Source organism: Diadema setosum, chromosome 8 (assembly GCF_964275005.1).
Source record: "Diadema setosum chromosome 8, eeDiaSeto1, whole genome shotgun sequence".
NCBI lineage: Eukaryota > Metazoa > Echinodermata > Echinoidea > Diadematoida > Diadematidae > Diadema > Diadema setosum.
In genome coordinates this window covers 25,754,559-25,898,737 of record NC_092692.1, presented here as the reverse complement: position 1 = coordinate 25,898,737, position 144,179 = coordinate 25,754,559, and the positions used below count along the sequence as shown (strand labels likewise).

At 39.3% G+C, this 144,179-nt stretch overlaps 2 protein-coding genes across 2 annotated transcripts; one reads left to right on the top strand and one right to left on the bottom strand.

The window, feature by feature from the left end:
• Nucleotides 1–29,892: 29,892 nt before the first annotated feature.
• On the bottom strand, nt 29,893–58,262 carry LOC140232404 (nuclear protein localization protein 4 homolog). Its single transcript, XM_072312534.1, has 16 exons — nt 58,137–58,262; nt 54,753–54,833; nt 54,280–54,392; nt 53,092–53,280; nt 52,207–52,255; nt 51,378–51,472; nt 50,845–50,968; nt 49,931–50,110; nt 48,765–48,851; nt 46,377–46,448; nt 45,006–45,132; nt 44,221–44,381; nt 43,467–43,538; nt 37,347–37,565; nt 35,424–35,535; nt 29,893–34,291 (listed from the first exon to the last, which is right to left on the bottom strand). The coding sequence occupies exons 1-16, from the start codon at nt 58,149–58,151 to the stop codon at nt 34,134–34,136; spliced, it is 1,854 nt and encodes a 617-aa protein (XP_072168635.1). The 5' UTR covers nt 58,152–58,262; the 3' UTR covers nt 29,893–34,133.
• Nucleotides 58,263–64,372: 6,110 nt separating this feature from the next.
• On the top strand, nt 64,373–142,253 carry LOC140231386 (serine/threonine-protein kinase SMG1-like). The gene is made up of 74 exons (XM_072311513.1): nt 64,373–64,813; nt 65,998–66,131; nt 66,609–66,667; nt 67,228–67,305; nt 67,700–67,781; nt 68,361–68,457; nt 69,685–69,761; nt 70,252–70,324; nt 71,019–71,116; nt 71,800–71,924; nt 72,481–72,565; nt 73,905–74,138; nt 74,668–74,769; nt 76,007–76,083; nt 76,658–76,862; nt 78,612–78,742; nt 79,615–79,740; nt 80,573–80,688; nt 81,074–81,167; nt 81,952–82,053; nt 82,632–82,841; nt 83,577–83,673; nt 84,429–84,549; nt 85,285–85,356; nt 87,599–87,726; nt 89,144–89,308; nt 89,781–89,935; nt 90,390–90,657; nt 92,279–92,415; nt 92,913–93,167; nt 94,220–94,376; nt 95,009–95,141; nt 95,868–96,013; nt 96,911–97,391; nt 98,015–98,168; nt 99,378–99,543; nt 100,430–100,618; nt 101,416–101,713; nt 102,242–102,409; nt 102,898–103,246; nt 105,258–105,369; nt 106,413–106,583; nt 107,199–107,333; nt 109,488–109,681; nt 110,392–110,548; nt 111,063–111,146; nt 111,742–111,842; nt 112,420–112,573; nt 113,109–113,228; nt 114,261–114,538; nt 115,068–115,241; nt 116,090–116,256; nt 116,942–117,009; nt 117,452–117,556; nt 118,317–118,402; nt 119,039–119,259; nt 119,871–119,969; nt 126,105–126,217; nt 126,526–126,606; nt 127,257–127,439; nt 127,752–128,051; nt 128,669–128,786; nt 129,661–129,791; nt 130,261–130,523; nt 131,096–131,239; nt 131,966–132,170; nt 133,306–133,430; nt 134,360–134,564; nt 135,357–135,561; nt 136,471–136,555; nt 137,042–137,115; nt 138,382–138,561; nt 139,439–139,596; nt 141,524–142,253. Exons 1-74 carry the CDS (start codon nt 64,798–64,800, stop codon nt 141,599–141,601), a joined length of 11,034 nt encoding a protein of 3,677 aa, XP_072167614.1. The 5' UTR covers nt 64,373–64,797; the 3' UTR covers nt 141,602–142,253.
• Nucleotides 142,254–144,179: the final 1,926 nt, after the last annotated feature.

The following is a 144,179-nucleotide window of genomic DNA, read 5'->3' as shown; positions in this document are numbered from 1 at the left end:
AGTTTAACACTGCTCTCAAGACATTTCTGTTCAAAAAGTATTATGAATGAGTTTGGTTTTGCATTTATGGTACATACATGTACATTGCACACTACATTTCCTCTTTCTACGTTCATCCCTCTCCCTTAAAGCGCATAGAGACACCACGGTAGTGATATGCGCTATATAAGCACTGTTTAAATAGTTTATTTCAGCACATAAACTTTCGAGCGATTCGCTCTTTCTCAAGTGTTGCTGCCATGGCTGCTGAGAGAACGAAAACAAGATGATTGGTCTTGTTCTCTCAGTATCAACACTTGAGAAAGAGCAGCATGAACTTCGTTTCAGTTTTGTTTGATGATATTATTTGATTATCATTTTAGATGATATTATCACGCCAACACGTGGACAACTTATATATACATACATATATATATATATATATATATATATATATATATATATATATATATATATATATATATATATAATAACATATACATACATACATAGTCTTTTCTATATATATTTCCAATAAACTGATCAATGCGCTTTGCATCTACATTCAATTCTGTTTCGTCTGAGAGTAATATGTTTATCAACAACTGTAACAGTAAATCAGACTCCATGACTGTATAAATTATATTGCCATGACTTTCTTCTTTACTGGCTTCCTCGCTATAGTGCAATATCAAATGACGCTTAGTGACTTTCCACTCAACAGTCTTTACCAAGTAACCAATAGATAGATGACACATGCCAACATAAGTAGTAACATGAGAGTATAGTGGCTATATTTGGTCCTTACTCATATCATTGGTAGCCAGGCTATTAAGAGTGAATCTCGTTATTAAAGGTATAATTTACCATTTGCAGATAAAACAAAAACCCAGGTTTAATGCTTCAAAATAGTTCTAAAATGTGAATAAGGGATAGAAACAACCAGTGTAAAAAAAGTTAATCAGTATAATCAATGTTAAGTATTGTTAAATATACAAAATATGAACAATGGGTGTAATCAAATTGTATCCAGACTAAACCATCTACAGTTATAGTTTAGTGAGAAAAATAGTGATATCTCCTCATATCTTAGCCTGGTGGTATAGTGTCGCTTCGCCGAAAGCAGTAGATGACAGGTCCACTGATTGCGTTCCACCTAGCATGTTTATATATATATATATATATATATATATATATATATATATATATATATATATATATTAAGATATAACAGGAGATAAGCAGTTGCGATCTTCAAAATGCAGAGGGTGACATTTAATAACAATCTCTTACAGCGCATTTTCTTACCTGTGCATTAATGATCTCTTTATTTCAGAAATAAACATCCTACAGGACCTAAAATATTGAAAACGTTGCTCTTCTTTATCTTCCGTTATGTCCTACAAAGGTTTAAATGCTTCATTTCGTAAAAGAAAAGATATTCATACACATGTGAACAAGACATAAGTATAGTGACGGAGTATATTCGTTGGCAACGCTACCTAATTGTCTTATCAATCTATAAACCAGTATAATGTAAAATAAGCACATAATATGTTTTTATGTTCATTATTGATTTTATTTCCAATTTTTCATTTTTTCCTCATATGCCATATGCCATTTTTTAAAATTCTCAGGCAAACTTTTCTGACTCAGCCAGCGCAATACTGCCATAGACAATAGTGCAATGCCTGTCTTCTTATGTTCTGTGTTATGTGATGTGATATATGAAGTTTTTTTTTTTCTTTTTTTAATGTTTGAACAAATGTTTTGAAATATGAAATCAATGTTTCAGGTAACAATGATAATATATAAGTTCTTTTTTTTTTTTGGGGGGTGGGGGTGAACGTGATATTGATTGTTGTAAGAGTAATACGTCTGTAAACGGTGGTTTTGTTGTAATGATATCAAATGTGTAGTTATGATAATGATGATTAATTTTGGATATTGTTAGTGAATAAAATGAGGTTGAAGTAAAAAAAAAGTGAAAGTTGGATAATGTAAAGCTAAAAACAAAGGAGAGAGAAAATGAAGAATAAGAAGAACAAAGAGAAGAGAAAAGGAAAACAGAGGAAGATGAGAAAGAAGTTGAATTTACAGATATTTTTAAAGTAATCGTGATTATTTATGGTAATGAGAATAGTGATGTTAGAAATTGTACATTTATAATGGGAATTGAGTTTGTTTTGTTTTGAATGTTAATATTGTGTAACGAATATGTCTGATATTTATTTTTCATTCTATGTATTTTATACAATCTTGTACATATTTTATAGTAATCGTGCTTATTTCTGTAAAATGTCTGCAATCCAGCCTGCGGGCTGCAATGGACATTACTCAATAAAATACCCTTCATTCATCTTATTGTAATTCACATAATTCAGTCAATACATTATTTTGCAGACCCGTAAAATCTGCGTCACGTTGCATACGTTTTAGTTAACAGCTTTAAGGCTTGCATAATAAGACAGCATAGTCAGATCATGATAGTGTCTTGATCATGACTGATGATTATGATTGTACAAATGGGACTGATAATGACACAATCTTTATAGCTTCCATGCTTGGTGAATTTAAAATTAATACCCAGATCCCAGGCAAGAATAATTACGAACAGCAGCAAGTCACCTGAATATAGAACCATACCATAACTGTATACTTGCGAGCTGCAAGCTGAATGAGAATGGAGTTAGGGGTAAAGGATAAATGTAATTATTTCCCAGAATCTGAACTCTTGGTCACCTTTTTCAACTTTGAGCTTTATACTTCCATCCATGGGTACGCTGCGATCCTACAGAGTAATGTGTAATATATCTGCACCAAATGGAGTTATTTTTGCCTGTTCTCTTGGGTTCGTGCTTTGAGGCACCTGAGTTGGTCTGACACAATGCAACTACTGGGGCAAATCATGGAACTTCTGTGTAATCCTTTGCTCGTGCGTGCTGATTGTACTAAATGTGATTCCACCACTTAAGTGCCAGAGACTTCGGACGGTGTGTACAATGCTATAGGGTTTTCTGTGCCAAGCGGCACTGAAAACACACGAAGGGTTAAACCTCAACGCATCAAAACTTGGGAAGGCCCCATCTGATTTTCGTATAGACACATTTACATTATTCTGTTTGTAAAACCGCTACAATGCTCACTAGATGAAGTTTGAAAGCCCATTCCTACTGTTTAGTAACGGAGACGACAATGAAGCAAACAAAAGTCGAATTTCAAATAATACTGTGATTTTTTTTTTTTTATGAGCAGCTCTGCAGCACGCTTTATTTCTTTATAAAAATATATACAGAAAGAAGGAAATAATTCACTTTTTGTGCAGTTGAATTTTGGACCTCATCAACATCATGCTCCAAATATGACACCAAGACCGCTAGAGGAGCCTGACAGAGATAGGTCACAATGCTATACCAATACCAAGGACGTTAATTATCACCGTTGAATGTCTTGTACAGCGACGAGATGAAATTAAAACGGATTCAAACAGACTTCAGAATATAGAAAGATCCTAAAGTGTATAATTCTCAGGAATACGCCAAGCTTACATGCCGTGAGGTTTTGACATATTTATGGCCCTTCTATAGATACTCCATCAATGTTTCCGAAATTTACATGTGCCATGTGTAACAGATAAACGAAAGAAAAGTTACATTTTCATTGAAAGGTATTGTGAACGATGCACAGATAGCGATATAAAAGTATATACATAAAAGTGAAAGAAAATGTTGGTCCACTTTGTTTGATTGCCTTTAGTTTATTCCCCCGAAACAGAGAGAGAGAGAGAGAGAGGGGGGGGGGGGGGGGGAGAGGAAGAGAGAGAGAAAGAATCCGACAAAATGTCGCTTTATCATCATATTTCGATTTTTACGTGAAGGTTGAATTCGCCAGAATTTTCACAATATCCTGGAATATCTTTCTTTTATGTTTATTCAACGAAAACACCATTATGACTGGGCTAACAGTGATGTTAACACGCCCTGGAGGTAAAGCCTGAAAGAGCATAGGATAAAGAGGAGACAATCACAATAGATCATTACCTCCTGTTCTTTTTCATGAATGGGTTTGGCAGTTAGTTCACGCTCGCCATTTCTATGGCAAAACGTACTATCAGGCTCAGGAAAGAAAATATGAGGAAAAAGAGTACAGACAGAAAGAGAGAGAGAGAGAGAGAGAGAGAGAGAGAGATACGGGAGCACACTTTGCTATGTGGCAGCAGGAATACAGCGCCCTCTAAATCATCACTTAACACTGGATCACTTCAAAATTTGAAGACTTAGGCCTACTTACTCTTATATCCCTATATTACATGCACTGGACTTATACTGTCACTGCCAGGTAATTTGTATATATTTTATCTCCTATTGCGACCAGGATGACATCACATAGCGCTTTGTATCCAGTGGAAAATGCGCTATAAAATATAAACTATTATTATCATTAAACGGGATGATAGAAAGAAAATATCAGCATGGATTTTCCTCCGCTTAAAGTACCAGCATACAGGCTACTGCATGAATGAGTTATTTGACACAGTTCACATCGATTCATTTTCAAAAGGACAGATGTTGCATGTTTTGGGAAAATTTGATGTTCACCTCTATAAGCACTAGTTTGGTATGCGCAAGAGAACAAAAACGAGTGTATGAGTGAATGGAATATAATAATTATAGGTTGTCTTTATATGTTCAAATGTCTGTATTTCACTGTTGTGCTCGATGCGCCCACACTCTTCCCTCGAGTTCGCCGCAAGTTGAAAGTCATGATCATTGTTGAAACACTCGTCACTGATGCTTCTCCTTACAGTACCTTCAAGGGTTGATTCCACATTCCCATGTTCCAAAATTGCAGAGGCTGTATAGTAAACAAACCATTTGAAAACGGACTAAAAAATAGTCGACAGCCTTAAATCAAATATCAAGAAAAGGGAAAGGACCTTTCAGGGTCGTGTGACCCCCCCCCCCCCCCAAAAAAAAAAAAAAAAATGAATAGATAAAAAATATAGATGGCTAGATCGGACAGTGAAAGGAAATTCTCAAATGGACTCTAAATTTACAAGACTGCAAAACAAACTCAATGCAAGTATGTGAACACGCACTTAACATTCAAACAATAGTATGTAAAAAGACGGTAGTATTTGTCTAACTGCACGTGTATGAATGACAGTGTGAAAATGATCACATTACAGAGGGAGGTCATTGCTGAGAATTATCCACCCAATAGCAACTCTTGAACATTAGGAAACACACAGGCCGAATATAGGCCGAATATGTTTTGAACTGCATTTGAAATACACAGTCAACGAAGCTGAGCGCAGACGATCGGTCGTTAGTGGCGGTTATTAGTACACTAACGACCGGTGAAAAGTAAGAAGTTGGAGCTTCAGGCAAAATATATAACTACGTTCACTTGTAACATAATAACTCTCAATCAGCCAGTCATTTCATTAGAATCCATATCACTATTGATTATCGATATCCAAATTACTTTGAAAAGTATGAACTCCCTATTCATTGTCCCAAATTGTTTTTTTTTTTTTCGTTTGGTATTATGTTAATTTCCCGTGTGCCCCTATGTATTCTATTTTTTTTTTCGTAATCATATCTTATGGTTATAAGTATTCGTAATTATTACCAGGCCATTGTTTTTATTAAAACTTTTGTTCCCATTTCAATTTCCTCTGACAATCAGCTCTATATGTTATTGAATTCATAGAAAAGAATTTGAATGTATCATTAACAGACAGTGTGAGAGCATGCCTATGTATTGATACTGGTAAGCACTGGTACACGAATTTCTCTGGCTGAACACATGGAAAACGTGACGTATCTTACCAGTTGAGGCTGTCTATACGTGTAAAGGCACCAGGACTGTAGGACTTGCCACTGTCCCAGCAAAGGGCACCGTCTTGGGAGCACGGGGTATCTGTGCAGGACACAGTGCCATCGCTCCAGCATGTACTAGGGATAGATAGATAGATAGATAGATAGATAAAAAGATAGATAGATAGATAGATAGATAGATAGATAGATAGATAGATAGATAGATTGATAGATAGATGATAGATTCGGATAGAAAAGTAGATAGATGATAGATATATAAATTGGATAGATAGATAGATAGATAGATGATAGATTCGGATAGAAAATGAATAGATGATAGATAGATAGATGCGGAGATAAAAATCAATAGATGATAGATAGATTGATAGATAGATAAATAGATAGATAGATGGATACATAGATGGATGTATAGATAGATAGATAGATAGATAGATAGATAGATGGCAGATAGATGGATAAATTTATGATAGATTCGGATAAACAGATACATAGATAGACAAATGGTAAATTCCGATAGATAGATAGATAGATAGATAGATAGATAGATATATAGATAGATGAATAGATGAATAGATAGATAGATAGATAGATAGATAGATAGATAGATAGATAGATAGATAGAAAGACAGATAGGCATAAAGACAGACAGATATATTCGGTGATGGGTAGACAGATGGATATATGTGTAGATAGAAAGACATATATAGATGGTTAGAAGAGTGGATAAATGAATAGACAGACAGATGGAAAAGGAAAATATAGATAAGAAGAAAGATAAATGAATAATCGGAATGAATATATAACAAGATACGTATCAATAGAGAGATACAGAGGAGAGAGAGCGAGAGCATGAAATGATATGTCAGCGGATGAACAAGATAATGGACGTACGCTTTGATATCAATGGGCAAACACGACATAAATCTTCAAATTAGACAGAGGAGCTATGGCTACAGGTGTTACGAAATATTGTCCAAAAATCATTGCTACAAAAAAAAAAAAACCTAATTAAGAGACATGAGAGACAGAGTGACTTGATATTCTGCAGTCATAACAAAAGAGAACGTCTATGTCTTGTGTTAATCGAAGAATTATAGAAGATGTAAATGGCATAGTTTGGGATCATCTGAGTATCAGTTGGATAACAAGTTATCTTGCTCTTGCTAAAGCGCTGCGGCCAATTTATCTCTTAATCTTTCTGTCTTTCTTTTGATTTTTTTTTCTATGTAAAATTTCTCGACCACAAAAAATACATGGTACTAGCATGGGATCTGAATCGATCGGCAATGATCATATCGGTAAGGTATTGACAATCATAACCGGCATTTGGTACACTCTTACTTGGAATATTCCGTTGGTAGATTTTTTTTTTCGACATTTTATTTCCTCAATCCAGGGTTTTGGTTTTTTTTTTTGACTCGCAAAGAAGCGGTGTATCAACAACAACAACTAACTTCACAGATATGAAACCAATGCCTAAACAAAATATGCCGTGGTCGGAATCATCTGACTAATGAAGTGCGACCAAGTGGAATGGAAACAATGAAGAACAAATAAAGGTCAAAATAATGCGGTCGCTTTTTATCCTCTTTTACCTCTGCGAACAAAAGACGACATGACGCATGATGGGAGGCATTGCTGTAACACCAGTATTCTTCTCATCCCATCCTCTCACAGACACGCAAAAAGTCAACTTGGGAATCAATGCGCAATTTTATTTGGATTTCTTGTTTTGTTTTGTTTGTCTGCTTTCTTATTTACTGTCGCTTTTATAGCTTGGTTTAATTTGTATTGTTTGATGCTAATGAGCTGGAACCTTTATGGAGTTCGAGACTTAACTAATACCGGAGACTAGCTTTACAAGCGTTCTTATCTTAATTCATTTGTAAATTCCCGTGGTTCATTGTGAAGTGCAGTATTTTATGTATTGGCAACCTTTGATGCCAGTCGAGATCATTTGAAGGTTGCCCTAGCCATCATGATTTATTTATTTTCATTTATTTATTTATTCATTTATCTATTTATCTATTTTTTAATTTTTTATTTATTTTTTTATTTTTTTGGGGGGAGGGGGAGGGGCTTTGTTTTGTCAAATAGATGTCCATAATTGGCCTCACCGCAATCATTATAGTTTGTTGCTAATTTGTTGTTGCAACTGATTGACAAATTGCCCTACATCGACGTAGATAATTTAATAATTTAATATAATTTGTTGTTGTTTTTACCATGAATTACACTTGTCGTAGAAGACATTTCCTGGATTGTAGCTATTTCCCTCAAAGTGGCAGGCCACTGGATGGGTTGAAGGTGGCAATGCAGCAGCTCTAGTTCCAGTTCTGTGCTGATCGCTATTCGCGGTAGTAGAAGAGCTTCGGCCAGGATGAGTGATGCACCAAAATGGTGTAGGGGAGGTAACAGTAAGTGGGATGTTGGTTGTTGGGTGACTGCTGGTGTGATGTATGTCTTCGGCACTTGGACTGCTGACAACGGCGGACATTGCAGTGTCTATTTTGTTAGCAGATGATGTTCCTTTATCACTTGAGCGTCCTCCCTTGCTAAACTTGGATCCCGACTTGATTTGGTCAAGAACTGCGGAGACGACATCCCTTTCTGCATTTCTTCGTTCAGAACGACCGACGATACCGATCATTTTGTCGACGGAAGAGGGCGATGTTTGGATAGCGTTGCACACATTTCGGCACGCCCAGTCACCCTTGAAACAATTACTGCAAACGAGAATATGAATGATGTCAAACTTTATGACACTTTCGTCATTTACTTTATTTTATTTGATCATGGCATTTGCTTCAGCAAAGCTGTTCTTGTTCATCTCGTATTCTATCTTATCGATGTGTAAATCTAAGATTGAAATGAACATACATTCTTTATGAATAAACACTTCATGGAATATCTTTTTAGTAGTTGCTTTCAGTTTCGATGCGATCCATTCCTTATATTCTCCATAAGAACGCAGCAGATCCAAATCACAGGGCTAAACAAGATGTGATGTGATAGTAGTTATGATGGTCGTGATATAGATGATAGGAATCATTGCAGATGTTAGTCAATTTTTTCCCCAATATATTGCAATAATAACATTATTTTTCACAAGATCCACACAGAAAGGTTTAACTAACCAAAGTCTGCAGCCGTCCGAACTCTTGGTAACGGCCTTCTCGTACGCGATGCCATCCACGTAGCATGCATCTAATTCAGACAGAGAGAGAGAGAAAAAAAAATCGGCAAATAAAAACATACGCATGATATTATTGTATGAGCGGTGAAACCAACCTTAAGCTGTACTGTCTGTTTGACACAAACAAACACACATCATATTTTACATGTATAAACGGAGCTTATTTTGGTTCATAATGTTATATGATTGAAAGGGGAAAAATCCACTTCTCTGCCTGCCCCCACTCATCCTCTCTAGCTATCTCTATCTATCTCTTTCTCTCCCCATAGAGGTTGTTATGTAACCATAAACTCTGTTGTCATGATGAGAGACGTCAATCATTAGACTACACATCGCAGTGTCTCATTTTCGCTCTCGTAAAAGAAATCATGCTATATTATCACGAGGTGTGCGTGGGCAAACTATAAATGAGGGAGTGGTTTTGGGAGCAAGAGTTTGAGGATGACATGACGGTTACGATTTTTTTTTTTCGCGCCTAAAGACTCTGGTCAATCCGGCCACTTACAGATCTTTTTTCTTAACTTTCTTAAAGCGTTTTACTTTTATTCTTCAGGCCTATAGTTGCTTTACGTCTAAAGCGTCATATCCACACCGTGGTCACATGCAGGACAATGCAGCTCACAGTTTTCAAACTGGGACCATTTTAAACAAAGTCAAGATATTATTCCATTACGCCTTTTTTGTTTTGTTTTGTTTTGTTTTCGTCTTTTGCTTTCATAGGCATTCACATTTCCAATGCTGTCTTGCCTTAAAAGTCCATATACCCTGAAGTATACATGAAATCCATAATATGATTAGCCACTGCGAGTAAAGTGCGAGCAGATCTATCGATGAGATTCGTCATCCCACTTGTTAGTAGCCTCTAAACGCCAAAACTTACCAACTTGACATCCAATTTTAGTACAAGCCGCACGCCCGGACGAAGAACATCGGCTGTAAAGGAAAAGATAGGTAAAGAAATAGGAAAAATATGCCACCAAAGCTCACTCAATTATGCCTCTGCTACATCTTATCGAATTCTTCATGTTTCTTGGTGTTAACGCAACTTTGATTAGGATTAGTCTGGTGAGTTCAAACAAAGTGAACAAACCCGGCCGATATAGTCGAGTGCATGGTGAGGCCTTCCGTAACGGGTCACAGCTCTCTGGCAGAATAAGAGATTGCCAAAGAATTGATGATGATAATAAATATCTTCATCATAATCTATCTTCATCATATGTAAATGATGATGATGATGATGATGATGATGATGATGATAATAATAATAATAATAATAATAATAATAATAATAATAATAATAATAATACTGATAATAATGATAATGATAATAATAATAATGATAATAATAATAATGATAATAATAATAATAATGATAATGATAATTATAATTATAACTATAATTATGATAATAATGATGATAATAATAATGATCAGTTGTAGTAGTACTAGTAGTAGTAGTACCGTTATTATTGTCAATATCATCACCGTTTAACGTCGAAGCAAGTACAATATTTTTATTCCAGAATAATCATTGGTGATATGGCATACAAACAGAACGAACCAGACTTAGCTAACCCAAAAAGTATCAAGCATGCTAGTTCTCATAATCTAAGGGTGGAAATGTGTAACAAAATAATGTGTTGATCGCAGGACAATCATAAGAAAAAAGCAAAAAACATCAATAGTATGGTGTTTGGTGGATGGCAAGCTACTTAACGTTGCTTTCAAACAATTTAAGCTTAGAACACTCAAATCCGTGTTGGTTTCCGTGTTTATTCTACCACGATGACATTTTCGCAAATTCGCAAGTCATAGTACAGTGATTACGTACCATCTATTGCACTTGTTGTAGAACATGTCTCCAGGGACGTAAGCATGACCATTGTGAAAGCAATGGACAGTTGGTGGCGTGCTCACAGCTTCTGGTCGTGTCGAGGGAGTAGTGCTCGAATCGTTAAGACAGACATTTTCGCAGGACCACGTTCCATGGTGACAAGAACTGCATCAAGAGCAGAAGATTAAAAGACGGGGAGGGATGTAAGGGGTATGAAGACATCTCCCATCCAAACACAGCCACCGCCCCCTCCCCCTAATGTCGGTGATTACAGTACATTGTTGATTACATGAAACTTGATTACTAGTATGAAAATAAGTAGATGTTCGTATGACCCACTCACATTAAACTGCGTATTACCATAACATAAATGAATTATTTTCTTTTAAGTCTCATACGATTAACAACAACAAGAAGGCTGGATGATTATGATGATACTGTAAATAGATTAACAGTCCCATTACCATGCTATTGCAGACCCCTCAAATGTGATATAACTATTGAAAATTGGCTCTGATGCTTTTTTGACGAGACGTGTTTTCCTTCTTCTCGTTAGGTTGAATATTTTGAGTGATCTCAAGGAACAGGCTTACATTTCCAAATGTTGTCATGACAACATACGTGTATGCAAGACATATGTAGGATTACCAAAATCCTTACAGCTGAGTGGCTGTGCTATTATATAGGGTCTTTATTCATAATACCACGAAAAGTCATTTCAATACCGATGGCAAGTTTCCCGTAACTGTGGCCGCAATACGAATCATTGTTTGACACATTATCAATGAACGATAAACTCTCCACCTCTTTCAATGATAAATAATTCAGAGAGTGAAATTAGGTGTGTCAGTATGGGACGGAAATGAACGGGTTTCATTGTAGTCTGTGTCTATGTTATAAATATTCCGAATATATCGTCGGGTTTTTTTTTTTGCACGGTTGATACGAAAACAAAACTCTTATACAAGTGTAATTCATGAAGACTTTTCACGATGATTATGATTTCTTTTTCACACGTTACACTCATCATCTGTAATAGGGATCATTAACTGTTATGACACTTGTTAATGTACTTTTGATTCATTTCAGAAGCTCTTTAAAGTACACAACAGGTACTGCATGCTCACGACAGGCACTAATGTATTCTTACCACTGAGTGCATCCATCTTTGCTTGTGTGGTTTAACGTTAGTCTGCCGGCACCGTTCAAGTAGCAGATATCTGTTTGAATGAAAGTGCATACAGTTCTTTGAACCGATCTCTTCGTAACGTCGTTCAAAATCTGAACAACCGTTTGTCAATGTTTGTAATTCCGTCAACGTTAAAAAGTTACTACGCAGGTAGACTTTCCTTCTGAAATTACGATGAACTTCTGTGCACTTTTAGACATTGTGTGTACTGTCATAATACATCTAGTCAAAGAGAAAACATTATTCCCCTTGAAAAACAGTTTATGTCGCCCCAATCTCGGAGGATAATGATCTATTATACGCATTGCGATGCAAACAAAAATAGAAAAGGTAGGAACAACAACAAGAAAACGTCATGAAAAACATTATTTGGGAAACACAGAAGGGTACTGTATAATTATTTACGATAACATGTAAAAATCTATCTACGTGATTATCCCCGATAAAAAAGAGAATAAGTAACTTACGCGACGAGCACTGGACTTTACTGCATGAAGCCAGACCGGGGCCGAAGCAGGAACTGTGGTAGGAAATGAGATTCCAACAATCAGTGGGCTTTAAGGTAGACAGCCCCATTGCCTCCATAAGAACTTTTCATCACTGCTCGTAAGGTTTGATGTATAAAGTGTTCCTGCCAGTCAAATGTGTTTGCCACGATACTCACATGTGGTCACTCCTAAAGTGTTGACTTGGGAAATATTTGTCTCGCTTTTCAAACTTGTGGCAGTTTCTTTGTCTTTTATTATATCTCTATCATTTTCTATTTGCTTTGGTTTGAGACCTCGCATTGCTGAAAACGGAAATGTATAATGAAGGCTGAAATTTTGACCCTATTTTCTGGCTTGCTTGTGTCAATTCTGGCAATTAGTGTTTTCTATTCTTTTGTTAACATTTTTATTCTGTGATCAAGATCACTGAACAAACGTGAGGGGAAAGGTTTCGAAATAATAAGCAAAATCAATCGCTAATATATATTAATAGGCCTACTGAGTAGAAATTCGAGCTAAAAGTCACCATACTAGCGTTACACGCTCCTCCGTAAATGGAAAATAAAAATTAAAAAAAAATATAAAAAAAACTGATCAATTTAAAACTGTTATATATTTATGGTTCACCGTCGATCACGCATGGCTACGCCTACGTTAAGTCAGTACTAAAATTGATGCATCACACTGAATTCAAATTTGCTGAAAATGATGCAATATCTTACATGTCTTACAAGGTATCTTTGTTGAAATATCTAAATCATGATAAGCCATTATAGGTGCGACACATATTCAAGATGGGGAAGTTTTGCATTGTGGTATTCTCCATCAGTGTCAACCACGTGATTCATATCGATTCAAGAGTGATTTGTAGACCTATAGTTTCTTACCACTTCTTGCAATCCCTGTAGAAATGCTGGCCGACCGGAATAATGTCGCCCAAATGAGGGCAACCCACTCGAGGTGAAGACCCAGAATCTACATTAGGGTGACAGTCAGTTCAATGGTAGGAAGGCATAGAAATCAGTCAGGCATTCATGCATTAAAACGCAGGTAAGCTGGCATGAGGTATCAATAACAATGATGATGATGACGATGATAATCATTATTTTGCAACTACACTTCCAGTTATTCAATCTACGTTCATTGCGACGCAACCATTATTATATGAGTTGGATACTGTTTTATTTTTCCTTCTTTTTTCTTTAAAGAAAAAAAAATAAGTGAATATTTGTGTGCAGGAAATGACATAATCACCTCGTCTGCATGAGTTTGCTATCGAAATAACTATATATGGTGAACAACGTTAGATTTTTTTTTTAATTCCATAACTTCCCTATTCTATGAGGGATTTTGATCTGCTTCTGCTATGGTATTCCGTCTGTTTACCTCTAATACTCCATGTGTTTTATTTTGATTGGTAAAACGTATACTTGAATATGGAGTACAATTGCACTGAAGTCACTGGGTAAAGGAACTTTTAGAAAGTAGCATGCCAAACTTTGGCGAAGAGTATGAAATAGTATTCATATTGCCATTGAAGAGACTTGAAAACCGCATTCGTACCGCTCGCTATTGCAGTCGCCATAGTTGCAGCTGCAGCTGAAGGGAACAGTCCCTGCCGTGCTTCCGTTGCCAGGAGAACAGGCGTGGGACTTGCTGCTGCGGACTCTCCGCGAGTCGCATCGGTCCCTGGCTCAAGGTCGAGTTCGATTCCCTGGTCGTAGGCGGAGCAGTCGACATCGTCACTGTGTTGTCTTGTTCCCTCAATCTCCACGCCCGTGAGTGTGTCCACACACATGCAGTAGCCGACCAGGTAGTGGCACTGCTTCGGAGCGTAGTTCCCATCCACAGTGCACTGGACACGCCGGGAAAACATCTTGCGAAGCCACTTCGGGTTGGCGTTGTATCTCCGCAGCACATCCCTGCATGTTTCGTTCGGTGAAATCCTCGTCACTGTAGCACTGGATGTTGCTGATGTGTTGTCCCCTGTGAGTGTTTCATTTCGACTTGTTGCTTCAGTGGCGTTTATTGCAGTGGTGTTAATGCTGTTGCTGCTGTTGGACATGACCTCTTGATCGTTTGAGACAGCTGGACTGGGCCCTATGACCAAGCACAATGCGATATATTTACAAACCAACCAACAACAACACCATTTTTTCGCATAATTATCTTTTATATCTATATATTTTCATATCATATCTTCCTCTGCCTGCGCTCAACTTAAAAGATAGGATTTTGTATCCAAAACAGTTCCAAGTTGGTCGTGTCATTGACGTTCATCGTGTCTGACTGTGACTAAATGTTTCTTTTGGTTCCTAGGAAGAGAAAACATTTACCACGTGTGCAGTCATGTCTAAACAGATGAACATGTGCATGCATGCTGAATGTTCAAATACCAAGTCCCTAAAATGCAGGATGTCGAATGTTGTGTATAAGATGAAAATCTCGAAGAAATGTCATTTGTGTAAGTCAAACTGCTGGATAATACATTTACCTGTCATGTTATATTGGGAAATATACTACGTGCATAAGTTTTGTACAAATCATATGTCTCAGGACTACGACCGATTATAAAATACTTTTACACTAATAACCAGCTGCAATGTACTTAAAGGGGATGACTAGTAACTGATCAGTGGGAATCAGTGGGAATGCTGGGGGATGATAGTTCCTATCCTTGTGGATACATTTAAGAGTATATTATATATCTACTGTTGTGTGAAAATTATTTGCTTCAGAATGGTCTCATATTCAAGTAATGTGCAGCTCAATGTTTCCAGGTTGACATGCCTGTACAGTGACGGAGCGATCGTTAACGGGCTGTTAACGATCGCCCCGACATTGTACAGGTATTCCAACCTGGAAACATTGAACTGCACATTACTTGAATATGAGACCATTCTGAAGCAAATAATTTTCACACAACAGTAGATATATAATGTACTCTTAAATGAATCCACAAGGATAGGAACAATCACTCCCAGCATTCCCATTGATTCCCACTGATCAGGTGCTAGTCATCCCCTTTAAGCCATCTGTATTCCATTTGATCTTTTCCGGTAAAATAAAAAGGGAAGGAAGCATGAACAGCACTAAAGTGATATCAGCGTAAAGGCGAATTTTCATTCTTATGAGGTAGCTGGTACCCTGTGATGATATCTAAACTATTTGCCATTATCTAAGCGTCTTTACAGCTTTCGATATAATGTGGCTAATCGATGTGGCAGAATCAATGCCGTTTGCGGTGTTAAGTCAATACCAACGACAGGAATTGTGTCCTGCGTGAGTTCGTTGAAAGGGACTATAAAGGGCCTTGAGTTTTGGCTCGGTCTGGTTTAGCGGTAAGGCGATTAGCACTATTGGTGATTAAGCGCCTCGTCTCGTGTATATATATACATATATATATATATATATATATATATATATATATATATATATATATATGTTTATATATATATATATATATATATATATATATATATATATATACATATTATATACATAACGCATTATATACATGTATATATATATATATATATATATATAAGTCACTTTTGAAGCAGTGATGCCACTAAATCGTATGTTGTATATTGCATGAATCCAACGTGTTACTAGCGCATGGCTCAATGGTTAAGACCACAGACCATAAATTACAAGGTCCCTGGTTCGGGTACCCTTGATGCAGTGGTTCGTGTGCCCCTACATGTAAGAAAATTCATCCTCGTGGCCTTGTCCTTCGGCATGAACCTAAAGCTGTCAGTCCGGTGGTTGATTGCCTACAAGAAACCAATGCTTTCATAGCTGTTTCAAATGTAAAATCTTGCGATATAATGTACATGAAATATATACATATGAAATGATTATTTTGTAATCATTTCATGATATTTTGACCATTTCAGCTGGAAATGAAAGAAAATAGATGGGACTCACCGGTATGACAATGCTCGTCAATACTCGTGGTCCAAGTTCCATTATCAGAACAAATCCTGCCATAGGAAACATTCAAGCGTCAATTAGGTAATGAAGTGAGAACTCGTGACAGTGTATATAGGTGTAATGCTTTTGCACATACTTATTAGATGGCATGTATGCATATAATACTCTCTTTTAATGAATTTCGCAATTCTTATTTTAATGTATATTCACAATCTGTAACACCGAGCGGTACATCCTTAAAAATAACGTCATCTGGTTATTGTTTCCTCTCCTACGAGGAAAAGCCATTACGGACAATAGTTTCACTTCGGGCTCATGCTCATGTGTATAATAGATTTTTCGCATACTTTGGGATCGAAATTGCGGTCATGCTACATTGCAACCACGCAACATCAAGGAAGCCTGAACATATTCCTCGCACAGCTTCCAAACAGTGTTTAAAATATTGACTGTCTCTGTTATGTAGAATTTAATTACACTCTACCGCAGTGATCGCTATATTTTGATTGATAGGATATTTATTCGCTGATACCTGCAAGGTGGCAAAAGTGCGTGTTCTCTGCCATCCACTGATGTTTTCTAAAATCAAACACAGATTAGCTAAAGCATTTCTCATCGCTTGCATGTTACCTAAAGTTGAAACTAGTATTTTCTGCCCATACGATGTGTGCAGTATCGATTGATCCTCGATAGAATTCAACTTACTTCGTAACGCACGAAGATTTCCTGATGACCTCACCAGCATGGTATTCTTCATTGTGATCCTCACAAAACACACGGCGAGCTGTCAAAGTAAATTTATGTTGATTTTGAATATGTATGAAAGTTTGATCCAAAAACGGGTTAAGCGTCATTTCTAAACATTTTAAAGTAAGTCCATCATCAGATTCGGGAGGCAAACTTAACCAAAAGAAGAAGAAGAGAGTGAAATATAAAACTTTTCCAGTGATACCCACATTATTACATAACAAAGAATATTCTTACTTCTGTTCGTGAAGTTATGATTAAAAAGAAAATCCCATGTTTTCTGATTATATTGTTTGTTCTTTAATCACAACTATCTCAAATTAACGAGGGTTAACTCGTTTTGCGCTCAAACTCTTCACATATCCCATACCACGCAAAGGAAGAATGTGACTTGGAGCTTGTTAATAAGATATGTATACGTAATTATCCAATGACATAGTGAAATTTATAGGCCTATATGTATTACCTGAACAAGCAGAATGACGAATCACGCAAGAGGCTGTATCGTGAAAATGACTTAATGACGTTTATGTTTGTTCGGAGGAAGAATGAAAAAAGATTTACCATCAGATTTGTGCACTATTCCTTTCACGGCAAACACTTCTCGTATCATCTTCCCCTTTTCGACTTTCCATGAAAACATCTTTGAAATGGAGAGAAAAGCACATATCCATTTTCATGTACTTTTTTCTTCATGGTAGACTGCACATTCTGCAGAGTGACCATAGACCTTTCTTGGTATAGTATGGCACGAGTTATGTATTTTGACCATTACCTGTTCTTACAACTACCCAAAGAAAGTTAAAGTCATCAGGATAGGACTACAGAAAATAAGGTGTAGGTATAAATCATTATTATTAGTTCTACCATTAGTAATAGTGAACATAGGGGAATTGTTACTGTTGTTTTCAGTATAATCATCACTTTACAAACCTTCGTGGACACAGGGGCAAAGAAACCTGACGGTGTAGTCCTCACATCGTCGGTTGCCTAGCTGGTCGTCATGGCGACAGGTTAAACCTTGCCGCCGTTTGCAGGTCACTGATTGGGAGGATTCGGATGACGGTACGCCGCCCACAGTCTGGCACTCAATGTACGCAGGGACACTACCCCTGCACACTCCATGGCTAAGTGAAAAGGGTTAAAATGGAAACGAAAAATACTTTCGAAGAATATTTCCTTAGTCTTTTGACAGTTATGATCAAAAGGACTTTACTTTGAACATGCAGGCCATCAAACAACACCTTTAGCCAAGTATGCTTTCCCATGCCGAGCTCTAATGGGACTTTTGTTTCTAACTTTACGTTAGGATTTCATTAGCCTCAACGATTTATACGTTGTCATACTCAAACATATACTACCTGCCCCAAAAAACACTGAACACATAAACGATACAGACACAATTAGATTAACCTCGACTCATACCCTTAGCATAGCAGCATAGGGCACGATGGCCTATAATCCATGAACAAGGGATTAGAGTTAATCACAGCTTACAAATTGAGCCGCGATTAACTTCCGCGAAGCTTTGTTGCCATGGTTACCTGATTCTCAGCCTTGGCAGAGACTCGATATCCCCAGTTCCAGTAGGATCGTCTGAATTTAACCACTCTGTCCAACAGAAGCCTTTGGCAGGTGCTGGCATTGAATCAAACACATCAAACAACACATTGCAAGATTTGTGAGTCAAAACAACTAACATTAATTTTCAAAGCTCATTGTCCATGATCATAATACAATGTTTATTGATTTAGGGTTTAACAGATTGAATGTTATATTACCATGCATAAACGTATATCTATCATATATGATATGTCATAATCATATCATATAGAAAATAACAGTACAATTTATATATCCTTTTCTTTATAATCATGATGAAATAATTGAAGATGATATTCCGTAATAATGACATCACATAAAACATAACGGAGATATCATCATACCAATTAGTACAAAGCATGCTGCATTCAACATCTCACAGATCAGACGTGAAAACTTACAACAATAATCCACTCATACGAGTTCAGACACGTTCAACTATCATTATAAAAGGGACAGAAGGAAAGAATAGACTTTGAACTTTGAAGAGTAGTTATGCCCTAATTAAATTCGCATAATTCTGAAGATGAGGGAGAAAATGGGAAAAAATAATTGGGGAGGCTTACCATCACATGTCAACCCTGTAAATCCAGGCTGGCATCTGCAAGTGTCAGGCGCAACGCACTCTCCCCCGTGACCACAAGGGGTTACACAGATGGCTGTAAAATGATTTACAGAAGATATATGTTACATTCCATCCATACTCTCAGAAACTGATATGATTCTGATGATTCACCCCCTCTCTCTCTATCGTATCTGATCAAGTAATTACGTAATAACTACAACACCGCAGTGTGACATTTTAAAGCAAGATCTTACACTAATGGTTATCAGAATGACTGTCATATTTCACAAACTCATAATTACATCAAAGATGACAGGATTTTCAACTCAGAAACGAAAAACTGCGATAAACATGCATAACGATAACACAACGTAATACTTAACCACTGCAGAAGGTGACGCTGTGAATAATTTTAAAGTATTTTCATCAAATAGTTAAACAATTTTTTTTTTTTGTATGAAAATTGTGCACCGAGTATATACTGTGGACGATTCGCTAACAGTAGTTTGTACCATTACGTCGCCTAGATTATGTGACTTTCTGTTTTTATTTAATCATTATCCCAGCAGCCTATATCTGGAGCTCTGACAGACTGGATTTCAATCACAAGGAATTATTTCCTTAACTCAGACTCCATCTGCCTCGTGTAGATGACAACGGTTTATACAAAGGTTAGATGACAATTTAAAAAAAAAAAGAAAGATATATGATAGATATTCCAGTTATGATGATCTATATATTTCTGTTCTTCGTGGCTGTTTCTTGGTGAAACTTATCATTAACTTTTGTTTGTTACTCACGAGTTTTGCAACCCTCAGTAACATTTCCTGTATATCCAGGGCAACACTGCAACTCCGTTCTGTCGGTTAAAACAGTCAAGTAAGCATTAAAACGAGGAGGGTACTTAAAATTCAAAATCCCGAAGCTTTAGAGGAAGTAGGGCGGGTGAGTGAACGGGCAAGAACATAGGATGGAAGTGGTGGTGGTGGAGTGATGGGATGTTGATGGTGGTGATGGTGGTGGGGCGAGTGGATGGTGGTAGTGGTGGTGATGGTGGTGGTGGTGGAAGGGTGAGGATGTAGTGGTTGTGGTGGCGGTGATAGTTGGACGAGGGGGTGGTGTTGGTGGTGACAGTTGCGGTGTTGGAGAGTGTGAGGGATGGTGGTAGTGGTAGCCTGAGAGGTGGTGGTGGTGGTGGCGGTTTTAGTGGTAGTGGTGGTGGTGATACGAGGGGTGATTACGGGGAAGTAACATAATCGATTCTGGCATAAATGTTAGCCATACCGAGTAAATGTTTTTTGTTTTTTTTTTTTTTTTTGTTAGGAGGAATTGTGAAGTGGGGGGGGGGGGGTGAGTTAAGGCAAGCTATCATCCGAGAGGTTTAATGAGCGACGAAATGTTACGTAAAATGTCTGCGAGAACTTCCGATTTGCACTTTGCACTGTATCATTGCTAATCATGGCTGAATTCAACTATTAGATATCTAACACAAAACCCAAGATCTTCAGACGGTTACACGCAAATACAGAGAACAAAGACAATGTTTAGCTCCTTTCTTCTTATGTGATATCGGTAAAATATCATGAAGTACTCATTATGAGAAGTACATGAGCACACACACATGCATAAATACATTATTGTTCACACTGTCGATAGCAATATCAACATCCAAGGATTTTAATTATTGAAAAATAACCGCACACTCTTTAATTTTACATATTACTCATAAAAACCCCGCACTGAAATTTCCTGTTATTACATAGTCGATGTAAGTTACTGAAGTTATTGCAAGTTTTTACCCCTGGTCGGCACATGACCAGAAACAGGAATTAAGGATTTGTTTTGGTTTGGTAATTTCCTTAAGATGCAATATCATTTGCCTGAAATCCACAAATTTTGAATGATTCGTGACACGGCTATGCGTGGTCAACGGAGATAACATCGTAAGTTGACGCATTTTATTATTATAGAGCATACACAGAGGAAGCTTCCAAACAACATACATTGTTTTTAAGGTTATTAAAAGAAAGCTGCATGATCGAAAACGATCTGTAGTTCAAATATCTATGATTCAAATTATATATGTTGGGAATTGCAAAGGGGAAATGGCCCCTATTTCTTGTGAATCTACTTTCGGTCTTGTTTGTTCTACATGTACAAGTACCTTCGGGGATTACCTGGTATTACCATTAAAAAAAAAATCATTGTCATGTTCACTGCTTTTCTGGTTGATTTGAAAACCCATGTCTGCATTTTCTCGTGCAAACACTGATTCAAACTTATTTGGTTTATAGGAAGGATTTGAGCAATTCTCAACGTTCCAAAACTTTTTTCTTGAAAAAAATATAATCCGGTGTTAACTGTCCTCGCTGCCTTTGTCTCAACTATTTATCAAGCAATAGATACGAGGTGTCATGACAGTTTTTTTTTTTGTTTTTTTTTGTTTACCGAAACCCTGAGAGTGCCGTGACTTATGTATCACAGTAACCATACCTAAACCGTACCCTGATTTTAGCTGTAATAACCATGTAGATAGATCTGTTCAAGACATATTATAGAATAAAAAAAAGTAGGTTGTAGTTATAGTAAAACATTATAACATAGTTGGTTTCAGAAGATTAAAAAACAATCTGATAACTTACGAGCCATCGTCACCAGTGATTCTGCAAACACGATGTGACCTGAAAGGAAAAATTTTAGACATGACATAAATAAATTGGTTATTTTTCCCCGCTAGAATATGCACCAAGATCAAAATTATTCGTTCACTCTGGCACTATACGCTTTCTACATACCCAACAATACATGATGTAGGCTCCTACGTTGAAATAGCATACGATGCCCTTGCGGGTAATACCAACGGGTAGGTTACAACATGATCAAACGAAATAAATGTTTAGGGCGAGAGCAATAATTTCCGCGATGCATTTTTAGAAGTGGGTTCGTGAATGTGATTTCTAATGTCAGGTTTCTGACAGAAATGAAGAAAAGGGTCACCATGGAAAAGAAAGCCCGTTTCTAAAACAGTGCAAATAGAACGAGGGTGATAGATAATCAAATGTGGAAAAAGCGTCCTCCCGGTCGAAATATCAATGCCGTTGCATTGTATAAAGTATAAATCTTGGTTACTTTATTGAACATTTTATCCATCTCTCCAATGTTGGGTAGAAAAGACTTCATCCATCTATTCTGTGTATTCAGTGCGCACCTTTGTTTTTTCCGTCAATTTTATGATGCTCTTTTCCTGTGATATGATCCCTTTAACATATAAACAATGTTAATTGACTAAAACAATGGACTTAGATTTCGGAGGTTGGTTTTGTTCTGACTTATTCAGGTTTCGACGTCATTGTACAATCAAGAGATTTCAGAATTGCTTTGTAAATTTGACGATATTTGTTCTACTCATGTCTCGTGCAGTGATTCATATTATGTGGTTCATCTACACTGGCATTTTGTCGTCAGAGGTATGCAAAATGGCTATCTAGTATCATAATTAAGTCGACATTTTACTACTTTAACAGTTGTGCGGGTACGCCGCAAATTACATCCTGCTAGCTTAATAAATGGCGACAGTATTCTTACCATTCTTCGTCCATCTCATGAGCTCCTTCCGCAACGCCAGTATCCTCTCTGCGATTATTCCATTCTCCAAACATCCCATAACCATGGAAACGCTGCCTCCCCAACAAGTCTTCTTCTACAGGGTGTTCCACACGTAATTTTCTGCCGGCTTTATTGGGGACGCTTTTGAAGGGCCGCTTGGTGAGCGACTCTCCATGAGCTGATAGACTCAGGGCGGCAAAAAGAACAAAGATGACAACAATTTCCATGGTTGCTATTTTGCGATCATTGAAGCAAACTGACATAACTGGCTAATAATGTGCGACAGAAAGGTAACAAAATGTCGGATGTCTCCTGGAAGTGATGTCGATGCACAAGTTTCACGGCGTCCAGCGTCGTGCGCTTTCAGAGTCGCACTCTGTCAGAGAGGTTCCTACACTGCTCAACTCCGTCCGCGGTGAGGAGCTATCATGGTTTTGATTGGACGACCAACTTTTCAATATGTTACGTCACGAGATGATAAAAAAAGGAGAAAAAAATGTCAGAGTTCAACGTTTTATCTCGAGATAACGTCACTACTGAGAGGTGGTCACTTCACGCCACACCTCAGAAAAAATCCTTCTTAATGGGTATCAGTTAATGACAATTATGTAATCTATTGACTAAAGATCTTTTTTTTTTATTTTCTTTTTTCTCAAAGAACGCTCGTAATATTAGCAATGACAAAAGAGTAGGGACTGCACTGTACTTCGTGTGGTAGAAGAGATCGCGCAGGTCTGAGCGTCACAATGGTAATACAAGCAGGTCTTGTTGTTCACAATGCAACACGACTCAACGTTCCGCCCCTGCCCCTGAACTCGAAAGATTGTAGGACAATGCATTCTCGATACCGTACGTGTCATGCTGTACGATAAAACAGGTCAAGCTGTTCTTCAGCTTTACTCTCGCTTCCTCCAAATCCCTGCTATACCCGGTCCTTGGCTTTCGTGATGACACGAATCGCACTTCCCTTGGCGGAAGAAGACAGGGGAAGTGTGGTGTGACGCAGGCGACGACAAACCTGGGTCGTGTGCTATCGACAACTTTAACGTGTAAATCGAAACATGTCACCACTGAAGTGTTGTTTTGTTTTGTTTTGTTTCGTTCGTTTCCCCTAGAGGTCTCATGTGTACATGAGGCTACTAAAGCGACGTAGCGCATCGCTTTTATGTGGCCTGTAATAGAAGTGGTAACTGGTATGATCGAAATATTGCTACCCCGCCCACGATCTTATATGCAGGAGACCTAGCTGGTTACCCGCAAGTACTTTTCTGATAAATGCAGACTTATATACACACACTTTACATGTACAGTAGTCCTCAAAATTATTCATACCCTTATTAATTTTTATTCTTTTATTTTTGGAATGAAATGAATGCATTTTGTCAAGTTTCATCACGAGTTATAATGTGACCAACAAGTGACAGAATAACAACAATACATACTTCCAAAAACTCTTTATTTCAGGGATCTGCTACTCATGGATTTTCAAGAAGTGCCATGTTCAAAATTATTTATACCCTTGGCTTACTGAGTCCAATGCCCTTCTTTAGTAGTCACTAGTACAGTCCTTGTTCTTTAAGGCTGCTTTTAGACAATTCTTGTACGAGTCCACAAGCTTCCTGCATGTCTGATGATGAGTTTTGGCTCACTCTTCTGTGATGGCAAAAGCCTCAAGCTGGGTTAGGTTTGTCAGGTTTCTAGCCACCACTCTGGTCTTCAAGTCTTGCCGCAAGTTCTTGATCAGATTCCATCAGGACTTTGCATCGGTCATTCCAGGGCATTGACACCATTGTTCATGAACCATTTCTTCATTGCCTGGGCGGCATGTTTCGGTCATTGCAGTGCTGGTACGTCAGGTGTGCCCAGATGGAGTTTCTTAGCGGACTCCTTCACATATTCATTAAGGATCCTGACATAATTCTCCTTTCTCATGATTCCTTGGACCTTGATGAGGTTCCCTGTGCCAGTGGAAGAGGAGCATCCCTAAAGCATCATGCTTCCACTACCATGCTTGATGGTGGGTACAGAATCCTTTGGGAGGTACCCTGTGCCACTGAAAGAGAAGCAGCCCCAATAAGCATATTTCCATCACCATGTTTGATGGTGGACACAGTATTCTTTGGCCTGTATGCTTCTTGCTTCTTCCTCCACACATATGCAGCACCCCTATAGCCAAACAACTCCAACTTCATCTCATCTGACCACAGGATGGCTGACCATAAGCTGGGATCGTACTTCAGATGACTTCTAGCGAAGGCCATCAGCCGTACCTCCAGATGTTTCTTCTAGAGCAACAGTGTTTTCCTGGGACTACACCCATGGAGACCTCCTCTGTGCAAGACTAGCTCAATGGTGGACCTTGAAACCTTCGTCCCTGCCTGGTCAAGCATTTCAAGGAGGGCTTTGGTTGTGGTCCAGAGGTTGCTGTTGGCATCGCGGGAGAGAAACGCTATTACCATGATTGCAATAAGCCAAGTCAATGAATTCAACAAATATATACATCAAAGAAAAAAGAAGAACAAGAAAATAAAGGTACATATACAAATACACCTAGGGCCTAAGTGGAAAATTTTATACTATAGGTTTTCCCGGCCAATTTCGCACTTTTGTCAGTCTATTTGATAAAAGGTTCATTCAATTTAGCGAAAATCCTCGTAACTGCACATTCTGTCATTCAAAATTGCAACTTGTTCATTCAATTTAGCATTTCGATCAATGAAATTCGCACATGTGCCTTTCGAATTCGTAAAACGGGCATTCAAATTGGCACGTGCTCTTCAGTCATTCAAATTCGCCAGCACTGGCGGAAAATGGTATTTCAGTCATTCAATTTCGCGTATGGGCAGTCAAATTCCAAACATGTTCATTCAAATTGGCGTAATGTTAATTCTATTTTGAAAAGGTGAGAACCGTGGTTTATACGTATTTAAAGGTGAATTTTTGTTTCATCCTCACACTGTTAAGTATATAGCAAAGGTATCTTTGACCCTAAATAATTCAAGTTTGTTGTTCTGTAACGCCCCTCTTCTTTTATACATGTTATCAGAACTATACATGCACCAGTACCATAGATCACTTCACTTTCTTATGTCGAGTCATGGCAGTACGAGTAAGATACAGGCGTATCTCTCAAGAAGACAGGGAAACAATCATAGAAGCATTTGAGGGTAACAACCTTGACAAATTGATGGCTAGAGCCGATCCAAGAACTTTATTCTTAATGATGATTAACGCAATATAGCACCCACCAGATGAAAATAATGAAACATGCGGATGAAAGAAATAATCGAGATGTAAGAAACCTTCTTCTCCCAATTAATGTCAAAACAAAACAAGATTAATGTATCTGTGAATGAAATAATGCTATCCAACATTTTAAACGCATACACATATTTTGAAAGTACTGTTGCAAAGGTGATATCAGAATAAAGAATGAATACGAAAAATGAAATGTTAAGATGCTTGCAAACACTACCTATGATGAATGAAAATGGAAAAAAAAAGGAATAAATGCTTAACGTGTCTGCTAAATTGACTGCAGTAAATGCGAAATTGGATGCCCAAGAATGAATTCGAATGAACGAGCGCAGCGTATACGTGACCACGTGACTATATCATGCTAAATTGAATGAACGATTTGCGAATTGGTGCTTGTCTTATGAATTTGAACTGAAAAAGTACTGATTCGAATGATGTTAAATGTAATTTGAATGCTCCAAAATGAATTTGAATGAAAAGATTATAAAATTGAAATACCGAACATGCCATCTAGGCTAAATTCTGCTAAATTGAATGCACAAATTAGGAATTGGACTGAAAAAGGTGCGAAATTGGCCGGGAAAACCTATATTATATAAACACGATCCTGTATAGATAAAGGATTTGCGGCAGGAATGAGTTTTGGGTTTGGGGAGAACAAGAGTACCAACAGAACGAAGATTATAATATGGCGTATTGGAAAATCTAAACAGCTCTTTTAAATACGGTGGAGAAAAGTTATTTATAGCCTTAAATGTCATGGAGTACAAATGATCTTTGTGCCGGGATTCTAATGTTTGAAAGTTCATCAAAGTATGGATTTCTTGATTTGAAACATATTTATAAGGGTTTATTCGAAGAATTATTCTCAGTGCCCTATTTTGTAATTTATCTGTGTGTTTTGCCGCCGATGATCCATAAATAATATCTGCATAATCAAATAATGGGAGAGTAAAAATTGTATATATCAATTTCAAAGCTGAAGTATTTACATAACTGCGTAAACGGCCCAGAAATTTCACCAGTTTGACAATATTCTTACACATTATATCTATATGGATATCCCATTTCAGCTGTTGATCAATCATAACACCAAGGTATTTCACAACATCCTTCTGTTCTACTCTATTTCCAGAAATAAATAATTTCAATTTACTACATTTACTTAGATCATAACGAGAACCCAGTAACATACTGGTTGTTTTTTTTTTTCACAATTTAAACTAATCTCATTTAAACACATCCATTCATATATGTTCTGCAGCTCAGAATTCAATACACATTCTATTTCTTGCAAGTTTTCTTGCAAGTTTGGAGGATACCTATACACTTTCTTCCTTGTGCTACTACGCGAGAAAGTTAATTTCTTTTCTATATCTACCAATAGGCAAAACAAATAAAGAAACAAAATGAAACGGTATGTTCTGGAGGCACATTTTTGGTTGTGCTCGAGTATCAAGTAGGTGCTATTGTCCGATAACGAAAAGAAATTCCACTTCATACCATGCCCATGTGTTAAACCTCCTGTGCTTGTTGATTATGCTCTGGACAATTGCCACAGGGACCACTGCTTTGAAATGACCTTATACCCCTTCCCTTTTATGTGGGCAATCACTAAACGATGATAGAGGTCCTCACTTAGCTCCTTCTTCTTGGCCATAATAATCTGAAACTGAGAATGACTTGTTACTTTCCCTCTATTCATATTCCTCTTAAAAGATCCTATTTTAGTGTTTTTTTTTAACATCTGGCCTACAAAAAAAAGGGTATTAAACATCCTGACACATCTTCGGGACAAAGCTTAGCACATTTACAGGAATGCGCAACAATGGGCACAGTCGCAAAGGTCATTTATGATGAGATATTGACAGGGGTATGAATAATTTTGAACATGACCTAGAAATAACTTTTGGCCTTATCTATCATTATGCAAATGAGGTTCAGCCAACTCACACCTAGCCTTTTGTCAAGGCCCTCTCCCCTCTCGCCAGCGCGAGGCAACCCCACTCAGCTGGGCTCTCTTCACCGTATAGCGAGAGGGCCTTGAGAAAAGGCTAACTCACACCTGGATTTGTGCATACCAGTAAGTAGACAAAGATACGCAGAGTATACCAACATAATAACCTTCCCAGATTAAGAACTTTAAAAAGTGTTATTTTCCATGGGGTATGAATAATTTTGAGGACAACTGTATATGTATGTGTGTGTATATATATATATATATATATATATATATATATATATATATATATATATATATATATATATATATATATATATATATATATATATATATATATATATATATATACATATATATATATATATATATACATATATATATATATATATATATATATATATATATATATATATATATATATATATATATATATATATATATATATATATATACATACATATATATATATATATATATATACATGTATGGAGAGAGAGAGAAAGAGAGAAGAGAGAGAGAGAGAGAGAGAGAGAATGCTGCGAGAAGGGGTCCCGACCGTGTACAGAACCAGTGTAGCTCCTTCATCATTTTCTCGCACTGTATACACATGTATATATATATATATATATATATATATATATATATATAAAACACTCTGGACTGAATGGGATATAACATTGCTGAAAAAGTTAAGGAGACACAAAATGTCTCCTTAACATTGTAATTATGACCAAATGCTGTCTCCCTACAGCTGGATCCATATTCATTCATATATGTACTGTGTATATCATATGGATACACGTATGTATATCTGTACATAAATATACTGAACACACACACACACACACACGCACACACACACACACACACATATATATATATATATATATATATATATATATATATATATATATATATATATATATATATATGGGGGTTGTAGGGATAGGGTAGACTTTCTCTCTATTTTACCGTTTCATGCATTATCTGCATCTCTGTTTGGAAGGTTATATCAGTACACACAGTTACTGTGTGCACTGTGCACCATACAAAGTGGTAAAGGCACTGCCATATCACTGATATCCAGGTAACTATTTCAGTTATCAGCATTTTGATATTCTCACTTTCCTTGTGTTTTATAATGGAACAGCATTTTAATGAAGTCCACCCTCCACTTAGTCTAGTTCTGGACCCATTTTATTGATTCTTTTTTTGCCAACTATACCCGTTAAGCCGAGTGATGGCACGATCCCGAGAACTGTTGCACCGAGAAAAAAGGCCTTTTTTTTTCTCCATGCAGCAGTTCTCGGGATTGCGCCATCAATCGGCTTAATGCGTATAGTTAGCGAAAAAAGAATCAATAAAAAGGGTCCAGAACTAGACTACATACATAATTTCTATGGTCAAGTCTCATCAACCATGCTACGAATATTGCTCTAATACTGGAAAGACTGGAGCAATGTTTCCTAATTTTCCCTTCACAGTCTGTTGACCGATCCCAACTGAAAGATTGGTTTGCATTATGTCAATTATCTATATAACCAGTCCATCAACAACCAGTTGCATTTTTCGACACCAAAAACGGTAACACGTCAATATAGCAGTGCATGTGGAATATTAATTCTTTTAATACATTTTTATCATCTCATATAGTATCAAGCAAGAATGAAACATCACATATACCAATTTAAATTAACATCATAAATATCATATTTATTACGTTTTCGGAAATGTCTAACAATAACAAGGATGATCTTCATCGTTTTGTCAACCTAAAATCTGCATATACTGTCAAAAGACCTCATTTTAATTTCATTGTAATCATACTTTCTTTACTTATCAAACAGAAAACAATTCAATTGATACCAAATCAATACAGACTTTACAATGCGTGTATTCATTTGAACTTACTGTAAGAAATGACAGTTACCACATAACACATCTTTCTCTTGACAATGCACAATACATCATCAATCAACAAATGTTTGATTACTGTAGTTTAGACCTTTACGTACAATTGTACTAGGGATGCTCTTGGGAAAATGTGATCCCAGTCATTTTTTTTTCTTTTCTTTTTTTGACACTAGTTCCTACAATTAAAATCCATTCTACATACATTCTCTATTTCAGGCTTGATTTTTTTCCCTTTCCTTTTTTTAATGCAGAGTAGAATTACCACTGGGACATGTGGATTCATGGGTCAAAGGTCAAAGGTGAAGTCCTCAAATGATTCTAATCACATTGCAGCTTCCATCTATGCAATGTGACAGAGGAAAGTGGTACAAGACCTGTAGAAGAAAACACTAATGTCCTCTGAAGAATTTGCTGGGAAAGCATCCACACACACATAGTGTGCATACAACAGCATTCTTGCCAGGGACTCCCACGCCAGGAACTCGAGCTGCACATTCTGCAATCGATCTGCCTCTCATCAGTGGCATGGCAAGGACTGCATACTTTTGTACTCTTCTTGATTATAGACACAAACAGAAAGCCATACAAGCGATTATGAAAGGCACTGCAAACGATGATGGGTCATCCGTCATATAAGTCAGGCAAAACATGGCAAAGAATTGCTGCTTTCGGTGCCGTTAATATCAACAGACAAGTTACCATAATAATGGTAAATGGCATTCTGCAACTGAATGCCAGATACTGAAGAGAGAAAGGATGCATCATAAGAATTGAAGCCTTTTATTCTACATGTAAGAGTTTCTCATATATTTTGATCATTCGCATAGCAATAGCGGCAGATTGTGACAATTCCACACTGTGGCTGAATCAAGGTTTAGATTGACCACGGTTATGTCAAACGTAATAATAAATTCTTGGCAGACTACAATAGGAAAAATTTGGCCTATGTGATTGAAAACAGAACTATTGGTGGAAGAAAGAATTAAGTTTCCATCCGTGCTATTAACAGGGAAAGCACCCTATCTCAAATGGAAAACTACACACTACACTGAAGATACATTTTAGCATTTGAACTCTTCAGTTTGTACCTGTTACTTCTCACCCAGCATGCAACATGTGAAGATCATGGGATTTGTGCACTGGGGAAAGTGCCATCCTGTATGTAGTAACTGAATACACACACACCTTCACATTATGGAAAATTATCACTGCTGTGCAAATACAGCTTCACTTTGTTTATTCCATCACATACACTCACATGCAAAATTTCTGTTTTTGTGTTAAGTTCATTCGCATTTCATCAGTTTCCTTGAGTATTATGAGCATTTAGCATGTTCCTGGGGGGATACAATACCCCTTGTGTGAGTTACTACAAAAGTGATGCATCCACTGGTGTAAAGGCAGACCATAGGATCCATTAAAAGATTCATAAGAAAGGCAGTACAGAAAAAAAAAAATGACAGGAAAACTGGATGTGAGAAGATCACAAGATTCAAAAAGGATCAACGATGGACCTAGTCCAATATATCTTCCTACTTACAGGATTGGACAAAAGGTTCCAACAACTTGTTACCACGTTGAAAGAGAAATTAGTACTATGTGTATGCATATTCTGCTTCGTCAAATGTCTAGAGATTACGTTGGCTCTTGCCTTAATTTGCAAAGACAACTAGATTTGACTGTATCCATAGCATAGAGATGGTTATTCATAATTTGTAATGTGTACTACTTTGAATTATGAGTGTCTATAGATTTGAGTTGGTAAATGTATACCTTCATCCTTCTTGATTCACACCAGAGTATTGGATACACACATAATGCAGGATGTATGAGCAGGGTGCATATGCAAGAACCTACAAAGAAGTTCTGACCAATTCATTCATTCATAGTCTTTATTTTTGTGTTTTTCATATCATTGAGACCAAACGTCTTTTACTACTCATAAGTTACTACTCCATTCGAAAACCGAAAAGGTCCTTCAGTTCAGCTCCTGGATATTAAATGCATAGAATATATATTATATATGTATTGGCATTACTATTGTTGAGGGGAAAAAAGAAATATTTTCTGACAGATCTTCTGGCACGGATATCACAATATTGCTGCTTTTGGAATCAAAACAATGTTATGCTTGTCCACTGTCCTATAATGTGATGTGTGTAACTGTGACTCTAACAACTGTTCATTCCATCTGCTATAGTTGTTATAACAGGTGTGTTTTTACTCTCAATACAGACAGTTAATGACATGGCCAGCAATAATACTAACCCCAACACAGGATGCAACATTCTCTGCAGATATAGTTTTCCAAGTTCCTGCAAATATTTGTTATTCTTGAAAACAATGGCAATTTCCCTTGTGCTCGACTCGTGCATGGATAATATAATGCAAAAGACTTTGACAAAGTCACCTTTAATTGTGAAGGATGATAGAAAAGTTTATAGGAACATGCGATTTCTTTAGCACTGGAGTAGTTGCATATAAAGAATTCTGCTATTGTAATTAAGAAACCCAAACATCCACAGGGAACAATATCTTGTACCTGTAGATTTTGCTGTGTGGATGCAAATTACTCCACGCTATGTTCTGTTTAGATACACAAAAACAAGAGATACAAAACCTCACACACATCAAAGTTCATGTGTTCTCTACACCAGATTAGCAGCACAGTAGGTGTGTGATCATACGCAAATCACAATATAATTTTCAGATAATCATTATTTGTTTCTACTTCTTAATGGTCTTTCCATCTCAGAACTGTGTATATGATGAAAACTGCAGTGTTCATCAATCTCGTAATAACTGCAAAGCATCACAATCTTTCATTGCAAAAATGCACAACATGCATCATGCTGCAAAGAAAAGTTAAATTAGCTTCATATTTTTCATTATTTTATACATATTTTAGCTTAAAATTTCATGCTTTTGAGTCCTGCTTATTAAACTCTCCACCTCCAGCCATGACATAACAAGATGTAGCAGAATACTGGACATGCATTACTCTGCATGTCTGAATTGGTCACATCATGGTGTTGACAAGTTGAGTATCTATTCTATTTTTCTGAAAGTAATTGATTAAATTCAAGCTGTAATGTTCATCCCATATACCTGGAATGGTATCAACCATGTTCAGATGGCAGTATCAAGCCAGCAACACATACGGCCCAACACAACTTCTTGGTGAAATGCTGCTTTGCAAACTAACAAGGCATTTTATCTCAAATGCTTGCCAGCGACTCATCCTGACTATGCATAGTTTTGACAGGATTCTTTTGACTATCTGAGTTCTATGATGACACTTCAGTATTCTGTCAGTATGTCAATGGTAAAATCTATTCCATCACTTCATGGGTTATTAGTACACTGTTTAATGTACTGCAGTAACATAAATATATTTGGTTTTAATTTTGCACAAACTCCCCATGCTTCTTTTACAAATGAGGATTTTTTTTTTTTTTTTTGAGTCAATCTGATAAAGTCTGATGAGCTGACTGAAAAAGAGAAAAGAGAGAGAATTTTTTCCCCCCAAAAAATCATTCTGGATGTCTCAGAGTTTGCTTCGATGAGACTCCCAAGTCTTCTCACATCCTGAATCAGTATCAAAAATGCATGCAGATCAATGATCCTTTTAAATGTTGGATCACTACCCCGACATAGCATCATTAGGTATGTGAATTTCATTCAGCAAGTACACTGCAAAAATACCAGTGCAAGGTCACTGCTTGACTGAAATGAACCTTCACATTACCAATGTGGACCAGAGCAGCATTCATTCTTGGTGGAACAATGTCAAACCACAAACACACACATACATCTTACTACAGCTATCATATCTCCAAATAACAGACGGAGAAAAATCACCTTTTCATCATCTGAATCCTTTCTTAGTGCTTTCTTGAACTCCAGTCCACATCTTGATAGGAGAGTGAGAGAGAGATAGGGATAGAGATAGAGATAGAGAGGCAGAGAAAGGACAAAAAAAGGGAGTATATGAACTAACTGAGGCGTATTTCTCATCCTCTTGGTCCATCACATATCTCACAGGTTGATGCCGAGTTCTGGTTGATGAAGGTACACCGTTGACACGTCCATGTCCCTGCCACAAAGGATGACGTGGACGCCCCGCTAGCTCCACTCGCACTGGCTGTTGCCCCTTCTCGAGGAGATGGACCTGGCATATGACAAGACCAAGATACCATGATAACAGACTTGTGGGCTGACGATAACAGTGACACAAATATCATCTTATCTACTCAGGGTAGTCCCAGTGTACAGTATTAAAAGTACTGTTCTTCTGGGGGTCTTGCCAATTTATTCACCCCAGCAGTGCCAGGTACTCAAATTTACACCTGGGTCAAGAGGGACATGGATTAAAGTAAAGAAGGTTCTGTGTCATGACACACTGTCATCACATTGCAGTTAAAATATAAGGTCCTTTTAAGCTTAACTTCAATGCAGTGAATTGTTCAATTCACATGCCCTCCAAGACTTCTCCCTAATAAACTCTCTTTGACAACATGAGGGGCCTAACCATAAATTCTATCACAATTCTACTTCCCACTAGATAATGCAAAAATGAATTACCTATAAATTCATGTATAAACAGACATTTTCAATCACAATTTCTAGGGTGAAAAAAAAAATCAATTAAGTGCACTATCAATGACATGTACAATCACTGTTCAGAAGTGTACATGTGGAGTATAATAACAACTCAATATCAGCTTTCTTTGTGCTGTCTGTTTATATTACTTTTAGGTACAAGTACCTGTGAGATATAAAGTTTAGCTTGAACTCACTTTACTTGCACATTGAGCTATGGGGAATATTATACAAATAATACACATCATCGAGGGCATTAGCAAGAATCACCCACACAAGGTAGGCCTACCTTTGGAACAGTCTTTCACGTGTGAGGCAATTGCCAAGGGTGTTTGGGCTGTTTCAATGGTACCCAGTATGGCTAATTATACGAATGTCCGAACAAAATGATGTGTATAATTTGTTTCATAAAATGATGAAGCAGATCCTTGTCAGAAGAATTTTAAATGTAAGCTTTTTAAACTTGGCAGCAGCCATTTTCACGAGTTAAGAAAAAAAAAAGAGAAAAAATCTTGAACAGGCATCATAGCAACATGAAAGTGCTAATGATCAGTCATTATACTTTACTAATGACTGGGCAAAATAACTCATTAGGCATAATAAATGCCTGGTCTAATATATGCTATCAAGCAATCATTTGATCATCTGCTTCATCATTTCATAATAGAATCTAAGCTCTTTTCTGTGGGCACTGACTATACCTTGAGCTGCTATAATGTGCTCTAGTGTGGCCCACTGTTCACACTTGGACCAGGCATCCACGAGATCCTTGTCCCTGGACCTTAGGGCTTCTAGGAGTGGTCCCATGTGATCCTTTAGAGAAAACAAAACAGGGGGAGTATTGTACAGATGCATCTGAATTTCTGTTCACTTTTTGACCGTGTGTCCATGTCACCATGTTTGTTATTGCATCAAATGTGTAGTCATGTTTTGTTCTCAAGGCAAACATTCACTTTCTTGCTGTAAAGTATCTATTTGTATTTGGGTTGCAGATGTTGTTATTTTCCAAAGAGATTTTATATATAGAGTAAGCAGTCGTCATATGCGTGCATACAAATGGCGCATCCATAATTGAAGAGGGAGTGCACCCTCATGTCCAGGCACATGTAATTCAGTCTACGTTCAAGTCATATCTTCTCATATCATATCTGGAATGATTTGTTATTCTTCATAACACGTTTTCATTTTCAGAATCGCAATGTGATTAATTGTTTAGATATTAGTTGCTACAATGATATCATATCATTTGAACCATTTGGTAGAGTTATTCACAAAGTAAATAATGGGAACTTGAGTGTAGACTAGAAAGTAGTTTGAGCATTATGACGTTTGTTTCGGGTACATACCCACTCATGCCATAAAATCAAACAACATCAGCACCAATATGACGATTAAACATGACCATTGTGACGTCACAATGAAACAGCGCATGGTCACTGCGTCGAATATTCAAGTCGAGCACATTTAAACAGTGTGCTGCCATCAACTGGTCAATACCTGTACAGGATCCGTGAAATGGCGGCTCCCACAACGCGAAATGGCAGCTCCCTCGCGAGGCTGCCTCCCCACCTAGACTATGCCCTCTTGTGGTATAATCTCTTTGGTATTTTCACTTTCTTTCGTGCAGAGCATGAAATAACTCGGTTGTATGTTGGAGTGTCATGTGAGTAGGCATCTTTCTCTGTCTACATAAATGCACCATGCACTTTCAAATAGTATCAGTGTCTCCTTGTCCTCCACCTCACTCCTTCCTCCTCCACCTCCTCTTCCTCACCTCTTCATCCTCCTCCTCCCTCCTTCCTCCTCCTCTTCCTCACTCCTTCCTTCCTCCTCCTCCTCCTTCTTCTTTCTCCCTCCTCCTCTTCCTCCTCCCTCTTTCCCTCCTCTCCTCCTCCTCTTCCTCTCTCTCTCCCTCCTCTCCCCCTCCTTCCTCCTCCTTCTCCCTCCTTCCTCCTCCTCCTCCTCCTTTCTCCCTCTCTCCCTCCTCTCCTCCTCCTCCCCTCTTCTTCTCCTGCCTTCCTCCTCCTCCTCCCTCCTTCCTCCTCCTTTCCTTCCTATTCTTCCTCCTTCTCCCTCCTTCCTCCCCCTCCTCCTCCTTCTTTCTTCCTCCTCCCTCCTTCATCTTCCTCCTCCTCCCTTCTTGTTCTTCTACCTTCTCCTCCTTCTTCTTTCTCCTCCCTCCTCCTCCTTTCTCCCTCTCTCCCTCCTCTCCTCCTCCTCCCCTCTTCTTCTCCTGCCTTCCTCCTCCTCCTCCTCCCTCCTTCCTCCTCCTTTCCTTCCTATTCTTCCTCCTCCTCCTCCCTTCCTATTCCTCCTCCTCCTCCTCCTTTCTTCCTCCACCCTCCTTCATCCCCCTCCTCCTCCCTTCTTGTTCTTCTTCTTCCTCCTCCTCTTTCTCTGCCTCCTCCTTCCCCTCTCCCTCCTCTCCTCCTCCTCCTCCTCCTCCTCCTCCTCCTTTCCTTCCTATTCTTCCTCCTCCTCCTCCCTTCCTATTCTTCCTCCTCCTCCTCCCTTCCTATTCTTCCTCCTCCTCCTCCTTTCCTCCCTCCTCCCTCCTTCATCCCCCTCCTCCTCCCTTCTTGTTCTTCTTCCTCCTCCTCCTTCCTCCTGAAGATGAGACTCACCCTGAGAGGCAAAAGGTCCATGGTGGCCAGATACACCAGCAGGTGGAAGTCCAGCAGGGCATCCATGAGTTGCTTCTCTCCAAACTGCCCCATGTGCTGGGTCAGGGCTTCCATACCCTGCACCTCCCCTATGCCTGCCCGGTTCTCTATGGGGAAAGGCTTCAGACCTGGCTGGGCGTTGAATGAGTAGGTGGCATCCTTGGCGAACCCAGCTGGCAGCTGATTGGGTCATTCCACAGAGAGAGTGACAAAACAGCAAGGGTCAATAAGAGGTCAAGTGAGGCCTAACTGGCTATATTACCTTCACCACAACTACTTCAAGTCACTAAAAAATGACAAAAGAAAAGGTCCTGGACCCAACTTTCTGTTTCAAATGTCAATATTAACCCGTTGAGGACGGGCTGATTTTGTTACAACACGCATTTCCCATAGACCCTTGCCCGAGTTTGTTTTGTTTGTTTGTTCATTTTCCGTCTGTGAAGATGGCTGGATAGCCCATATTCAGCTATGTTAACCTGATCTTCCATGGGGTCCAGTTGGATGTGAGGTGGGACCACTTCACCGGGTTAAACACCCTGCTCTTTGCGATGAATGAATGAAGCGGGTTCTTTTACGTGCATGAGTTGTTACTCTCTCATACATGGGACCTCCATTTTATGTCCTATCCCAGGGACCCTTGCCCGAGTATATTCGGGACTCAGCAAACAAAAATAGTAGAAGGTAATCTATATAGTTTCTTCATGCATGGCATGAACTAGAAATTCCAGCAATATTACATGATATAGTGCGAACTTAACAACGAACAAGAGTTTTTGATGGCCAAACGTTGCAGAAGAAATTGAATGCATTCTGTTGAATCAAAGTGCAGACATAAAACAGGATAACTTTCCCTCCATTACATTTCTCAGGTCATGGGCGTAAATCCCGGGGGGGGGGGGGGGATGGGGGGGATATATCCCCCCCACTTTTGAAGGAGGGGGGGATGGCCTGTACAAATATCCCCCCCTGAAATTCTCCCAAGAAAAAGATGTAGGACCAAAAAAACAAACAAACAAAAGGAAATGTGGTGATGTTGATTTCAGCATGATGGATTATTGCATAGCCTATAATCTAGGCGGAGAATGCAGTTATTGTCTTTGTAATTTGCTGAAACGTATGATGCAGCGAGATAATTGTCTTTGCCAAGCGATACCCCTGATGGGGCGAGACTACAAACAGTGGACGCATCTACCGCGTCCGCTAGGCGCCACGATCGCAGTTTTTTTTTTTTTTTCCGCGTAAGAAGACTGCCACCGATTTAAAAAAAGAAAAGAAAACAACGACAAACAACTGGATCATAGGCGGCGTATTCGCGCGCATCCACTGTTCGTAGTCTCGTCGCATCAGACCAGCTGCATCCCCACCTAGCTAGCTTATAGGCTATATACTGTAATGCAAAGATCTAAAATTTTAGATAACAAACGAGTTCGTGAACAGCCTTGTACGAGTTTCAGTCGTAGGAATTGCAACACATTTACCCTCTCCATATTGGCAGTGATTTTGCTCAGTTAGTATAATTCGTTTGCCTCCAGAAAAAACAAAAGGAACGCGTGTCGATTCCCATATTTTGCCATAATATGCAAGTACCTCCTTTAGTCTAATGAACATTGCTTTAGATGAATGGTTCAGACCTATTAACCAGATTTCTTGTTATTTTCATGGGAGATGTGCAAAAAAGCACTAGAAAGTTCACCTGTTAACAAACATAAATCAATAGATTAATAGGACAAGTTTATTCGAAGCCAATTTTACTGATATACAACATTCATCTCACGAACAGAAAAATGGATTCTTTAATCCCTAATTAAACAATCCCACAGAAAAGGCAAGACATATCATCAACAGTTTGCCAGAATAGTACGAAAAGTGTTATACACTTCTGGGATTGAAATTTCCCCAGATTACATCATAAATGTGTTTACGAGATATTTGTTGCTGCCAGTAATTACCAACAGTTGCGCCCGGTGCGCCCCCATCCCTTAATTTCATTTCATTTCATTTCATTTTATTGTTTCTGTATGGCACAATATAATCAACTCTGATCACTTTCAGAAATGAACATATGATTCATAATAATTCATGGCTGATTTTGCACATGACAGGTAATCAGATCTTAGTGACAAAGAGCGAAGACATAATGATAATAAACAAAAAGTCAAGGTACCATACAGGAGGATCCCCAGTAAGCCGAGCTTGATATTGGGGCCTCATACACAGATAAATGAATAAACAGTTTCAACCAGCTGTCGGTTTACTTAACTACAACAAGACAAACTAGTTTTACACAACAAAAACAGTTACACAACAAAACATACACGGACATGTACGCAGGTGATGCTAAGAAAGAAAAACAAAGAAGAAGGGGACAGCGATAATGAAAGATGGTGAGAAAGAACAGGAGACAACTGCTGGCAATTACTGGCAGCAACATCAGGGGAATGACATATCGATTAAATGCGAGCAGGGATCGTACTATTCCCAAAGCGAAAAAAGTACAGCTACAAACGGCAGTTTTTGGACTGTAAAATGTCAAAATTTCACGCTCGCTCGCTTCGCTCGCTCGCATTGAATCGTCATGCCATTCTCCTGATGTTGCTGCCGGGTAATTGCCAGCAGTTGCGCCCGGTGTGCCCCCCTTATTTTTCAAAGCGAAAAAAAATATAGCTACAAACGGCAGTTTGGGGACTGTAAGATGTCAAAATTTTCAAGCTCGCTCGAATCAGGGAGGTGGGAAGAGAAACACCTCCCTGCTCGCATTTAATCGATATGTCATTCCCCTGATGTTGCTGCCAGTAATTGCCAGCAGTTGCGTCCGGTGCGCCCCACCCCCTTCATTTCCTAAGCGAAAAAATATAGCTACAAACTGCCGTTTTGGGACTGTACAATGTCAAAATTTTCAAGCTCGCTCGCTTCGCTCGCTCGCATTTAATCGTCATGCCATTCTCCCGATGTTGCTGCCGAGTAATTACCAGCAGTTGCGCCCGGTGCGTCCCCCCCCCCCTTATTAATTTTTCAAAGCGAAAAAGATATAGCTACAAACGGCAGTTTTGGGACTGTGAAATGTCAAAATTTTCAAGCTCGCTCGCATTTAATCCTTATGTCATTCTTCTGATGTTGCTGCCAGTAATTGTCAGCAGTTGCGCCCGGTGCACCCCACCCCCCTTAATTTCCTAAGCGAAAAAAAATATAGCTACAAACTGCCGTTTTGGGACTGTACAGTGTCAAAATTTTCAAGCTCGCTTGCTTCGCTTGCTCGCATTTAATCGCTATGCTATTCTCCTGATGTTGCTGCCGAGTAATTGCCAGCAGTTGCTCCCGGTGCCCCCCCTTAATTTTCAAAGCGAAAGAATGTAGCTACAAAAAGCAGTTTTGGGACTGTAAAATGTCAAAATTTTCAAGCTCGCTCGCTTCGCTCGCTCGCATTTAATCGTCATGCCATGCTATGCTATTCTCCTGATGTTGCTGCCAGTAATTGCCAGCAGTTGCGCCCGGTGCGCCCCCAACCCCTTCATTTCCTAAGCGAACAAAGTACAGCTACAAATGGCAGTTTTTGGACTGTAAAATGTCAAAATTTTCAAGCTCGCTCGCTTCGCTCGCTCGCATTTAATCGGCATGCCTTTCTCCTGATGTTGCTGCCGAGTAATTACCAGCAGTTGCGCCCAGTGCGCCCCCCCCCCCCTTATTTTTCAAAGCGAAAAAGATATAGCTACAAACGGCAGTTTTGGGACTGTGAAATGTCAAAATTTTCAAGCTCGCTCGCATTTAATCCTTATGTCACTCTTCTGATGTTGCTGCCAGTAATTGTCAGCAGTTGCGCCCGGTGCACCCCCACCCCCCTTAATTTCCTAAGCGAAAAAATATAGCTACAAACTGCCGTTTTGGGACTGTACAATGTCAAAATTTCAAGCTCGCTTGCTTCGCTCGCTCGCATTTAATCGCTATGCTATTCTCCTGATGTTGCTGCCAAGTAATTGCCAACAGTTGCTCCCGGTGCCCCCCCCCCCCTTAATTTTCAAAGCGAAAAAATGTAGCTACAAAAAGCAGTCTTGGGACTGTACAATGTCAAAATTTTCAAGCTCGCTCGCTTCGCTCGCTCGCATTTAATCGTCATGCCATTCTCCTGATGTTGCTGCCGAGTAATTACCAGCAGTTGCGCCCGGTGCGCCCCCCCCCCCTTATTTTTCAAAGCGAAAAAGATATAGCTACAAACGGCAGTTTTTGGACTGTGAAATGTCAAAATTTTCAAGCTCGCTCGCATATAATCTTTATGTCATTCTCCTGATGTTGCTGCCAGTAATTGCCAGCAGTTGCGCCCGGTGCGCCCCACCCCCCTTAATTTCTTAAGCGAAAAAATATAGCTACAAACTGCCGTTTTGGGACTGTACAATGTCAAAATTTTCAAGCTCGCTTGCTTCGCTCGCTCGCGTTAATCGCTATGCTATTCTCCTGATGTTGCTGCCGAGTAATTGCAAGCGAAAAAATGTAGCTACAAAAAGCATTTTGGGGACTGTAAAATGTCAAAATTTTCAAGCTCGCTCGCTTCGCTCGCTCGCATTTAATCGTTATGTCATTCTCCTGATGATATTAAATTGCCAGCAAATGCGCCTGGTGCGCCCCCCCCCCCCCCTTAATTTCCAAAGCGAAAAAAATATATAGCTACAAACGGCCGCTTTTGGACTGTACAATGTCAAAATTCATGATCGCGTTCATGATCTTCAGTGTAAGAATTAAGACAAGAAGTTTCTCTAAATGATACCATTTTATAGGCAAAATTGTTCAATAATAATCTACATAAAATGTACAGCTGCCTTAAACATGTTGGACTGTTTCAAGTCGATAGAACACGCAAAAAAAAATTAATCAAATTGCACCATTTACAACATCAATATGCAAAAAGTTCTCACACACCCTCCCCCCTCGCTCGCATCTCTCCCTCGCATCTAACCGCTCTCCTTAAGATCAAATCCTGGCTACGCCGGTGATAGGCCCCACTACTTCACAGTGATGTCGCACAGGCGGAGCAAGAGCTGAAATACCACGATGTAGTCATTCAATTATCTATGAATATTTCTTTTTCTTACTTGTTTTTTTTTATAGGAAAAAGATCCCAAATTTTACCAAAAGTGTGCACCAGATCGCTGAATTTGAGGTCTGAAAATGCCAAATTTTCCTCGTCTGCATGGGAGGGGGAAACCCCCTCCCCACACCCTCCCCCAGGGCGCTCCGCTCCCTCGCACAGATATTCAAACTCAAAGTCCCTCCCCTATCCCCCATCATTAAAACGGAACGATGCCCCTGTGATGACTTAAATCAAGAAAATTGAAGAATACAATTAATAGCTACAGGAAAGTATCTACTGCGTTATTCAAGAAATGGATATCCTTATTATCATTTTATTGAATTTAGTTGGGCATTATTCAGGGCTGCGCTATGTTTTTGAAAGGGGGGGGGGCGCAAAATCGCCTGTCAGCCAAGAAGAAAGAACATCAAAAGACAAGAGAAACAACAACAAAAAATTCTTCATACTTTTAAGGTCTGATTCTCCGCCGAAAGTCGGCTGACAAGAAAAAACAAACAAACAAACAAAAACAAGACCAAAAAGTCGTCATATTTTTGCTGCCACTTCCCTCCCACTTTGCATGGAAAGGAGTGGGACATTTGATCCCTGTAAAGTGTGTGTGTGTCGGGGGGGCAAGCTTCCCCCCCCCCCCCCCCCCCCAGGGCTGCGCCGGTCCGGTTATGGGCTTGTAATCGTGGTGATGGTGACTATCGCCAATCATCCCCCCCACTCCTCAGTACGGATTTACGCCGTTGTCTCAGGTCCTCAATCATATTGTTTACATATCCTTTCTTTCTTCTTGTGCACTAATGTGGGTCATTTCGTCCGAAACGGGTATAGTAAACCAGGTCATGCTTAGCAGAATATCTTAACCCATGAATTTTAAGTGAATTTTACAGATGAAAGAATTAGCTTTGTACTTTCAATACAAAGGACAGACAACAGGCAAATCAAAATGAAAGAAAAAGAAAGTGGGAAGTAAATATGGCAGTGCCCTATGTAGAGGTTTGTTAACTGCTTACATCAACTAGAAGAAACTCCACAGGGAGAGGTCTGGCCAGGGTTTTTGATGAGTTGCCATAGCTATCAGTCTCCTGCAAGTACACACAAGCAAATATGACTGATTTGTTAATAACAATTATGGAAATATGTGCGGCTTCACAGATTTGGTATACAACTATGTCAAAAAATAAATGCAATTCTCTGCATTTTATGGCCAATGTTATGAAAAGATAGCCCATAAGATATAGATTCACATTTGTAAAAGGATAAGTCATGAATTGAACCAAATTCAGCAAATGATTACACTAGGTGACGTAAACACTCAATGGAAAATAATTACCAGTCGCTGATATTATAGACATCCATGTAACCTTGCCATACAATCTTCCATTCCATAATTCCCATCAAGAACTTTGAAAAAAAAAATGACCAGTTATATTCATGTTCCAATTATCACTCAAATAATGGATGTTCATTTGTCACGAGACCTAGCAAAAGCTGAAGTCAAATTGTGCTCTCCCCTCCTAATTTTATTTTTGTTTTTGTTTTTTGATTGACTTTGATATTGTATCATGCCGATAATGATTAAACAAAAAAACAAAACAACAGATAGATATAATAAAAAATTAAATCAGTCATTTGGACAAGCTCAATCATTTATAATCACATCTTCATGATCAAATCTTCATGGTGGGGTAAAAAAGGCAAAAAACAAACAAACAATAAACAAAAACAATGAAAAATTCCATGTTCTGATGGAATGCCGTCACTCACCGAATAAAAAACATCAGGTACATATTGCTCATTGGTTGACTCTCTGATGTAGCCTAGCTCAGGAGCATCAATTGTTGGCACTAGGCAGTTGTCCCTGACAAGTGCCATGCACTGATTGGACACTTGGTAGGCCTCCATGTGGATCTGATTGGTTGAGTCCCCTGTAATTTGAACAGAACAAGGAGAAGACATTAAACTAAAAAGAAAAAAAAATGCAAAGATGCCCTTTTTGAAATAAACATTCTGTTTCAAAATCAACTTCAGACAACTGACAATGCTGTTGTGAACAAAGAATTTTCTTCTAAAAGAAAAAAGTGTGCTCTATTACATCAAAGTAAACTGGTAAACTGACATACTAAATGCACAAATGCCTCCTAGTGAGGCTACAAACTAAATACAACTTCACATACTTAAGGAACTACTTGTCCTTTTCTTTGAAATAAAAAAATGAATATGAAACTGCAATAATAAATGTGGTGTATCATTCAACCCTGGGGTATGGGAATCAATGGGATGATGAAATTGTGGTTCAAGGTTCTAAATACAGTCTGTATCTCTTCAGCACTAAATGTGGAAAATGATGACGAAATAAAAAATCCTCCTGATGCTACACAACTTCCAAACATGCATGTAGTCAAATTTGGATGCCTTCCCTCACATCAGTCAGTTGGCATTCCACTCATATAAATGTATGCGCCACATTGCCATCAATATTTGCCCTGAAATGCACAGCCCACACATACAGTTTGATTTCTGCCCGTTTCCTTGCAGACTGGAATACACACCTGTCACTATACAAGTCACAAACTTGGAACCAAAGTGTCCCTCCTTGGCTAGCTTGCATGGGTTTGGATGCTGGTTCTGGAAATCACCAGCCATAATGCATTCCTCTGCACTCATTAGATGAGCATCCTACACATAGGAGAAAAGAAACAAAAAAAAAAGAAAAAAGAGAAGAAATAAAACATAAAATATGTCTTACAATGTTGTCCTAACCCTAGAGTGATTAATATTTTATCATGGGTATGAAGTTTGCACACTACGAACACACAGAAATGGAAACCCAGCATCAAGTAGAATCCCATGAAATATCAGACTCCAGAGAATTATTTGAGTTACATCAAGCAAATAAAATGCGACTTCCAATCTTAACCCTAACCAGGCTGGGCTTTTTGGCCTCTTCTGTGGCCGGGGGAGGGTTGATTCAACCCTCCTCCCCACCCCCCCCCCCCCCCCCCCCCGAGTTCTCAGCCGTCGATTGCGCATTCGCACTGAAAATTGGCACATACATTACTTGTCGTGTAATCTACCAAACCATAAAAGACAAAATTAAATTTTTCATATTTTTTATATTTTACATCAATTAATATGCATGAAATCATAAATTTTGCTCTAATTCAGAAAATAAAGCTAATGGCATCCTAATTTTTGGTGACATTATTCCTTGTAGCATTTCTAACAACTAACTTGAAAAAAAGTCTGGTATCATAGTTAATTTCTTATGTATTCTATTGTTTTATAAATTTCTTACGTATTTCTTTGTTTTTCGACCTTTTGTTATTTTCTTTTCCACAAAATTTATTACAGAACCTATTTTAAGCAATATGATAAAATCAATTGATTTGACATTGAAATTAAAAATAATCCTTTCTTTTTTAATAAGGTGAGAAAACTATTTGCATAGACTGTCCACAAAATCATGTTTTTGAGTCATTTTCGGTCTGACAAGCATGTATAAAAGGTCGTGCTGTGTCCTAACGGTATGTCTGATTTTTGCGAAAATGGTGTCATAAAATGTGCGAGACTTGAAAGTAAAAAGTCAGCAAAAGGCACGGTCAAAAAAATCGCGCGAAAGAATGGTCGCGGAAAATGTCGGGGGCGGAGGGGGGGGGGGGGGTTGATTCAACCACCCACCCCCCCCCCCCAAAAAAAAAAAGAATACATCTTATCCTTATCTTAACACTGGGACAGAACACTGTAAATGATATGCAGAATCTTATCCTGAAGTGTCAACATGTACGCACATTAATATTTGCAGAGTTATCTTTATAATTATCGTCATTGTCTTTGTCATGATCACTGTTGAACAGCCATTTACCCCATCTCCTTGGGGGTGGATGTTTAATTTGCAGATTGATCACTGAGAAGGAACTTACCATATTTCTCACATGCTTGACTGTGCCCTTGGTGAGGTCATCAGCTAGTAAATCTGTAAAAATCCACCCAACCTGAAAAAAAAAAAAAAAAGAAGAGGTATAGGAAGAAAAAAAAAATCAAAGTGGCAAACAGTTCGGGATACAAAATGTGACTGAAACATTTTGACATATTGACATCATACACAGTCATGCATCAAATTTGTTTCATTAATGCTTCCATTTTGCAGAAGTTGCAGTAGCTGAGCAAAATATGTTATGCCAATACAAAGCAATTCTGTTACTTTATACAGATGACTTGTACGACACTCTTCGTTTAATAGTCAATATAAATGATCAAACCAAATCAATTCAAGTGTTAAGCAAACAACAACATACTTGTGACTGTAAGGTGAACAAAAATTGTTACATATTCAATTACAGAATAAGACTAGAGATTGTAATTTGTCATCACTGACAAATTAAGGTGATCCGATTTCTTTTTTAATCAATGATTTGAATCGTGATAGTGCAAAGTCTCAGCTACAACATACTAAAATCTGAGAGAAATTCACCGAAGTATAAGTAAGATAGTGCTCGATAAAGAGAGTCATGTCAATTTTCACATCTAAAAAAATTCCCTCCCATAGAGATAACACGTCATAGCGAAAATAGAAAAAGAAGTACATATGACCTTTGACCCCACTTTGCACAGACAAGATGGCATCTGAGCAAAAAGTGGTTAATTTATGAAATGATCCCTGTAACATGGTCTTTACGTGTGCAAAATATGGGAAAGATAGGACATGTATTCACCAAGATACAGGATGAAACATATATGACCTTTGACCCTAATTTACATACCCAAGATGGCGTCTGATCAAGTCGTTGTTATTTTATGAAATAATGTTCGTGACATGAACTAAATATGTGCAAAATATGGTGGTGATAGGGTATGTTTTTCTTGAGTTATTGCACATAACGTTGCAAAAAGAAAGAAATATTTCAATACATCGAAGATAAACTTTAATTTCAAGTAAGTTTTTTGACGTGATCCCGACATCGTATGAAAAAACAAAGGGCACATTTACGATAGCCCAAAGTCTCAGCTACAACATATTAAAATCTGGGAAAAATTCACTGAAGCATAAGTGAGCTTGTGCTTGAAAAAGATAGTCATGTCAATTTTCAATTCCAGAAAAACTGCTCTCCCATAGAGATAACACGTAAACTGGTCAAATTTTACAAGGATACTTTCAATCCATTTTTACGAGGTGATGACGTCATCCAATCAAAAGTTTGTAATGATAAATATGAAAGAACATTAAATAAGCTACAACATACTGAAAATTAGGTGAAAATCGGCAAAGGATAAGTGAGATACGCTCGAGTGAACTTGAATTTTGAAGACGTCATTTTGAAAATTTACTTTTTTTACTTTTTTTAAGAAATCTGATATCTTTTAATCATTTTTTCAGTATCGCCAACCCATGAAATGATATGTACAACTCATCAGCTTTCAAAATATGTAAAGAAAATGGGGGGTCACCGTCCATCCTGACGAGTAAAATCGGATTTAAAATTGGCGGTTTTTTGGCATTGTTGCACTGTATATCGCCATTGACGCGCGCGCGGAATTTCAACTTTGACAGGCCCGTATGACGTCATATTGAGTCGGATTGACTTGAAACTTGGTAGAAACATTCGTTGACATTTCAGACATCCGATACGTGTGAAAAACGGGAAATTTCTATTGCATTTGAGCTGTGCGTGCGTATATGCGCGCGCGCGTACGCGTCCGTCGATTTTTTCTGAAATACTCCAAATGACCTGAAACGTGTGCAAAACAATTTTGAGCTCGATTGGAGCATGTTAAAATTTCAACGCGCGCGTACGCGCTCGTTTACTATGAACGTGACTAAATTTTATGAAATATATCAATAGAGCTTGACTTGAACTATATGATATGTAAATTTCATTGAGAAAATCCATTCCATTAATGAGATACGAATGTGAACGTGTTTTCAGATAATGACGTCATAGTGACGTCATGGTTGACTGATCACAGTGATACATTAGATCTGTCGTCCTTATGACGTGATGCATATATGGTATCAGTTTAGAAGTGATAGGTGAATGACTTTTTGAGTTAACCTCTGCACAACATTTGAGGAGAAAGAAATAAAGAAGAAGAAGAAGAAAGAATCCGTACAGATACAATAGGTGATCCGAGAGGATACTCGGATCACCTAATTACAAAATTGGGCCACTTTACAACAAATTAAAGACAAAATACTTTCTCTGGACACTGTAAAGTCTTGTGTAAAATTTGGTTTTACTGAAAACATGAACATTAGAATACACTGAATAAGGTTTGAGGAACACGGCTTTGTTAAAGCTGGAAATATTTACCTTGACCAGACCTAATTTTGACGCTACAAATTCAACTGCTTCTGCAAACGGGTCTTCCAGTAACTCCAAACTATTTCCTGTACTGTTCTGAAATTGGATAACATTCAGCACAGAAAACAATGAACAGAATACAAATTAACATACAAATAGTCTTGAAAAAAAATTGTGTCTTTTTCTAAATGTCTGAACACGATTTTCTATCAATGCAATTCATTGCCACATGTAGATGTTTGTTACTGTAAAAGTGGAAATTTTCATGGTGCTGAAATCGCGCATTTCGCGCAACCAGAAACTAGCGCGAAAATAAAAGCATGCGAATATTTTTGCTCGTCATATGTTCCTGTGTTGGATGTCTTGATTGCGTGGAATCAAAAACAAGCGAAACTATTCTTACCTGGCCAAGCGCGAAAAATTAGTAGCACAAAAATATCCACTTTTACAGTACTAATGTACGTGGTGATTTTGTGTTCTGCACAATTTTCCTTTCTGTAAGTCACATAATTGGTTCCCATTGATCAATCTTCACTAAGGTAATTTTTATCGTGTCCATCTCTACACGACTGGCAAAAACTCACACAGGGACAAACTTTCAAACAGACAGGGAAGATAAGATGTCAGTGAAACTTTTCAATACTTCTCTCATGCATGATCACTAGTCTGCTATAGTGAAGTTAGTTTCTCTTTGTTGGTCTGAACTATCAAAATGCACAAGCACATATAGTACTCTTTTCTGCATTTAAAGGAGCAGCGGTTTGTACTAATGCTGCACAAAATGATCACTGAAATGGGAAATGACACGTGTCTGCAAATTTCCCTTTGTCTTTGCACACTGCAAATTGGTCACAGCCACTCACCAAAAACATACACTTACATTTAACACATCTGGAATAAAATGATATTACTTGAAGTTTTGGACTGGAAACTAGGAAAGGAGTTATACTAGAAAAACTTTATCACATTCCTATTCCAACTTTGTTTCTGTGTCATAAAGGCACATGGTGAGTATCTTAAAAACAAAAGAAGCTGGGAGTCACTGATCATTTCAGATGTTGTGGCAGGTGACTTCAGTTCCTTATGTTGTAACACATTCTAATTATCAATAAACTTTAGAAGGTAATTTTGTTCCTGAACCTGACAAATGTGAATTCCCGAAGAGGGAGTTTTACCTGTGGTGGTTCATAAATGGCCGACACAGTGGCTCGTATTCCCAGCGGGACATCTTTGTGATGTTCATACCTCCCATAGAGAAGGCCTATCCTCTGATTGCCAGATTTCCGCCAAAAGTCCAGTAATCGGTCAAACATGAGTGGATTCTCAAACATGACATTGTCCACATGTCTGTAATGCTGGAGGGAGAAGAAAACAAAAATAAAGTTGCCTTTTGTTTCGTGTTTCCCACAAACTGTCAATTTTTTTTTTTTTGGGGGGGTAAACTTTATGATCATTCTTATAAAAGATAAAGGAGACCATATAATTATTTATTAATTCATATCGATATTCTACATGAATGAAAATGAATTGCCTTTCACCACAGTGAGTAATGAATCTATCCTGATTATTACCTACTTCATAAAAAATGTCAAGGAAATGAGATGAGCGTTTTTAGTTTAACAATGGTTTCATTTTGTGAGAATTCTTTACTTTCCACTCTGATGACTTTCTGAATTGCAAACAATTTGCTGCAGAATGGGTGGCTATTTCAGTTCTATAGGAGACTGTGCTTTTTGGGTTTAAGCCTCTACAGGTAGATTTGGGTGCACAAAATCCTCTTCACAAACACACACATATACAAACAAACACAAAATGACTGAATTGTACTCACAGTTCATTATGCAAATTCTTTTTATCTATAAGTGTGTGGATTAGTGAACTTGAAACCAAGTTACACAAAAAAAGTTCGAAACAGTGTTTACTAGGCGAAAAATCCACCATAGGCATGGAAACATGGTACCACCAAAACTATCCCATAATTGCCAGAAATCTGATTACAAAAATCTTGGACTTATTCCTCATATAATACTGCAAGAAATGAAAGGAACTACAATATTCACTTCTCTGTATTTCACAATATTCAACTTACTTGTCTATCTAATGTAATAGCACTTGGTTGACATTTGGTACAAATTCCATTGGGCCATGGTGCATGCTCAGTACAGCCTGGCTTGATTTTACAGCTTATATTTTCTAGAAATGCAAATTTCCCTCTGTTCTCGGGGGAATGAAAAGACAGACAAAAAAGGAAAGAGAGAGCAAAGTGAGAGATTGTATGATACAGGCCATGACATCACTGTCAACTAAACAAGAAATATCCTTCCATTCATCAGTATATCAAATAGAAACATTTCAAAAGAATATGCACACTTTGAAGCACATACCATTCTATAAATTAGAAATATATAAATGCAAATTATGACTGCTGCTTATGAGTTACATAGAAAGGAATTAAAAACGGGTTTACACTACAATAGAATACATTTTATATGGATACATTTATTTATTTCAAACAAGAGGTTACAGGATTATACTAAAAGGAGAGATTTCTTGTATATATCGAAGCAACCATAAATTTGACTTATATTCAGCACGTATGAGAATGGTTAATGCAATACATACTTGTCTACTCCTCCTGTAATTTTCCTGAGGTGAGAATGGAATGAAAGATGTTTGATGGGTGGGTCGTGATCTTTCAGGTACCTCTCATCGTAAGGCTGCATGGAATGAAATAGATAAACATCATACAAGTCAACGTATTTAAGAAGACACATCACAGCACATCATGATACTTTTTATCATAACCCCCTCTATACCTCTGCATTCATTGTGCCACACGGCCATTTAAAAATGACAGACACTACAAAAATCTTACATGAATGAACTGATTCGATGAATGATCATGAAATACCCTAAGAGTATGAAACTCACGGCTCTCAGGATTTGAGCATATATTTCTCTCTGACTTACAGCTGTATGTTCATACAACCACGTTTGAATGATAAATACAGTGTGGTATTAAAAAAAAAAAAAAAAAAACCAGAAAACCTGAGATGCCACAAGATATGTGGCACGCCTGTTCACATTCAATTGGTCATGCTTCCCCTTGATATCTGCCTAATTTTCCTAATTTTTTCACTCATCTGTTTCTTTTGTTTGCTTTCATTATATGTGATTTTTCTTGTTTTCTGTGCTAAAAGTCTGTGGACCAAACAATTTCAATGCACAATGACTACAAACTGAACTGACCATCTTCATTCTGTCCATTCACTTAGCACCTCATTCATCTCTTTAAGTCTTACATATCTCATCCCAGCCAGAAGCTATCAGATTAGGCTCAATCAAATGTGGTTGTGGTACTTCTCAGAAATGTGAATAAATGCCAGAATCAGTAAAAATGTATGGCTCTTTTCTCCTTATGCCTGCTAAAAAAGAGTAACACTTTCCTCACCTCTAATGGAACACAGTGTACACACTTTGCATTCACTCCATGATGGCACCTATGAAGAATGAGTGAAGAAAAATAAAACAAATCACCTATGATCAGCACATACTCAACAACTAACACATTTTCAATGCAAAGCTTTAATGCTTTTTTTTTTACCCTGCTAGAATATAATCAATATGACAGCAGGAATCATCAAGTACTTGGAAAGCTTGTGGTATAAACAAACATAAGGCGTAGTCATCTGACAAACTTACAAAAAAACTGCCCAACAAAATATGATGATGAACCACAGAAAAGCATCTACTATACACAGCTCTTAAATACTTGTACGTTATACGATGACATACTCAATTAGGAGACAAGTATTATGCGATGAAATTAGGGAAACTACTTGGTGTGTTGCATTAATCTAAAAAACAAACAAACAAACAAACAAACAAACAGAAGGGGGTGAGAACATCAGCATCTTAACATCAAATGGCTACATAGAATGATCTTGTTTTTATGCACAAAAAACATATATGTCAGTCATGTTAACTATTCCTACACCTATATTCATGGCACTGGTGTGAGTGTTCATGGATACTAGCACACATTTATTGAATCAATGCTGCAAGAGATTGCATGCTCTAAAATGACTTATGTCAACGCTGTACTTTCTGTGAGAAAGTTCCAATGAAGAAAGAATACTCTGGCGAAGTGAATCTCCTCCATTGTCAAACATGACCAACTTGCTTTCCGCAAGACGAGTATGTCAGAAATCAATATATCTTCAGTAATATTAAATATCATGCATTTTGATAGGGAGCTTAACAGGTTCTTGTTGTTTGTTAAGTATTCAAATGGAGTCACATTTTTCTTTGTTATCAAGGCTATGTGTGCACTTACAACTGCTCATCCCTCTGCCGGTGTATTTTGCCATCCTGCTTGGACAAGAACTGGTCAACCTCATCCTCAGTGACCACGGCTAGAGGGGCTTGTGATGAATGACCGTCAGAGGCATTACCCTGTGACGATGAGCCCGCTACTCCATCATCTTGCACATTAGTTGCTACCAGGTATAACATGTCACCATGTCTATCAACAAGGAAGGCAATGGACACAGAGATTTTGCAACGTGTGTAATCTTGCTAAATATCATCAAAGGATGGCAACAATGACAAAGAGGATAACGCTATCATTACAAACCCAAAGCATTGTTACTTGTATTATAACTATGCACTGTATCCTAAAGAGTTCCACTTCACTGTGTGATTGATATATAAAAATATAGTCCTCTTTATCAAGGGCAGCCTCTTCAGTCTTGCCACTGCTCCACCTGAAGGCCCTACCATTATTATTTCCAGTGTTGCTAGGTACTCATTTACACACCTGGGTTGAGAGAGACATTGTGGGTAAAAACATCTTGTAGTCCCAAGGTTGTGAGCATTGGGCAGGATTTGAACTTTGGTTTATTGCTCCCATATGTAAGATACATATACTATCACTGACAGACTGAATTTCTTTTTAATTTGTTTGCTTCAAATAATATGTTGATGAATAAGAGCAAAAAACAAAAACAAAAACAAAAGATATGCAAATATACTAACAAAAATTATGCAAATATGACATTAAAAAAAAACATAGTACGGGCAGAGCCCATTTCAAGATATTGTCGTCATTCTCATACAACTGATACCCAAGAAACTATTCCTACACTGCATCATGTAAAAAAAGAAAAAAGAAAAAAGAAAAGAAAGAAGGACAAATCAAAAATACAAGAGACTACAACAATAAGACTTCAGTCTGAACCTGCTCACATCTGGATAGGTATCCCCCAGCCCTAAAAATTGCACATCCATCCTCGAGAAGTATATGTAATGAAGTTTACCCTTGAAAAATCCTCCTCCTGCAGGCACCCTCCATTATGATTTCTTTTCACATTCAATTCACTGCTGTCGACGGATATTTATTCATAGCATTACATAGCGGTCCTTGAAAAATCTGTGCTTGGACTTTTCTTACTTTAGATGTATTTATTGGAGCCACCATTGTTTCACGAAGCCAAGAGCCAAAAAGACTGAGAGCTTTACTCACTTGATGTTCAGTGACTTTAGTGTGATCTTGCTGGATGCTTTGAGTTGATCAGTTTTGTTCCTCCCTCTGTAAAGCTGAAAGCCATCTGCAGGTAGCGACACTGTCTGAGAGACCTGGAGAGAGAGAGAAAGAGAGAGAAATATAAGAAACTCAAACTCTCCACATTTCCATGAATAGATATATCCTGCAGAAGAAGAGACAGCTGAGTATCTTTGTAACATTTAATCTTTACATATTCACACTGAACTTTAAAATCTAATCGGACTCATGTATCTGTGAAATTTAGGGGGGGGGGGTACAATGTGCACAAGAAAGTAGTCAATGAAAATTTCAGTTCTTGAAGGCCTGAAGGAGGGAATAAGAAAATTTAGAAAGTCCTCTGAGAAAGAAGAAAGTAACAACATGTTATGAATTTGTTTTAGGGTCATTGTGTGAGAGAAGCTGCCAGAAGATATGAGTCTCACTTAATTTACCTTCTGGAAGAACTTGTACAAGGTTGTTGTGGGAGGTAATGTGACTCTTTTAGTGCCTTCATTGGACTGGATGCGGACAATCTGGAAATGAAAGAAAGAATATCATTAGAGGACAGCCTGAATCTACAAAATTGTAAGTCAATAAATATTACATGCTTGAATGTCTTTAATACACACACACACACACAGATAAAAGGTTCTTGTATGTACATAGCCAGCTGAAACCACAGCACTGACACTAGGCACAATCCTTGAGAGAATGTAGCACTATCAATTCACTCAATTTTTTATTTTGTATTTTGTTTTTTGTTTTTTTTTAGTGTGGGCCATTTTTTTTTTTTTTTTTTTTGGGGGGGGGGGGGGTTCAAAGGCCAATGGTAAATGCCACACACTCCCAACCCACTGACTTGAACTTGATGATTTAATGAAGAATAGATTAATGCAAAAATGTGATGGCATTTAGTATCTGATGATGCTATAATGTAACCAGTTATAACAACGTACATGATACATCATACTTCAGAGTTCAGCAGCTCTCTACAGGAATCAAAGGAAGGAGGAGTATCAATTCTTTTGAAGTGGCCATTTATGACAAAAATCTTTCTCTTGTTCCTGCATTATTCAGCTCCACTTCACTAGTTTGTGCCTCACAGCTGAAGGCTACATCTCCCTTGTGAACTACACACAGCACTGTACAGAGGTGACATGCTTCACATGGCGTCTGGCCAGGCTAGGTCTCCCTGCAAGAGCTGAGCCATCGACTATCCTTGCTGGAAAGTATTTATATCCCTACCCTCCTACGAACTACACTCCTTTCGGCTAGGTAACTGTAAGGCCATGTAAGCTGCCCAATATTTGACAACCAACTACATGTAGATACCTGTATAATGGTTATGTGCTGTTTGCGCGCATTGTGGTCAAATTTTGGCACGGGAGGTTGAACCTTCGTATGGGTACCGTAGAAAAGCAAGCCGCCCATAATTCCACTATAACACCGTCCAACCAAAATTTGACTGCCTGCTCCATGTAGGCCTAGGCTACTCTAAGGACTAAAACCTATGCTTTTGTGCGTGGTCGAATTTTGGCCCGGGTGGTCGAACCTTGGTTCAGATTTTTAGTTCTAGAATCTGTACAAATTGTTTCATAGAGTTCTCAATCAATGAACTTCAGGTTATCCGAAATTATTCTTTTTTTTTTTTTTTTTTAATCTTCAGACTTCAATCCGTCTGGTTCTGGTTCTGGTTGGGTTCTGCGCAATCACTGCCTGAAGGCTGTTATCCCGCGCAGCCGGTGTGAACGGATTTATTTCTTTAAAATTTTTAAATTGTGAAATGAGCTTTTTTGACCAGCTCTTCTACATTGATTGCGTCAAGCATAATTTTGAAATCCTTTAAATTGGTAACGCCTCTTATTTCTGGTGGTAGGAAGTTCCATTCCCTGGTTGTCCTTGGATAAAATGAGTGCTGGTAACATGTCTTGTTGAATGAAGGCATCTCTAAAATGTTGGGACCTGTTTGTCGCCGTGTTGAGCCGGGTCTCTGACGTAGATGAACATTTGATGGGGTAATATTGTGTACTTCTTTAAAGATGGCAATCAATCGGAACTTGGTACGGCGGTTTTCCAAGGTTTCCCATTGGAGTTTGGATAAGATGGATGTGACACTGGATCGTTTGTCATAATTGTTTACGACAAAACGAGCAGCCCGGCGTTGAATGGCCTCAATGCACCTCTTTCTTGTAGCTTGATGAGGGTCCCAAATGGAAGCACAATACTCAAGCCTTGGGCGAACCAGCGTTTTGTAGGCTGTTTCTTTAACTGATTTATTACACGAATGGAGATTTCTTCTTATGATACCCAGCATTTGGTTTGCCTTTGTAGTAATCTTGTTAATGTGGTGTGACCAAGTGAGATCTTTACTTATCTCAACACCTAAATATGGGTGGTGGCTTACTTGTTGTAGCTGTTTTCCTTTCATTGTATATGGCGTGATAATAGGTTTGACTTTGTGGCTAACATGCATAGCAAAGCATTTTGACGGATTGAAGGACATCTGCCATTGTGTCTCCCACAAGCATAATAAATCAATGTCTTTTTGAAGAGCTTTTGCATCCTGATCATTGCATATTTCCCGGTATATTATGCAGTCGTCTGCGAAAAGTCGTACTTTGGACTGAACCACGTTTGGTAGGTCGTTAATATATATGAGAAACAATAAAGGCCCCAGAACCGTTCCCTGTGGTACCCCTGATGTCACCGGAGATTCCTGGGATTCTGCTCCCTCCAGGAGAACGCGCTGATGTCTGTTAGTAAGGAACATGTTCAGCCAGTGAAGGAGGTTGTTGTTGTTGTTGTTAATACCAACATGTTCAAGCTTGCGTAGTAATCTCCCATGGGGGACCTTGTCAAACGCCTTGCTGAAATCAAGTATGATGAGATCGGTTTGACTCCTAGCATCAAGGGTTCTTGCTAGGTCATTCATAAGACCTGCAAGTTGCGTTTCACATGATCTGCCTTGTCGGAATCCATGTTGATGGTGAGTGATGACATCATGGGCATCCAGATGGTCCTTGATATGACGGAAGATGATATGCTCCAAAATTTTACATGGGATGGAAGTTAGTGAAACCGGCCTATAGTTCTCAGGATTTGTACGTTCCCCTTTCTTGTAGATTGGGACTACATTGGCTTTAAGCCATCCTTCTGGGAGAGTTCCTGTATCGACAGATTTCTGGAAGATCTTTTGCAAGACCGGAGCTAAACTTGAGGCACAACTCTTGAGTATTTTGGCTGGAATTTGATCTGGTCCGGTTGCTTTATTCGGTTGTAGCTCCTCTAGAAGTTTCTGAACTCCTGCTACTGATATGGTAGCCTTGACTTCCATTGGTGCTTCCCTGCAGACCTATGAACCCCCCACATTCCAAATCAAAAATGCAAGTTCAATTTTAATACAATATTGCAACTTCCAAGATCCTCCCAGTATTAAAGTTTGCAATTTTGCAGTCATTGACATTTAGACCCTATTTATATCTTGGATACTATGATGACCATGAAGCTACATGTACGAGTAAGACATCGCATTGTAATTTGTATTGCCAGCGCAGTGGACTCTCCATTGATGATAATCAATATCATTTCATTCAGCAATGACCAAGCAACACCAATTGGCAACATACAACTTACAAGTACAGAACAGCCTGCCAACACCATTAACTCAGTTACAGTCAGGGCACCAACATTTTACAGCACTCCCACATCCACATAGAAATCTAAAATGTTACATTGCATGAATGACTTTGGGAGAATTTTCGGTGTATTATACTACGTTAGGGCCGCCTATGTGCAAAAGTACACGTACGACGACTATGGTCATGGTATGCACTTACAATTGTCCCAGACATATCGAATAAGTGGGCCAACAAGTCTCTCTATTGGGTGAAAAATTACAAACAGTTGTTAAGACCCGTTCTCCTTGGCAGTCAATTTTGCAGTATTATAAGCTAACTGCCTTCCTGTCTGCATAAGGCTGATACGAATGCTTGTGGAGTGCTGGTAATAACAAGAATTACAGTCAGTCACAGTGCACTGCTAGCAGCCCATAGAGCATACCACACGTAGTACAGAGAGAATGCACTGCATATCATGCAGCAGTGGATATATGACTTGCAAACATACATTTTCTGGTTTCAGCCGTAGAGGGCGAACGACGAGGTTGTGACACCGAGGCTGGTTGCAATTTGTGGTGTTGCTGACTCACCCTTTTGCGCAATATCACCCTATTGAATCTTGTATCTTTTTCTTGTATATACATGAGTATTAACAGATTAAAATTGGATTTTACCTAGACTGCCTGATGTAAACTAAATGAATGCACAAAGACATCAGTGAAGTTTGAAGAAATTCTGGAAAATCGTTCAAAAGTTGCGACAGTTTTCGTAAAATCAGTTCAGTTCAGCAACAGTTCTTGATGATTATTATTTTATATTATATAACATTTTTAAAATAATTTTAGCATAAGGAAAGATAAGGCATGGAATTGATGATATAATTTACATAATTATTGCAGCAACAAGTAGAGGTATGTGTACTTTTTATTTGACCTTCTATACATAATACTGTGCTTCCTACTCGGTGTGACAGATGCCTAAGCAAGCTACCAATGATGACTCCCCACATGCTGCCTACTTGCGTGCAATTGGACTGAGTATGCTGGTAGCGATGACGACACATATGGACTCTCCCAAAACTTTTAAAAGTCACTAGCGCGCTACATGAACGGATTCTCCGATTTTCCAGAACTTCATAGATTTGTACGTTCCTACACTAGTACCTCGATTATCTGGCCATCGACTATCCGGATTCTCTGTTATCCGGACTTCAATCGCCTGACATCCACGTATGTATGTATGTATATGTATGTATATGTATATATATATATATATATATATATATATATATATATATATATATATATATATATATATATATGTGTGTGTGTGTGTGTGTGTGTGTGTGTGTGTGTGTGTGATAAAAACCTAAAATGGCATTAGACTAAAAACGCTTTATCCTGGCGAGGAAAGCGCATGATATGGAAACAAGACACTAAAGAGGTTAGTCATCGCATTCTTCATCAGCGACCAGGATGCGATGTGATGTTAGATTAAAATCCGTTTCTGAAGCAGACATACACACAAGGGTATACGTCTGCTCCTTGGTCAGACGGATTTCATATATATATATATATATATATATATATATATATATATATATATATATATATAATGATGTATGTGTGTGTGTGTGTGTGTCGCGGAGCATTTTGTCGAAATTATCGGTTATCTGTATGGCGTTGTCATGCTTCATACTTCAGAAATTGATATCTATGCAAAATGTTCTCATGTAAATTCAGTGTGAAAATATCATGGTCTTGCTATGATATTTTAAATCAGAAATTATTTTGCACAATAATTTGTCTTTTACTTTACAAACATAAATAAATACATAAATCAGAGTATGGTCGATTCAGGAGCTATCGATTCATTCAAATATTATTTCATCTGTAGATTTTTTTTTTTGTCAGTTTCAATGTATAGTCAATTTCATTTTTTTTTCAATTTCATAGTTTATTTCATATTTCGATAAAACAGATGTAATTCACTTCCTTTTAAAACAGAGAATACGGTAAAAAGAACATCGTAGAATAGAAAAGACTATACAATAATTGAGGAACCTTTTAGTAATTATACATTGTAGTAAAAAAAAAAGAAACAGAAGTGGTCGAAGTAAAGTACATGTACAACCTTGCGTAAGGTGCGAAAAATGGAGGGACCCACTAAAAAAAGACAGAGCTGGTAGAATGTGGACCCCTCTGGAAGAAAACATCATTAAAAAAAAAAAAGAAGAAGAAGAGGAAGCCCACTGAAGAATAGATTAACAGATAAATTCACTTACTTAGACGAAAACAAACATGAAACAAGATTAGACAACAATACAACTACTGAAGGAAAGGCTGTATACGAGATAAAACGGACTGCGGGGATGGACAAGACTAACAAACATAAGACAAAATAGCAAACAAAAACGCTCAACGCCATGGAGACAGCGATCTTCGGCAGAAGCATGTCAAAAGAAACAAAATAAATGATAGTTGTGTGAAAAAAAAAGCAACATTGTGACGCCTGAAAAAAGACAAGGAAATAGAGGGACATAATCAATGAACAAGAATAACATACGGAAATTCAACTCCTAGTCTTGTCAATCTCATAAGACGCTTTGGGCAATAACAAAGATGACAAAAAAAAAATACAATTAAATTCTTCGAAGAGGAGACAAAGTGAGTAAGTAAGTATGTAAGTAAGAAGGCTAAATGGTTATTTCAGTACTATAGAGTCATACCATTGCAATGAAAAGGACTTAAGTTTCCTAAAATAATATTTGCATGGGGCATTCTTTATTATCATGATTCAAAGAATTCCAATAATATGGGCCTACATAAATAAGTGTGTTTTTGGCAAAGATCGATCGAAATGTTGTGATGAATAGGTTCTAGTTTAAGCATTTATCAAGACAAGGGCATAACATTAGATATCGATCCCGAATGAAATAAAGATCCCAATAATAAAGCCATCCAGTTATTATTTTTCTTTAAGTCTAATATGCTTTGATTCAATGTTAGATTTCAGATGCCAAGATAATCAAATAATTTCCTCCGTTGCTATACTTTCAGAACTAATTTCATCATTGCAACTGATTGACAAATTGCCCTACATCGACGTAATGATATTGTCAATCAGTTGCAATGAAACATCTCGACAGAAGAATTTCATGAATTAGAATGATTTCATCATTGGGACATTGGTCAGCCAGCAAGGGCTTGAAGCTTGGGTGTTGCTTGGGTTTTGGGGTTTGGGGGTTGGAGTGGGGGATGGGGGTTGGGGGTTGGGGGTTGGGGGTTGGGGGTTGGGGGTTGGGGGTTGGGGGTTGGGGGTTGGGGGTTGGGGGTTGGGGGTTGGGGGTTGGGGGTTGGGGGTTGGGGGTTGGGGGTTGGGGGTTGGGGGTTGGGGGTTGGGGGTTGGGGGTTGGGGGTTGGGGGTTGGGGGTTGGGGGTTGGGGGTTGGGGGTTGGGGGTTGGGGGTTGGGGGTTGGGGGTTGGGGGTTGGGGGTTGGGGGTTGGGGGTTGGGGGTTGGGGGTTGGGGGTTGGGGGTTGGGGGTTGGGGGTTGGGGGTTGGGGGTTGGGGGTTGGGGGTTGGGGGTTGGGGGTTGGGGGTTGGGGGTTGGGGTTGGGGGTTGGGGGTTGGGGGTTGGGGGTTGGGAGTTGGGGGTTGGGATTAGGGGTTGGGGTTTGGGTTTGGGGGTTGGGTTTGGGGTTAGGGGTTGGGGTTTGGGTTTGGGGGTTGGGGTTTGGGTTAGGGTATAGGGTGTTGGGGTTGGGGGTTGGGGGTTAGGGTTAGTGTTAGGGTTAGGTGTTAGTGTTTGGTGTCAGGTGTCTGGTGTTTGGTGTCTGGTGTTTGGTGTCTGGTGTCTGGTGTTTGGTGTCAGTCTGAAGTTTTGAGTATTTTTGCAAGATTCTTATTAATCTCCATTTCCGCTTTGGTGAATAACAGTTGCCTCGGGCTTCTTGTTTGTTTCTATTTCCTCAAGGTCCCATCACGGTTGATGCACGCAATCACATGCATGCAGACAGCTATACAGACGATTTGTACACCCGTACTTCTATACACACAGACACACACTTTTTTTGTTTTATTTTATAATATTCTTTATTTGAGTTTCATTCAATATCAAATCCATATTAACAATAAAATTAATATCACCACCAACAAATAAAGCAGCTGTATTCTTTTTATGCTGCTCTTATGCTGCTAAATCATTTTTCAAGCATACAGTACAATATATTTGGGTCTTTTTACCAAGTCATACCCTGTTTTTATAAAAAAAAGAAAAATGACATGAAATTCTGCATTATTCTCAGGAAAAGCTACTTTGATCAGCCTAATCAAGCCAATCCGAATGTGCCACTCACACATACACACACACACACACACACGCACACACACACACACACACACACAACACGCAACATCTCTGTGTGAACAGGACTGAACACACACGAACAATACGATGCGGCGCAGAACTATAGGTATTTCAACAAAATCGAGGCTTTTGCAGCCCTGACAAATGAACACTCATGAGATAATCTCTCGCTTGGTTACAAAAAACAAAACAAAAACAAAAACCCGCGAGTGAAAATGAAGGGGGGATATTTACTTAAAACATGTTATCGGACTATAGATAGCCCTTGAGATTCCGCTTCTCAAGTGACAAGTAAACAATAATGATGATAACAATGACAATGGTGATGGTAATACTACTACTACTACTACTACTAATAATAATAATAATAATAATGATAATAATCTAATGATAATAATAAAAATACTACTACTACTACTACTACTACTACTACTACTACTACTAATAATAATAATAATAATAATAATAATGATAATAATAATAATAATAATAAATACTATCAAAATCATTGGTAGCACACACTGTAGTGTTTGCTGGCTTCGCTTTCGACACCTTGATTTCATGACACAATTAGTTGTAGGCAGAAGAAAATGATAGGATCATCGGTCAAGAGCAATGTTTCCTTGCAGAAGAAGAAGAAGAAGAAAAAAAAAAAAACCCACCAACATCAACAGCGTATATAGTTGCCGGGCGTAGTCCTAGTTGTCGCCGAACAAGTTGAATCGCCGGCGGAGCAATTTGATTGTCGGCAGAGCACTTGTTGGTGGAGCAAAGAGAATGTCGGCGGATTAAAAATGTTACGGAGCATGTTTTGTTGCAATTTTCGGAGATAACTGTCGGCGGAGGATTTGTCGGGTACGCGTCACGAGTTCGACAACTCTTTTGGGCCCCCACTTTTTTTTTTTAACCCCGTAAGTGCGTCAGCTAAACTTAGAAACCCGGAAGTGGCACCAGGGGTCCCATTTCATATCTGGGTCCCATTTCATAAAAAAAATTGATATGATAGCAATTCTTGATGGAATGGCAATTGTCATAGTAACGACAAGAATCCAGCTTCCTGATTGGTTGCCATTCCAACAAGAGTTGCCATCCTAACATCTTGCCCCAGAAGTTGAGCTGAAGGCATTTTTTTTTTTTTTTTTGCTTGGTCATGAAACCCGGAAGTGGGTACCCACTTTAAACAGTCCCTCAATGATCTCCCGACATAATCTTTCAGTGACTTTCTCCAAAAAATGAGGCAATTCTCGAGACTGTCGACAGATTGACTTTGACTCTTTTTTTTTTTTGAGATTGCTGAAAGACCATTTTCAAAAAAAGACTACTGAAAGACTATTTCTATCTTTTAATATTTTTTTTGGATACCATGGAGACATAATGAAGTTCCCTGAAAGATCACTTATATCGTGAAAGACCTCTGAGATCATTGAAAGGTCACTGAAAGATCATTAAGAAATCTTAAGTTGTCTTTCAGAGGTCTCCCCCTAAGTGGAACGTTGGTGATTAGTTCACACGCACACGCACACGTGTCTCTCTCTCCCCCCCCCCCCCCCTCTCTATCTCTCTCTCTCTCTCTTGCAAAACAAGCAAACAAACAAACAAACTAAACTAAACCTGAAACCCCACAGATTTTACAAGTACCATAAGATTTTCCAGGGGCTCGACTATCCTAGATTCATTTTCTCGTATCAAACCTCTCTCTGCATGCAGCATGCGGGAGTCTCTCCGACTGAACCGGGGCGGCAATTTACACTCAGTTATTGGAAGAGGGCGACAGACTAGACTGCGTTTCTGCAGCAAGAACGCACTGAACGACCCTAGCTGTACGTATGAAGGGCTTTGGAAGTCTGCGCCCGCCGCCGCCTCGCGCCTGCATAATATGCGCGCTGCATCAAAGAGGTCAGTGCTCTATGGATAGCATACTGTACACAGCTGCTAGTTAGCTGTATATTACGTATGAACTTGATATTGCATGAAACAGCGATGCAGCGCAGCCAGAGGTAAGAATAAGATTGCAATGGAAGAGTGAAGCTGGTTTTCTTATTTCTGGAGTTGAATTTGCATCTTTGAATATTGTCGAAAGGTGGAGTTTATCTACTACGTTTTCTTACAATCGGCGAGAGTCGGTCCCGCCATTTCATTATTTATTTTTCATAAGATCTGTCTCAACTACCGTAAACATTCTGGAGGACAGACAAATCGCTCTGCTTGCAAAATGGTCGTTCCCGTCGAGCTAACAGGCGGGAACTGGACCGGAGAGGAGGGACTTCCTCATCACTGCGAACTGATAAAAATGTCAGCCAGTTTTACGGAGCAGCTCCATCATCATCAGGAACGAGTAGAAGGATTCACAGAGAGCTCGCTGAATTCGTGGAAAGAGGTCCAGGAGAACACACCACAACAAGTGCATCGAGTTGAAAACCGACATCAAACAGCAGCAGTCCAGTGAGGCCGAGAAGAGAAGTCTATTTATAGACTGGGGAATTTCCGAAGATTTGACAGCATTCAGCGACATCATGAGAAAACAACAGGGTCTGTAATGTTTTTACATTCATCATGACATGCCATGAACAGTCTGGACTCCAACTTGATACAATCATTCGTTCACTCTAACGTTAGAGGCCAGGCAACACAATCAATGCATGTTGATGAGGCTGAATAAATGTCAGTTCTAAAGTGCACAGCTGACTTAGCTTAGCCGGGGAGCTGAGCTGAGCCTTAGATTCAGAAAGTAGAAATTGACTCCAAATACCAATGAATACAAAAACACTCTTTTCATCATCTATGAAGGCAAATGAATGGACTGCATGCTGCAAGTGCAAATGTCGCCTTGCCTTCTTGAAATGTACTAGACAAAATCCCTAAGTAGAATCTAGACATCTAGTAGGCCTATGATGGTTAAGTGCACTCCCGTTACAACGAACACGGTTATAACGAAATTTCGTTATAACGAAGTAAAACTTCTGGTCCCAAAATTATCGCCATTAAAGTCTATGGTACAAAATTCGCTTATAACGAACACGGTTATAACGAAATTTTCGTTATAACGAAGTGTTTTCTGAGCACCACTGACAAAGAAAAACAAAAGAAATGTGCTCCGTTATAACGAAATGAGGATTGCTTACGAAAATACGTAAGCGGAAGCGGAACAAGTATTTTATAGCGTCTCTGCATGGGCGAACGCGTCACATCACTGTGTGTTCGCTTGGTGTGTCACTATTGTAATACAATGATCTGAAATTGAATAACTATTTGTTTTATTGTTCACATAGTTTTCCAGTGTATGACGAGTATTCAACAAACAGAATATGACATATGCGTGACTTCCTTGTTTTCGTTATATATTGTATTTGTTCGGTTATAACGAAATTTCGTTATAACGAAAGAAAACTGCCGGTCCCAAGCATTTCGTTATAACGGGAGTGCACTGTAGTATTAGTAAAGTTCACTTGCTGAAGATCAGAACCTGTGGTGCTGCTGTGTAGCGTCTGGTTGAGATTGCATTTCAATAATACTTTCAATAGATAATAGGCGTAGATAAATAAAGCCATACATACTCTAGTACTAGTAGGGATAACTTTAACTTGCCGAAGTTTTGTGTGTACACCATAGCCAATAATGACAATGTGAAAATCAATAGCTAGGCCTAATATGTTTTCACTGATGAAATCTAATTGTGATTGTTTTATTCTTTTCTTTGTAAATGAATGCAATAGGACGGAAGCTTTACACAGACCATTCTCTTCTGTCAAACCTCCTACATCGAGTTAGCAAGGATGATGAGAAAGACCGTCGAGTTAATGCCAGCCAGCAACTTTTGGAATTCTTGAACAATAAGGATCACAGTAGGGTGAGTGTTTGTCTTGTTTCTCTTGTTGGAGCACTATAATGGTCTGCAAATAAGAAATACTTTATTCATTGGCTCAGATCGAGAGGCATAATTCCCAATATTTTTCACTGATAACTGGTATTATTACGAAGCTCTTTGATAGTGGGTTTAAGGGTGAAATAATTGAAATTATAAGGTATCTTGCAAAGTCAAGTACTACCTCTTCCTTTTCTCAACTCAGAACACATCCATGATCTTGTATCACTCAATCATCAACAATGAGGTAATAGTTTTTTTAGCATGTATTATGTAATACACACATCCCAAAAGAAAGGGTTTTATCCCTTTCAGGCACTGAAAGTAATTAAGAATTGGGTATAATATTTTGCTCTGTTTTATTTTCTCACACTAATTTTACTGTGTACAGTGTAACTGTATATTTCAGTATTTTTTTTTTTCCAATTTGCATTTTTTTCCCCCTTGTTGATTACTACACAGGAGATACAAAAGCAGAGTGATCATGTGCTTGGCGTACTTTCATCTAATTTACTTGAACGGTAAGGAAAAACAAAAAATGTTGCCATGTTGTAATATATATCATTTCATCAATGTACTATGATATTGATAATCTGTGAATCCTGAATACATACCCAGGCATTCATTGAGTTGATGAATGTTAGTTATTTATTTGTCATCAAATGGTTTCTCCACAACAGGAGTGATGTTTGGAGGCCTCAAATTTCAGCAAATTTGGGTCAAGGCCAGTATTTTAGGGGGGCACAAATCCACTTGAAGGGGCACAAATGAGTAGCAAAATGTTGTGGCCATGAATGGTTTCATTTTGAAAGGGGCATTCTAGCCACTGGGAGGGGCATGGCAGCAAATTGTTGGTGACTGGAGGGTATTTTGACTGTTGTGTTTGTGACTGTATACCAGCAGAATAACTTGTACAACTGTCTTAGAGATGGTGTGCGAACCATACATCTGAAGTCCTAGAAACAGATATCTAGCCATTTTTGTGTCATCCTTATCACAGATTCATTGACTGTACCGTATATCAGTTTCTCTAACATTAAACACTGAATTGCAGGGTTTCAAAAACTTCTCATTTTTGTAGAGCATCATCACCAGTGAAGCTGGAGCTGTCACAGTGTGTTGGAGCTGTGTCTCTTCATATGAGCCATGACCTGAAGAGGTAAGATCTACACCTTTGAAATCCATTTGAAGTCTATTTCGTGTAAGGCAATCTTGTATAAACTAGTGAATATGGCACCCAAGTTACTTGTTGAAGCATGGGCTCCTTCTTGATTTTTGTCTTAGTCAAAGTTTGATGACTTTGTACTACCCCATTCTGGATTGTATCTTGATGCCTTTTCCATTTAACTTGTGATAGTACTGAGGGGGAGAATTCTTTTTGTTAACATGATCTAGGTGAACTGTTACCTTGCTCCTAACTTGTATCAAATGTTTTTGTTTTGAAGTCATTCATGTGAAGGCAAGTTTAAATGTGTATCATCTGTTGCCTGCATTTTATGTGCATATCCAGGAACCATCAGATGAATTGTTATTCTTTCTTTTCATATCTCTAGATTTTTCAGCTGGGCATTCAACAAACTGGATAACTCAAGCAATGATGAGTACAAGACCTACATGCTCTATGCTATCTTTCAGGTCAGTTCATCGTGCTGAGATTTAGTGTATTCATTTTCCTGCCCCATGATCATTAGAGTTAGGATTTAGAGTATTGATGCATACTGCCATACAGGGCTGACTTTACTGATAAGAGCAGCTTCCAAAGCAATACAGTCTGTCAGCCTGCAGGATTTCTGCGTGACGACAGTGTTATTCCATTCTCTTTTAAAATGCTGTTGATGCTCCAGTATCATCCAAGAGACATGAACCAAAATCTTCCTCATTCTAAATTTTACTTAATTGATAGAACACACACTAAGAAAAAAAGAAAGAAGAAAAGATGGCTTATCCCATTAAATCAGTGAAGAAGCTAATGTGTATGTAAGGTGCCATCAATATCAACATGAAGGTACTCAACTTTCTGTGCCATATACAGTGTTAAAAAATGATATGTAGTTATGACTGTAGCAGGGCAGTGTGTCTTATCTCATTGCTCAAGTTTTGTCAATAAACATAGACAGACTTTGAGGACTTTGTACTTGGCATTCAGTGTCAGTTTGCTTACAAGACATTGTTTTGAATTTCGTCAAACATGTTTGTGTTTCTCGTCATTGGCAGGCCTTGCGTAGAAACAGCACCAACCAGCGTCTGCCCTCACTCATGACCATCATCATGAACAACCTTCAGACCACTTTGGAGAATGTGGACACACCAGGTTAGAGTCGCTGGGATTTTTGTGTTGTTTGTTGCAAATAGTCCAAAATGGTGCTGTTCGACTGGTGGAAGGTGCACAGGGCAGAATCACCAGCGTTGGTTACCTGTAACAAATAATAATAATGATAATAATAAATGTAATGATAATAATAGGGATAATAATAAATTGTGTATAAGATTGTTCTTCTGTTATAGAGGTGTAATCAATAAATCCCCTTTGTATTTAGATACTTTAATTACCCCATACACAAACCTCTGCTCTTCTGATTTCGTATTTGCGTACTGTTACATCCACTTGTTCATATAGAAATTGTTCTTTTGCTGCTGCACTTCTGTTATGTGGAATAGGTTGCAGAACAGACTTCTAGCTGAGACAGACACTAAACAATTTGTAAAATCTTTGAAGACTTAATCTTTTTTGTGATATACAAGAGAGAAGCGATGCAATGTGCGTAGAGAGTCTTCTAGATTATTATGTGCCATATGAGTGCAAATCATTATTATTATTATTATTATTACTGCTTATGCTGTGGTTTCATTCTGTGGAAATGTTGTCACTCTGGCTGTATTGTGCTGGAATTCACTCCAGTACAACTTCCAACTGTTAATCTGGTTAACCTCAATGTGACCTTTGCTGAATTCCTCCACTGATGTTCAATGAATCAAACTTATTTTCATTGCATACATACGGTTTCCTACACATTTTATTTGTGTTATGGTCTGTGTGTGTTAGGTTGATTTCAGGTATTATGCATTTCAAATTGTGGTAATATTCTAATTTGACAATGTTTATTTTAGTGCATGATTAGTTGATTATTGTATGTTTTGGCATATCCTTTATAATGTGTATGATTGATGGAAACTGGCTAAAGCTTTGTATAGGGGACCACTGTGCAGTAATGACCTGAAAACTTGTGTGAAATATTGAAATCTTGATTGTAGCACTTACTGCAATCTACACGGGTAGACTCAATGCATTATTCACAGAGTTACAATAATTCACATGTAGAAAACAAGAATGAATGTGTGGAATTATATATCACAGGTTTTACCTGTTAGTCTTGAGAATGATTGAATTAGTAGTGAGACAGTGCCACAACTAATCAATTTAATGTTGATAATGTATGTGAGATGTTCATGTGAGAGTGGAATATGAGGTGTGATAGGATGTTTAAAGTCTGTCACAAGGCAATTTCTCACAATTTCTTGTTCTTGATTTTCACTCTAGATCTGCTTGTTGCAGTTATGAATATTGTCCATTATGTGGCACAACAGCATCCAAGGGTCTTCAGCAACTGCTTCAAGGTACAAAAAAGTCTTGTCTCCATCCAAATGTGTGACTGTGATCGAACAGCTGAGTCTAATGCATATAGTGTTTACCCCTCAGTCTGTTTGGCAATCAGTAGAGTGATTGAATGCCACTGCTTTCTGCTGTAAAAGAGGAAATTTTCACATGAGTAATTTTTTTTTTTCCGCTTGGCCTTGTAAGATGAGTTCCACTTGTTTTAAATCTGCATAATCAAAGTGTGAAGCAGTATTACATATAGCAGGCAAAGAAATTTGTGTCTTTTTATTTTCACACTAGATTCATGTTTGAGGTGTGCAGAAATTGCCTCACCGCAATGTTTTCCACTTTTGTGGTACTTAGTGCAATTTCTTTTTGATGTGGTTTCTTTTCTCAAAAAAAAAAATGTAAAAAGAAACCCCTCTCACACACACACACACACACACTCAAATATCAGTTTTGTTAGAAGTTTAATCTCGGGAAATTTTGTCTTTGTCTTTATTTCCATAGGACACAGTTGACATCATAGTAGGATGGTACATTGACACAACACAGAAGGCAGCCGTCATTCAGTACTGTGCAGGTGGGTTAAAATTACATTTTATATAAATAGTCCGATAGCTGTCTTTGCTAGCATCACTGAATATTTATGGATTTTTTTTTTTTTTTCAGGCAGTGAAAACAAAAGTTTATCTTTAAAATTCAGAGGGAGTAACTCTGGGCCGTTATTCTGCAAAATGGAGAGGTTCATTGTTAAGCTACAACCGTATGTATGTGCATATTTGCTTTTGTGTGTGCATGTAGAACCACTAATTTGTTCCTTTGATTTTAGAGAGAAATGCAATGAAAAGGTAAATTGACCAGAAATTTTAGCATGGACGTAAGTTATCCTTGAGGTTAGGTTAGGTGTATGACCTTTCTAACAAAGATGACACAGAGCAATTTACAGATATTGATCATTATTTGATAAGTTTGGTGGACTGAGGATTAATCATATTAGACACATACATATTGCAACAGTTTTTACAGGAGATATTTGAATTAATCAAAACTCACTCAAACCCAAGTGTTCTCTACTAGAGGGCAAGTTATAGGGCTGTGAAGTAGATTTGTCTGAAGTTAGGAAAGACCTGTCAAGTTGAAGTATTATCAGGGTAGGTACAAGATCAGATCAGACCTGATCAGATCTGATGAGGTCAGATCATATCAGATCGGATGGCATTCGGTCAGATTACATCTTGACACTTTGTGTGCTCTCTGTTTTGTGTTTGATACAGATTCTCTGTCCAGCTTCCAGCACTTTTGGCAGGCTGACCTCGGTTTCTCAGCCAACCTTCTTAGCCAGTTCCTGGAAGACATGGAAGCGTATGCTGATGTAAGCAGAACCCTCTGTACTCTATGATTCAATGTAATCATGAAGTATATATATGATATTCTGTGTGATAGAGCAGCAGAATGCCCTTATTATTGCAAGACCATGAAGCTCCCTCACAAGAGAAACCCCTTGCTCCCTGTGCATAAAAGGAAGAGCAATTTGCAGTGAGAAAGAGCTGCCATAGTCACAAGCCATGACTGCTGTAAATTATTCACAGTTGACAGGCTGTTGCTGGGCTTGTTGCGATTAAGAGTATTTGAATCTGAGTTTTATCGTTTTTGTTTTTTATCTTGCAGTAGGCCCTAAGAATTTTTGCTTGTGCGTATAATATGCAGTTTGGGTGCAGGCAGTTTGGGTCCTAGTATCGCATAGCGATTCGCCATGCATTTTGGTGTGGCCCCGCTGCTGTACAAAAAGTCATTTGTGTAGCAGTTTCTTTACATAGAATTCTACACCAGTTCTTGAAATTATACATGTTCGTCGAATAAAATTTCTGTTCAATTTTGAGAAGGGAATTATTCCCTGATATTCTTAAAAAATAAGCCTTCTCTTGTTCAATCAGCAGTATTCATACAAACATGATGCTCAGTACTGGTATTGATCCCACAGTCACGTGTGTAACAGCCTTTTGTATCTGTGTTTAATGCTGATATTGATAAGATCGTCAATCCATTGCAATTCAGGATTACCACCAGCAGATCAAGGATGCCACAGGTATGGAGGCCAAGCCGTCACGAGGGGATGATTACGATGAAGATGAGATTCTCACTCCAGAGGCCTGCAAGAGCAAGATCCTCGCTCTCCTAAGGTTTGTTCTCACCTCTTCCAGTGTTGTGGGAATGAAATCTTTCTCCTCGATTTATGTCATTGTATTCTTGTCAAATTGCTTTTGTAATGACGTTGTCCAAGTTTGTGCTGTTTTGCATTTACCGCTATATGTTTGTATCAAGTGCTTCAGTCATTTCCATTCTCCTCTTTAGATTTCCAATTATGTTTGTCACTGAGGGCTTTAGGAATTTCAGGTTAAGTATGATAATGCATTTGAAAATACATTGAAGTACTGTATAAGCTGTTATTTTCATGTACAGATAGTTCTGCGAATGAGGAGGTCACAGACATTTTGGCAAGATGTTATTTTCACAAACTGACACAAGGCTATCGTAAGTGCACTATTACACTAGTGCATGCTGACATTTTCATGTGTTATATATGTGGTCCGAGAGTGATTCGCGAAATTCGCAAAAATTACACCCTCGTGAAAATAACAGCTTTTATAGGCCCTACAGTATTAACTTTACAGAAGTGATTGTTTCTGCACTGGACGTAGCGAATGTCAGTATCCTGCCTTTTGTGATATGTTGCAGAGTGTTTACCACAGTAGTGAAGTGTCTTGACAAGGAAATGACTCCAGTATCCAGTCCACCCATCACAGTAGAGTACATATCCCAGGTATGTGTGTCTGTGGTCTAGTGTTATCAAATACCAGGTAATAGCACATTGACTGGAGTGTTTGCCCCAGATACATGTATGCTGCAGTGTCACATAGAACTATTCACTTGACTGAACATGTGGTTTTGGCTCCTGTTACCAAAGGCATGTTATCAGTCTTCATGAATACTGAATGTAATTTGAATACATTTGACTACAATATGATTACATGATTTGTTTAGATGCCAATTATATCATTGGATCTGTGCAACTGTACTGTAATGGTGTATCTATATAGAAATGTTTAACTTTATGTACCACTACATATTACGTTATGGTATTATAATGTGATTTGTAGCTTCAGCTTATACCAGGATCTTTTTGGTAATTTAATATAGAAGTAATTTAATCACTGGAGAGTCCTATTCCCACCGGGGGGGGGGGGGGGGGGGGCATTTTGCCCCCCCCCTCGACGTTTCGCGTGATTATTCCGCAACGCGTGATGCTCTCGCCGCGACATTTTATGACTTTTTTTTTTCAAGTATCGCGCAACTTTTGAGACCAAATTTGTTGCTCCCGGGCGTACCGTCTTGAAGCCACGCCCCTTTGAAAAAAATTTGTCGACCCAAAAATTGCTCAAAAACATAATTTTGTGTACAAATCCAATGTAAATTGTGTTTTTGCAATTAATTCACATAATGATAAATATTTTTACTTTCAATGGCTGACAATGATTTATTTTAGCCTGATTGTGCTTTAAAAATATTCTGCGACAAATTTTGACGTAAAAAAACCAAGAAACACAAAAATTAAAAAAACAAAGAAATACATAAGAAATTCAATAAACAATAGAATACATAAGAAACAATTATGAATCTGAATTTTTGCTTCAATATTATTGTTGAAGATATTGAAAAGAATATATTCACCACAAATTAGAAGTCTTGGAGCTTTATTTTTTTGATTTATAGGAAAAAATTATTTTTGCATAAATTAGCATAAATTAATATAAAATACATAAATTAAGATTTGAAAAATCTAACTATACAGTCTTGTAGATTACATTGGCCTCTACCTTACTGCAAATTTGCGCGAGGATCGCGTAATCCATGGCTGAGATCTGAAGGGGGGGCCAAAAAGGCCCCCCCCCCCCCCCCCCCCGGTGGTTTCAAGTCCCTCAAAAAACCAGGTGGGATTAGGGTTAGATTTATAGATTAATTGAATTTGTGTGAAATTTTTCACAAGTAAGGATTAGGTAAAGATACACTGAAACCACTGATGAATCAGTGAATGTATAACTGTTATGCTTTGTTTATTCCTGAAGAGAAACTTGTAACTCTCAATGTGCTTACCATTTCAGATTCTGTGTGGGATACCTAAGTGCACCATGCTGGTAACAGGTGACACCCCCGACCCCACCCTGTCACAAACCACAGCCCAGTGTCTTGTGACAGTCCTAGAAGCTGTTCAGGACCACCTCCCAAAGTGCAGGCATGACCTGTTCACCTTTGCACTCTCTGCAGTAGAGAAGGCACTCACGGAGGGAAACCCATCTTCATCTGGACTGAACCTGTACCTAACACTGCTCTACAAGGTGTGCACAAGACTTTTTTTCACCCGTACACACAAAATGATACACGCATAATACTTGAATTGATTTATTTTAGTCTCCTAGTTATGCCTCCACCCAAAGGGTGCTGGAGGGATTATTTTCATTACATATCACTGTGCAAGTGAGATTCAGGCCCGTGATTATGTGGAAACTTTGGTAGCATGGTGTGTTTCTGAAAGAAACATCATAGGGATTCAGCAAACTTTATACACATTTATGTGTATACTTAGAAGATTGAGTATATTTCAACTGTGGCTGCCTTTAATTCTTATCAAGTTTTGTTTTCCATTTGTTTAGTACATTTTCTTTACCCGGTGCTAATGATTTGAATTAGGATGTGTCTGTTGATAGTGTTTTTTTTTCTCTCTCTCTTTCTCTCTCTTTATGCCACACCCTATGTTTGCGTATACACTGTTGTATCATTAAATGTATTTCAAAGATGTCTTCCTATCCTTTTGTACCCTCCTTCTATTGATATGCACGGTAACATCTTCTTTTTGTGTGTTTTTAGGTGATCAGACAGAGCCGCGAACAAGTGCCTCCTGAAGTCATCCAAAGGTTGCTTGGACCAGGCTCGAGGATCAGTGCTCTCAAATATCACACAGACCCAGAGGTACCACTGAACTTGTTTTGCTGATAGATTGTGCTTTTATTGTGCAAGTATAATCTCAAACAAAGATAACGCAGCAGTGGTGCTTCCAAAGAATGCTGCACATCAATTTTATGTCTTGATTTTGCAATTTCTTCCTTTTGTTTTCATTTAGGCTGCTCTAAGACTAAGAATTCACATCATTCATGTTTCATTAATCTTCACCGCACTTCCTTACATCTGAATTCCTTCATGAGTTTTTTCTTTCCATATCTGTATGTCTCATTTATCCTTAACCCTATTTGACCCCCCTTGACATTTCGCGCCACGATTCCACAACGCACAAAGATTTTGTCGCGTCGTTTCATGACTTTTTTCATTGAAGTCTCCCGCATATTTTGAGACCAAATTTGTTGCGACGTCCGGGTGCACCGTTCTGAAGTTACGTAATGTTTTGCATGTGCATGTTAACCCGAAAACAGCTCAAATTCATGATATCATGTGCAAATCCAATGCAAATTGTGGTTTTCTTTTGATTTTGAAATTGATATAAATAAGATTATTTCAACTTTTAAACATTGAAATTAATCAATTCTAATGTAGATAAGCTTGAAAGAGTGCCTGCAACAAATTCTGTCAAAAAAAACAATAGAAAACAAAAGGTCGAAAATACCATAAAATACATAAGAAATTAACAAAACAGTAAAAAACGAAAAGAAACTGATTTTGATTGTGCTACTTTTTTCCAAGAAAATTGTTCAATGTGTCTTGAGGAATTCTGACACAAAAATTTAGCGATCCTTCAGTCTTTTTAATGGAGTTGTAGGTGAAAATATGATTTCATGCGTAAATTTGCATAATTGATTTACTAAAATAGAAAGCCAATATTTTTCTATTGTATGACCATGTAATCTTGTAGTTGACATCTGGCTCTATCTTCAGGCAAAAGTTTGCGGTGATTATGTGATCGCGGCCGAGATCTGAAGGGGAAGGGAGCGTCAAATTGAAGAAGTGTCTTAAACCATTTAATGGTTTAAGACACTTCTCTCTAGACATTTTTCATCAAAATTATTCATTTTAAAAACTCTTGCGATGAGAAATAGGAATGTATTAAAATTGATTTTTATGAAATTTCCATATCATCTGGCATCTAATAACTAATGTTGCTCATGAAGGATTTTTCTACCACTCCTTTAGCCTGACTGTACTCCATAGTAGCCTTTTGACATAAGTCCTTGTGATTGTGTATGTATACCTCTAGGTGGTTACCAGTCTGATGCAAATGGTGCAGAGTCTACTGAGTGTCAAGGATGTCCCAACCCTAGAACTGACTTATGGGTAAGATTTATGCATACTTTGTTGAAGATGGTATACCTCCATCTCATACAGAATGCTCTTTGTCCTTTAGAGTAAACAGCCTGTGAGGTATTTGATCCATGATGCAACATTATTATCTGAGGCTTCTCTCGGGTGTCTTTATCGTATCTAGCAGAGAAATGTGCAAGTCTTAAAACTCATTTATGTTGCATGTAATTGATCTTTTATGTTTATTCTTAGCAAGGTACATTTGATGAATCTGAATGTCTCTGTTTAGTATTCAGATTTGTAATAACTACATTAAAAAAAAAAAAAACCAAGTTGCATTTCTTCTGGCAAATAGCACAATGACAATGTATTATCAATTCTATCTTGTGCATGGAATCACTTATGAAATCAGTGCTTTATTCTTATTGAAGTCTTTATTATGGACGATCATATCAATTCTTTTAAATTTTCTTTATGCTGTTACATCATGTGCTGTTTTGCAAACTTGTACCAAAAGAGTGTTCAGATCAAACCTCCCATCTTTATGGTGCGTAAACATTTGTCTAAACATAATCACATTCATTCTCAACTGGAAATTCCTTCCCAGCTTCCTCATGTTAGACATGCAGGCATCGTACAACCGCCTCCTGACCTACGTCCACAGTGACCTTCAGTGTAAGCTGACCTTAGAGGGCGCTAATGGTGTGGGACAACCCTCAGTGATGGTCAGTGTGCAGCAAGCTGAGCTGACGGTCATCTTCACCCTTGCTGCCCTCTCGGACATTAGCTCGGCCAAGAGTTCCATCATGGGGGTCAGTACAAAGCAGTAGCTCAAAGCTCCTTCTGGCAGGCATAGTCGGCTTTTACTGTTTGAACTATAGAGTATCTCGATATGCATTCCCTTACTGAAACAAAGAAGCCTGAGTACTAGCTTTGCTCTTACTATGGAGTTTATGTAGTCCAGCTGTATAGTGCAGTTTGTGTGTATCAGTTGTAGAAATGCAGAAATTTCACTCTTCTTTTCAACTTTTGCTTTGATTAACATTTGAATATGTGATGCATTTTTTTATTTTTACAAGATGCTAAAATATCAGGCTTTCATGTGAGCTATTTGTATGAAACCTCTTTATTTGAATACTTTTTAAATGGACTGAGCGATCCATATCACTCATTTGCAAAATGAGGTTACTGAATTAGGAGGATAGGCTTGTAAGCTACCCATATTTGAAACAAGGAAAAGTAGAAATTACGCGGTGCGTAATATATGTCCCCGCCGGAAGTAGCATTTAGTAGCACAATGTACAATATAGGTAAAAAGATCAAGGTCAAAGGTCAAAGAAGTCAAAGGTCAAAATTTTGAAGCCCTCACCTAGTGCCATCACATAAGGCAAACGGAATCAAAATCGGGTTAGAAATGGGGAAGGAGTAGCATTTTGTAGCCAATGTACAATGTAGGTAAAAACTCAAGGTCAAAGGTCAAAGAAGTCAAAGGTCATAATTCTGTGTAGAAGTTTTGAAGCCCTCACCTAGTGCCATCACATAAAGCAAACGGAATCGAAATCGGGTTAGAAATGGCGAAGGAGTAGCATTTGGTAGTAATATGTACAATACAGGTCAAAAATCAAGGTCAGAGGTCAAAGAAGTCAAAGGTCAAAATTCTGTGTAGAAGTTTTGAAGCCCTCACCTAGTGCCATCACTTAAAGCAAACGGAATTGAAATCGGGTTACAAATGGCGAAGGAGTAACATTTTGTAGCAAAATGTACAATATAGGTCAAAAATCAAGGTCAAAGGTCAAAGAAGTCAAAGGTCAAAATTCTGTGTAGAAGTTTTGAAGCCCTCACCTAGTGCCATCACATAAAGCAAACGGAATCGAAATCGGGTTAGAAATGGCGAAGGAGTAGCATTTTGTAGGCAATGTACAATATAGGTCAAAAATCAAGGTCAAAGGTCAAAGAAGTCAAAGGTCAAAATTCTGTGTAGAAGTTTTGAAGCCCTCACCTAGTGCCATCATATAAAGCAAACGGAATCAAAATCGGGTTAGAAATGGCGAAGGAGTAGCATTTTGAAGCAAAATGTACAATATAGGTCAAAGGTCAAGGTCAAAGGTCACAACTGAAATTCTGTATAGAAGTTTCAAAGCTCTCATGTAGTGCTATCATATAAAGCAAACAGAATCAAAATCGGGTTAGAAATGGCGAAGGAGTAGCATTTTGAACATTTTGATCACACACGGACGCACGGACGGACGCACGGACGGACGCACGGACGGACACACGGACACACAGACACACACACGTACGGAGCCCGTTTCATAGTCCCCTGCTCGAACTCGTTCGGCGGGGACAAAAACCCAGTATGATATGCCATTGTGAAGGATACAGCTACAAAATGTCTTCATGGGGGCAGTCTTTACTCATGTCTTCTCCCCCTTCCCCTCATAAAGAGAGAATTTAAGAGAGCCAGGTGCTGTGTAATGGTTATTGTATTTTATATTTGTCCACTTTGAGTTACAATTATGAGGTAAATGATTTATGATATCACATGATGCTTGTCTTCACAGATAATGGTGTTTTCTCCAAGTTTGTTTGACCTACTCACCCAGCATCTGTCCCCCAGCCACTGGGACATCGCCCTTGGCTTCCCCACCACCTACTACACCATCCTCCACATGCTCTACACTCACTGCAAGAGGTATGATTGTCCACAAAGAGTGATTCTAAAAAGAGCTGCCAGTGAAGCCTGACTTCATTGTTAACAGATGATCGTACAAACCTTATTACATTAGTCTTTATTTGTTTTTGAGAAAGGCTGTATGTATTTTCCAGTGAGACTGAATTATGTGGATTGATTTTGATTGCCACCCTGGTGCAGTTGTAAAGGAGAGAAAGAATATTTATTCATTGTTTGGGATGACTCTTGGTGTTTGCTGAAAGTACCAGCATGCTGATATTCTTTTAACCCGTTGAGGACAGGCTGATTTTGCTACAACATGCATTTCCTGTAGACACTTGCCAGAGTATGCTTGGGATTTGTCCTCAACAGGTTAAAGTATTGATGCTATACAGTGTGGAAGAGAGGTATATTCGTGCCCACTTGCTAATACTGTAATTGCCAATATATCAGCACTATTAAGTTTATGTGTTGAATGGCTCAAAAATATTTTTGCAGGTTCTTGAATTTGCGCTGTGCAATTTTCAACCCATTCAAAAAATATTTTCTTGGGGTTTTAGAATTCATGCTTGGCAAAGGGAGAGCGAAGTAGGGAATATTAATGTACCACAAATATTTCTGCGTTCACAATGGCTATTGATGCTATGCAGTGTGGAAGCGATTACGTTCGCTTGAAAATGTACAGTGCTTTTCTGTTTGTCTGTTCACTGTGAAAATGAATGTTTGAATGTGGAATGTCAGTAAACTTTAAAAAAAGAAATGAGTATATTTAACTGTAATTGGAGTGTGTTTCCCAGTAAGTAGGAAAAGAAATTGTGTTTGTTTGATAGCTATCCAAACTGACTTTACAGAGTGACTAATAAAGTATCATTTGTGTGCGCTCCATCTACCAGCAATGGCCACTTCATCTCCAGTAGCTTTGGCCTGCCAGCTGCCTCCAAGACCAGCGCAAACTTCGCCAAGATCCTGACCATTCTTCCTGAAGTGCTGACCCACCCGGCAGTGTCAGCAGACAGCAGGTTGGTGATTCATACAGGACTTGTACTCATCACAATTAAAACTGCTTTAACAGTTTTCAAGTTATGATTTCATTTTTGCATTTAGTATCAATGAAATATTTTGTTTTATCTAAATCTCATACACTGTTGGATATTAAGAAGAAAAAGCTGACGAAAGCAGGAAAATAGAAGACATAATTCATTTTTTGAAAAACATTTTTTTCTGTGTTCAAGTCCGTCAAAAGAGATGACACAAAATCATATACCAAGATATAGACATTTTGTTGTTCTAATTTCTTTGCAAGTGTTTACAATACAGGGTGTGATGTGTTTGGTGACATCAGCAAATTCCTAAAAAAGCAATTTCGGTAGGAGGTGTATTGATATCATTCAGCAAGTCTTGACAAATAGTCCACTGGCATAAGCACAGATAATTGCCTAAATTAGTTCCACGTCTGAAGCTTGATTAAAGGCATAATTTACCATTTGCAGATGAAAGCATTAGTGCTTTAAAATAGTTCTAAAATGTGAGTTAGGGATAGAAACAACCACTGTCAAAATTTGAATCCGTATAATCGATGTTAAGTGTTGTTAAATACACAAAATGTGAACAATAGTTATAATAAAAATGTTTCCAGACTAAACCGTATACAGTTACGGTTTACTGAGAAAAACCCTGATATCTCCTTATATTTTAGGTTTTATTGCAAATATTTCATATGGTAGGATGTTTTATGATACAACAGACCTACACATATGCATCGAATGTGATATCTTGAACATTTTTTAAATCACTGCTCCCAAAGGTAAACTGGACCTTTAAGAGTATGATTGATATATCTCCTTCTCTTAGATGTCTGTCTGTTGCCTGGATGCAGAGTATCCTACACCATCTCCAGCAAGGCAGTTATTCGGCCGTCTACCCCACCAGGCCCTTTGTCAGGGCAGTGTCGGCCCTTATCCATGTTGGTAAGCATTAGACATGTCACAGCAATTTCCTGTGCTATGACTACTGTTATCCTTTTTCTGATACTTTCCTCAAGTACCTCCTGTGTGTGTAGATTTAGTTGTATCTTGGCAGAAATTTCCCATGGTTGTAATGGAGAAGGTTTTCCAGTGATATGTGATTCAGATTTGCTTTTCAAAGTATTGCAGAGTGTTCTTATCTGTATCTTTGTATGTGGGTACTTGATGTAGCAGAAGGTAACGGGCTAATTTCAGGGTGATGTGTGATTACTTTGATGCAATATGTGTGGTTACTTTGATGCAATATGTGTGTGTTGTGAGATATGTTTCTTCAGAAATATATCATTGATATCTTTTTCATTCTGTTCTAACATCCTTGCTCATCCAGCCCAACATGAAGAGAAGACAGTTAGTCTACAGGCTGCTGAATGTCTCAGTGTGATAATCAAGAATGCCAAGCCCCCTAAAGACTTCCTTCACAGGTGAGGCCATCTCTTGTCCCTTCATGTACGCATCACTTTTTGCACTGAAGCCATGTTTTGCTCATGAAAATTCACCTAAAAAAATAAAACACTTTATAATGTAGCCAGTAGTAAGAAAGTAGCTGAAAAGGGAAAGCATGTAAAAGCCAACAAATATTCAAGACATTTTTAGCACTTTTGAGTGTTATCGTGTTCACCATTAATAGTGTAGCATCCTGTGAAGACCTTGAAGGAGTTTGATTACACAACCATAAGGATGATTTTTTTCTTTTTATTTGTGCCATGGTGTAGTGACTATCCATGCTTATTTCTTCAGTAAAATCAAGAGGTAAATAGATTGTCACCTTTTCAAAAAATAATGTATGCATTTCAAGACAAGGAGATTTCTTGAGTTTCAACAGTGTTTGTCAATAGTAATTGTCATTATGGAGTGAAGCATTGGCATGCTGAGTAATACACTTCATATCTAAGTGCAGTTCAGAGTAAAACTGAAGTAATTTATTAGTGAAAAATTGGGCAAGGAAAATGGGATTCCATTGGGATCCCATTTTCTTTGCTCAATTTTTTCACCAATAAATTATATTAATCTCTTGTCAGTTTTCCTTTGTTTACGTTTAAAAATAAAGTAGTAACTGTTTCGTAAGCATGAATCGTAGAGAGCAAGTTGGCATTCCTTTAGCAACAGAGAATGTCATTAATTTTTTTTTCTCTCTCTCTGAGCTGAGCTTATGGTAAAAAATGTTTCAGCATCTAATGTTCTGTGTTTGACTCTCATATCTTGCAGTTGCTTCAAGTTGTGCACAAACAAGCTAGTGAGCAGCGACCAAGACATCAGGAGGGCTTTCATAGATCTTCTACAGAGTTTGCCATGTGATGTACTCTACAGGTAAATGATAACAAAGAGACCACTCCTGTAATAATGTTAATGGTCCTATAAACCAATTTCATGCATGATTCAGCCACATACAATGTGCCAGTACTCAGCGAATAGTTCATCATTAAAGAAACACGTTGTAATTTGTTTGTAACTTTACTCAAAATGGTATATATATATATATATATATATGATTATATAAGGATTATATATGTGACAGTGTGTCCACACTGTCACATATAATGAGATTGCCAATATGTATGATAGAATGCAATGTTCATCAATGACACTTTGAAAATGCTGTTGAATTAACATTTTATAAGGCCTGCTTGATCCACATACACCCATGATGAATTTAAGAGAGACTGCCCCCACATATTAACAAGTAGGAAGTTCTTGTCTTTTTATAGACAGGAAACCATGTCCTGTAGTGATACATTACAAGAGAGCCTAGCAAACCATGCAAAAGTATTGACAGCGAATTATAATAGATAATGTGTGATACTGCAATTTAATTTCTTTTTGCAGGCTTATTAAGTTAATTGAGAAGTGGCAAACAAAGAGTTTTCCATTGTCTTTTAATGATACAGCTCTGAAATTGCCCCCGTGAGCCCTTCCCAGCATGCTGCAGACAAGCGTGATGGTCAGAGTGGGCGGGGCGGCAGAGATCCAGATGAGAGCCAGCAGGATCTGCATGTCTTGCGGCTTGCCAGGCGTCAACACATGGGCAGCATTCCCAGCTTCAACTCCAACAACTACCGGACCGTCATGGCCTACATCCTCATGGGAGAGGCACCTGGGTGAGTCTCGCTGGCCCTCTGGTCAGGACCCTGTTGTAACTGGGCATCTGCAATATCCGTTAGGGCTTGACATTGGTGGCAGCCTGATGGCTCATGGCCACTAAAAATTGTTGTCGGTCCAACAAATTTTCATAGAGATTATCATTTTGGTGGTCTGATTGGGCAACTAATATTAAAAATGGACTTTTATGTGTTTCCTTTTATTTCAGGCTCATATATTTCTATTTTGGACCACCAAAATGTCAAATTGAAAGGTTTTTACCTGGCCTGAACAGGCGACAGGAAAAAAAAACGTAGTGTCGAGCTCTGTTATAGCTGCCGTGTCAACAACTGAATGTTCCTATTGAACTGTGTGTGTGTGTGTGTGTGTGTGTGTGTGTTTGTGACTGTGACTGTGTTTGTACAATGTACCCCTGTCTTTGATTCAGACTTTCAGTCATTTGTTAAAAAGCTTTTAATTGTGAAGAACTGAAGTACATTTTTTTTGGTGAAAAATATACCAGGCATAATCTGCTGATATGAAATGAATAGCCATATCCATCTTTTTCTTTTTTTTTTTCTCAGTAGGACACAGGTAGCCTTCCAAACAATTGTCATGTGACCAATTTTGATCACAGTATTCATGATTGTACATCTCTTTCTCACACACACACACACAAGCGTGCTGATGTATTGGGTTAGTGGGATACATGTGGTGCTTACTGTGCGTATACGTTGCTTTTTCCTATGCTACAGGAAGGCATCCTGGCTGGAGAGGCTGTACCACAGCTGTCAGAGACCCAGGACCAATGGCCACAAGAGAGAGAAAGGGATGATTACCCTCCCTGCACTTGTAAGCCACATTTTCTCATTTATTGCATGAATTGCTTGTTGATTAAATTTCCAACACATCCTCCCACCTGCAAACTTTGACCTTTAGTAAAGATTGTGAGGAAAGTATGATATACAGAGTGCTTTCTATTCTATGACCACACACACAGAATAGCACACTTAGGTGTCTGACTTTCATGGTGTCTCACTGTTAGTTAATATAAAGGGCTGTAGGATCTTTGACGATTGCCATTCTAAAATGAATGTGTACAGTACTTTGCAGCTTTCATTTGTGCACATATATGTATATAATTATATATTTTCTTTTTTTTTTCACACAACTATTCACATCATTCCCTTCTAGCTAGATACCATCATAACATGATGGAATGTCTATGTACAGTAGTAAGTGAATCTGACAAAATGTGTTAGTCAGTAAAAAAGAGAGGAAATCTCACCAATTATCCATAGAGTTACAGAAGTCAAGTGAGCACAGTCAGTCTGCATTGCATGATACTACCTGAACAGCAGTACGAAAGATGGATTTATCACTCAATCTTTTTGTCCTTTACTGCTACATGCAAATGATGTAGTTACATTCCAGTGTTCCCAGGATGAAGTGCAGAATGATTAAAGATATGTCATTAGCTTTAAAAAGATTGCATACATCACACAGTGAATACTACTCATGAAGTTGACATATAGGTATTTATTGTGTGATGATGGATGTGGGTGAGAGCATGAATCAAATGAATCACGTTTTGCTGATCTGCGTAGATTGATGACAACAGAGCAGTGCAGTGGTTCTGGGCAACATGGGAAGCAGCAAACTTCTGCGTCCTCTCCAAACTGAGAACACCATTGGGAAAGCCGCAAGAGACATTCACAGCAATTCGATGTAAGACAATCAAGCCCTGAATTTCAGTGTGTTATGCTGCAAACCAGATATTCCAATTTTTATCCTTTTTCAAGAGTCAGAAATGTCTGTTAAGATGTTTGTTGTTTTCAATGACATATTTGTTATTGCTGTTTAATGTAACCCTTTATCATTCAGAATTCATTGTGAGATTTCATGCTATGTATTAAAAACAACAGCATTGGAAAAGAATGTTCAGAAAATGAAATAAGTCAAGGAAGTAACCTGTTACAGGTCGTGAATACTACTCATGAAGTTGACATAAGATGTTTAAATTGTTTTGAAAAATTTGCACAAGGATTCTTTAGGCTGATTTGTAATTACCTATCGTCGCTGGGGTGACAAGACCTCGTATCTACAAAATGTCAGATGTTCAGGAGAGCCAAAAAACATGGCGGCCAAAGCACTCTAGCGAATGGGATAGCCTTTCCTTTGACATGTCGTGGTGGCTTCATTTTTGGAGTAAGACAGTTGGGATTTGGCCAGGACATCACTTAACCCATTATTTGACCATTAATCTAAAGTCATTTTCACCAAAATTTCAGATACAAGGTCTTGTCACCCCAGCTACGCTATGCATGTTTGTTTATGCAGTATGTTCATATATGTTGATTTGGTATGTCCATGTGTAGTGTTATGTTGTTGTTGTTGTTGGTTTTTTTTTATTTATTAAAGTACTTTCTTTTGAAAGGTTTTTTATTATCTTCTAATTTTTAGCTGCTTTGAGTGAGCTTGTCAAAGACATGAAACCAGAGGATTCATCCAACTCATCAGGAGACAGAATACCAGGTAATTAAGAGATATTGTACTAAAATTGATATCTATTAATTTCCCTGCTGTGTTTTCCAAAATCTTGACAGATATTATACCATTGTTTCTGTTATCATCAGGTTTTAAGCCCACTTCAGCCAACAGCTGCTTGTTACCTCAATTCTCAGAACATCTTCGTTTCTGTTATTAAACATTCCTTTTTTTCACACTTATCAATTTTAAAATCTTTCAATGGTCAGAACCTTTTTTGTTATCCCTTTAAAGTCGTTTTGAACTCTTACAATCTCTAAGTGCATTTCAGTACTTAGTGCTCTGAGAGTCCAGAACCCTGTCATTTTTGCATGTTAACCATTCTATTCTCAGAGCATTTGTGTTAACTCTTCATTTCCTAAAACTCTTAAAAACAAACAAACAAACCTGTACTTGTACATTCTTCTTTGTGTTACTGAGTGCTTTTATTCTTCTGTCTTTTTCATTCCTTCAATTATTAAAACCTTTAATGAACCCTGAAATTCCTAGAACTTTATATTCTCCTTCATTCTCTGAGACAGCTGCCTAATCTTTCTCTGCAGGGCAATATTTATTACCAATTTGAGCCCTGTCTGTTAACCAATCAGCAACGTAATTTTTATGCCTCCGCCACGAAGTGGTGCCGGAGGCATTATGTTTTCGGGTTGTCCGTCCGTCCGTACGTCCATACGTCTGTACGTACATCCGTCCGCTTTCGTTTACGCGATAACTTGAGTGATATTTACTGGAATTTTACCAAACTTGGTCCAAGTATGGAGCATGATGGGGCAATTATTTGATTAGATTTTGGGTGAAATCGGCTGAAGGTCAAAGGTCAAGGTCAAATCATGAAATTGTATCCGTTTACGCGATAACTCAAGACTGGATGGAGCAAATTTCACCAAACTTTGTTGGAGGATGATGTATGATGGGACAATTACTTGATTAGTTTTTCAGTGAAATCGGACAGAGGTCAAAGGTCAAAGATCAAGGTCAAATCCTAAAATTTATCTGTTTACGTGATAACTCAAAACTGGATGAAGCAGCTTTCACCAAACTTGGTCCAAGGATGATGTATGATGGGACAATTAGTTGAGTAGATTTTAGTGACATTGACAAGAGGTCAAAGGTCAAAAGGTCAAGGTCAAATGCTACAAATGTTGCAATTTTCCCCATATCTATGCAATGCCTGAAGGTATTTTCTTGAAACTTGGTGTGGACATGTACTACTGCGTAAAGATTCTCCAGAGAGTTTCATGTCATAAGGTCAAAGGTCAAAAGGTCAAAGGTTAGGTGAAAATGTTGCAATATTACTTTTCTCTCGAATGCTTCAATGTATCTTCGTGGAACTTGGTACATATGCATGTACTGTCTGGCAGGGATTATCTAGGGAATTTAGGGGTCATGGGTCAATAGTCAGGGGTCAAAGGTCAAGGTCAACTCCTCAAAATGTTACTATTTTCCTCATATACTAGTATATGCAATGCTTGCATTATTAGTTTCAAAACTTAATACATGCATTACCTAATGGAGATTCTCCGTTAAATTTCCAGCCAGAAGGTCAAAGGTTAAGGGTCAAAGGCCAGGTTTCAATGCCCCCCCCCCAAAAAAAAAAAAAAAATCTATTTTGTACCGTCATCACACTCTTTCTTCGTACCTTGGAAATTACTCATTGCATAAACTTTCCCAAAATTCCCCAAATATGTGTACCTGCACTCTTAGAAAATTATAGCAAACCCAGTTCAAGACATTTCTGACAAACCTGTCATTTCAATATTTTGCCAGTTATGTGAAACTGTCATGGATCACACATTGTGAAGACATTGTACTATACGCCTATTGGGAGAATCATGCATTATGGCGGAGGCATCAGTTGCCATAGCGACATTTCTAGTTTATATATATATATATATATATATATATATGTATATATGTATATTTTGGGGTTTTGGGGGTTTTTTTTTTTGTCTGCCAGAGCATCTGCATCTCCCATAGTGATCTTTTGGAAGGGTGATTGATCCAAATTGTTCACTGGAAATAATAAAGATCATGAGCAATACACTCTTTGATTTTGCACTGATTTGATTTTATGATATGACCAGTAATATTTTCCTTTGACCTCTTCCATTTGTATATTGTTATTCAAAAGGAATGTATATCACGAATATTGCTATTATACGATGAAAGTGGTTTTGTTCCATGACTGACAGTATTTCTTTCTGTGTGCATCCTTTCTTAATCATTCATTTAGCCTTCAGTGAGGAGTTCTACTCCACCCAGCTGAGACCAGTGCTACTGCTGCAGTACTTGGAACACTTGGAGAAACTCATGTACAATGCCTATGAAGGGTCAGCTTTTTCCCTGCCCTCCATTCCCAAGGTAAAGTAATGTCCTGTTAGTATAATCATGTTACAGTGTAAGCCACGCTCATCAAGCACATCTTTGGCCCAATTTCAAGTATACATCCTAGACAGAGTTGTCTTCTACACAATCCTGCTTGAGCAGACACATGAGTGCCAGTTCATGCTTCTGTTGCTTTCATTTGTAGTGAATTGGTGGATGAGATAGAGGTGATAGATGTGATAAGATTTGTCTGACTTCATGTCCCACTTTGTGTTGACAAGCATGGCTCTTAACCCTGTATATCTACCCAGGTTCTAATAACATAACATGCCCAGTCTTCCATCAGCATTCAATAATCCCTCAAACTTGACCGACCTGTGAAGAATAGCAAGCCCACTGAGGTGTAGCAATAATTTGTCTCAGTCCAGCAGGATGGTCATGGTGACACAATAGGGATTACAGGGGATTACAAGATATTACAAGATTTCTGTGCCAGTTGGGAAAGAAGGTGCTCCACTGTGATTGCCAATTGGCAAACAAAGCCCCGTCAAGACTAACTGTACTATGTATTTTTCCCATGCCTTGGTGTCATTGTTAACCCATTGAGGATGAGTTCTGAGTATACTCTGGCAAGTGTCTATTGGAAATGTGTGTTGTAGCAAAATCAAACTGTCCTCAAATGGTAAATTTGTCTGCAAAACTGTTTTGTCTAATCATACCCCTCCACAAAGCCATATCTTGTCCTGATTTAAAACCATACTCCTGCTGCTGATACAGAGGTGAAGAAATCCCCAAGAGTATGCTCTGTTTATTTAACTCATTGTTGGATATTCTGTGGTTGACAGGTTTGAGCATTTCCTGGTAACTGTTGCTTACATCCTTATGGTATCACAGAAGATCAACAAAATCGGTGTAATGATGAATTGCAAAGAAACTAGCAAACTGCTGGTATGGAAATAACTCGTTTGAATGACCTTTACTGGCCTCAGATGGTTTGCTTAAACCAAAGGCAAAGTTTGGGGAAATTAGCTGTAAAATGTGTCAGTACTTCAAATGAGACAAATCTGTTCATTTGCCCAAATCAAAAGGAATCTATGATACCAGTGCATTGCTGAGGAGAACGAGGCTTGCTGTGTATAAAATCTGTACGGAATTACAATGTCGATAAAGGCAATGAAGTGCCTGAGCAGATTTAAGTGTATATGCGTTTGTGTGTCATATGCAAGCAGGTCGAGATGTGCTTGTCGGCAAACACAGAACAGTGAAATTAAGTTAGGGGAGAAAGATCATGTACTATCATATTTTTAAGGGAATGTTGCTTTAGATAGGTGTCAGGCATGGGGAACTTTTAATTATTTGTATTTTGAGGCTACTATACAAATTCTGAACCTTGTGTAAGGATACTATACCTCTGTAGAGAAGCTATTATTGTGTGTGTCTTTTCTTATTTCAGCTGGTGAGGGCCTTCTTCAGAACTAACCGCACCACGTGCCACGAAGGGTTCGCCTTGGTGCGCCCTCTAGCCTATACTCTGGCCATGCACACCAACCAGTACGCCAGTGCCTTGCATCATGCTATCTTAATGCTGCAGGACCTTGTGGCTAAAAATAACACCACAGTAAGTGAACTAGCTTTCATGTCTCCATGTGTACTACTGCTGCCTTTTCCTGATTTCTACTGTATCAGGTAACATATTGAGGTGGAGTGAAATTGAATTCAAATCCCCCACAGCTACACATGTCATAATTTTAGCTGAGGCACGATAACAGTTTTTGCACACAGTAACACCAAATGTTAACAAAGGAAAATATTGAAGTCAGTGAAGGAATAGTGTTTACTGAGTTTTGCATTCTTGTTATCTATACATCAAGGCCTTTGCTGACAACGTTCCCAGGATTCTAATTTTCTGTGCCACGAAATTGTAGCCAAACATCGAGCAGAAAGGGATTACATTATGTGCTTTGATAACCATGACTTGTTTGTGCTCATCAATAATTTCATGTTTGACAGGATAATGATTTGTATTAGGTGATACAGTTTAAGTTGACTGCAGTAGTCAGACACTGAACTTTTGTTGTGCATTGCTGCAGGGCCATGCCTTTGAAGAAGGTGTCCAGCGGGTTGTGGCCCCTCTTGTCAAGCTGCAGTGTCCACAGGCCATCGTAGGACTGCAGACCTGGTGTGAGAAGGTCTTTGGAAGGTCCTTCAGCTGGCCAGCCCCAGTGGCACTCAAGGCTGACAGAAAGTGAGTTTCTTTTCACTCTACTTTTTAACTTTTAAATGGCAACTTTTCATGAGACCTAGGCAAGACAGTGGGCTTCTCTTAATGCTTATGTTTCTGATAGTATATATTTCTGGTGCAGTTGTTCAGGCATTACAAGGGTTGATGATGAAAGTGGTGGTGATAAGGATTTTAATGAGATACTGGTGGTGATGATGATGATAAAGATGTTGGTTTTATGTTTTTGCAATCTTTGTTGTGCAGTGAACAAGATTTTCCTGTTGTGAATAAAAAATGTATTAATTACTTTACATGTCCAACATAGGAAGATTTGACCTTCATATTGAATTGTTTCTGTGTAACTTGTTTTGTATTGTGCTTTGAATTCAGCAATACCATTTCAAATCCCCCCCCCCCCCCCCCGCTTAACTTTAAATGGATGATTTGGTATTGTGTTGTATACTATGCAATGTCATAGGTTTGAGTCCTGCATCACCGAGACCCTGTCCACACTCAAGGATTACCTTGGTCTCGATGAGATCCCAAACTATGCCCACCTCACCAAGGCCCCTGTCCCAGCCAACAACAAGCACACCAATCAGCACAAGCCATCCGTGAGAGGCCCCTCCCCACCAGACAGTCCTCCAGGGAGCAGGGATGGCATCAACCCAAAGCTCCTCACCAGGGGCATGGAACCACCACCTCCATCACAGAGTGGGGTGGTCACTGAGTACCTCTTGCAAGAGGTAAAGTGTGTGTCTTCTGGCTTGATGAAAGTCTCTCGAAAGCTGGTGAAACCTTGTATAATTGCAACGTTCATACATGAATAGGGACAATTACAGACAGTATAGACGATAGTGCTGATCAGTGGAAAGTGATAGTGAAAGTCATAGTATTCAGAAAAATGAGGGATGTATGTCTCCTAACCCATTCCTTAACCTGTTTAGGATGAGTCCCGACTACACGCAGGCAAGGGTCTGTGGGAAATGCATGTTGTAGCAAAATCATCCCGTCCTTAACTCTTTATGTGCCACGTTCGCACGTCCGACTCAGTCGACGGCGTGCCAACTTCGCATATTCTGCTCAACAAACAAAGCCGCCAAGACCGATCGATAAACCGCTAATTACTGCTAATCCCGCGGCACAATGAAAGCGTTTATTGTGCTTTTGTTCCTCTCATTATACGGCTTGCATTCTATGTGGTGGTCGACTATCAGTCGACGTTCCCAACTAGATTTGCTCGTATATTCTAAGTTTCTGTCATGGTGTTATGTACAAAAGTTATGCCTTTACATTAATGTAGCAACTGGTCATTCAAAAGAAAAATAATATTGAAAATAAGAGTCGTCATACAATTTATACCGAAACAAAGCTAATTGGCATTCCTCTTTAACTTTGTCTACTATCATGCTCATCTTAACAGCAATTTGTAGAAGTTATACAAATTGGAAAAACAGAATTCTTTCTCGAAGCATGACTACCTTCGTGTCTCAGAATAACGTGGCACACAGGGGGTTTCCACCATGGCACATAAAGAGTTAACGGGTTGATGGGAACCAGGTTCCAAAAATGTATGTAAACAGGAGTGTTTGCATTCATGGCCTGGATTCATGTTCATTTATGTTCTACTGGCCAGAAAATGACATTGAAAGATACAAGTTCCTTCTATCAATATCTCTTCTTTTTCTGTATAAAAACTGCATGCGTATTTGTCTTAGTTACCTTTTCAACGCAGAAGTGTGCTTGATTTGCTATAAAACTGGTATAAAGACGTAGGTACAACCTGTAGCTATTGAGGCTGAGCTCACTAGGTTTTGACTTTCTCTGACCCCATTTGGGTGCCTTTATAGCGTATAACAAAAGAGTTTGCAAGCCCATCAGCACACGCTCCATTCATGATCTCACGTCCAATCAACATTTCCCATTGTTTGATGGTACATGTAGTTGACTGTGAAAAGAGGATACATGTACCGCTTGACCGCTTTCGCACAGGTGTATTACAACCCAGTCCATTCTTTGTGGACAGGCACAATGAATCTTGTTCAGGGGCCTTGAAGATTCTTGGAGAATTGCAGAAGGAACAGGTTAATGGACGTTACAATCAATAGTATAAAGGGCTTTGTCTATGTCCTGAGTCTTTTGAAGTTGTAATGGATGATCAAACGAAACATGATGTTCTCTTCTTGATTTGGTGTGCGACTGCATTTTTTTCTTTGCTTTTTTTTATTTCTATTTTTTTTTTAAATATGTGCTTCTTTGAATCTGTATGCTTTTTGTGCATACATGTTGCAGCCACAGTGAGAGATGTCAGATATTTCCTTGCAAAGGTCCACACTAAAATGCCAACTTTCTCCTATATCCGTCCAGGTGATGGATTCCTACGAGAGACTGACTGATTATGAGAGCGCCCTCAGGTGGCAGGAGTCCATCCAACAGCTGAGAGGCAAAGTGCCGTCTTCTATTCAGGGTCATGTCAGAGTGCCAGCAGACTCCAATGCTCTCCAGTAAGTACTCTTCATACCTGGATGATATTAAGGCCTCAATTGTGTCCCTAGAGCTACTCCATTTTTAAACTAAAATGAATCTCCTCACTGCTGAAGATACTATGTAGTACAATAGCTGTGTCACAAACTCCATGTCCTTCAATATGCTTTCATGCCAGATACATACATGTTTTTGTTTTTTTTGTGCGCCTCAGCCACAGTGAATATAGGGTAAAGCTGTGCACCACCTATGCAATCATGTTTCAGAGATCAAACTGCTGTGATAACAGGTATGCACTCAGATTTTAGCAAAACTTTATGAATTATTCAAATATAGTTGCACCCTTTTGGCCAAATGCATTTTGGGAAATGTGTTTTGGAGAAGTGTGACTGAAGTTTGCATTCTTATTTCCCCCAAATTAATTTTTAAAGCGTGGAAGGTGTTTATAGACACATTTAAAAACAGTTTTTATGTCAAGAGCTGTCATCGTTATGTTCCAACCTATTTCTGACTGTAGGGCACTGAGTCACTTCAACAAGAGAGATTTCCCAGGAGCTGCCAGCCAACTTTCCCTCATCCCAGGCATGTCCCTGGATGACTTCAGTCCAGTAGACCCCACAGTGGCCACGACTGAGGCCCGCTCACCCCATCTCCTCCTCAAGGCTAACCAGCTGGAACAAGCGAGGGCGCTAACACACTTCCACCTGTCGGGCTGTGCAGACACCTTTTCTGCTACCAACAACAAGGGAGTTGTGTGCACCCACCCAGAATTGTAAATAAGATACATCCCTCTATCTATGTCTAGAATGCTGTGATATACAAACCCTCATCCTTAACCTATTGAGGATGAGCTAATTTTGCTATCACATGTACATGTATTTTACGTTGACACCTGCCTGAGTATTTTTGGGACTAGTCTCCAATTCTCATGGTCGGACATCCGGGTATTTTGCGTGTCACGGGGTCATGGATAGCGGTGGAGTGAAAACAAACCATACACAAGCCTGGAGTGTAAACGCTGTACGTGTTTTCTGCCGGGGCGCCCCGCGAGCATAGCGCTAGCGCAAGCTGTACTACTGTACAGTAGCTGTGCGGGCGGCAGGATTAGGCCCTAGGCCTACCCTAAATTAGGCCCTACCCTAAGCCTACTACAGTACTAACGTTAGGCCTATAGACCTACCTGAAGTTTCTTTGAGGTACTAAGTAAGCGTAGATATCGTGTTAGGGCCTACTCAAAGAGGTTCTACTGCACATCTGGCCATTTTGTCGGGTCGTTGATCCAGAGTCCTGCCGCGATTTCATACGGGCACAGGTCCAGTCCGGCTGCCTTCACCTTGGCAAAATGCCGGGACCGATTGATCGACAGGATCCAGATTTTTAGAATATTGCTGGCAAGACATGATGCATGTATCTCATGAATGATGGCACAATGACAAAATGAATAATGAAAAACAGTCCCCATGTACTGTCTGCGTAGAGTTGCACATAAATTATACGCGTCGCACATGCACAGCATGCAGTATGCGCATTATGCAGGCTTAGCGCTTGCAAGCTGTTTGTTTTCACTCCAGTCAACTGGAAGTGACGTGTAGCCGACCGCAAGAATAGCCTAACAAAATCATTGTTTGTAAATTCAATTTCTTCATACTTCAGTTTGTTTTTCCTTCAAATGAAAGAGGAAGTATATTACAGTTATTCTTGATTAGATATTTGTCCTGTAGAGGTTTTGTTTGCCATGTGAAATGAAAATATTAAAGCAGATACACATGTGCAGTGTACTAATGTTTTATGAAAGACTGGCCTTTCACTGTTCTGTGTTGATAGGACGACTGTTGTGGAAGCATTGTCCACTGTTCATCGACTGGCTGAAAGTAGCCTTCAACTGGCCTGGCTGGACTGGCCAGTGGTGCCCACCCCCAGCCAAACGACTCTCCTTCAAGCTGCAGATGTCATAACAAGGACCGTTCAGAATTCTTTGGAGGTGGGCGGAGGCAAATTAAAGCCAATTTAAGGCACTCTTCTGATTCAGTGCATGTTATATTCAGCTCATTCCCTTTTGTCTAATGCATTTTATTGCAGTTACACAGTATCTTCTTGTGTAGTTGTCAACAACTAGTATTGGTGTAATCATTGTGGAAATTGGTGAGCTTGTACACTGTATATGGTCAGTGTCATTTAAAAAAATGTGTTCCCACTTTTCATATCATAGAAGTTGAAATATGTCAACATGATACAGACTTCTGATTGGCTGGCAATAAAACTGAAAGGGCTGATGTAATGTGGAACCAGTGGGATTCAGATTTTCAAAAAAGGGGTTTTTGTTTACTTGGGTTTTTTTTTGTGGAAAAACATGATTTCATACGGATTCATGACTAATGACTTTGCCTTTGAATATCTACAGTTTTGAGAGGGTAACTTGTGAACTTTGTGTTTAATTTCCATGATGTACTTTTAAAGCTCTTTGATTGTGCTGCTTTCCGTCAAGCATGGGCAGCACAGCAAAACCTTGCTTGAAATAAAGTCAGGAAGACTGTTGAAAGTATTGTATGAATGTGCCACCAAAGTCTTGTGGACACTTGTAGCACACTTTGACGTGAAATCTGTTCTCACTAGGTGTACCCCCTGCCAATGAGTGATGACCTTCAGCTGAACCCATCCCAGTATGACCTGACCATGATGATGGAGGCATGTCGAGTGACCTCCTACCAGCTACACCTCCACAGGGATATGAAGTCTGCTGACTCAGGTGAGCAATGCTTGCATTGATGTTTGCAATGAGATTTGTGTGCTGTGTCTTGTGATAGTCTTAGATAGGGCTCTACTTCATATGAAAACATATCTCCATTGCAAAATCCTCACATCTCAATTGCTGTCTCATGTTTTGATAGAATGTTACTACAGAAGGGTGCATTGAACTGGACATTGACTTAGCCACATGGTGTTACAATGATTAGTGATTATATCTGTCTTTAGTGTGTGTAATGCCTCGGATATTTCCCAGTGGAGTATAAGAATATAGTTTGAGTGTCTGCTAGGAGGAATATTGTAGACGTGATAGTGACCTTCCTGATCATAAGAAGAGAGGCGTCGTATGATATGTGTGAAAGAAAGGTTAAATCAAAAGAGTCACTCAGTGGCAAAATATTTAGTAATCAAGTAGTAAGTTGTCCCGTAGTCTGCATAAGTAACATTTCATTTCATCCTTGTGGGACTGAGTATCCTTTATTTTTTTTTTTCACAAAGAGGACAGCTTCATAGCACACATCATTAGCCACTTCTGGTTCTACACTTTCCTTGGAACAGGGGCCTTTAATGCTGTTCAGAAATGATGCATTGGTCAGCTCGCCAGTTCATTCTCTTACAAGTGTGTGTAAAAAAAGTGATAGATGTATAAAGCCAAACTCTTTTTGTGGTTATGTTTGTTGTATTATTTATTTGTTTATTATTTTGTTAACCATTGTTGGACGTGTAGAGATTGTGTCCAGACTGACCAGCCATCTGTCCCAGGTTCATCTTGCCACTGCTCGCCTAGCTCGCAAACAAACCAACTTCCTGGCAGCACAGCAGATCTTGTTGGGGCAGCTGGACCTACTGACATGTGGGAGAGACCAGCCAGAGGTGAGTCTTCCTCCACGTTCTTGTAAGAGGCAGGCTGAAGCTTGCTGGGACAGAATTTTAGCTGTGTTTTTAGATTTCATATTAAAGGTACTGTTTACAATTGGGTGGATCAGTGATTTAAAAAATGTTTGAGATATCACATTTGATGCTTATTGGTAGGTCAGTTGTATCACAAAACATCCTACCATATAAAGATTTTGCAGTAAAACTAAACTATAAGGAGATATCACTATTTATCTCAATAAACCATAACTGTAGCTGGTTTAGTCTAGGGACATTTTTATTATACCTATTGTTCACATTTTGCATAGCTAACAATACGTAACATTGACTTTACTGATTCAAATTTTTACATTGGTTGTTTCTTTCCCTGACTCACATTTTAGAACTATTTTGAAGAACTAAAGCTTGGTTTTTGTTCCATCTGCAAATGGTAAATAATGCCTTTAATCCCTGTAGTTGTCTTGAGGAAATGTGACCTTATAATTTTCTACTATGATGATGAATATTAAAGTATGCTCTTGCTTTGGGTGAAACTGTGCCAAAGAGCAGGAAGACAAATTAAAAAAGATGGTCCATTTATGAATGCTAAGCTGTCATAAGTTTGCATTCATTTTGCATATTTCATTGGACTGCTTGTGCTTTGACAAAAGCATCATTTATTTAGCTTTTCATCAGTCTTATGTGTTGATTGCTGATATCAACATATTATACTACTCTTTAATCAAAGAAAACTAATCTTGCATAATTTTAGGAGAAATCAAACACATAAATGCTGCATAGAGAGTTCATGGTAATGCAGGTGTCTGTCCGTAAATCCCAATAGACATAAGTGTCATGTATGGTTTAATGGTCTTCAAGCAAGGAGGCTAATTTTAAGTGTGTCTCCAATTGTAGAGTCTTGAGAAGCGACTGATGAACCTAGAGATCACTACCAAGAAGCCCTGCCAGCCACTGCTGACAGCCCTGTCCTCCCTGGATCCCCAGACCTGTACCTCCCTGGACATTCTGCGCACTGAACGGGAATGTGCCAAGCTTCTCCACTCCATGGGCAACCAGCTGGAGTCGTGGAGCAAGGCAGCCGATACGGTGGTCCACTATGCCTCCGTGGCTGCCAGCGCGGCCTACACGACTCCCCCTTCAGATGCTACTGAGATGACCGACCTCTGCGCCCGATCGCTGCTGAGCCTCGTAAAGTGGATGACCGCTGACTATCGCAGTGCGCTGCAATTCCTGAAGCAGTCGCACTTGAGCGACCTGAGCGATGTACCTGCCCTCAGCCGTAGCCTGGGAATGCTGCTGGACATGGAGCACCAAGGGGCCCTCCAAGGGCTGGGACTTGCTGCCTACAGCGCTGGAGAGGTGGATCCTTGTGACTGTAGGTTCAGACTCTTCTCACATGTCGTGCTGAACAATGTAAAAGAATACATTCTTTCTCCCTTGGCATATATAAGATACTTTCAGTACAGCATTGGGTGTGGGAGTATTTGATCAAATCAGATCTTCAAGTACATATATTTTTAAGTTCACCATGTGCAAGGATTTCTGAGGACCTATGGGAGAGTGTCTCATTTTTATAAGAGAAGGCCCAAAGTTGTGGCCGTCATTAGCATTGTTGCAACACTATTTCAAATTACCTAAGGGTGTAGTACTGAGTACATTCTTTCATTCCTTCTTGTCGATGATAAAATATGAAATCAAACTTGCAGTGAATTGAGCTGTTACAACGTCTAAACTGACAAGTGCAGAAATCAGAATGAAGTAATGGAGCCAGACATGAAAATATGGTTTATTGTGTTTCAGAAGTAATGTGCCCATTTCAGGGTGGTATGTAAATTTAGTTTCATCCACTAGAACTGAAGCAAAGGTCAACCTCCTTTGGCATAATGATTATGATAATAATGATGATGATGATGATGATGATAATATTATTATTGTTACCATTATTGTTATCATTATTATTATTATAATTATTTCAAACCACTTCTTGCCCACCATCAGTGATTGGTCAGAGTCCTGCAGTCAGTGAAACAGATGCTGTGTGTGGCCGCCTGCTTCACCTGGGCATCATGCAGTCCCCTAGCTTGCCCAAGGCGTGGTCAACTCTGGCCTCTTGGTGCTACCGCTGGGGGCGCAAGGCTGTCGACATGGCCAGGTAAATTCTCAGAGATAATGCGATGCAGTTTCCATAGGAATTGCTGATGTAGTATGTTTTCACCTTCTCAGGTTAGCTGTAAATCAGTAGTACATATGCCTTTCAGCAGTGCAGGTCATTTGCCTGTGAATTTTGAGCTGTTATCAAGTTTCCTGTTTTTCTCAGCCTGCAATATTTTCTTCAATATTGTGCCATGTACAAATATTTGTGACCCATCAAAGCTACTTTAAAAGTAATTTTGTATCATTCAGCCAAGTCCTTTGACACTGTAGTTATTGAAACTATCTCCTTTTGCAAAAAGAAGGTGATGTTTGTGCTTTTCCAATCTGTAAACCGTTATTAATCATTGGCATGCATACAGTGATAATGCAAGTTGGAAGAAACAACATTTTGAATTAATTTCTAGGGATGAAGAGCAATATGATAGGATTAGATATTCAGTCTTCTGTGTCTCAACATGGAGTGAATTGTTATCTGTCTAGTACAGAAAAGATAGTGCATGCACTTATTACTTCTCGTTTGGATTTCTGTAATGCTCTACTGTATAACACGTCAAAATTACAACTAGACCGCCTTCAAAAGCTTCAAAATAATGCTGCCCGTTTAGTTTCATTGTCACCTACAAGAAAACATGTAACGCCCTTACTTATCTCTCTACACTGGCTCCCCATTCATTATCGAATCATGTTCAAGTTACTGCTATTTGTTTTTCATTCATTAAATGGAACTGCTCCTCACTACAACTGTAGTTTGATTACCCCTTACAATCCTTCTAGGCGCCTTAGGTCTTCAAACTCATCTCTACTTGCCGTACCACAAACTCACAATTCTTGGGGTGATCGATCATTTCTGTATGCTGGCCCATTCCTATGGAATAGACTTCCACACAACATTCGCAATCTGTCCTCTCTAAGTGAGTTTAAGAGCTCACTTAAAACTTGGTTATTTAGACAAGCTTTTTCGTAAACATTTCCTTTATTCCTTTTCTCATACCTCCTTTTCACTGGTTTTTTCTCTCTGCCTCTCTTTCTTGCGCCATGAGCATCTTTTCATGATGGATACCGGCGCATTACAAGTGTTCATATTATTATTATTATCAAGCAAGGTTAATGACAGATGGTGTCAGGAATTAGGAAGTATTTTGCAAGTGGATTAACAAGTAAGAAAAAGAACCTGATGAGAAGAGATGATGTATTTGATACCATGCAGCGAAGATAAAGGTGTTGCATTGACTGAGGGTGAGAAGGCCGCAGTTCTCTCTGTGCTACCAGCTGAAATCACAAACTCGGAGACAGACAACATCCTGAAGGTTCTCAGCCAGGCCCACTGCACCAACAGCAGCATGCAGGAGGAAGATATCGTGGAACAGGCTCAGGTAACCAACTTCCTCGTGTGCTGTTTCCAGAAATCACACTCAGATATAGAGTGTATGGATCGAGCCACATATGATTTTATCATTACACACTGTTGTGTGAAAAATGTTTAAAATGAAGCTAGTTGGTTTGAAAATGTACAGACTACCTCCTCTCCCCTCCCCCCAACAAACAACAAATCAATATAGATAATGTGTACATATATCTTTCTTACCAGTGTCAAATTCTTGAAAGACAAGAAGGACTACAAATCATCTTTGGTATGATACCTATTGTAACACAAAGCTAGTGTGTGAGACTTGCAATTCGTCGTGCAAGACTGTATCTGCTTCATTTAAGCTAAAGTTTCAAGAAATTAATGGGACGCTTAGAAAATTGGTTGGCATGTTACAGCGAAGTTCATGAATGTTAGAAGTGTTCAAGATGTTATATTTTGTGTATTTTATGCTGAACTTGTCATGTTTCAGTCTTAATTTGTGATTTAGGATGGTATCACTCTCTAGCAAGCAGTGGTTTTCTCGGTGACACAACATTTTGCTCTTGCAACAACTGCTCCTGTCTTATTTTCCCCAAGGACTTAGGGTTAGGGATGTGATTTGGGTCTACAAAATCGTAGGTTTAGTTTTATGTGAGGATTAGTATTGGGGTTAGGGTTATGTTAATGGTTGGAATTTATGTTTGGCTTAGTGTGCAGATATTTCATGGGAGCTATTGTTGCAGGAGCAAATTTCATGGAACTGGTTTTCTCAAAAGTTGTTTCCTCCCAATCCAGCTTATTATCTTTCAATAGTATTGAATTGATTTTACTGATAAAGGCTTGCAGTAAGATATGAATTGAGAAACCCAAATTCCACTCCATGACATCGTTGCCCCTCTGTGCCCATGCAGTCCGCCTACCACGACATGTCAGAGACTACCAGGATACAGCTCCTCTCAGTCTGCCCAGCTCTGGCTGCCATGGACACCTCCGTCATGGACCAGCTGCTGGAGGTCTGGACGGGGGTGTGTCGCCGCATCTTCAGTCACTATCGCCTCTCTGTCTGGAGCTACTTCACCTTCCTCAAACTCAACGGAGGGGTGAGATAAAATTGATGGCACTCATTGTGATGATTGTTGTCCTGCCCACTGATGATGACTGCCTTTGGGATGACAATGATCAAATACCATTGTACACCATTGATCTAACTGCTGAGAACAGCAGGAGTTATTGATTTGAAACCATATGCAAATCTTTACATTGGAATTGAAGAATGCAGATTTAAGAATTGCTATGTAGTCCATGAAGAAGCATACCCTGCTGGAAGGTGATGTGCCTCTCTCATGACATGTTTGACCTTTATGGGGAAACAGAAAAGGGAAAGATGAATAATGGTTGCACAAATAGAAATTAGGTGGATTCTCAACTCCTTATGCACATGTGCAGGAGGCTCTGAAATTCTAGCTTGTAATGACAGGTGTACAAAAGCAAAATCTGATTGCATTATATAGAAATTCAGAAGTACCACCGTCACGTATGTGAATGTATGTAAGCACTTTGACTGTAGCTTACAGAAATCTTACCAATGAACATATTTGTGAATCACAGTGACTACAGAGTAGTAAAAGAGGATTTCTTCAAGGCTATATTTTGGTTGACCTAAAACTATTCGAATGTATAGTTGATGCACACAGATAGGTGTTTAACAAGGGGTATTGCTCATATTCATGTATTAGAATATTTGCAAAGGTGTCATTTTGATTTTCACAAAAAGTTCAGACTGTTGTTTCATTTTGAACAGATTAAGAATTTTTCACAGAGTTTATACCATTGTGTAATTTTAATAACAGATTAAGAATTTCACAAAGAGCTCTTACTGTTGTGTCATTTTGAACAGAGTGCTCTGGAAAATGCCCAGGATCTACACCCCATCTCTCAACTGAACACCAGCAGTAACAATGCCAAGTCTGAGTTGAACCTCAACAACAGCAGTGCAGGGGGCGGTCAGGTTGGGCCAGGGGGAGTGGGAGGTGGTGGTGGAGGAGGGGAGAATGAAAACGTTGAGTTTGGCAGGCAAGAAGACAACAACATCACAGCTACCCTGAGGCTCCTCAGGCTTCTTGTCAAGTATGCCTCAGAGCTGAGGGACGTCTTGGAGGAAGGCTATGCCACCACACCGACTGGTCCATGGAAGAGTGAGTCTTAATACTAGGGCCTACTAGGGATTGAACTCACACTGCAGTTTGAAATGTGAATATATCATAAGAGTGGGTAATAGGCTTGAAGTAGTACACCATCACTTTATTGAAATAAGTGATGTATGGGAATTGAAAAATGTGTAGAAAATATCACTATAATATGAAGACTGAGGTACACATTTAATTGTGCGAGGGAAGAATCACCCTAGCATTGTGGCATGATCACTGTAGCACATTCAAATTCCCCACTAAATGTAGACATATGTGTTGAATGTGCCATATATGTAGTGAGTCTACTTTATTGCAAATCAGGACTTCCCAACAATTTCACAAGTGCTTAATTCAAGAATTTAGAGGACAGTATTACCATGTAGCATGCATCTTGTTCTTTGGTTACTGCATACCAGTGCATGTACATAGCACATCTCATTCATGCCGGTATCAGAGTTTATTTTTTTTTGTGTTGTTAAATTTGCAAAGTTCACCCAAGCATGTATTCTATCTCCTATCTTCCATGTTCGGCAGGCATCATTCCGCAGCTGTTTTCCCGTCTCAACCACCCGGAGTCCTATGTACGTCAGAGCATCTCTGATCTCCTCTGCCGTATCGCTAAGGACTCCCCACACCTCATTGTCTACCAGGCTGTGGTGGGCTGCCCTGACACGGGTGTTGCAGAGATGGAGAGCAAGAACAGTAAGCATTCACCTGCTGGAAAAGACTCATATTATACTGAAGTCTTTATCCACCCACTTAGTAAAGCTTGATGCATGTTATATTTCTAGCAAATAAGAGGCAAGTATTCATGAATAGCATCAATTCAAGGAGGATATAAAAAGTAACTCAAGATTGAAGAGTTCATTTTTAGTTAGAATTGAGGCTAAAGGTGTTGTTTCAGCCATGACAGACATGAGTTTGTAAAACTTTCTGATGTTTCGCATTCTTTGAATGTGATATGATCTTCATGATTTTGGAGAATAACGAGTCAAAGTATCCTTTAGCGTTAATATCTTATGGCTGTCTTATAAGAGGGAGTGCAGATGAATGGATAGGTATGCTGTGGAGGAACTCTTCCTTACCAGTTAGTTTTGCAGAAGTGACACTTTCTTCTAGCCATGATGAATCCTCATTATGTGGATGTGCTCAAAAACTCTCTTCTATTTGTTGGTTGCTATGGTCACCAGGTCAGACAAGCTCCATCTCCAAGTTCTTGACAAGCCCCCACCCCCAGAGGGACCCCCTCCAAGACAGCATGCTGCCTGGCTCCCTGCAGGATGCTGGGAGCCAGCAGGTGGACCAAGAGGAGGAAGAGGAGGAGGAGGATAATGGTGAGGAGGAGGAGAGGAAGCAACATGACCACTCCATGCACCTGCTGGAGGACTGCCTCAGAGCTCTCATCTCCACTCTGTCCCAGCATGATGGCAGCCTGGTCAGGCAGGTGGAGGTCCTGGTGCTCGAGCTGAGGCGCATCACACTGCTCTGGGAGGAGGTCTGGATTGGGACGCTCACTCAGATACAGTCTGATGTCACGAGGTAAGTGCAACAGCTTTACTTCAGCATGCCAATGACAAAGATGTGCTTACATGTGCATGCTGCTGGAATTCTGAATTACAACAGGACCTAGCGATCGCTTGCAGTCATGAGTCTGCATGCCAATTTTTTTTTTTTTTCATGTAGAAGTGTTTTCATCTTTGTTGATTGTGTATGTTCTTGTGTTATTACATATCATTATACCCACATGTCTTTTCTTGACTCTTACTCTCCACTTGATCATCCATGCATTCACTGTACGACCCTGCATGCTTTGTAGATTTGATGTCAGTACCAAGCTCAACATGTTACTACGCCAAGTTGGTGTGCAGTATGGGAGTGACCTATGTTTCTGTAGTCAGAGTCTGATGGTCCTCTGCGTAAATCTTACATCACTTTTGTGTTGCTTATCAGTTTTCTGTGATTGTTTCAAACAGATGAGTTATTGCATTGAAATTTATACAGTATTCATCGCATGGGCATCTGATAATCGGGAACCTCGCTTAATTGACATACGCTTCCCAGAAACATTTCCAATGCATGTTATTTTCACTGGATAAACGGGACAATTTTTCTTCAAGCGATCTTTGATTTTGTTGATATTTTACACAAAAAATCTACCAAAATACCACAACAATATTTCAAAGATTCCCTGTCAGTTGTCGTTGACATCGAACTTACAAAGCAAGCTTCGGACTGGTGTGTTTTGACCTCCGTCCATCCAGTACACGTACATGCATAGCCACGAAAGCGCCGTGTATAAGTATCCATGCCATTGCGAAGCACATGCTTTCGCGAACATTCTTCTCCCTACATAAGCAAAGCCATGTGCTCACTTGCAATTCCTACTCAGAGAGTTGACAGAAGAAGAACCCGGTTGCGATTACTCTACAGTACATCATTGCGAGAATGCAGGGAGAGCTAGAGGGTCGCGCCGAGGGGTAGCGTGGTTGTGTATTCATGTACATGTACAGTACGTCAGTATGCATGTGTGTGTGTGTGTGTGTGTGTGTGTGTGTGTGTGCGCACTACATGTACATATCGTATGCCGTAAGTGTATGGTGAGTGCTCATCGCGAAATCGGGCACCCCGCTTAAAGGGGCCGTGTTTGCTACTCCCAACCTGTCACGATTATGCGATGAATACTGTACAAACTGTTTTCAATGAAATTTTTTGTTATTCTTTCCATCAGTTGCGAAAATCCTGATTGTAGTATGGGTGGATGTAAAGATACGGACTGATTTTCAGAGGCTGCAGATATTGTGCCCTGCCTCTATTGATTGTACCACAATTTTATCCCTGCCATCTTCAGTATATTCCAATAGTCAGTTTGATTTTCAACATCAGCTGTCGTTAAATGTTTTATATTTGGAGTCAGAAGGGGCCTGAGCTCTTGATCCTAGCAGAATCTTCATCAGAGACAAAATGGCAAACATACTGGGTAAACAGACACATGGACTACACACAAGAAGCACTGTCAGGGAGGAGCTAGGGACACAGAACAAAGAAAACAAAAGGGGTAGGTTAGGTGTCAAAGGCAGGGATCCAAACAGGTATAAAGGAGGGGGATTAAAGCAAAGAGGTAAGCATACAGAAGGGAGAGGTAGGGCCAGTGATAATCCCAAGGATCATTGAGGGTAACCTGTGAAAGATGAAGATGATGAATGGGTAGGCAACATCAGAGGAGATCAGGAAGACCACAAAGGTGAAGAAAAGGAAAAGGGTGAAATAATGACAGCATGAGTGAAGGGGGGGGGGGTTCATTTGTCAGGATATCCTGTCAACTGAAAATTTGTGGAAGGTTTGCTTGGATTATCACATTATCAAAACTGTGCTCAAGCGAAGTCATGTATTTTAATTCCCGTACCCATGCCTTATGTAGCAGACCATTATGAACCAGTCATGTGACTGGCCCTCTCTAGGTTACAGTTCAGCAAGATGAGTATTACATGACTGTCTTTTCTTTCCTTTTCTCTTCTTTGTTTGTTTGTTTTTGTTTTTGTGTTCCTCCAAGGCGTCTTGAGAAGCTGGAGGAGGAGGCTAAACGTGTGGTGAGGAATGAGAGTCTGGAAGCCAGACAGAAGAGAGCACTCATGATGAAAAAACACCAAGCCATCATGAGACCAGTAAGAGACACTACTAGTATGTGTGGGTGTGTTCGGGTGTTCTCCTAAAGCATCCCGTACCGTATCATACCAGCGCTAGAGGAGCGCTCAAATGCTCCTAAAGTGTTCCATACTATACTATAGTGAGCCAAAAGTGTACCACTTCCCAGTGTGTGCCAAAAGTGTACCAAAACCGCACCAGAAGTTGGCATGAGAGCATACATATGTCACAATGCAAAGAGTTCATTTCTTTCTTTGGGACATCTGTAAGTAGCTTCAGCACACCAGGTGAATGACCCCGTTGCTACAAAATGTGTGACCCTCTCTAAAAATAAGTCATGAGGTACGCTTTCTCCATAGAGCGCTCGAACACTCCAGATTTGGCACAGTATGGTACGGTTCACTTTTGAGCATTCAAATGTGGCCTGTGATGTCACATTGTTTCACTCACTGCCATGGAGAGTACTGAATTTAGGAATTCTGTTTCTCATTTAACCCGTTGAGGACGAGTCCCGAGTATACTCAGGCAGGTGTCTATGGGAAATGCATGTTGTAGCAAAATCAAACCGTCCTCAATGGGTTAATGTTGTAACACTGATGGGGATTTTTTTTTTTTTTTTTTTTTTTGAGGGGGGGGGGGGAGGTAGGGCAAAGGGCAGTTCGAATACTTCCATTAGCACTTCCTAATCTACATTTCACCTCTAAATTAATTCCTGTTTTCATTTTCATGGCTTCATCTGTGTTCCTCATTTCATTTCATTTCTTCTTGGGAGTGTCTCATGAGGAATTCAACATAGTTAGTATGATGTTAATCACCCGACAATAAAAACAAAATATGTTGTGTAGCAATTTATATACTCCTTCTCAAAACTCAGTAGCATTTTGATCTGATTGTGTACCATACTTCTAGTATCTTGCAGGTGAAATGGTTGGTGAGAACTACAAGGAATTGAAGTAGATTTGCATAAGGCCTACTGCTTTTAATATTTTCACTTCCAATTTTGATATATTCACTTCTGATCAGGAGTTTCATGTGTATTTCTTCCTTCATGTCGTGGCTTTAGATTGTCTTCACCTTGGAGCAGCTACACAGCATCACTAGCAAGCAGGCAGAGACTCCCAATGAGAAAGCCTTCCAGGAGACCTTCCTAGGGCAGCTAGAGCTGGCTATCAAGGCCATCAAGTACCCAGAGAACCCTGAGCAGCCCCAACCATCTTGGGCCCCTTTCAAACAAGTGAGTGGAGAGATACAGAGTGTACTTCCTGCAGAAATAGGTGTACTGTTCTTACTGTAGTCAAAATTTATCGCAGTGTCTGCTATTGAGGTGTGTGAATGTGATTGCTGTTTGCTTAATTGTATGCACTGGGGTAGGTAGATAGAATACGGACTGGAATAGATAGAATATGACAGTCAAGTGCAAAGAAACAATATGGAGCCATAGAGAAACTCTATAAAACACCTTAGGTCTGTGTGTATGTGTTCTACTCTGTTTTGTCCTTCCTGTGGTCTCTATTCTGTAATCATTATGTTATCATTCAGGACATCTCGAAACTTATTAACCCCTAACAGTACATGGAGGTTATTTGATGACATCTTGCTTTGATTCTTCAAACAGAGCTGAAGTGACTTTCCAATGCCACTTTACTTTCTCAGTTCCGTGAAATTTCACTTCCTTGTTTGTTGAGTCCATATGTTAGGCCAAAGATCTAGATTTGACACCTCCCTCTGATGAAATATGTGTGTACTCAAAATCAGCTAAACTCTGTAGTGACAGTTTTCATAAAAATTGGTACTTGCTAAGGCACTCTAGTCTTTTGTCTACTTTGTGTTGTGTTTCCATACCCACCAGCTTGGCCACATGCTGCAGCAGCGGTCCAATCGCCGCTCCACGTTCCTCCTCCAGATGAGTGAGATCAGTCCCAGACTGGCCAGCATGAAGACCACAGCTATCCCTCTCCCTGGACAGGTCTGCCATTCTAACCAGGTAAGCCCATGTACTCTACTTCCTGTAACTTTAGTGAAGATTGGCAGAATTGTGCCTGTACATTCCAAATATTCAAATTGATAGGATTGTAAAGACAGTCATATTTACTGTTGCTTACAGTTTTAAACATACTTTGTGTCTCACAAAGTTAATAAGCCCCAGGTCTTATAGAAGCAGATCTTTATTGACATGAAATCCTTGTAATGTTTTCCAAGTACAGGAAAATAGACATAGGTGGAAAGATCTATGTACCATCCTTTTTGTGTGTGTGCTTGCTTTTGTGAGCTAATGCTCTGAAATTAATGACATAAGAAGGTATGGTCTAGTGTACATGTGATGATGATTATAAATGACCAACAAGTGCTACAATACTCTCTAGTCTTTGGAGTTTTACATTTTTGTTGTCTCTGAACAGGTTATTTCAAAACTTGACTAAAACTGAACACTCTCTATAGTTGATAAACATATGTGACCCGCGACAACGGTTTCAGGCAAAAGTCGCAAGAGCAAATTCCCTCCTAGGCGGGGTTCAAAGATTTTGACCATTATTTTTGTCGATTTTGGGTTTTTGCAGAAATAGAATCTTTGATATGTTTTCTACATCTACACCAAATTTCATAGCATAAGACTAAGGTTTTCCCATCGAAAATAGAATTTCAAACACCCTATGTTGGATCGCACTCGTCAGTTTCGATCGTCTTTCGAACGCAGCGCCAATATGCCCAGTGTTGCAATGGCGCGGCATCTCGCGTGCGATTGGCTAATGCGTCGCACACATTTACATAGTTTGGCTTTCGGAGTACGTCTTGCAGCGTTTCCGAAATGTCTTGTCCACGCATGCATGCTCCATTGTTGTTGCTACAATAGAGACCACCAGTACGCTCTCTCTGTAGTGTATGCTCTTCGATTGGTTTTCTAACCAAGCTTTTCTACAGCGCAATGTTCGACAACGGAAGTGAAACAAAAAGTGAACAGCAACACTAGGCGGCAACTTCCAACGTAAAAACAGATATGATGGGGAACATGGTTTGAACGTATCAGAGTCGCAAATCGCCACACAAATCGTGCAACGTGTGATCGGAAACTCACTTTTCAATTGTGCTGGTAGTAAATATGACAGCAGGCTTACTCAAAAGACAGCAGAAGAGAGGAAAGGAGCGGTCATAAATGACCAATATTCAAATACTAAACGTCAAAATTGCACCAAACTAAGTAGAGTATTTTTTAATATTTTTTTATCGCACAATGCAGCACATGCACGTCTTGAAAAACAAAACAAAACAACAGGTAGCGTGACCTTTGCCCTCTTTCTGCCTTTGAAAGGGTCCCAAATGATGAAATTTACAACACACATTGACCGCAATGAAAACGTGATTTGTAAAGATGTGGTTACGAATGCGCCATCTGCTCCTGTGATGTGTACACAGGGGCATAGCGTGTGGATGCATTGCTTGATACGTGCACATAAAGTACACACGCATTAACATAACCAGAAAGCTTGTAGATATCGTATCCGCCATCTTGAAAGAGGTACTGGTAAACAACCCGAGCGAAACGCATTGTGTATTCGTTCGGCTCCATACGCTGAATTCCGAGTAAGGTGCCCGGGAAATTTGACTCTCTCAGTGAGCCAATCAAAAGCCGCTGTGGTTGCTAGAGGGGGAGCTTAATCTCGATTGGCACCATCGTACGGATGGGTGATTCTCGCCTCGCATCGCCGCTCGGCATTGTCTTCGAGCAAGAGGTGTATTTTCAAAGCCTGTTTTCTCGCAATTTTGTCAGGCTAACAAATCAAAGTGCATTATATTTCGCTTTACATGACCACTTTCGGTGCCGGAGAATACAAGTATTTTATATCAATGCAAAGCTTAGGAAATGGGCAATATGATTGAATGAAAAAACAAATTTTCAAAATTCCCGACTTTTGCCTGAAACCGTTGTCGCCGGTCACATATGGCACTTCATTGTATCAAGCAGTATCTACCTTGTATAATGGGAGTGTGAGAAGTAAAAAATAAAAGTTGTGTTAGGATGTCCCTGAAAATTGTGATGGATAATTCACCCTTGAAACAAAGAAGAAATATGCCTTAACCATAATTAAGACTTTCTCTAGTGTAGCTGTGACTATATGAAATCAATCACTGCTCTTTGTAGGTTGTCCACATTGAGTCATTTGTCAACACTGTCAACATCCTGCCAACCAAGACCAAGCCCAAGAAGCTGGTGTTCCAGGGCTCCGATGGGAGGAAGTACACTTACCTCTTCAAAGGACTCGAAGACCTGCACCTGGATGAGAGGATCATGCAGTTCCTCTCCATCGTCAACTCCATGTTTGCCAGGAACAAGAGGTTGGTCCTATTTTCTATTTCGAGGAGAAAATACATCAGATAATTTTGTATTGGGTGATCACAGTAATACAATACCAAACACGTAGTAAAAAACTCAGGCAATTGCAACTGATTGACAAATTGCCTTACATCAACATAAGTAAGCACCAAATTGATCAGTGTGTTTTAGTAGTAGCCATGACAAAAGAAATCATGGGCACAAATACTCGAGCAGGATTCGAACCTATGACCTGATCTCCGGACACGAGTCTTGTCCACTAGACCACCCACCTTCTGCCTGATAGCTAGTGCTGGTTCTACATGTAGTCCCTATAGCATGCAGCGGGTACTAAATAATTATTCAATTTGATGAAATTCTTCTGTCATTTTATTGCAATTTGCATGTGTAGTCAGTGTCACAAATTTGTCTTTTTCACAGAAAAAAAAATCTTGTAATATTACTCATTGATTGCTGTGGGTGTTTCATGTTATTGAGTGTATCAAGACAGAGAATGTTTGTTTTTTTTTTCTCTTAATAATTTTCAAATTAAAAGTGAAGTGAAAGAATTTGTCCTGCATTCAAATCCAGTAAGGATCACTATGCAAATGATGGCGCTGTGATATGACCAAGACACAGTATGAAAAGGAACCTGGAGAACCCAGAAATTTGAAGATGTCACTTTAATTGCAATATGCTCTCATTGCCGTCCTCTTTCCTCTTGACTTGGCAGGCAAGATGCTCCCCTCTTCCATGCCTGCCACTACTCTGTGACCCCCCTGGGTCCCCGATCTGGTCTGATCTCGTGGGTGGATGGAGCTTCCGCACTCTTTGGTCTCTACAAGAGATGGCAGCAGAGAGAGGCCATTGCTACTGCGGGTGCCTCAAAGGTTAGTTGGCATGGGTGATTAAGATGTCAGCCAATCTGGGTTTTTTTTTTTCTTCTTTTTTTTTTCCCCTGGAGAGATGGGTGGGGGGGGGGGGATAGGGTTGGGAGGGGTGTCTTGAACCAAATATACTAAGCTGTGGTATGGACCAGTAGAGGATGTGAGGTAGTCGACTCTTGATATAGTTTTAATGTTAGCTACATACTCCATGCAAATATTTTTGTCAGCAAGTGAATGATATATATTTTGCATCAATTAATGCTGGTCACAGTATTCAGTATTAACCTTTTTTTATTTTATTTTTTTTTATAAACAGTAATATGTAGAACAGGTAAATGTATTTGACATGATGATATGAAAATTCGTGTGATTTTACCATGCTGAGCAGTGCTACAAACATAAGGTACTAGAGCACAGATTAAATTCCATATAAGTCACTTCAGGAATGATAAATCTTTTGAGCCCTTGATAATGTTTAATACCAAACTTTCTTCTAACCCTTGCTGGATATCCGTAGGCTGGAGATGGTTATGTTCCACCACCTGTCGCCAAGCCCAGCGAGATCTTCTACAACAAAGTCACCAAGGCCCTGAAGGAGGAGGTTAGTTGATTCTAATTCTTTGTCAGCAGTGACCACCCATTAAGTTCATGTATATACTTTACCAATTTTCTTCAACTTACATACTTCATTTTAATGTCTAAGGGCTGCTGAGTTCCTGAAGACAGAGAAGAATTGATACAACTTGTATAACAACCACAAATGTTTCCTTAAGATGAGTATCAAAATGGGAGTTTATTTGAAATGTCTCCTTGGGGAGTAATAATGTCTGTGAACATAAAGGGAAGATTGCAACTGATTGACAAATTGCCCTACATCGACGTAAAAAATCATGAATTTGAATAAAGGGAAGATGCCTGTAGAATTGAAAGATGCACAGATGACATTTGGGGTATGTTTGCGTGTCTTCTATCTAAACAGGGAGTCAGTTGATAGATCAAAAGTTGATATGAACCTTGCAAAAGATAAGTTTGTTATGACCCTCTTCCATGACATTTGAACATAAGTGGTAGCAGTTACCATGACAATAGGTAGCTAGCTTTCACAGTCTTGATTAACCGCCATTAAAGTTCCATATTGTCCTATGTGCAGTAAGACCCCAGAACAAGATGTGGTTGTTTGGTTTGTGTTCACACAGGGTCTTCCAAGCCACACTCCCCGTAAGGACTGGCCTGTGAGCATGATGAGGAGAGTCCTACAGGATCTGATTGATGACACTCCAGACTATCTCCTGGCCAAGTAAGAATCTCTTTCCAACAAACCCAACAAGAAGTCGCACTCACTGACTTTATGTGAGGACTCAGAATGGGTGAAAGGGGTCAATCTAGTCAGTCTTGGGTTTTTCATATTTTCTGAAAGAGCAGTACTTCTACATTACTTTAAAGTTTCGGAGTTTTCTAGAACATTTTTTTTTTTTTTTTTGTTGTTGGAATAGTGTTATTAGGTGTGTCTTAGAGGCCCCTTTTCATTTCTTAAAAACCCTTTACACACTCTTCACTTTCAACTCTTGTTCAGCTTAATCTGGTAATCCCTTCATTGTTGCTAATTATTGTGGTTTATGTGAATCTGTTGAATAGAATGACATCAAGTGGGCAAAGTATGAGACTATCGACCCAAGTGATCTTGTGATAGAGGCCAGTCACATTTCACGTGCAAGACAGATAATTGATATGACAAGGTCCCTTGAATACCATTGTTGATGATACAGCAATGCTTACAGTAGTATATCAGAAGGGCCCATGCTTGATTGGTCTAATGTAGTGGTCAGACAAATATTGAACTCTTCCCCTGTCCCCTCTCACCACGTCCCTGACAGGGAGCTGTGGTGCAGCAGTGGCAGTGCTTCAGAGTGGTGGCACCTAACCCAGGCCTTCAGCCGCTCCACGGCTGTCATGTCCATGATTGGCTACATCATTGGTCTGGGAGACAGGCATCTGGACAACGTACTGGTCAACTTCCTGACCGGAGAGGTAAAGTAACTCTCTCTCTCTATGTTTCCGTGGCAACAGAGCAAAGAGTTAAAAAGTCTGTGTGTTGTCTTCATCTTCATGTATAATGTTAAAGAGTGATGGATCCTGCCTTGCCTGTATGGTCATATTTTCATCACCAAATAAAAGGGAGATTTACGATTCCACCAACAATTTGGTTTTGTAATGAATTTACAGTCTGAGTCACTATCATCATGACATACTGTTGTTATTACGATTGTTGAGAATCATTTACAAGAACATTAATTGTAAGATGAAGTATTAGCACAAAGTTTCCAAGCTCCTACATGGATTTGATTGTGTTGTATTGTGCAAAATTAGATTACATTAGTACATGTTTTATGTTTATGATAGGCTTTTGGCACCCCACCCCCCCCCCCCAAAAAAAAAGAAAAAAGTAAAGCACTGCGAAACATGTAGAAAATGAAGCCTGATGATACAGAAGATACAAGGCATCATAGATTTTCAATTATTATAAATGCCTTGTGATGTCTGTCAACTCTTTCTTGTTTTCCAGGTGGTTCACATTGACTACAATGTGTGCTTTGAGAAAGGGAAGAACCTACGAGTCCCTGAACGGGTTCCATTCCGAATGACGCAGAATATCCAGGCAGCTCTAGGGATTACCGGGGTTGAGGTGAGTTCGATTGAATTGCTGCCTGTCACTCATGACTGTCTCACTAATTTGTCTTCAGCTATGTCGAAGATGTCTTGCACTGAAAAGTTGTTTGTTCTTCTCGTTTTCTTCCATAATGTGTGTCAGCTCAATATCTAAACTTAGAAGACAAGTATGTAGTTGATGTTACATATTGTATGCATAGCTATCATTTTGTGCTCTTTTTTTTTTGTCAATTCTTTACTCCCGTTCACATCAGTAGATAAGCAAGGAATGAAACTGATTTGAAATGCTGGCAGTCAACACAGAGGAATCAGAAATGCATTGTATCGTACTATACAATGTTGTACAGTCACCAAGTAACATATGAATGTTGTTTGTATTTATCAAAACAAATTGATGGCTCACATTGAAGGATGATTTATTGTTATTGCAATAAAGGAGATGAGTATGTATTACATATATGATGACTGGCGGGGAGGGAACATACTGAATGTTCCACCCGAAGGGTTTGAAATGCTATTGAGGGAGGTTATAGCCTCCCGAAATAGCATTTCAAACCCTGAGGGCGGAACGTTTGGTACATGTTTCTGACAACAAAAGTCATCATCTGTTATATTATATGGGTTAGTCAAATACGATACGTCAAATGCGTCAACGTCAACCACCAGCACAATGCACTCGATTGCTCACATGATTGCGCAGAGCCAAATTCACTGTGTGCGTGTGGTCCTAGGCCTTCTGTCATTTGTTACGTGAAAATGTTTTCCCATGGGAGAACATTACAAGAATGTTCGCCCATGGGCGAACATAACGAATGTACCTCCATCATGTGACTGTGTTTAGCCAATCACTAACCGGTATTTGACTAACCCATTTAATATAACGAAATGTATACCTTCGAGCAATTCAGTAAAACTGCCTCACATTACCATTACTACAATTTTTGCCTTCACAGTAAGTTGGCAAATTTGTTTGAACAATACCCCATGCAATAAAGTGGAGAGAATGTTAATCAATTTGTAAAATGATGTGGATCCTTGGACCACTCAGGGCAACTTCCGTCAGTCGTCTGAGGAGGTGCTGAAGATCATGCGCAAGGGACGAGAGACCCTGCTGAACCTGCTCGAGGCCTTTGTCTACGACCCCCTGGTGGACTGGACCACGGCCAACGACAGGGGCTTTGCGGGAGGCATCTACGGGGGTGGCCAGGTCAACGCAGGAGCCGTGGCTGAGACTGGTCTGAACAAGAAGGAGGTGGAAGTTGAAATCACCAGGAGCCTCTTCCAGTCCCGCGTCTTTGAGATGAAGGAGGCATGGACTCAAAACCAGTCAGTTTTCTTACTTGTTTTATCCTTTCCTAATGATTATGTTTTAAGAACTTTGGGAAGAGTGTACAAGTATCAAGATTTTGCTGATTCTCCCAATTTGTTTGACACCACATGCTATGCTGAGTAGTCTACCGCAAGAGGCAGTAACAGCTTAAAACCCTTATTACAGTGGTATTGTGACATGACAAACTTGTCAGTTATTTCAGATTGTGTCGGAGATGCATATGCCTGACACAGTGGAAAGCCATTTATAGACAATACACTTTTTATTAGGCAATCTTTGTGTGTGTATATTGCTGTGGGTGGGTTTTTCTGTTTTTGTGATTTGATTTGCATTGAAGGGAAAGAACATCTTGTGGGTGGGTTTTTCTGTCTATGGATGGGTGTGTGTGATTGATTTGCATTGGAGAAAAAATCCAGTTCACAAGAAAGCGAGGGAGGAAAAAAGGTTTGTAGCCCTTCTACTAGGGAAGATGTGATTTGATTGATACATGCCTGTATTGTCTGTGTGGCCCCTCTCTCCCTCCAGGGATGACATGTTGGATGCTATGATCAAACTGGAGGAACATCTAGACACCCTCCTGGAGGATGTGGAGGAGAAGAAGGAGATGAAGGATGATGTCGATAAGTTTGAAGGCTACCTGGAAGAGATCCAGAGTGCCATGAGGGACAAGGCACATCCCATACACACTCTCAACGAAAGGTCAGATTTCTCACTCACTCCAGACTTTTCATGGCCTGTTACTTACAGTTGAGGGTTGCTGTGTGTATGGTAACCTTTCGTATGGTTGACACGTTGTAAAGATTCCTGTCATATTTGCATTTAGTGGAGAGCTGCTATGCATTTCTTTGTATGGTTGTTTATTTGAGTAGTGAACATAAATGAAGTTAACTCTGACATGTGTGCACTCACTTATAAGAGGAAGGAAGGATGACGAAAGGTGTATGTCTGATGGAGAAGATGCTTTGAGAAGGAAATGGTATTAAGAGAAATTAATTGAATCAAATGACAGATCCTCAGAATTTGCAGTTTAATAGATGAGAACAAGGAGTCACAACGTGAGTTCATTGTTGTCTTTTCAAGTTTGTGAAGGAATCATATTTCTCTCTCTGGGAGGATGTGTAATGTACTATCATTGATATTTTATTATCTGAATAATGAGGGAAAATCTGCGTCTTGCAAGAAAATGTGAAATTATTGGCAATGCAGACAGACAGAGCAAATAAGGAGGCATGCAAGCAATGCCACTATCATGTGGCTAGTACAACTGTACTAATAAGTCCATACTAGTAGTTTGCTGTAGTCATTTGCCCACCGACATTAAAATGGGCATTAATTTCATATTTGTTGGATTGAATCAACTTCATTGTAATTTAAATTTTCTTACAGCATTTTTGATTTTCTCTGTGTAAATTTGATGGAAAATTCTCCATTGGATACATTTCTCTTCTATGAAAGTTTACAGTGGCATTTAAAGATTGAGGAATATGCTGGTAGTTTGAATTTGATCATCTCACTTTCTTACTTGGGTTTAATGATCGCTTGGACAGGTACCGAGAACACAGGCAGCTGTTGGAGGCGAGGGATGGTGTGCTGAAAGCAGTGGATGCCCAGCTGCAAGACTTGTACAACCATCACATACAGCACCAAATAGCCCTGGGGGCTATCAAGGACCTGGAAGCTCTCAGCCAACAGCTGGACCAGCCACTGGGCCTGGGTGAGAATGGATGGAGGGAGGGAGAGAGGGATGGAGGGAGGTGATGTGCAAAATGAGATTTGATGAGTGTTAGAGGGATTAATTACTGCTAGAGGAAAGGAAAAATTGAGTGTAGAATGAATTGATGAGGGTGAGATTAAAACTAGTGAATCCTAGATTAGTGGAAGGATAAAAGGAGTGAAGATAGAATGGATGAATGTGTCTTTAAAGTGGAACTAAATACTGGCTCATGGTGGAGTCAATTGTAAACATTTGTTACGATAGATTGAGTGATGAATTATGAAATGGATGAATCTTGGAGGGACATCAAGGTATGGGAAATGGGAAATACATACAAAAACATTTCTACTTAGGTCATTGTTTTGGTACAGGTATGAAGTCAATTGAGGTTAATCAGTGAATAAACTTGTTTGTTTTGATGACAGGACTGTGATAGTAACTGTAAACTGAAATTGATGTATTTTGTTCCTGTGTATAAGAACTTCTGTCATGAATGAATTTGATACAGAGCACTGAGTGATGAGAGGCTATTGGAAAATACTGTGAATCTAGAGGTACTGTATTTTCCCTTTCTAAATGTCTTTGTTCATAACTCAAGTAAGATTGGCTGAAGTGCTGTTATGGTGTCATTTCCATCAATCTGACTGTCAACAATACTTACATTATCGTCCTTTTATCCTTAAAGGAGCGCCAAGCTATGTACCAGCCGTTGGTTTTCTACAAAATGCTGGCCAAGCACAGATCATCCAGCAGGTATGACCCAGTGATCACTCATCAGGTGTAAACATTCATAAATTTATGTCACTGTAACATGCACCGTGCTCTTCATTAAGAATGATGGACTTCAAAAAAATCTAGACCCTAGACTAATCTAGATCATGCATTATGTAGGGAGATCTCTGCAGAGCAATTTCTGTCTTGGTACAAACAAATGGCAAAAGTCCCTCAATGCGGTATTGATATTTCAAATGATTTGTTACAACCACAAGGCTACCCCACAAATTTCAACCAATTGAGTTCTATTTTTTATTTGTGTAATTGACGAGTTAGGAAGTTGTATCGTATTTTGTAAGAATACTGAAGTACCAGCAGACGTTGTAACTCCAAATCTCTTAAAATTGTCTGTAGTGGAAGCTTGCCATGGAGATGAATCAACATTCTCTCTCAATGCGCCCATGATAACTTTGTATCCCAGTGTGAACAGGCAGAGAATGATGTGGAAAAGACACTGAAGCAGAGGCGGGACCTGGTCATCTCTTGCCTGGAGATTCTCAAGGCATACTACAGTGTGGTTGTATTGGTATGTCCCTAAATCTTACCCATCATGAGACATGTAATTCTGTAAGCTGTCTCTATGGATAGTTGTTTAAAAAACCCAAGCTTTGTGAAAGTTTTGAAAGTAATGATTCTGTCTGGCTGTTGTAGCACATTCTGTTGCATTCAAATGCAATAGTACACATGTTTTCATTTGTGTAGGCAATAAAGCCTTCATACTATGGGAAGAAATTTTCTGCCATGTCATGCACATATTTTGCATCGTATAAAACAGAGCATAAGGACCTGTCAATGAAGAAGTTACCTGTTGCATAAAAACTTAACATTGGGCTCTAAAAGTTCATTGACCCCTGCCTGTGAGCTTTGCATTGCTTAGATTTTGAAAGATCTTTTCAGATTGTGGCATTACAGCTTCTGCCATGTCTTGATAGTTTTTGTTTTTGTTTTTGTTTTTTTTTTTTTTTTTACTAAAATCCTACTCTCACACATTGCAATTTTAGAGGACTTTAGAATGGTCTGTGTTATATACTGCTGTATGTACATATTATGTACTATACTTTATACTAATTTATAATGTATACTAAAGATGATCTTTTCAGATTGTGGCATTACAGCTTCTGCCATGTCTTGATAGTTTTTGTTTTTGTTTTTGTTTGTTTTTTTATACTAAAATCCTACTCTCACACATTGCAATTTTAGAGGACTTCAGAGTGGTCTGTGTTATATACTGCTGTATGTACATATTATAATGTATACTGTCACATCACTGCTATTTCCTCTCTCAGTTCCCACCAAACTTCTGTGAGATGACTCGCACCTTTGTATGGCATCACTGGCTTCAACAGCTCAAGCAGTCTTTCTCCTCTGAGAGGTGGGTGGATCTCTCTTGATAGGACAGATGTGACACCTTGATCATGTCATTTATCCCTTCCCTTGTGTGTCAGAATATTTTGCTGTCACGTAACGGTAGTACACCCTTTGTGCAGGTGCTTAGTTATCTTGAAATGGTCACTTACAGTGTAACCCTTGCTCTGCTTTATTCGCCAATTAGTAATTAGCTTGGAGTGCTTTCATTGCCGATTGACATAAATCTCTAGAGACTGATTTTCGTGTGTGTGTGTGTGTGTGTACAGCGGCTAGACAGACTGTGACTGTGCTACTCGTTCACCTTTACTGAAAATGGTTGCCATTTCTGTGCTAAATTCAAAACTCTGTTTAGACCACATCTGCTGACGTCCAAGGTATTGTATAAAACAGATAGTGTATGGTCTTTACTCATGCAGAACAACATTTTACACTTGGTGAAAGATGAAGTGCACTATTCAGCTCGGCTTCGCTTCAGTTGAATAGAGCACCTCTATCTTTTACCTCGTGCAAAATCTCGTACCATCGCACTGGTGACCGTTCACTATTTGTATATAAGGTTCTTAGCAAACCTAATCTGGAAGGAATACTAACTTGTTCGTGATAATCACTTTCTTTCATCCACAAACCCTCCCTTTTTCAGCTGCTCAAGCATTCTAGCCAATCTGCAGTCTCGCTATGCCCCGCCTACCCCAGCCCGTATCCAAGAGGTGGTTGCCTTGGAGATTCAGCTACATGAATTTGTCGCCCTGGCAAATAGTGCCCTCGGCATGGCTGCTGAGTGGAACATGAATGGCATCGATGTGGTCAAAGCTCAAGTTCAGATGACACAGATGACTGATGATATCGATGTCTGGACACAAGGTGGGTGTGGTCACTATCGTTACAGGTGGGGCAGTAGGTCTGGTCACTGCTTCTGCTTCTTCTTCACGTGTTATTCATCTTATTCTGTAGAACATAAGTAATACCCCGAGTATGGTGTCTGATGTCACCTATGACTTGACTTTGCTTCAGAAGTCTACATGAATATCACAAAATAAAGATGGTGTCGATTTTATTTCAATGCTGTGTCGAAGTCTTACCAGACTGAGTCTCATAAAATCAGACATGTTGTGTTTCGATATTCAAAATCTCTTCAGTTTTCACTATTGCAAATTTTGTCATATGATTTCTCGCATAAGGAGTGTTCTGCGTCTATTTTCTTGTCCCTTTCTTTGATTATTCGAGCCAGCCCTGTTATCAGGGACAAACCTGGATCAAAATTAGATGATGATAATGGTGATGGTGAGGACAACAGTGATAATGCTGTAATAGCTTCACTTACAGTCAAGGCTAGTTGCCAAAGTGAAAGTGACAGCCACAGGAAGGCAGTGCAGTAAGTTTTCAAAAGAAAGAGAATAATCTGGTATGTGTCGTAGTCCAACTCGCGAGAATCTTAGTGCTAGGGACTGAAGGTTTCTCTACACCTTTTGCAGAACACAACAGCACAGCAGCCCCTCTGGTTACCCTGAACATGATGAGCCTGCTGCGGTTGTATGCCAATGCCATGCTTCACCAGGAAAATGCCCTGGCAGGTAAGAATCTAGAAGATTGCTGTCCTGTCCTTTTAATCATTTGTCTGTTTGCCTTTGAGAATATGCAAAGTATGGTGTACATGTGCTATAGATTAATGTGGAAATTATTCAGTTTCACAGTGAACATTGTTGCGAGGTATTCTGCATTTGTTACGACATATTGACCACGCACCCCCCCCCCCCTCCCCTTATTTATGTGAGATACATATCATGGATATTTGTTTCTTTTTGTTATTCACAACTTCCTTCTGTGAGTCTTTGCAAGTTTTATCCAAAACTTAGCCATGAAATTATGTTCTATAGTACAGATCTCTTAAGCGCGATTGTGATAGGTGAAAGCTGTTAGTCACACCATGTCAGCTTACATGCTGCATACACATGCAGAGCAAGTTATTTAAAAAAAAAAGAATCTGTCATTATGTAGTTATTGTGTATTAGTTGGGGGCCTAAGGGCTCAAAATGGGCGGTTTGGTTCAGATTCTTCCAAAAGCACCAAATTTGGCTCATAGGTCCCTTGTACCATACTCTTTCGATTTTTGATGAGCGCCAAGACTAAAAACCCTTGGGGCCGCCATATTGGTGAAATCCAATATGGCCGCCATCCGGGTTAAAGATCAACTGCAGTTACAAATTGAAAAGGTTGATTAATGTTATGAATCCCATGTGGAAGATTTTACGAGGTTAGAGAATGTGATTTTAAATATCATTTCTACAATTCAAGGTCACTCTTACCTCTCAAGGTCACTTTCAAGGTCAAATTAGGGTCAAATCAGGCATTTTTCGAAATGGTGTCTGTGAGCATTCAACTGCAATTCACTGGTACCCCTATTTTGTCCCATTTGTCACCTCTTCCATACTCCTTCAATGGTCAATTAGGGCCAAGAGCGGTTCCATCCCCCTACATATCAATAATGATTGTGACAAATAAATGAAAAATTATATTTAAGAGATATATATATATATATATATATATATATATATATATATATATATATATATATATATATATATTGAAATCTTTGAGCACAAAAAACGGGCTTCCATTGGTTTCGTTTTCTTTTCTCATTTTCTTTGCTCAAAGTTTTCACTATTTATCAATTGTTTCTGGTCAGTTTTTCCTTTCGTTGTTTCAATGTATTATATATATATATATATATATATATATATATATATATATATATATATATATATATATATATATATATATACATGCTTAAATACGGCCGGCATCCTATTCCAAGGTGCCGAATCAGGGTGCAATGGCAAAGAGGGTAAGAACACGCCTAATCTTATTTTGTCTTCTTTTTTCCTTCTGACGAGATAGCTGGATAGCCCGTTATACAACTAGCTGGTCAGTTGTATGTACTTGGGGTGGACCACTTTACCGATTTATGCACCTTGAGTTTTCCGATAACGGAATGCCGATTCGGGATCTCCATCTGTCTGGGTTTGTGATTCTTACACACAAGGGACTTCCACTTTTGATATCCAAGTGATGGGGTGCAAAGTGTTGTACCTCTAATACACACACCATTGCTCAGCTAGACTTGAGATAAGTGAGATTCGAACCCGCGCCGGAACACAAGTCTTTAGACTGCAAGCCATACGCTACCGACTGAGCCACCTCGTCACCTTTCATGGTCTATTACATAACTTTCCAGCTGGCAAGCGATATGATTCTCCTCCTGCTGAAATTGGTGTATGCCTGTTCTCCCTTGACAAGACAGTGTCTGCTTCTTCAGTGAAGGAAGCAATGGCCGAAGCTCCCAGGGAATGGAGCTCCTCAATCGAGGTCAGACCAGTATTCTATAGGGGCAGTTAAAGGAGCATTCCGGACGATTTTCATAATTCCACATCATGTAGTACATAAATCGACAGCTCCATGTATAGATTTGTTGAATTTATTGTGGTCCTTGAGCAGAGAAACCAATAAATTGAAAATCTTAGACAAATTACACTGAACAGTGTCGATGACATCAGAGCCTCATCTATTTCAGAAATGTAGCAGTGTAATTCAATTACAATACCGCTTGTTCAACAAGTTCACCTGTGAAAAATCTATGCATGCCTTCTTCTTTTGTTCTGCTTCCTTGAGCCCCAACTCATGCATTCTTATGGTGAGGCTGCTATGTCATCATCCTTGTTCATTGCAATTTGTTATAGATTTTGAAAACATTCTCATTCCTCATACCAATCACTAAAAATTCTGGAACTCTGTACTCAGTTGAACTAATTTTTAGTTGTTCAAATGTGAAAGTCTGAAAATCATTCGGAGGTCCTCTTTAACTGAATTCGATCATTAAAGTCCTTTAATGGCAGTATCTTATCAGAGTAGGTGAAGACAATTCAGCTGAAGGTTTTTTCTTATCTTTTTTTTAATTCTCTTTTTATCAAACGGAACCGTTTCTTTACTGAAAGCGCAAATGACTAGGGAGACTGAACACCTATTGATGTTGTATGGGATACTGATCCTGAAGAAAATAATCTTAACATTTTTGTGCAGCAACACTGTGCAGTCCTCTGACAAGAGATGGTGATGGCACCACTCAAATCTCAAGTTATGATTGGAAGAGCGTAGCGTCTTCCTGAAAATTACGATTGAAAAATAAAGAACTGCCCTCATTTATCAGCGCACAGATATCCAAGAATAAATTGGACGGACAACTCATCCTGAGCACCTGATTCGAGACGGAAATATCCAACAGGAATTGTGATCTCACAACCCTTCAGCTTTCCAACATCTTAGATGCGATCTATGCAAAGACATCCTTACAAAGGATGACATAATGTTTTCTGAAAGCATTTTCTGAAAACAGTATACAGTCGCACGGATGAGCATAACATCACATTTTCGGTAGTGTGCTTTTTTTAATCCCTTTGATCTGAGGGAGTTACGGGTGGGTCGTGGTCTTTCCTGTACAGCATACCTCTCTTCCAGAGCACAACATCAGGCACTGACACGGTGCGACATTACTTCAGACTTGCTTTGATGTGGAATGCAAAATGCCTAAGTAGTATGGGTCAGCAAACCAAAGCTCACTGACATATTAACTATTTTAGTAATCGTGCTCATGTCCAGCAAGGACTGATGAGCAACAAGGTTTATGGGGCAGCCAGCGTCAACGAGGGTAGGCATCATCTCGTCATAACGTGGGAGCAGATCATCAGAAACCACCCTATCTGCTCAAGAGGCGCTGTATCAACATTTCGAAGATGAGTGCTGCTGCAAGTGAGTTTTTACTGGAATCATGACAGCATGGGTCATCATGTGATCCCTGACTTCAGGGAGTGGAGTTGGAGGAAAGATGGCACAGGTACATGGCAATTGCTAGTACTATCAGCCACTCTCCGCAATGCTTCAGTACCAAATTTCATTCTTCTGCACCACAGCTTTTTCAAGTCATGCATTGGGAGGTGGAAAACATGAAAATGGAAAAAAATAATGAAATGAATGAATGAATGAATGTGAAAATGCACAATGTCGAGCAGTTGTCAGATGAGCCATGGTCAGTAGTTTGATATTGCTGCAAACTTAAAGTGGGGGTGGGGGAGGGAATTGAGGGCCTATCTGACGGGAGGAACATTGTCGCAATGCCAGCGTCTCGAAGAAATTATTTTCGCTATCACAACTAAACCGATTTCCAGGGCGACGTTCAAGACGTCTTCAAACAAAGGGACAACTTATTTGCTTGGAAGTCACGGGGATGTTGGCACGACTTTTGCAGTCGCAGGGACTTATCAGAGACGTCTTTTCTCAGTGACTTCTCCATCTCGTCGCCATTACGTTATTACGGCCTCCACAATATGCGGGGACATCTCGAAGATGTTGCAGACAAATTTAGTCCCCACGACATGGCCACAGTGATGGAGACTTCTCAGAGACGTCTCGTAGACGTCTCGGAGACAAGCTGGAAGACGAAAATAGTCTCTGCAAAAAATCGAAAATGTTCGATTCTCCGGCAAATCCTGGAGATTGGGCTCGTCTCCAGATGCGTAGAGTTGCAACCTATAGTCTTCAGACCAACGAGATACCAACTTATAAAGTCTTGTGATATCATACCAATTTGCGTCCAAGCACTTTGGATAGAATCTCAATAGACCCTAGATGGTGTCATGAAGTTGTACTATAGCATATCTAATCTGTACCCTGTTAATGGTGTCACTGTGGCACCTGTGAAATATGCTTGTTCTCTACATGGCGTCACCAGGACCTTCATGTTCTCTGAACGGCATATTTAGCTGTGGAGGCACATAAAATTTCCTGTAAGGACTTTAGAGTCGAACTTTCTTACACAAGTTCGAAAATAGCAAATTGATGCCTACTTGATGTACTAAAAACTCCCTTAAACACGACAGATTTTTTTCCTTTTTTCATCCAGATTAGGAGTGATCTTCATAATTATTATTCCACTGAATTTGAATCTGAATTATGAATATCTATTGTGATTGAGGATCCCTGAACTGCAACAGGGAAATGAAAAAAAATTCTCTTTTTAGTGGCAACGTCAAGAACGCTGGTAATATAGAGAGTAGCCACCTCCCCTTATTGCAAAACTATTAATATATTAGGTAGCAATAGGAATCTATTTCTCATATATGTATGTTTTTATTGCATTCCTTGCAGATGAAGATGAAAATAATAATCCAATAATCAAATCTTGAAAACTCTTTGAAAGGGCATTACCCATAATTCTAACTAGCTCTTTTGGCTGTCATTAAAGCAAATGCAAATATATTGAATTCCGCAAATATGACCAGTCGGTGAGGACATTTCTTCTTAGCGCCTGTAATGTAAAAATAATTATTGAAATGACTGTGGCATGAACTATGACATTCCATAGCTTTGTACAGAACCTTACTTCAAAGCTTGTGTAGCCATATTATAACAGGCCATAATTGAAATGATGCAGAAAAAAAAAATTACCGTAAGTAATCATTAAAAATGAAATTGAAGGGTCATCAAGTCTTCAAATTTAATTGTGAAATAAGGATCTGAGTAAGATCCCTTAAACCTAATTACTCTCAGAAAGGGGTTCTTATTATAATTCATGAGTGTATACCTAGTGTTTGAAATCTTAACACGAAAGCAGATAATTCATATTGATGTTACTCGAGAGAAAGCCCACCTCTCCCTCTCTCACAGCCCTCAACAACTGCAATTCTATTAGCAGGGCTGGCATTCCTCCTATATTGACTATAGGCAAGCCATTTCAAGAGTCTAAATCACCTATTGTGAATATAAAATCCAAATGACCTTTAGGGAGACCCTATAAGGAAAAGTTGACATCAGACCATAAAAATAATTTCAGAATCGAATTCCTTGACCCATAAAACCGCTACAGCTGTCTTTTCGAATCATTGTAACACTTTAAAGGTTTTTAATTGTTATACTGGCTTTTAAACGTAGGTGGCAGCCATATTGGATTTTGCAAATATGCGGCCCTGGAGGGCGCCCCTCACAAGAAATACGCCTTTTTTCAGCCGTTGACAACTGCAATTCTATTACTAAGGCTGGCATTCCTGGAATATTGACCATGGGCAAGCCATGTTTTTCAATAAACTGTTATGAATACAATGGCTTGACCCCTATATGACCCTAAGGTGACCTTATAAGGAAAAATTGACTTCAAACCACAAAAACAACTTCAGATTCGAATTCCTTGACCCAGAAAACCTCTTAACCTGACTTTTTAAATGATTGTAACCCTTTTATGTTTTCAAATGCAGGTGACCTTTCAACCTATATGGCGGCCATATTGGATTTTGCCAATATGGCCGCCCCAGAGGGCGTCTTTCTTGGCGCCCATCAAAAATCGAAATAGTATGGTTTGGGCTACATGTGTGCCAAATTTTGGTGCTTTTGGAAAAATTTGAACCAAAAATCCCTTGCGCCCCCCACTAATGGGTATTTCACATTCATCAGGTGACCAGCACTCCAGGTGTAATGATAAGCACAAGTACATGATAAGAGTGATACTTATACAATGTTTCAATAGAGAATCTAATGTGTGCATAACAAAACTGTTCCTCTAGTCCTGCGTCCTGTTTTATGTCAGGTTATGTTTTCTGATGTAGAAATCAAAATAATGGTTGTACAATGCAATTTCAAATAAACTCATAAATTGTCATCTGCAGCCAACATGTCTCCAGAGTGCCTATCCAGAGATGGCCGGTGGTTCCTGTATGAATTGGGGACCACTCTGAGTAACATTGATACCGTCATGGGAGTCGTCAACCTGGGAATACAGGTGAGTCATGCATCAGCTTCTACCACACAAGAGAGGTCCAAATGGTACTGAGACAAAGAAATATTCAAGTTTTGCGGCAGTCCTTTATATGCCGCATTCATGGAAGCCAATGTGTAGTGGTTTGACAAGTTCGTTTATGCCAGTTAAAACCCCAGAACAATGTTCTTGTATACAGGCTATCATTACACGTTGTTTCATTGCCATTTGTAGTTTTGGGATTGAATTTTTGAATGTGTGAGTAAGCCCATGATTTGGAACTTGTTGTTAGTTTGTTTTGTTGTTTTCCTTTCTTTGATATGTGTCATCAGCCAAGCGAAGGGGATCCATGCTCACTGCCCAACCTAGTGGCCTGTTTTAGAGCAGTCAGTAGTGTCTACGAACAACTACAGGTAACATATCCACCTCAGACTGCATCATTTCTTAGGTTGCAGTCTTATACGATAAAGCATCTTGTGTGTCATTAACAGAAATAAGTCATTTTCATTTTAGAGTTTAAAGAACACTGACTAATATTTCCTGAAGTTTAGTCTCTTGTAAGTGCAGCATTCATGTGACATTTTTTCATCACTTGTTTTTATAGAAAAAAAAAAGAAAACACCAGGAAACTGCACAAGAAGAGAAAAAACTAGACATGTGCGCCATAGCCAAACATGTTCTAAGTTTTATCCAAATTTCAATGTATGCGTGCTGATGCATAGCACTACCTTCATGTGGACAAGAGCTAGTACTGCATAAACTGACAGTGATTTAAGGTTTAAGTAGGGATGTAGTACATTAGTAACATTGTAGTACATTCTTGTAAACCCAGGCATTTGTCCCTCCTTGAGACATATGAATGTAAATTCAAAACTGATGACAGTCATCCTAATACAAAGCTTCATTTTTTTCCTCACAGCTTATTTCATTCCACACTTTTTCAGTCGTGAATACTTGACAGAATTAATTTTTAGTGCTGTTTATAACTGATCTTTTCCTCAACAAGCTATATTTCGTCATGGAGACTGTCTTTAATGCTTCTTTCACTGTTGCTGCATCACAGACACTGCTGCAGCATTTCAGCGATGTGACATCAGAGGCAGTAAGGTTGGTCCAGAGCCGAGATCCGTCGGTCATCTCCTCTCTGGCCGCGCTGGACCTCCTGTGCACTGACCCTCAGATCCCGCTACAGAGCATCATTTACTCTGTGGAGGAAGACCTAAGGAATGTGGAGAGAAACACACAGGTATGTGGGAAATTGTAACCTGTGTGTGCAAACCTACTAACCTGACACCCAGGGATTCCAATACACTACAATAATTGCATGTGTATGGTGCTCTTACAAACTGTAAGTTGTTTCACAGCACTTTACAGTGCGTTATCTGTTGCGCAGCTGCTATATATACATTTCCTCTGCTGCACTGCAATTAAAAAAACAAAACAAAACAAAAACAAAAACAAAAAATCCCAACCCATGTCTGCTTAAATTCTCTTCAAATTGTACATACCGAAACAATTACAAATCTAAAAAATAGTGTAATGCCTGTTTCTCGTAAAGGCACCGATGTCGTCCCAGATGGTGAGTGACCTGCGGGCCAAGTTTGAGAGCCTGCTGCACCCATCGGCCAGGACCAAGAAGGAGCAGGCACGATCGGGCGCAGACCTCCGGGACCAGACCGCAGACCCTGCCCTGGATCAGCCCCCAACCATGGGCCAGAACCTTCTAGCGGCCATCCATGTACTGTTCCAGCGGCTGGGCCAGAGTCTGCAAGAGTTTGCCGAGTGCTGGGACCAGGTAGTCCTCCCCAGTGAATGGTACCAAGTGGATGGAGTCTTCTTTCAGGCTCACAATCCCAAGGTGAGGCATGGTGAAATAGGCCAGAATTCTTATTCATACCAATTTCACTAGGCTTGGAAAACCTCCAGCAATATAAAGACATGACGTCAATCAGTCTCAGTGAAAACAGTAAAAAGATTCAAGAAAGTAAGTAGATAAATATTAAATGAGCTATGACTGGGTAGAGCATGTGACTGGCAAGAAGAATGGGAGGTATGGTAAAATTTGAGTTGACTTGCAATATGGAAGAGAAGAAGTCAGACTTGCCCGTGGTTGAGATGTCCCTTTGCAAACTTTTATCTTGATATGGAAAATGTAAAATGTCTTTGTAAAAAAAAAGTTCTTTTTCAAAGCTTACTCGTGTAGAACCTCAAGTGTACTTTCAGTGAACAGGAATGATCAATTTGTAATCTTATTTCATAGTTTATTATGCTGACAAGCATTGATATATTTTGGACTAGAATAGTTTAGCTGCAGTTGAGTGCTGGTGCTAGTTAGCAAGGGAGGTGGGGAAGCATCAACCTTGACAGCAACCTTGACAGCATGTGGCAAGAAAGTACTATTTCTGTCCATCAGAAGTTATGCTCACTTCTATCAGTGTTTCACTTCTCTGTGTGTTGTGTGTGCCCCTCCCACAGATAATGACAGTGAGTAGCTACACCATTCCCCTCCTGAGTGATCTGTTCTTTGTCAGGCAGCTTCAGGCGGCTCATCAGTGCCTGACGAGGTGCCGCACCCATGCCCTGGTCTTGTCAGGTAGGTTCCAATTGCACATTAGTCATGATCTCCCTCAAGACCATTTTCATATTGCTGTCTGTGGTTTCATTTAGTTTTGAAGGTCTTGCGCAACATGAATACAAGTGTAATTAACTTCGCTGATACAGCAATGATAAAACAAGTGTTGTAGTCACAATGTGTTTTATAATCATTTTATTTATTTTTTTCTATTTTTTTGCAAATATGCTAGTCAACTGATATTTTGGAGTCTTAACAACATACTAGCTGTTACCTCACCTTACACAAATGCGGTGTATGTCGTCTCCAAAGAGGGAATTGCTAGATTTACTTCTTGGAAGGGGAGGATAATTATTTGTCATTCAGTTACTTTGGTTCTTGATTGTAAATTGAAAACGTCCTACAAGTACTGATTTGCAAAGTATACTGTACCCCTGAAATATTCAGGGTGTAGAGTATTTGTGTATTAATTCAATCCAGAAAGAAAGAGGCAGGCAGACAGTCAGGCATACAGACAGACTTGCAAAGATTTTTGCTGTGAATTCTGACCATGACAATGGTGATTAGATCAGATTTGAAGTCACTCTGGCGAAGAAAAGGAAAAAGAAAAAGAAAAGAAATCTTGTAGCATACTTTCGTGAATGTATTGACAATGTATTGACAATGTATTGACAACCGTGACTAGTGATGATCAGCGAGATCAAAACACACCATGACAGATACTTTAGTGTGTCATGTGTGTTGTATGGAACATGAGTTACAGTGAGTGTAAAATTTAATCTTTCATGGAGTAATCTAGAGTTCTATTCTGTAAAAGTGTAACATGTCAGTTTCCTTTAGTGTGTGAATCTAATTCAAGTGTTATTATGTAACCACTTTGCCTTCCTGTAACCAGCACCTCCTCACCAGCTGGCTGAGTATGGTCTGGTCTATCAGAACATCAGTGATCTCCTCAGCTATGTCCACTCTGATGAGATGCTGGTCAGGCCAGTCAAAGTCTTCATCACAGACTTCATCTCTACAACAGTGAGTTCGTGTCAACATTGAAAACACTCTGGGCAACAACCCATTCATGAGTTTTTCCTTGCAAATATCAAGTTCTCTAGGCCTCTTTTTGATGGACTAATTTGTAGGCCTTGTATTGTGTTATAAACGCAATGTATTCGTGGTTTTATGTCTCACTGAATAAATCTGTTTTTATTATTTATTTTTTGTCAAGGTGCAAAGTCTGTTTTAAATGTTTTTGACTAATGAGGTGGTATTACTAATTTATTACACTGGAGGAAAGAATTTGGCTAATGTTGCAATGGTTCCTTCATATTTGACATTGTTAGTGCACTCATAAAAACAAACCAAAAGGAAAAAGAAAACATTTTACCTGAGTCACAATGAATATAATGAAGACTGAGTTAAAGCCCTTCTTGTTATGCAGCAATGACATAGTGAAGGAAGTGAAGTAGTGTCACTGACAGTATGTTTGGTATGTGCCTTTCAGCTGCTTGGTATACCAAGTACCATCCTGGGGCTGTGCGTCTGTACTCTGGCCCACCAGCTGGGTCTAGACACCGCCAACCCAGACCTCTACCAGCCACTCAATGGTCCCGTTGATGGTGTGAGCAAACTTCCCCTAGAGGAGCTGTGCAGCAGGGCCACCAAGGAGGCTGTGGATGCAGGCAGGGTGGACGGTGCAGACGGATCGGCCATCCAGCACCTGATTCGGGTCTATGATACAGCATGTCGAGCCAAGGGAGAAGCCATGTGAGCTCCCAACATTCTTTTCAAATGAAAATACCCACTGTATTATTGAATGTAATAATCATTGAAATGAAAGTCTTCTGGAAAAGTGCATATGTACATTTGTATAGGCAAGAGTTGTAACAGTACAGCAAATGTGACAGGCTCGTCTCTAGTCATATGGCGATAGAAGGTAATGCAGTTTCTTAATACAATGTACTACTTTATTAATTTGATACCAAGGTGGAGACATGTGTAAAATTCTGTTAGTGCTGATAAATGCTGTACAAAGTGAATGTTTTTCCTCTCATAAAGTATATATTTGCACTGTACTTCTATGCATTATGATCTAATAAAATGATAGTAATGTTATTACAGTAGCAGCAGCAATAATGATGATGGTGAAGATAATGATAATGATGATGATCCACAGCATTTGTATAGCACCATATATCTTTTGTAGAAACATTCAAAGGCGCAAAGATGGGGATTGTAATTACCTTGTAGCCATTACTGGTAATGTCAGCATATTTGTTGCTGGTTCATAATTTATATTGAATGTTATTGTTATCATCCTCATCATTTCTGTTGTGCAGTCAGCAGCAGCAGAGCCTACAGCAGGCCAAGGACACCAGTCAACGAGCCCACGCCCAGCTGGTCCGTTTCCAGTGGCTCTTTGAAGACATCCTCCTTGCTGCTGGATCAGAGCGGAACGGATACCAGTTTGTCAACCCCCCAAGGTAAGGAGCCACTGCACTCAGTTTCACAGTCACTCTCATGAAATATTCTGTGTGTAGCCATATGTTCAGACTCACATGCTGTCTTAACAGACATCCACTAACAAATGCATGCTGACATGTGCAAGGGCAAGGCATACCTATTATGCCCTTGCAGTTCAAGGACTACATCTTAATCATGGATTTGATTTAAGCTACCCTTGTGAATTGAGGCCATTTGGTTTGAAGCTTGTACTGGTAGCAAATATGCAATCAGATTCCTAGTGGCTTTGAAGAGGAGTGAACACTGTACACTGCATTGATAACCAAAGCCCAATTCAAAGTGATTGAGATTTGATATCATCACCAATATGTGCTATCCAGTTGCAAAACCCCATCTAGATAAACAGATGCCCTAAACCAATTTGTATGTAACCATCTTCTAAAACTTGTCCTAATCATCTCTAGAAACCACCATTCATGTGTAAAAAAAGTGCAGCTACAGTATCTTTGATGCCATTACCATGACAATTCAAAATGGCCACTTTGAACTTGATACAAATTTGTTACAGTTGAATCTCCCCACAAATGTTCTGAACATCACACAATTAATTTCATCAATATTGTAGAGTCAGGCTAAAATATTCAAGAACAGATTGAGTCAAAATGAGTGAATATTCATAAGACCCATATCTTTTGTAACACCAAAGGGACTTTGTTGTGATGTTATACCTCTCTGCATCAACCCAGATCGGCTGTTATGTCTGACATGCGCAAACGGCTGCAGGCCCTGATAAACATGGAGGGAGCTGTGAACTCGATCCAGGAGCAAGCAGTGAGGGTGCAGGCCAGCATCTGCCAGAGGCTGAAGTGGGCAGCGGGAGCCAACCCGTCCCTGGCAAACATCATGAAGGAGGTGGATGCATCCATCCAGGCCAAGAGTCAGATCTGCTCTGTGAGTTGACCCTCTGGGACAGTGCTCTGCTTTTGACCTGGCAGACTTTCTTGGCCACATCTCACTAATGTGCAACAAGAGATGCAGTGATACTGTAAAACCAGAAATTTTTGTGTGCATGAAATTTTCATGAATTTCGTGAGGAGCCAAAAGTAAAATGCATGCGAAGGTTTTATTCTCCACAAGGCATTGAATGCTCATTGCAAAGTGTCATGCCTCGTAAAAGGCAGTCAACTACAATTCGCAAAAGTTTCATCTCACAAATGTTCGTGGTTTTACAGTATGTGCATTCAGGATGAGATGTTTGATTCGATCTGTTGGAATCGTGTTGATATGAGTGTGCTCTCCAAAGTTCTTCCTTTTCAGCTTTCAATAAACATTAACACGAAAGACATTCGACAGACGTAGGGGTGTGGTAGGGGAGCTCTATAGCAAGTAGGAGATGAGTTTGTTGTGATATGTGACCCGCTACAACAAAAGGATCCGAAAGTCGGGGAAGGACAATTTTCTGAAAATGACATGACACTCTTCCCTTACTCTACTACTTTAATTTCATACATAGCACAACTCCTAAAAATACTCGGTTATAGAGATATCAATGATTTTATTAGTGCATGTCAAGTGGTTGAGGAAATTAGAGTTTCGAGAAAAGCACCTTCAAAGTTTTCCTTCCGATGCTATCATGATCAAAGGGAGGCGAGACAGTTTTCACCGCTTGACAATAGAAGGCATGCTTCTAGCGACCTCCGTGATGTTCATTCAAGCTTAGCGCCAGCGGTCTACGCAAGACCAATCAGTAATCAGGATGCCACGCTTTGACCAATAAGATCACTCCCTCGGGAGTGTAAATCCAAATCTTCAGACACGTTTCTGTTACGTTGAAAGTCGGAAAATCATTGCCCAGAAAAACGCTTATTTCTTGCCTTTCCTTTGATCATATAGCTTCAAAAATTCGACAGATGATAGACAAAACATTAGACTACAAAATTATGCCAAAAACAGAAATCCGATTGTTTTGACCAATTTTGATGACTTGACTTCAAACTCCATTTTCTCGGCTCAGCCGTCAGCGACTTTAGGATCCTTTTGTTGTAGCGGGTCACATATATTTGATATCTTTCACTCCCGTGTGCAGTTGGAGACCAAGAGAGCCTCGGAGGTTGGAGCTCTGTGCCATGCCATCCTGCACTTTGAAGGGATGCGGACGCGCACATCAGAGTCGGTCTATGCAGACAGCAACTTTCATGACCTTCTACAGAGGTGAGGTGGACGTTTCTGTGGCTGTGGCTGTGGCTGTGGATGTACCTGTAGCTGTGGCTGTTTCTGTGTATGACTGTCTGTTTCTGTGTCTGTGACTGTGTCTGACTGTCCATGTTTGTGGTTGTGTCTGTGTCCATCTATGTCTGTGGCTTTGTCTTTGTCTGTGTGTCTATGGTTTGGTAGTATTTGAGTATGTGTATATGAATTTCTATGTGTCTGTGTTCATGTGTGTTTAGCAGTATGTATGTGAGTGTCAGTCAATCAAACAATATACACATTGTCTCACAGTGAGTGATGGGGAAGATGCCCACTCTCTAAATTGTTTATTGTAGAATGAATGAAAACATGATGGAACAACATTATGAAACAACTTAGAAACCAAGCTCCCATCCAGTGATGGTTGTTCAGAGGGTTTGATATTGCCAGTATAAATACCTAGGTTTCAAACCTGATCATCCTTGCATAGTTATAGTGATGTCACTTCTAAAGATGTGCATGCATGACATTACTTATGGCCATAATGATGGCAAAATCTATGACAAAACTGTAATCTTTTGGAGAACACTCTGAAAGCCTTGAAGTATTTGAATGCACTGTAATATCAAAAGGAAACAATCAGTTGTTTTCCGTACAAAATTCTGCAGTATTTACCAGATTGGTTGAGTTAGATCACTCTGCCAACCAACATGTATGAGAATAGAAGATGATTACATCAGTTTGATGTCAGTAATTGGTGCCCGTGAGAATGCGAGTATCAAAAAGAAAAAAAAAATGGGATACCTTGTGTGGGATGCCTTGTGGGATACCTTATTAGTCTAAATTACTCAGACTAGTAGACGTAGAGATACCAGGCCTGATCTTGTTGTCCAATACCTATAAGTCTGCTGTACTTGCAAGCCTTGCTGATATTTCCTGTGTATGTGATGTAGATGCCTCCATGTGTGCACCTCCATTGAGGCGAGGAAGGCCAACCTGTCAAGCACTGAGGAGGAGTTCCTTGTCCTCAAACCTCTCACTGTGGACAAACCTATCAACAACAAATGGCTCAAGGGACTTGGGGAGGCTGTCCGCAAGAAGATGGCCGAGGCTCGGAACAGGGCTGCTGAGGCAGAAGCAAAGATCAATGCTGATAAGGTACCGGAAAGTGCCTTGCAATCATTGAATGGGATTATATTGTCAATATGATCAATATAACATATAGTGAGCCACATCAAACATACATACATGCCTACACACAAAACTCCACATTTTTATCTTAGGAGTGTAAACAGGACTTTCACCATCATGAACAATCAGAATGATGAAGATTATGATTCACCGTCATTGTATGCCCTGCACTCATCAACTATCATCTTTAACCCATTTGCTACATGTACATTGTAACTGACTGCTGGAGATCTGGGCACGAGGGAGGGAGAAAAACTTACTTACCTAGGTTGAGCTTGTGATATGTAGATCAGAGATCTAGAGACAGTTCGTGTGTCGTAGATATCAGCACTGTCTTTCTCTCAAACCTTTTGTATTTTTCCAAAGAGTAAGCCTTAGCTCACTTCATTCTAAATGCAGTTAGCAGGAAATGGCAACGATTTTTGTTGTGATATTGTTCCATTTGTGTCAGCTTATTGCAGCAATTTGTCGGTATTTATTTCTTAAGGTGAGAGTTTGAATCATCATGTGAATTTGTCATGTTAATGTTGAATGTAGTATCGTGATCTGATTATATTGAATTGCCATTAAAAAATGTGATGGTCCCTTTCTTTCACCCATGCAACCATTGTTCCCCCGTCCCCCCACATACACACACACACAATCTAAGTTTCCAGCCATCCATAATACATGTTCTCGCACAGATAATTCAAATAGAATCTACACACTGATATGTATTTATATTGAGTTGCCTTGTGTTATCTCAATTCATTTCAATAGGAAACGGTACAGACCATGGTGGATGTGGTCAAGATGGGGTTGACCACTCATAATGGTCTGATGTCAGAGGTGAAAGGTATGCTGAGGGTCATTGCGGAGGATGAGGAGGAAGGAGGCAGCGGCATGGCAGAGGCTCGGCGGTTCAAGTCCTTCTACAAGCAGTATTCAGAGACGTTTGCTGCCATGCTCGGCAACATACTGATGGGTGTGTGACAGTGTATTATATAAATCATACACTCACTCAATTTCCAAGAATGTTATTCATCACCTAAGCAGGCAGTCCAGTAAAACTGAGATTCTTGGGAAGTACCTGAACAAAGTGATCAGTCATCGGTGTAATATGATCTGCAGATGTCAATTAGTATAGAGAGTGCCTGTATGCTGATTGTGTGAAACACAAATTTCAGTTGTCATTGGAACAGAACAGATAAGTGTTGAAAGGGAATTTTCGATTATCGATTATCGATACACCTGTGGAAAGTTTCGTGGAAATCTGATAGGTGATCCAAAAGCTGTGAATTTTTTTACCCTTTTGATTACCAGGAACTCTCTGTGTTGCTTTCTGTTGATGGGAAGTTTACAGGAATATGGCTGTCTGAATAAAATGGTATATGTATGAAAAAAAAAATATGACAAGAGTTTTCAGAGATCTGATATTGATAATGAAAAGTACAAATTGAAACAAGTTTTTGCTGAGATATGTTGCTGTAGAAAATCAGCCATCCCTTGTAAAGAAGGTTGGTCAAGCATTCTTTCAGTCACCGAACACTGTTTCCACTTTGAGAACTTCATTCACATACATGTTTGGAGAGACTTCCCCTTTCATTCTGCTGTGACCTCACCTTGAGAGACTTAATTAAGCAGTATTCATGTCTTAGTATCACAACCTTTCTCTTCTATAAAGTAAGTTCATAGATCATCATATGTCACACTCTTAACCTGTTGAAGACTAGTCCGGAATATATCGGGTAGGTTACAATGGGAAATGCATGTTATAGTGAAATCAGTTCATCCTCAATGGGTTAGTAGCAGTTCCGGGGCTTGCTTTTGTGAAGTTCTGTTTTATAATTGAGTTTTCCTCACTGAGAGATCTTGTGTTCCCTTCTCTCCTCAGTGACAGCCAGTGAGAGTGAAGACAAGCTACATGAGTTGAGTGAAGTCAAACCAACCATCCACACACTGACTGCACATGTACAAGGGTAAGAAGACATATCCTTCAATATGTATGTGTATAAGACCATCCATCATACTGGTATTTGATACATTCTACTCTCAAAGGTTTGTGAACCTTTTCATTCTTGTAACATTTTGGTGATTAACCTTTAACCTTTTTTTTCCCCATTGACCCTCCAATTCAATGTTCAGATTTGCATTTTCACTGCCTTTGAGATCCTCCACTCATTTGTTTCCCTGTTAGTACATGTGTCATATTGTGTGAGAGAACCTCAGAGGTAAAAACTGGCGAGTGTTCATACGACCCAGTGGAAAGGTATTTGCAAGTTAGTAATAGTGACAAAGGGCATCTCAGGGAGGTTGTGTCAAGGTCAAGAGCTACCAAGAAGGTCATGTGAAAATCATAATCTGTGAGATCTTGATTTTAATAGGCCTATGACCTTCAATGAAGCTTGGGTTATTGAGTAGCATATGTGATAGATAACACATTGCTCTGTTTGGAATATTTGCAGGATGTATGACAGACTGGTGAACATCGCCTCACCATCAGCAGGGGAAAATGAGGCGGTGCATGGAGAAATGAAAGGTAGGGGCTAGTTTTGTGTTCTGACTGGTGTAACGTGGGCTTTTGTAAAGCTGTTGTTATATCTAATGTCATTTGATGGTGCTACTTTCTTTCATTTTGAAAAAAAAAAAGATTATGTGTTGTTTGTATGCCAATTGATGGTATAAACAATCTTTTGATGTACTGCATGTCACACACTATATAAGTTTGTAGGTAGTCATTTGTTAGAAGGTGTCAAATCAGTTTTTAAGAATGATGAAATTTGCACAGAGAAAAAGAAAGAGGTAATTCATGTGTCTGCTTCTGTAAAGCAAGAAATTTTCACAAATTGGAGCAGACGGCCTTTATCGCAGCATGATAATTTGGCGAATTGCCAATGGCATTCAATGCATACAGTGTAGACTACGTTTACGTGCATTTTAATTTCGCAAATCTTTGCTCTCACAAATTTTTGTGAAATTACAATGCACATGTGAATTTCCCCCCTTCCCCCCCCTTCAGATCTCGCCTATTGAACGCGTGATCGCGCTGAAAATCGGCACACGCGGCGCCCGCGACGTATTCTATCAAAAAGTATGGTTGCTTTCTCCGAAAAATTGTTCTTATATTTTATATTAATTGATTATTGTAATTTATGCATAAAATCAGTTTTGGGCTCTGAATCACTTATTAATGCTCCAATTAAGCTAATTTCTTTTTAAAAATGTTTCTTGTATCATTCTCCTGAGACATAGGATAAAAAAAAAATCTGTATCAAAATTAATTTCTATGTATTTTATTGATTTTTGAATTTCTTATGTATTTTTTTGTTTTTCGACCTTTTGTTTTTGTTTGTTTTTTGGCCAAAATTTGTCACAGACATTTTTCGAAGCATCATTATGCTAGAATAAATTAATTTCGGCCATTCTAAGTCAAGATACACCGTATGAATTTTTATGTGAATTAATTGAAAAAACACAATTTGCATTGGATTTGCACACGAAATCACGTTTCGGAGCAATTTTGGGGTTGACAAATTTTTTTCGAACAGGCGTCGCGTCAAAACGGTACGCCCTGGTGCAACTATTTTGGTCTCCAAAGTTGCGCGATACTTGAAAGAAAAAAGTCATGAAACATCGCGGCGGGAGCTTATCGCGTTGCAAAGATATTGCGCGAAACGTCGAGGGGGGGGGCGGATTCCGCGCCCCCCCCCCCCCCCCCCAGCCTGATTAGGGTTAAAGTATGTGAATCTGTTATAATTGGCAGAGGAACATAATACTCTTGCTAATCCCCGCCTTCCAAACCTAGGTGTGAGTGGCTCCACGGAGGCCCCCAGAGCTGCTGGCACCCCAAACGGAGATGGAGGAGCAGTGGATGGAAGCAAGGCCAGTGAGGGCCAACGAGACTCGCTGCCCCAGGGGAAGCTAGGCAAGATGGCTGTCAGGGCTGGAGATGGTGCACACCAAGCTACTCCTCCCACCAAACAAGGTATTACACAGCGATCGTCTTTCACATCAATCAGTAGAGCCATCAGGCATGCATTTTTCTCTACTCTGAAGTAGTAGATATTGGCTATGCACAGCATTGTGAGTTCAATGTGTAAGGTCTGCAGTTTGATTTGAGCATGCTCCCTCTTGTTAATGAGATGAAAGTGATCTACAATGATATGCCAATGTTTAATTGACTTGCATGTTTTCCCTATTGCCATGTAAAACTTAGATATCAGACCTATTACTACATCATGTAGTTGACAAGTATAATCGTATGTACTGAGCTTTTGTTAGATGGTGGATGGTGCTTGAGGGAAAATACAAATCAATAAACATTCTTATTCAGGACTCGACACTACTATAAGACCAGAAATGTTTGTGTGCATTTTAATTTCACAAATTTCATGAGAGCCAAGATTCATGAAAATAAAATGCATGCGAAAGTTCTTGTGTACATTATATGTATGGAATGCCAGTTGAAACTCGCAAAAATTCTTCATGCTGCAAAAAGGCCGTCGGCTCCAATTCACTAATACATGCAGAAAAAGTCGATAATGACACAAGCAACAGATGATTAAATTTTGGTAGTGATCTGGGAAGTTTTTGTTTTGATATTTTTGAAGGTTTCTTTATCTTTTTCAAATAGGTCAATGAACGTGGGGTTTCAAGCTGTGTGTATCTGAGCTTTGCATGTGTGCTTTGCAGCTGATGCAGGGAGCAGAAAGCTGGTTAGGGGTAACCAAGGCTTCTTTCACTGGGAAACGAGAATGATTTTTAGCATGTGTGAATCGGAGTAAATAAGCTGCTGTTCGCTGGTCTGTGCTCTCAGAGTGCTCTTCTCGTCTTGTCAAGTTATGTAACATTGTTTGACCCAGGTCATCCGAAGGGCTCTCCAGCCATCATGCGAGATCCTCGCACGGGGAAGATCATCCAGGTGAGGAACACCTATGCCATCAACGTGTGGCGCCGTGTCAAGGGCAAGCTGGACGGCAGAGACCCCGACCCAGGCAAGAGGCTGGTTGTGGCTGAGCAGGTCAGTCTTTGGGTGGGGAGTTGAATGTTTATACAGCTGATGGCTGGATATATTGCATGGGTTAATCAAATAACAGTTAAAGGAAAAGTTCACCTTCATAGACCATGTGGGTTGAGTGAATGCAGCAACATTAGTAGAGCACATCACTGAGAGTTTGAGGAAAATTGGACAATCCGTTCAAAAGTTATGAATTTTTGAAGTTTCTGCTCAGTCACGGCTGGATGAGGAGACTACTATAGCTTGTGATGTCACATGAGTACAACGATATAAAGAAAGCATAAAGAAAATTCAACATATTTTCACTTTTCTTGCATAACAAAAGAACTCTACTTCTCTCTTTCAGAAGGCAAGGGGAATAATATTTCCCTTAACATACATCAGTAACAAGTCGAAGAAATGTGCACTTTATTCAAAAAACAAAGTTTTGTGAAATTCTCTTTTTATTTTCCTTATACCGTTGTACGCATGTGACATCATACACTGTAGTAGTCTCCTCATTCAGTAGTGATTGCGCAGATGCTTTAAAAATTCATAACTTCTGAACGGATTGTCGGATTTTCCCCAAACTTTCACTGATGTGTTCTACTAATATTGTTGCATTCACTCAATCCATATGTATATGAAGGTGGACTTGTCCTTTAACCCTAATCAGGCTGGGCTTTTTTGGCTATGCTATATCTGGGGGGGGGCGGATTCCGCCCCCCCCCTTTCAGATCTTGCCTATGGAACGCGCGATCGCGCTGAAAATCGGCACACGCGACACCCGCAACGTATTCTATCAAAATGTATGGTTGCTTTCTCCGAAAAATTTTTCTTATATTTTATATTAATTAATTATTGTAATTTATGCATAAAATCAGTTTTGGGCTCTAAATCACTTATTTATACTCCAATTAAGCTAATTTCTTTTTTAAAATGTTTCTTGTATCATTCTTCTGAGACATAGGATAAAAAAAATCTGTATCGAAATTAATTTCTTATGTATTTTATTGTTTTTTGAATTTCTTATGTATTTCTTTGTTTTTTGACCTTTTGTTTTTGTTTGTTTTTTGGCCAAAATTTGTCACAGACATTTTTCAAAGCATTATTATGCCAAAATAAATTAATTTCGGCCATTCTAAGTGAAGATATGAATTTTTATGTGAATTAATTGAAAAAACACAATTTGCATTGGATTTGTACACAAAATCACATTTTTGGAGCAATATTGGGGTTGACAAATTTTTTTCGAACGGGCGTCGCGTCAAAACGGTATGCGCAGGCGCAACAATTTGGGTCTCAAAAGTTGCGCGATACTTGACAGAAAAAAGTCATGAAACATCGCGGCGGGAGCTTATCGCGTTGCGAAGATATTGCGCGAAACGTCGAGGGGGGGGGGGCGGATTCCGCCCCCCCCAACCTGATTAGGGTTAATGATTGGGTGAACACTATTACATGGAAGTAGGACATTTTTGTTATATTCCCCCATGTAACAACATTTTTGAGTAAGCAGTTGACAAATACATGTAGTTCCAAACTGGAGAACAATGATAATATTTTTTGCACAGTTAAGAGCCTAAATGTCCATATTTGTAGCAATGATGAAATGAGAAACAGATGCAGGTGATTTGTGATGCCCCCAGGAATATGATTTGAGGAGGCTGTGCAATAAGATAAACAAGTGTTTGCAGTACCTTATGACAATCAATTTCTTCATTACCTCTACAAAGCTTTTGTTGAAGCCATGTGTTCTCAGAGTACTTTGATAAACTTATTGTGGTGGTGGTGGTGGTTGTGATAGTACAAAATTGTAGTAGTGGTGGTAGTAGTAGTAGTAGTAGTAGTAGCAGAGAAGAAGGAGTAGAAGTTGAAAAGAGGAACAGTCCAAGTAGAGTTATCACTGTCAGCAGCATAGTCAACGTGATCATTTTCATCATTGCCTATGTAGGTTGACTATGTAATCAGGGAGGCCACCAGTCTGGACAACCTTGCTACGCTGTACGAAGGCTGGACAGCCTGGGTCTGAAGAGACGACTACCCTCTGGTCCCAAGGGGGACCGACCCACGGAAATGAAACCACGACATCTTATCAATCGTAGCGGAGAAAGAAGGGAGACACCCAGGGGCGGTTCGAGGCCGCTGACTAGAAATCCAGACATCACGAGAGGCAGGCCCCACCCCCATGGCAGCTTGCGTCACTGCCTGTGGGGGTGGAGGTAAGATCTTGCATACATGCCGAGAGGTGCTGGGTTTGGAAGAATAGAATGATGGGTGTAAACTGGTCTATGCATGCTAAGTCTTGTCTTCAGAGCATCTTGATAGCAGCAGAGAATGTAAAGATGCTCACAAGGTGTATTGGTACCAAAGTATGCTGGTCTGTCATGCAGAGATATCTATTTCTCTTCTAAAAGCTTGATTTTAGTGAATCTACTCAAAGTTGTAGATATCTTACTCTTACTGAACAGTTGTCACTATTACACATGATAATATTTGCCACATGTATATATCCTTACAGAGAAAAGGAGTGAGAATCCTGAAATGATCCAAGCAGCATCAAATAGATCAATGTGTGCACTTGTGTGAGCTTTTGCCAGCTTGCATTCTCTGTCGAAAGAAAAATAAGCAGGGGAGTCAATATTCTAGTTCTGCTCTAGCTCTTGTTTATTTGTTTTCAATGCTAATACAGTATTCATCGCATAATCGGGCATCTGACAATCGGGAACCTCGCTTAAATGACATATGCTTCCCAGAAACATTTCCAATGCATGTTATTTTCACTGGATAATCGGGCGGGGACCTCTGATAAACGGGACAATTTTTCTTCAAGCGATCTTTGATTTTGTTGATATTTTACACAAAAAATCTACCAAAATACCACAACAATATTTCAAAGATTCCCTATCAGTTGTCGTTGACATCGAACTTACAAAGCAAGCTTCGGACTGGTGTGTTTTGACCTCTGTCCATCCAGTACACGTACATGCATAGCCACGAAAGCGCCGTGTATAAGTATCCATGCCATTGCGAAACACATGCTTTCGCGAACATTCTTCTCCCCTACATATAAGCAAAGCCATGTGCAGGGAGAGCTAGAGGGTCGCGCCGAGGGGTAGCGTGGTTGTGTATTCATGTACATGTACAGTACGTCAGTATGCATGTGTGTGTGTGTGTGTGTGCACTACATGTACATGTCGTATGCCGTTAGTGTATGGTGAGTGCTCATCGCGAAATCGGGCACCCCGCTTAAAGGGGCCGTGTTTGCTACTCCAAACCTGTCCCGATTATGCGATGAATACTGTACTTACAAAACCAGTCTGCTGAATGAGTGAATACACTTAAAGCCCAAACAAAGTTCTGGTACGCCTGCAAAAGTTGTCAAATTTTGCTCCAAAATGTGAACGTATGCCTAGGAAATGTGCAGAATAGCGCTGTAATAACAAGATATTCGATGGGTAACGACAAAAATGGGAAATATTAACCAAAAACGTTCAGTCTCAGAACTTACCCGAACGGGGTCAGGCTAGACTCGGACTCGGGGATAACTCGGCCTCGCTTTGCTTGACGGCGGGATGAGTTGTAGTGATTGTCCCTCTGGATTGTACAGCGTTGTACTATGCATATGGGAGCGGCCTGTATAAACTACATAGCGTTCTGGCTACTCGCAGTAATGGTCCGAGTTGTTACAACGCGCGCATCAAAAACCTCTTTGGCGCGCATGCAAGATTAGTGTGCGCTTCTCAAGCACCTCTAAAAACAATCAAAGGCACTTGATTAACAACAACAAAAACTTCAAAGACCGCGCGTCTCAGCAACTGAGGTGATGTGCGTAATACTATATAGGCTTGAGGACCGCGCGCTGTCCATTTGTTTTGTACAGGAATTAGCACGCACTTTCCTGTCTGCTCATCAAGGCCTTGTTTGATACCCGTAGTATAGAGTACTGATGAACATGCCGATCACGAACTGTGTGTAAATTGTCTGAAATAGGGTCGAGTTTTCCCTGAGACCGAGTTAGTCTGAAGCCTTCTGGAATAAAAGTCGGTCTACCGACTTTTATTATTTTTCTCAAAATACTCCAAAACGACTCATCATTCCGGCAAACCGCGTCAGCCAGGTAAGTTTCTTTGTAGACTCTTTCGATATATTGCAAGCAAATATGATATGGTGCCAGACGGGTTCTCAAGCCCTTACCAGAACTTTGTTTTCACTTTAAACCAAACCTTTCATGCTGAGTCTCGAGTCGTGCATTATTGGCATATTTGGCCTTGTATGATTTCTCCCAGTCTCAATGTCCCCTGTGGTTCAGCCGGCACCACGGTGCTAATCCTCCAGCACCAGTTATATGTTTGATAAGAACCTTGTGATTTTGAAGACGTAGGATATACGATAATTGTCAACTCTGGCAGAGGATTTCACAGTAGGTTAACCCGTTGAGGACGGGGTGATTCTGCTACAACACCCATTTCCCATTGGCTCCTGCCCGAGTATACTCGGGACTCGTCCTCAACGGGTTAATCGGTGAAGGTGGTATGTTTGGTAAAACTGGAAACAAGCAATTTGCCACAATGAATAGAGAAAGGCAGTAACTGTATGCCAATTGAGGA

Coding starts and splice junctions, on each gene's coding strand:
- LOC140232404 (XM_072312534.1), bottom strand. Junction 54,393..54,752: donor TGTACAAGTTCTTCCAGAAG/GTAAATTAAGTG, acceptor CTCTCTCTCCAG/GTCTCTCAGACAGTGTCGCT. Junction 53,281..54,279: donor CTAAAGTCACTGAACATCAA/GTGAGTAAAGCT, acceptor CCTTGTTGATAG/ACATGGTGACATGTTATACC.
- LOC140231386 (XM_072311513.1), top strand. Junction 71,925..72,480: donor AAGATCCTCGCTCTCCTAAG/GTTTGTTCTCAC, acceptor GATATGTTGCAG/AGTGTTTACCACAGTAGTGA. Junction 93,168..94,219: donor GTGTGCACCCACCCAGAATT/GTAAATAAGATA, acceptor CTGTGTTGATAG/GACGACTGTTGTGGAAGCAT.